This window comes from Topomyia yanbarensis, chromosome 2, assembly GCF_030247195.1.
Source record: "Topomyia yanbarensis strain Yona2022 chromosome 2, ASM3024719v1, whole genome shotgun sequence".
In the NCBI taxonomy this organism is placed as follows: Eukaryota; Metazoa; Arthropoda; class Insecta; order Diptera; family Culicidae; genus Topomyia; species Topomyia yanbarensis.
The window spans coordinates 404,366,496-404,489,805 of NC_080671.1; the positions used below are offsets into that span (position 1 = coordinate 404,366,496).

At 38.2% G+C, this 123,310-nt stretch overlaps 1 protein-coding gene across 2 annotated transcripts; it reads left to right on the top strand.

The window, feature by feature from the left end:
* Window positions 1-2,679: 2,679 nt before the first annotated feature.
* LOC131684988 (cuticlin-4) lies at window positions 2,680-114,992 on the top strand. 2 transcript variants are annotated; one of them, XM_058968300.1, is made up of 6 exons: window positions 2,680-2,916; window positions 55,168-55,455; window positions 111,174-111,677; window positions 111,769-113,017; window positions 113,125-113,146; window positions 113,213-114,992. In XM_058968300.1, exons 2-6 carry the CDS (start codon window positions 55,396-55,398, stop codon window positions 113,241-113,243), a joined length of 1,866 nt encoding a protein of 621 aa, XP_058824283.1. In that variant the 5' UTR covers window positions 2,680-2,916; window positions 55,168-55,395; the 3' UTR covers window positions 113,244-114,992. The 2 variants fall into 2 exon arrangements, with proteins under 2 accessions (XP_058824283.1, XP_058824285.1); XM_058968302.1 differs by having other exon boundaries at window positions 113,216-114,992.
* The last annotated feature ends 8,318 nt before the right edge of the window (window positions 114,993-123,310 follow it).

Sequence of the window (123,310 nt, forward strand, 5' to 3'; positions counted from 1 at the left end):
CAAAGAAGCATTTCCAAGTAGTGGGCGAACCAGCGAACAATATAAAGCCTTCCTACAATGCGGGTCCTTGAAATCCCGGCCGATTTTTGAAATGAAGCCGAGTTGTCGGGTTGCTTTTGAGATTAAAGCTGAGTGATGCTGATTGAAAGTTTGCTTCGTATCCAACAAAACGCCGAGGTCGCTGACGCAATCAACTCTAGTGAGCCTTTGCCCATCGATTTGGTAGTCGTAACGTATCGGACTGAACTGAATCGAACTGAAGACGGATGTAGTCGTCGATAGATCGGACTTCGAGGTATAATTTCAAATCATCGGCGTAAACCACGATCTTTCACAACCTACCTCTGATCGCTGAGGCCCTCCAGCTCGCTCTTCTGCTTTTTCGGGTCCTCTTGCTCCCCCGGCGTGTCCCTCACTCTTTTCACCGAGCGAGCAGCAGCTGTTACTGCCGATTTGATACTCGTCACTAGCGGCTTCACCTTGTTATGCACATTATGCTTGTCCTTCACGAACTCATAGAGCTCGTCAACCTTTTCCCTTCTCCGTCAAGTACGACTTCCCACGATGTGAGTCATTCCAGGTGATGTCGCTACCTGATCTCGAGGTGAACACTCGATTCGGTAACCCCATCTCACGTTGGTTTCCTCGTGGCTCACTCTGTACCAAGCCGCTACTGGTACTCACTGTGGCTACCAGTGGCGTAACCGGTAATCTCTGCAGCTTACCGCTCCTTGCAAACGCAATCGCGTCCTACTTATTTGTTTCATTAGATGTCTTCGTTTTGTTGGGTCCCAACTCCGGGCTGCTATATCCACTCGTTGTTCACAGTTGCCTCTCGTAATCACATGATTATCTATACAAGCAGCAGTGAGGTCAGGCTAGGGTTGACACTATCCTTCGTGGGAAGTAGCGTTCAGAGCCGGATCGGCGTAAAATCGGGAATCACCAACTAAATAGTGACGAGTTTTGAACGTACCCGGAGACCTGTCAAGGTTTTGTTGGGACAGAGGGAGTTGTGCTGTTAGCCCACTCGCCATTTCAAGTCGATGTCATCCTTCCTTACTCAGGGCGTAGAACAGTACGTCTGTCAGCCCAAAACCGCCATCCAATTCGTGATCCGTGTCCTGTTTGTTGACGTTCGCCATGACCAGTATACCATAATCAAGATGTTACTGGCGTCGATCTTGATATGCCAGTTGGACTGAAGTGCTTTTATTGCTAAGATCTTAGGTTATTGGAATCTTATGGAATTTTTCATTGAAAAACACCGGTGCAGTGGATTGCACTGGTGTTGCATTTTCTAGCAGAAGAGCAGGCCACTAGACGTGTTTCATTTCCACTTCTGCTAGAAATTGCAAAACCAGTGCTATCCACCGCTCTGGTGTTTATCAATGAAAAACGATCTTAGCAGATCAGCAGTAGGTGCTGTCGAGAACATACCACTCATCGCCATCAAGATCATCCTCTAAAGATGTTTTAACTTTGATTGGATTATCATGGCATCTTCCTTCTGCCACCGAACAAGGCACCCGTATGCTAGTATGGGTCCAACAATTGTTGTGTAGATCCACTGAATGTACTTGGGTTCGAGTCCCCATGATTTGCCGAAAGTCTGTCTACATTGGCCGAAGACCATGTAGACTTTCTTGATTCTGAGATCGATGTGAGTCAATTAAGTGTTGAGTCAAGAATTACCCCTACGTGCTTCATTTAATTAATCTGCGACAATAATTTCAGAGTTAAAGAACTGCAACGGACGTTGTTCTCTTCCATCATTTGATCCTTTTATAATTTTGATTGTGAAGATATATGCATACATCGAAAATAATCACCTTGCATAGCTGTCACCAGGATCCGCGGAAAATCGAGCCAACTGGTACGTCAAAACATTAGTCAGTCGCAAAATATCACCTGAATTGCAAAATAGGCTGCCAACGTAACACATCGTCACGCGAGGATTTCGCAAATGCCTCAATACCCGAGTAATCATCCACCCACTCAAAGACCGCCCCGTACGGCCAGGTCCGGGAAAACTTTCTCGCGCATTACATGATTAATCAGTGCACAAAGCACAAACATTGTCATCATCATCGACATCGGTGCCGAAACCGGATCGTAAACATCCGAGTGCACACTCACTACAATTCCCCTGCGAGTGCCACCGCGATCGCGATCGCGATCACCACAAACCGAAGACCCACTTCGTGCTGAGTGACGCAAACCCGAAGACGAAATGAAAGTGAAATTTCGCCCCACAACGCTTAACCCACTGATGTGAGCTGCAGTGACGGACCGCTCGGATGGAACGGGGCAAAGGAATTTCCGAGTGACCTTCAGCCAACAAGTGAGTGATTGAGTGAGTGAGTCATTCGCTCACTCACTGACCAGCGCGGGAGATCCGTGTTTACGCAACGGCCGGGCCCCGCGTAAAGGATCCACGAGAGCTCGCAGAGAGAGTCGGACCGGATATCGGATCGTGCTTCGATGTTGGCGATCGTGCTCTCCTCGGAGGTCTACACGGTAGCACAGCGCGTACCGCGATGAGTGAAAGAAAAGAAAGTGGTAGAGAGCGAATGAGTGGTGGATTCCCACCAGCCTACCACCTGGAGGCCGGGGGCACAGCCAGACCAGTTAGCGGAACAAATCAACGTACACTTCATTTAGTTTGAAATTATTTTTTAACACTGACGGTCGAGCTCTCGCAGAGCAGCCACTGCTGTAATAGTAAAGCGATCAACTGCAACGCAGCGAACAAGTGCTGTTCCGAAACGAAGCGGGTGCAAATCGGTATTTTTAAACTATTTCTTGTATTATTTCTGACAAAGTAAAAACGGTCGACAGTGTGAAAGGATATTTTTTATGGATACTGTGCCTGAAAAGTGTTCGCGAAGGTAGTGATTTAAACGAAAATTCAGTGTAAGTTTCGACCAAGTCAATAAAGTGTTTTTGATATTTTGTTGAAATTCCTTTGAGTATTGCGTTAAAATAATAATTAATTGTAGTTCTTGGTAGGTTGATAACAACTTGCTCGAGATTTTTTAAATGTAATTTGAAGTACCAATTTTCTTTTCCACAATTAAATCGAATGGGCATTATACGAAGACTCGTATAATTAGCATAGAAACCTCCAATTCCGGCTATCCGGAACGCGATTCATCAATTTCACGGCAGGAACTCGACTACCTCAACGGTAACTGTGGTGCACCTCGAATATTCGACCCGTAAACATTGGGCACCCCATCGATTGAGTAATTAGGCCTTTCAAAGTTTCGGTTACGATTATACTGTGCAGCAAGTGAAAATTTTGCTAAAAGGTGTAGATTTGGTTTTTTTCACCCGAAAGTAGAGTGCGGGCTCATCGGATGTTTCTCCCCCTTGCCCGAGCTGGTCGAATGAAGGAACGAATAAAAGTATTGAACCCAACGATCGATCGATCGATCGGGATGTGCAAAGTGCTTAATAGGGAAATAACAAATCAAGCAAAAAAATTATTTCGTTTTCGATCAAATGAAAACCTCTAGTGTTTGGGAGCGTCCAACGAAAATCGTTAAAAATAATGCGAAAATGAAGAAGCGATGTGCAAAAAAAACGGCAAATTCGGTTTTACGGTTTTCTCTGCGCGTCGCGTCCAAGTGAAGAACCTGAATTATTTATAAGAGATTATCGGCGTGCTCTTCTCCTTCCTAGTTATCGGGGCGTCGATGCGGCTCGGCGATGTACTGGCCATGGTGACCCATATCTGCCGGCCAGCAGCGCCGCCGTAGAGATACAGTAGTGGTGAAGACAGGTGCAAAGCCAGAAACGGGGATACACATAGTCTGCGTGCCAGGCGATGCGTGGCACGTCAATGTTTCGATGTTTGATCGGCGAAACTCGTGATTTAAATCGTGTATGTGTGCTCAAGCGCAAGCGAAAATGGTTGTACCACGTGGTAGAAAGTGCGGTAGGCCAGCCATCCCTGGAACAGGAACACGAATCTGAGCTCGCTGGGACTGGATCCAAGTCGAACCGGACGTCGTAGCTCCGATCTTTTTTTTGGTGTCATGGATTTCAAGGCGTAAAATGAAAGTGAATTGTTGATAGCACTAATTAGTGACATGGTGTTAGGAAAGAGGAACCTCGGTGTGTAAGACCAGTGGAAGACATCAACATTTTGAAACTAGTGGATGCTCCAGCGTGAAGAGTGAAAGTGAAAAGAACAAACACAACGCATTATGGACCTCTGATCTGAGAGGTGATAAACTCATGCTGGTGAACAATGACTTGGCGATTCGTGAAAGAAATGTGTCGTTGAAATGCAAATTAGACACGCGAGTAACGATAAGTACTTTAGAGGGGCATTATAATATGTTAATTAAGCTGCTTATTTGAACAGGTTTTCGAGTCGATCAAGAGGCAAACAATTTTATTCCAATTCATGATATTATCTGGTATGTAAATCCTCTTGATATAAGAGATTGGCGGGAAAAAAGGACAGCATAAACGATTAAATATCGTGATCATTAACTAACAACGCTTATTGCAAACAAAGTTTTGCGTTTCATTTGATCGTTCTTCCGGATTATTTTGTCGTGGCTTCAATATAAGGACAGGAGTGAAGATAAATTGAGATGAAAACTATTTTTCTCCATTAAGAAGAAAATTGTTTAAAGTCATCTTTTCGCGTGAAGAGCACAAAACCTATAACTAAATTAGTTATGCAATTTGCGTTTCGACTACGTTTCATCAGAATCCGACACTATCTTAGTGACGGCGCTAAGCTACATCACACAGGACTAGGGATTTACTCAGAAACATAAATCTATAGCTTTTATTCAAAACGACATATCTACAATCAGTTACACTCTTTGTTTATATTCTCTTTCGATTTTTACGGCATCACTATAACACTTTTACAGTACAGATCGAGAGACGGTGGTTTTGACTAGCATATTATGCAAAGAGTTGAGGGATAAATGTTAAAGCGACCGAATTATTAACAGAGAAAGTAGACAATGAGAATCACTCATTGTAGATATGTCTTTTTGAAAAAAAAAAAAAGAACGCTCATGAAATAGTGTTTTCGTTTTTTGGAGCTAACGTCAATCCGGCACTAACTTACTACTGTCACTAAGTTGGCGTCGGATTCTGATAAGACAAAGTCGAAACGCAAATTCCATAACCAATTTAGCATTGCAACGTTTTATCTTTCGTACTATTGCATGGAATTGATCAAATTATTTGCCATTTTGTCGATAAGATAAACATAAGAAAAGCAATGTTGTATAAAATTTTGGAGTATGTATGACATACATTAACAACGAAAAACTTTGTTTTGAAACCCCTTTCGAAAACTACTCAAAAATGTGAAAATTTCCAGCCTAGAGCCACCAGCCGGAGCCGTCAATATGGTGCACCAACCGAACACTGAAATTATAATATAGGTGCGCTAGAGATTTATTTCTATTATTGTTCGTATTGAAATGCTTGGAGCGAACGGAGATCTCCTCAAAGTGCCAGATAATACCGAGAAGGAAATATTTGTAAGCTGTGCACGGCTCATGGATTACGATTCAATTAGTTTGTGTCATTTCATACTACTAGCAGAAGCGATTATTTTCATTTTTGATAATTGGAAAGTAGCATACATGACGAAGAACCCAATTTTAAAACACCCGACCGACTCTCGTTCAAAAATGGTTCCCATTAATTTCATACATCCACGCGCGAATCTTGAGCAGAAAGAATTATGAAATTAGTCGAATGGTGCTATTTAAGTTTGTCTAGTGCCTTCTTTTCAGGAGACTGCACATGAAAACCGGGAAAAAATGATAATAGGATGCGGCCGTCTGGGTGAACTGGCTGCATTATTTAATTTATGCAGCTCCGAGCTAAAACAAATATCTCCCACGCGGAGAATGTTGGCAAACAAAATAGCCCTCAAACCAGTCGAAACAATTAAAATTCGGAAAAAAATCCTTCACCAACTATTATTTTTATTTACAATGTGTGGAAAGTAGCATACACACAGAAAAACCCGAATTTAAAACATCCCCAAGTAACCATAAGCATTAAGACATTCCACTATATTGGCTATACATTTGCACTAATGTTGCATTGAAACTCTATTACAGCATTAACAATGCAATAAAGTTCTATATTAGCATCAATAATGCATAACTGCACATCCGACATATAGCATTATCGCTTGCTCTATATGCGTATATGAAACTGATATAAGGCGTACATGCTTCAAGGATCTTTAAAGAATGTAAGCTTTGCAAGTGCATTTAGTGCTATTATAGACCAGATAAAAAGCCGATATAATGCTATTGTAATGCTGTGGGTTTACTTGTTATGCAACTCTTCTTGAAGATTATATTCGGCATATTTCATTTCAATCGAACATATGCAATATAGTCCAGGGAGCAAACGTAGCGCACTTACCGTGAAGGACGAGGCAAGGTACCTCAGTTCGAGACTTACTAAAGGTAATTTTCATAAAACATTTCATATCATGTGAGAACGAAAACCCATTAAGGATATTCATTACAATGCATTAGAAGAGAGTCAATTACGGTTTTAAACAGAACATTTTATTTTAAAATTTTTCCTTTTTGCTTATCATACCCAAAAGGAAACATAAGAAATGGTTTTAAAATCATGGTGGACAATGACAGCCAACTGAAGCTTTTTAATATCATTAGTAATGCCAATATTAGGCTTTCAAATTTGACATTTGCACGCTGGTGCTATATAATAGCATTAGTACTGCAGAAACGAGCTGTCGATCTTTGCACAGTAATAGCACCATATTTCGCCTTTTCTGGCATAATACCAGCATTATATAAGTATTTAGGGCTTCACGGCTCTTAAAGACAGCTTTATATGTGGTTCTAAAGCAGATATTAGGCTATGTTATAATGCTTATTGGTTACTTGGGTCCAACTGAGGTCGTTAGCAATTGGTTCCCACAAATTTCATGAACAACGTGGCATATGAAGCTGGACCTACCCTACCTACTTCTAATGTCAGCCACTCAATCTAGAAATATTTGTTTTTGTTGAACTTTGTCATCCTGGAATTATTAACGTATCATATTACTCGTGATTAAAATATCAAAAACCTTGACTAAGATCCTGAAATCACGAACATAAATAAATAACAATCTATACTCAAGACTAAGCTATCATAATAAGGTGAATAGAAATTACGAAAATAGCGACTGAGATAATTAAATCAAGAACATAAGTCCCGTTAGTCTGATAGAAAAATCAAATAATAAACTTATTAATAAAATGACACGGTAACGTGATAAAAAATCACAAAAGTCACGAATAAACTCTTGAAATCATGAATGTCATTTGACTGTCGGCTGTGTATTCCCAAATCATCATCAAAAGCTAAACATGTCCAGGGAACAACCAGGGCCGTCGAGAGCCGTGGCGGGCCCCAGGGCTAGTATTACTGACAGGTCTTTCTTAACTTACTTGTTTGAATCTTGATTAGAGGAATTGTATACATCCAACCAGAGTTAAAAATAATCGAAGCTCTTTTTTGACGGCTGAAAATGAACCTGATGCGACTCGCGGTTAATAGAAAAAATATTCATTCAAATATCCATGTTATTCATTCAGTTGAATATCGAACAATATATTCATTTCACTAATTATCTAGGAAAATGTTTTCAAATGCCAATAAAGCATATGAAACAACAATCATCATCGCTTACATTGTGCCAGGGCCTACTTTGATGCGTTTGATTCGTTGCTGCACGATCGCTTCGTGTAATAATCGGAGACGAATGAAAATCTGCATGGATGAATGGGCGGTTTGTTCGTTTGACGTTTTCAGCTGCGTCACTGAATATTGAAAATGAATGCGGCTGAATTTGATCAATTTTCATTCAATGAATTTGAATATTTTTAACTCTGCATCCAACTGTTCAAATCAAACTATGTTGCTGTTGCTAAAATTGCTTACGAGTTTTTCAATTCGCGGGTACGCGGGCATCCACTCGGCCAGTTATAAATGTACACATTCGTTAAAATGTTATTAAAGGTACACGGAGCTAATTCATGTATTCGTACCTCGATTGTGTCATCACCAAAGGTACTGATTTCTTGTTGCCACATTCAACGATATATTTCGTTTCGCGGAACGCTTATACTTGGTTAATGGTCTGAAAAATTGTCAGTACGGTATGTCTGACATGGTGAAATTGTAGGGTGTACATTGATCATCATTAGCTCCCTTTGTAAATTTGATATTTTTTCCAATTCTCCAACAAGTGATTTTTAGGGACATCTCGAAAAGTGAACAGAAATACAGTTTGACACACACTTTCTACTTTAATCGTCACTCATTTTTGTTCACGTTCAATACATTAGGTTGGAGCACGATATTTTGCTTATGCGGTTTAGACAAAGCGATACACGGGTAGATTTATCTGTTGGTAGCGATGCAGCAGTTTTTAGCTTTTGTTATATGCAAGATGAGAAGGTAGACAGATACAGCTCGTCATTTTCGTTTAAAAATATAAACTCAAAAAGATTCAATATTTATATAAGTTTGTCGAGAAATTTTTTTAATCACAGCTTTTATGCAGTTTTTTTGGGAAAACAATATGACGTGTTAGTGTGAGAGTCGGTTTTGATACGCTGTTGAAACATGCAGTAACTCACAAAAATAAAGACACAGAATGCAGTAATAAGGAATCAGACGCAAATAAAACAACTGCTTGTACATTGGGCAACCGACTACTGGTGCTGATGGCTGAATTGAACTGATTTGATTTCCTTATTTCGCATATAACCATTCGGTTCTTATAGATATCAAAAACATCTTTGGTGAGGCTCAAAATTACTGTTCTATCTTAACACAATACATTTGGCGAAAAAATATTTTAACGCGCTATAAAAATACAAATATGCAATGAATATTTATTTGAATTACCAGTTAATTAAGGTCTGTCTGCCTTCTCATCTCACTCAGAGTCGAAGCTAAAAACCGTTCCGCTATAGATAGGGGAGAGTGAGGACACTTGATCCTTGGGGATATTTGATTCCCTAGCCATATCTCAATCTATACGCATAAAGTTATCACAATATTAAAAGAAAATGAAATATTTGCTCGTTTATGATGTTTAAAAAAAAATTTGATGTATTACATTTGGTATGGAAAAGTTATATACTATTTTAGAAAATATGTGTTCAAATCCATCTTGAAGATCTTTTTACAAATTTTTTGAACGGTTGTATGTGATCGTCGAAATAATTATATTTGAATATTTTCAAGTACGATTACTTTCTAAGGGCTTTTGTCTAGAAAAACACGATTTTCGAATAAAAAGTTTCAAAACACATACAAAAAATTTCAATTTTGTTCACCTCATACAACATATATCTACTCTTGATCCCTACCATTAGTTCTCTCAAATACTTTTGAAATGTATAGAAAATGAAAAACATCTTTTCCATAATGTACCTGGCACCATTAGTTGATCTAAAATGTTTTTTCCGTGAACAAATATGGTATAAGTTATTGAAGATTGGAAAAGCAAGTTAAACAGCACTGATTTGCCTTAAATACTTGACTTGACTTTCTACTGTGGTTAAAGTTTGTCGTGCATCTAAAAAGTTAGTCTTATTAATTAATTTGTCAGGATAGGTGATTAGTTGAACTTTCGTGCCTAAAAGTCATAGTGTGCTTTATTTCTACAGGCCTAGTACGCGGGAGATCAAGTTACCACACGTTTTTACAAAACCCTCGTTTTGACATGATTTTCAAAACTGTTCATATTACTGACAGGATATAGTATTCGGATTTAAACATTATTCATAGCTCTTACAATACGAATTGACTACAAGCTGGCGAACTTTGCAATTAACATTTTTATTTCATTGAAAAGTTATGAGAAAAAAACAAAATTGGGATCAAGCATACCCACTCTCCCCTACACAGCGAAAACTAACCCCACCGTAACTCAATCTGGAAGGAGCTAATATATAATACTAATATACTAATATATAATATATAATATATCATATAAAATATCAACCAAGTACAGTCATTCGTTCCGCGAAACAACATGCTAACAAATGCGGCAACGATGACTACAGCACCCCCGGATAGATAGACAACGGCTCTAGACAGGTGCGCTTACATGATTTATCTTCACTGACTCCTGACAAGGTGATAAAATATGTCAAGATCCGGAGATTTAACTTTCAGGAACATTTTCCAGGGTGTTCCTAACTCATTTCCTGTGGTGAGAATGCTTGTGAACAAACAAATTTCTGATTATATAACTATTTTATGCAGATCAACCGAAAATGTAGCGTCTCATCAGACAACACTGGTGATGCACGCAGGGCAGATTCCTATACGCAAATTCTGCAAAAAGACACTGTACCTCGGAAATTATTGTACAGATGTAGCTTAGAAAAGTCCGCCTACTACGATCGTAAACCGTAGATCGTTATCTTATGGTAAACCACAAAAAGCTTCAAAACCAAGATTCACGGGTTTGACAGAAACAAATATTCACTCAACGAAAATTGCGCTCAGTGTCACCAAATCAACAAGCGGTACCATCAACAAAGAAGCGAACGCAGAAGATGACGGATACGGATGCGCTTGCAATCCTGTTTGCGCTGTATTGCGCGTATTCAGTCGATTCAAACAATAAAAACTCGGCCTTTATGATTTTGTACGCAAAGTAGATAACTTCCTTGAAAACGTTTGTTTTAACAAAATTCAAATATCAATAAAATTCTGGTATCCACAACAGGAGCTCGAATTCTCAAGTTGTTAAATTATAATGTCTTTAAATTTTTTTCCGCTTTCATCATATAACTATTTAAAAAAGTGAATAATTACAAAGAAATTACAATCACTATTTTTATTGCTTTTTTGTGATTATCGTACGTTTTCGCCCATCTTCCGGGTAAAACCGCGGGTCCCCAAATACAATCCGGGCCCCGGGGTAATTGCCCCGGCTGACCCCCCCTCTCATCGGGCCTGGGAACAACAACAGTAACCCAACCAAACATTCGAATGTAACGCCATGTAAATATACGGGGCGAACTTGTATTTTGAAAACACAACTAGTTACATGACTACGAGGTTTTTCATTCAGAACTTGGTCAAAGGTTTTCGTAAATCGTTCAGTTCACCAAGTCGTGATCTTTTGTTCATGCATTTATGAACGGTATTTTAATGTTTAATGTTCAGTTTAATGTCGGATTTTCCACGTGAGTTAATGTGACTCTGGTTTATGGTTTTAGAAGCATAGTCACGATTTCCACAATATCTATTCGCATTATCGTGCTATTACGAACTAACGGATTTTCTCACGGAGTATCGCAACAAAATAAAATTGTAATAATTTCACGTTAACTTAAAATATTGTGAATTGTGAACAGGAATTGAAAAACTGCAATGTAATGGGTGTTTTAACGTTTTTTTAGTGGGATTTTCTGACAACGGAGTTGACGTACGATACTAATTCTTTTTTTAATCACTTCAGTTGTCTTTGCAATGCATGAACAACGTTTCCAAATTTTGGAATTTTGAATCACAAAAAACCGTTCGTTCAAGCAAAATTTTCGTAGGTTGCGCCAAAGCATTATCTTTTCAGACGGGGCCCACGATCGATTAAACGGATATTAACAACGCTGAACAATCCCTCTGGATAAAGACGCGCCATTTCTATCGTTTTTTTTACCATTCATCTGTCAGTGTCATTTCAATCGAGCATGAGACCTGTCTATGGCCATCACTTGAGATGGATTCCAAGCGATTTTCTTCGGATTGAGTGCATTTGACAGGCCTCGTGCTCGATTGGAATGACACTGACAGATAAATGGTAAACAAACGATGGAGATGGCGAGTCTTTATCCAGAGAGATTCAGCATTAAAATGCAAGCCACATGCTCCCGCAATAAAGAAAATACAATTGTTATTTACGGTAGTTTGTGCGTTATATTTCATTTAAATTTAAAAAAGAATATCGAGCAGGTTTATAGGCTTTCTCTGTAAGGAAGACAAAACCTATCAAAATACATACTCTCCATTCATCTTTTTAATATTTTATCGTTTGAAAAGTCTGCTTAGAGTTATTGAAAACAAATACACTCAAGTTTTTTTTTACGCGGTTTTTTTTTGCGCGGTATTTTTTACGCGGTTTTTTTTACGCGGATTTTGAAATTTACGCGGTTTTCATTTACGCGGATTTTGAAATTTACGCGGTTTTCATTTACGCGGATTTTGAAATTTACGCGGTTTTCATTTACGCGGTTTTTGAAATTTACGCGGTTTTCATTTACGCGGATTTTGGAATTTACGCGGTATCCATCAATGAGGTTCCCTTTATCGCGGATTCTTAAATTTAAGTGGTCTTCATTTACGCGGATTTTGAAATTTACGCGGTTTTCATTTACGCGGATTTTGAAATTTACGCGGTTATCATTTACGCGGATTTTGAAATTTACGCGGTTTTCATTTACGCGGATTTTGAAATTTACGCGGTTTTCATTTACGCGGATTTTGAAATTTACGCGGTTTTCATTTACGCGGTTTTCATTTACGCGGCTCGTATCCCCCGCGTAAAAAAAACCTGAGTGTACAATGGAGTTTCTGTCTGTGATTGAAATTAAAGAGTGTCTGAAGTCATTTTGGACATATTCGAAATATTTGAACGAAATGCTTTTGTTACTTCTAGTCAATTACAAAAAAAATCAAGCACGATTTACAAAAAGGATGTCAGCTGATACATCGAAAATGACGTTTAAAACGTATGCGTGACATATTAATTGGCATATTCGTTGCACTTGCACCTGATACCAAACCGAAAGTAAAGATGTTTTGAATCCTTTTTTATTTTATTTTTGATTATGGAGGTTTTAGCCTTATGGTCATTCGAGCACGAGAAAATCTCTTTTGCGAAAGTCTCTAACCCTATGTGTGGGATTGGAATTCGAACCCAGGTCAGCTGCGTACAAGGCAATCGATTTACCAAATACGCTATACCCGTCCCCAGTTTTGAATCCTGTACAAATACGAAAAAAGAGTTTCCGAATACATTTCATGGTAGAAGCAGACAATCTTTACTGTAACTATTTTGGTAGAGGGAAGCCTTGGGGTGTCTTGATTTTTCTAGCTTTTTTCTAGTAATTTTATTTAGTTAACGAATGCTTTGCTCGTTTTAGCCCGTTTCAGTGTTGTTAACCTTGGAAAATGAACTATTTTCTATCGAAAACCGTGAATAGATCTGTAAATACAAGTTAATGTATTATTTCATTAATGCTTGGTTATTGAAAATATAAACTGGATTTGTCTACTCTATTCTCTATTACTTGTTCTGTGATATTGTAGCGTGATAGGGATTGTAAAATTGTGCTTGGGATCACGGGGACGAAACAATAGAGCAAGAGGGGGACGAAGATCAACGGGAACGAGAATTAACACATCTTGATTCAGAATATTATAATGATTTCGTCAATTGAATGTTTTAAATAACATTTAACCAGAATTATTTGATATTATATGATAGGGTGATGTGCCTATTATGGTAGTAGAGCCTATTGTGACCCTATTTCGTACCCTTTGGTTTCGAACCAAGCATATGAGATAATGACGATATCGATTTGGCTACAACAAGTGTGCAATAATAAGCTCAAGTAATATTCTTTATTTGTTGTGCACGCATGTATTTAGAACTTTCCTCTAAATCCAACTTTTAATTAAAATAAAAACACCTCATTGAAATATCTGCTAATCCACCTCACTCATGTAGTGAACCGAAACAGGACGCAACGGCGCTTAGCAAAATAAACACTTACGAGCCAGCATTTACCGCCTCAAATCTCGTTATTCTGGCACAAATATATTAAACATTGCTATGATACATACCTTTATTTTAGCTGGAGAACTTTTTTACGATTATTTAAATCACTCGTCAAACACTAGAATAGGCCTAGTGTATAGGATAGGAATTAAATACGAGGGAATAGGATAATATTAAATACGAGGGTTCACATTATTGCCATGTTTTGTCGACACACTACCACAATCAAAACAAACTTTTTGCATCCATCATACAGACAAGAATCACCAGTGCGGCCAAACCAAAACATGAACTTGAAAATATATTGTTATGCAATTTCAGGTATAAGTAATCAATTATTTCGAGTTATTCAACTAATTGTTGATTGCAGATATTTTATTTTCATTTGCACATACAATTCGGATCGGAAGGAAGCAATGTGTGATGTGAAACTTGAGATTCCAGTTGATAATCTTCGCATGGTTATTTCCTGCGCAATTCTTGGCGCTCATCTTTCATGTGCGTGATGTTTACATTTGTTTTGATCGGATGAAAAAAGCAGAATCATTCATTTTACAAATCACTCGTTAGCGTCCATGATCTGGATACCTAGTTAGAATCGACGCAAATGGAATATGAGGAATTGCGTTTCAACTAGATTGTTTTTCGATGAGCTCAACCCATGAGGCGATAATTGGATCGCTGAGGTGGGAATAGATGCACAGAATAGAACATTTATCTTCATTTGTGCTGAAAATTGAGACAATTCTGCTAAATAAGCATTATATAGATGTTTAAGAAACAGTACACTGATACTTTATTCTGAGAAAGGTTATAGGTAATATGGCTTCTTTTAAAGTTGTTCAATGGTGCGACCCTCTCCCTAATGGTGCCAAAACAGGCTCATCACCCTACTTGATATGAATGATAAATCAAATTAGTTATAACAGTTCAAGATTGTTAAAATATTACGTTTTTTGAAAACAAATGTTTTAGGGGGCGAACTATAGTACATCTAACCTATGTCCTTTCGTTTGATACTTTGATACGCCCTACAACAATACTCCTAACCTACGAAATCTACATTTAACGTTTCGATACTCGGTTCCGCTAATTTATTGAGTGACTTCAAGGTCCAGTAAGAATGTTAGATTTTTTTAAATTTTCAGTATCTTTGCTACCTTGTACAAACGAGTGTAATTCAATCTTTGAAACATAATACGACTCAACTATAGATTTTCCTGGAACAGTTTCGGCTTACATATAACAGTTTCCACGCTCATTCATAGCAACTCAATTTGAATTGCCAGCCCCTCAATTTCATAAAAAGTGCAACTAGTGTCGATTTCTTAACCCTCGCTTAGCGCTTAAGTCAGGGGTAAACGTCCTGGTAAACCTTTTTTAATAATTAAGCGAGGGTGAAGAAATCGGCCCTTAGTCAAAAGATGAATTTTCCTCGTTTATTCAGTTTTAAATAAATGTCAAATTTTGAGTACATTTACTCAAGTATTGGTATTGGTGCTTCAAATGCCATTTACCTCAACCTCCAGGCGGTTGTCCAAGCGTTTACGATGTCCGAAAATTTCATTCGAGGATCTTTCACTACATCTATTTTAAACCGATTCATAGAAATTGCAGGAACTACAAAAAGCACGAGAAAGTTAGATTTGAAAAGAAGCAGAACTCAATGAAGCTTACCTTTTAGTTTTATGAACAATCCGCGTCGACTCTTCTGCAAGGTCTTTGTTAAGTTTTAGTTGACGTCCGACTCGACGCACTTTTTTGAGAAAAACTATTTTTTCACTCAGAACTTTGAAAATGTATTGGTTGTTTACGGGATGAGTTAATTCTATTCAAATTAAAACAAATATTTTGACATATTGCTTCTATTTTTTTAAATTGAGTGCTTTAAACTCAACTTTTGAGTAGTTTTGAATGAAAGTGTCAACAAACCATTTACCTGATCTATGTAAATCTCGGATTACTTCTTCCGTATCTAGCACTTGGCACCAAACTGCATATAACTTTTGTGGCGATTTGTGACATATGACCGAAATCCAGAGTGTTCCAGAACTACTAAAAAGCAAATACAAAACAAAATTTCCTGAAAAGTATTTTGCATGGCAAGCGAGTTTTTTAAACGTCAAAATTTCTTATTTTTGAGGCTTGAAATTTCAGACATTCGATCTTCGCACAGGTACCATAAACGGTCAAATTTGTGGGCAGGAGTGTCTCAAAAACCGATTGTTGTCTTTTCTGAATAAGTATTCAACTAAAACGATTTTCTAACCTGATTTAGACAACTACCGCTACGCTAAGGGCTAAGGGGATCGCTTAGCATTGTTTATGCTTCTATGGATTGCAACCTACCTAACTACTCTAATCCATTCCCGATCGAAACGTTTTGGACGATTGTCAAGGGATTTCCCTTAAGAAACTACCCGATCAGAATGCAATAACACAATTATAACAGAATGCAATTTTCATAGTAAGCGGAGTTCTAAATTTGGTATCGTTAGTAGCTAAAATAACAGAAAAATATGTAAAGTAACAACGCCATTGCTTTGAAACCTTTCTGTTATGTGTTTCTGATCGGGTTAGTTGGGGGTAGAATTATCGACCCCCTGAATTTTATTTCAAGTGCTTCAGTATAAAAAATGAGAAGGGTACTGAGCAATCAAAAAGAAAAGTGTGCTCAACACTTGTACAAAGATTTTTGGTAAAGATGTTATTGATCTCGATCAGTCGGTTCGAGTGGTAAAATTTGGACCAAAAACTCTTGTATAGCAAGCAATTTGTTCCTGTGGTATAACTACATCAGATGAATCATAAATGTTGATGCTCTTAATGAAGTGTGATCATGATTTGAAAGATTTCATTTGATGATCATGATTTGAAAGATTTCAAAATCCTGCCATCTTTAGCTAAGCGGAATGTTTGTTTGAAGAGAGAATGTGGCTTTTGAGGAATTTAAAAATCGATTGTGCCCAGTTTCGTTTCTCGGCTCACTTTCGAAAAAGTAAATCTCTGGCATACCTACTTGGCTACCAAATATACGCTAGTTCCAAAAAGGAAAACGATATTAATGAAGTATACAGATACATGTTAATTTATTCGAACCTTGGTCTGGATATACTCGACCAGGGGAAATGGTCTCATAAGCCATTGGTCATATGTTCAACCCCTGACCATGAATGATACTTAATATCAGGAGGATCGTAGCACTACCTTAATCCTACACTAGATCATTATTCCAGAAATACACTTCAGTACAAAATTGTTGATGATTTGATGATGAAATCGAAAGTATAACTCATCCGAATGAACAACATTCACCTGACAATCTTCACACCGAAATTCGTTTGCCGGATGCAGACACACACGCGTAGTACAATGTAGGAATTTCCCAATGCATCCAACATCTGCTAAACACGCACCAAACCCGCATCACCGCAGCAATGCTCAATCCACACCAAAATAACTAAAATCGTATAAATACATAAAAAATTAAACATTAACTTTCGCCGATCTGGACCGGCAAGCGGCTAAACGAGAGACCCTGCCGTCAAACCGGGCCGCTACCGTGCCGTGCAGTCGCAAGCTGAGGGGCAAAGCTACGCACCGTACCCAGTCAGACGCAAAGATAAGAAAGTTTTAATTACGGAATCGTGATCCGCCCGGCATGGGGAGGGTGTGTCTGTGCGTGTTTATGTATGAATTTGGCGAAACTTTTTCTTTTATTTTTTTGCTCATTTAAATCTTTCACCTTGAACACGCCGATGGTGTTGAATCTCTCCGATTTGCGCTAAAGCTGTTGTGTTGTTGGATTTTGTTAAGTCTTCCAGTAGCTGCTCAGTTCAGAGACCTTTGCGGTCTCATTAAGATTACATTGCTTGCGTTTGGAAAATCTTTAGCAAGGTAGTGGCAACTTGAAATGTTATTTATGAGGTAGTAGCATACATTGTATCGTGAAATGTCTTCGTAAATTACGTCAGCATGTTGAGCGAACCAATATTACATTCTGCCCTTTAGCGCAAAATTAATTGAAAACCCTAGCAAAATATCAATAAAAAGTTTACAATCCCAGACTGCCTAGAAAATACAAAAACATTATCACCCAAAAGGCCAAACGATACCGCCGGTTAGAGCTGTCTACATCTAGTCCTACAACATATTTAGTCACGCAAGCAACACCTATTTTTGAGTCGTTGCTAACAAGGCGTCAGCAATGCTATATTTTTAGCACGGTTGGTTTACTAATGTTTCGATTCTACCAGAGGTACTAGGAAAAATCGATTTACAGATGCCTTGTTAACAACGAATTGAATACGGGTGTGGCTTACGCGACAATTAAATTTATACACTTTAGATAAGGTGCTCTTTTTGACCAAATGATAAACGCGATAGCACCTCTACTGCAGGACTGCACTTCCGGATATTTGGTGTTCCGATCTGGCTGGGTTATTAGCTGATACAGAGAGTTCAAATACTTGGTTCCTTACCGTGCCGATGCCAAAAAAAGTTTTAAGTAATGTAATGCGCCAGCAAGCATCGTACCGTACAGCTCTCGCACTCGGGGCCGGATCGATGCTTCTTGTTTTGAACTCCGTTTTCGCTACTTCTGTTTTTTATAGATTCGAGGATTCAAAGGTTTTTGAGCACGATGAACTTTTGACTTAGAAGTGCCAATTTGCTTGGTGCTAAAATCTCATTCGCTCGAACGCCTTTAGTATACGTTGATCCAAACGAGGGTTATCAGGACTTTTTTGATCCGTTTTCAGTTTATTTTCAAGTGCTATCCTTCCCAAGCTTCCTAATCGCTGTTCGGATGGCTTTCTCACTTACTCGTTCCATTTTTATCAACTTTCTTAGTGGCATTGAAAATTATTAAAGAGCGGCGCAAGTGCTAAGTGATAAAGTTAAACAACAGAACCTAACCATAAAAATTATCGAATTGTCCATACTTTCTGGGACAGTCTGTGCGAATAAAAAATGTTACCTTTTCAAAATTCTCTGAAGCTACGGTCTAAAGGTTAGCTTCAGCTAAGATTTCTTAGATAAACCGGAGATGATCAGTTGGAATTATAGAGACTCATTGGGATACATGGGTATTGTTTGATCATACAGAATAAATAGCTGAAAGAGTATAATATCTTACATTCTCCAAACCTTTCTGAAGTTAATACTACACCCAAACCTCCAAACGATTTAGAGGGCGTTATTGGTCCGGGACAAAAATATATAACGCAAATAAAACAAAGCTTAATGAATACCAGGTTTATTAATCATAATTTCAAGAACTTGATCTCGGTTTTGATAAATTGTTTAGTTCACGAAATCGTGATCTATTTTTCAAGAATTTATGAACAGTTTTTTGTCCATGTAGATACAAGATCCTTTTTTTTGGCAACAAAGATAGGCAATTTTTTAACATGGTGAGACCAAGGACAACCTTGGAGTGTCAAGACATAATGAATTGGGTCATAGGATGATCCTCATCTGATCTGCATGGATTCCTTCATAAGAGGTCAGACCTGCAGGTCGCTTTAGCTTTGTATTATCGTTATCGTTAACGTAGCGTACTTCCTGAAGCTTTCGGGTCTTCCATCGTCCAAGAAGGTACTATACGCGGAAAACTTTTCCATGGACGTGTCCAAGCACTTTTGGTGCCACTACGGGATGGCATAGTGTCCACGGGTGCTCGCTTCGAGAACCTTTTTTTTTCAATTTGTTTATTTGATAAGGCACGTATGCGTTAGCTTAAAGGTGCCATTTTTTCATTGTTTTACATGTTGAATTTCTTAAAACTAGGGGGTTACACATTTCAATATTATTTTGTTTTATATAATGAAACTAAAAAAAAAAACTTCTTCGAGAACCTGTTTGATCTTAGTTTGATTCACGACGTTGAGAATCAAGCCAGTCAGTAACCTTTTTCCTTTCTCCTGGTATCAAAAGGAAGTTAAATCAATTGAAACAATAGCACTTTTTAATCCCAGGAAGTACTCCTCCATGGCAGTTTTCTCGATCCAGACGATTAAGAGCGGCGTCTGGTATAAAGTGCTCAAAACGAAAGTAATTTTGTTTTCCGATTTTAAAGGCAAGGCAACAATGGATCTTTTGTGTAATGTCAAGATCTATTTCTACATTCATTGTGCTCGAAAAAAAATCAGTTCTGCAGAGCCACACATACGTGTGTTCCAAGAGTAGGCGTCCAACCATTTCCACGTCGAAGAGCGCTGCCTAAAGCTGTTGATAAAATTATCTGACACAGGAAATTCAATAAGATTTGTGATTCTTAGACTTGTTGTTGCTATCTGAACCAAAAAAAAAAATAGAAAAAAGTACGAGTTTCGGAAAATGGCTTCCTGAAAACCGAAAAATCTCCTATTTTACTGTAAAACTCGCTCCCTTTTCTTCAAAATAATAGGGAGAAAAATTTCCTTTTTCAGTTTTCTGTGATCCATCGACACAGGCTAGACATATTGTGCATTCTCATAAAAAATCAAGTCAGACCGTTGATTAGTTTTTGAGTTATCGTGTTCGCAAATTTGCAAAATGCGGTTCCGAGAGAAATGCTATGTCCACATCAAATTGCATCACGGAAAAAACACTGTAGAAAATGACCCATTGGGTATTTTCTCCTAAAAACTTGGGTAAAATTAGCTTAGAGTGTATTATTTACACTGTTGCCGATAGAATGAAATCTGCGCGTATTATAGCAAAAACGCACGAGGAATGCCAGGATGTTTAAAACAAAAGAAGTACAGCGTAGCCAACGAGATTACAGGAGACTATTTTGAAGCTCAATACTTACAATTATGCGGCTAAAAACAAGTCGATTTTTTGCCCACTAATGCATATGCATCACATCTCAAACTGTACTTACATTAGAAATTATTAGGCAATCTAGTAGAGGAAAGGTTTTCACTATTCCTGGACGCTCCTGGATAAACAAAAGTTGTAACCTATGTGAATCGTCAGAATCATACTCAACACGAACCAAGTCAGTATAGGGATTTTCATCAAGGACAGATTGCGAGGCACCCTTTAGCAATTATGCATAAGAGCACTTTGAGCTTCCTTATTGCAGCGAATAAGTATATCTCAACTCTGCTTAGTAGAACCACCACTCACTCTGTTTCCTGCAAGGATCTTCCTCATGCTCTCTCTCTCTCTCACATGTGCCGTATCGTTCTCTGTAGCAAACAATAGGTAACTGTGTGGATAATTGAGGCAGTGGTATAAACCAGCCCCATGAAAACAGTTTGTTGCCTGAAGCTACCACCAAATGCTAGTAGCGCTAGCTACGTTTCAAATATTTAAGGTCTGTCCACATGAATTGCACAACTCTGTTTGAAAGTGGGATTAAAAATAAGTAAATATTAACAATATATTAGAATGCACGCTTTTTCTTGCATTGCTTCTTCTCCATAAAATCCGTACGTTTTTATCACCTGAATACCGGTTAAGCACATCAAAATGAAGTTTGTTTGCATTCGACAACTTTCAGGTCGTGTTAACAACATTGGCTCGTAGCAATGTGAATGTTGCTTAAAGCGCGTTCGCTGTCATTTTTGACAACTATCCGAGCCAGGAAGCCAGCTTATGTTGGCTTCACTCATTTTTCAAAGAAACGTCAAAACATTCACCCTCTTGGTATAAACAGTCGAAGTAAACGAACTTTGTCCAGGATGACATCCCAGTCAAAAAGGGCAAGTTGCTGGCTAACGGGAGGCTATTTGCCAACTCGGATGCGCTAATTGCCCTTCAATTTGCCAGCAAATTGCTGGAAATTAGGGGGCTATTTCAAATGAAACATTTGGGCGATTTGCCGCCGTCATTTTTTGGCCGCTCTATTCGCCCTAAAATCGCCCTCAAATCGCCCATGGAATGTGCCATTCAATCGCCCTTAATTGCCTAATATGTAAAATTACAAATAATGTTTATTTTCGGATTCACTATCTACTCACATAAACTTAACAGTATACTAGGTAATCACCACCAAACTATAGGAAGAATCAATGGTGAAATTGGTATTGCACACCAAAACTTACCACAATCTGTCTTTTATTAAGACGTGTTTACGGCTTTCTCAGTCGGTAAAATTCAGGCAAACGATTGGTTTATAAATTGCCCGACGTTTCGGCCGTTTTTGATGGCCTTTTCAAGGGAAATTTTACCGACTAAGAAAGCCGTAAACACCTGTTAAAATTTCCGTATGCAGTCGTTACAACACCTAAACATTTCATTAAGACTTTAGGTCACAGATCTTATTCCACTATACTTACACCCGATTCCACAGTTTCCCACATTCGTTGGCTAAATGAAGTGCACTAGACAAGCAAAATACAAGCCAGAACACGCCAATTGTTTAAAAAAACAATTTTAAGCTTAAGCCAAACATGAACCGCCATGTTAGAAAAACGCAAAAAACAAACAAGTCCTTTTCAGCCGCCAGAAAATAAGACTAAGTATTGAAATTGCCTTTAAATCGCATTCGCAAATTGCATTTGTTCCTAGGGGAAATTAGCACAGGCGAGTTGAGTCAAACTGTTTAAATCGCCTGACCATGTTCGTTCGCAATTTTTTTTTGACTGTGATAGTTAGAAAGAGAAGGCCCGGCGAAACTCACCTGAAGTGAATTTGTTTAAAATTAAAATTATTTTCTGCAACTTTTGCTGAATGCAATTGCAATACAACCAATATCATTGTAAAAGTTTGAATTTCGCACGGACAATGTAGAAAAACGAGAAAAAATGTCAAAAATATCAAATTTTTCAGCCTTGTACGCAGCTCACCTGGGTTCGAGTCCCAACCCCGCACATTGAGTTGGAGATTTTTCTAATCCGAAGAGGCGAATGACCTTAAGGTTAAAACTTCTATAATCAAAATAAAAATAAAAAAAATCAGATAGTTCACATTCAAAATGGCGCAATTATGAGCAAGTTTTTTTGGCTGATCTAGTAGTATTTGAATTAAACTTAATAAGGGTACAAGAGTTTTCACTGGGACCGATTGGAAACATGATCTTTTTCAATTTTGAAAAGTGAGAAAATGGCGGATTTTTTTCTTTTTATTTAAGTTTAATAAGACTGATATTTTTTAGAGTACATGGATCCAACTACACTAAATATGACCCTGACCTTGGTTTATTAAAATCATGTGATAATTGAGTCGGAACAATTCGAATCACTAATGTTTGGAAGATTTTTTTTCACGCGCAACTTTAAATCAGCTAGCACCCTGTCAAAAAATGCGGACGAACATGGTCTGGCGATTTAAAAAGTTTGACGTTTGACTCAACTCGCCTGTGCTAATTACCCCTCGGAACAAATGCAATTTGCGAATGCGATTTAAAGGCAATTTCAATACTAAGACAAATTTTCTGGCGGCTGAAATGGACTTGGTTGTTTTTCGCATTTTTCAAACATGGCGGTTCATGTTTGGCTTAAGCTTAAAATTGTTTTTTGAACAATTGGTGTGTTCTCCCTTGTACTTTGTTTGTCTAGTGCACTTAATTTAGCCAAAGAATATGGGAAATTGTGGAATCGTGTGTAATTATAGTGTAACAATATCTCTGATCTAGAGTCTTAATGAACGTCAGATTGTGGTAAGTTTTGGAGTGCAATACCAATTTCACCATTGATTCTTCCTATAATTTGGTGGTGATTACTTAGTATACTGGTAAGTATATGTGAGTAGATAATGAATCCGAAAATAAGTATTATTTTTAATTTTCATATTAGGCAATTAAGGGCGATTAAATGGCGCATTCCGTGGGCGATTTGGGGGCGATTTAAGGGCGGGTTGGGCGGCAAAAAAATTACGGCGTCAAATCGCCCAAATGTTGCATTTGAAATAGCCCCCAAATTGCCAGCAATTTTCTGACAAATTGAAGGGCAATTAGCGCATCCGAGCTGGCAAATAGCCCCCCGTTAGCCAGCAACTTGCCCTTTTTGACTGGGCAGTATTGAAAAATCCTTACCTTTGACATCCCTACCTACATCAGCGTTGCCATACATTAGTAAATTGACCATTGCATGAAATTGTGGAAGAATTTTGGATGCTATTAAAATAAGCTTAGGGCTAATAATTAATTCCCAAGAAATTTTACCGCAAAACTACTTACCGATTCAGAAAACACTAGAAGTAATTGATAAACAAATAATTAGATCACTTATTAGATCATTCATATACATTTTCCCACAGTAGGGAATAGCACAATTGAATTGTAAGGCGCTTTAGAGAACATTTATACTTTCAAAAACATGATTCCCAATATATTTCAAATGCTTCCCAATGTATCATTTTGAGAATACGAATAATCTCTAAGTTCAAAATGTAATCTACAGGACCACCACCTGTCACATTTAATGCGTGACGTCACTGTGCAGTGACCAATACACGCAACGTGGTTGCCATCTAATGCAGAAATTACTGGAGAATATTATGACATAATATAATGCCCTTGATAACGGTTTTTTTTTTAAATCTGACTTTCGGCCAGATTTTTCGGTTAAATACTCCTCAATGCACCAGGTGTCCATCTTTCCCATACCACTGTTGAAATGACGATTTTGGACCTCTTTTTCATAACCATTTTAAACATATTTCGGTTTGAAATTTTGTTAATATGAGTTCTTATATTGATGCAACAGGATCTCAAATCACGGTTTACGTGCAGTTTGCGAGCAATGCATCCTTGGATGAGTCGAATTTAAGGTGTCCGTCTTAGGCACCGTTCTCCTAATGTGAACGTGTCTTAACCCTATCATGATGATATAATTATTATAATATGTTTCATTTTGACCCAACTTAAGAACCCCACGATCATCCCTAGCAGACTGAGTACGGAATCATGTTAATATCCAGCTGTTACTCTTTAAGCTCAATTATCGTGTAGATTATCATAAGCGATCGTCGATGTTCCACTAATGAATGATGAAGTAAAGCACCCGAAATGCAACTTCAATCAGATAATAAATTTCATTAGTACCAGCTTTCACCGATCAGTCGAGCATGCATTCCCGCTAAATGGTGGGAAAACAGTGATAGAGTAGTTTCACTTAGTCAACAAGCTTCAAAACAAACTCGAAAACCGACCGAAAAAAGCGTGAATTCAAAACATAACCCAACGACTTTAACGGATATTATGAGCGTGTAAATTCTTACATTTTTTGTTACCGTTTATGTGTCGTACCAACATTTGGTACTTAAGTACGACAAAGCTATGCACAACTACCTGAAAGACGACAAACTATGGAGCTTTATAGGGTGTGGAGACTATGTTCGCCCTATTTCTATTATCGCCCTACCCATTTGAAGCCGTTAGTTAGAGCAGCCATTTTTGTTCAACTCATTAGCTCAACTGGTAGTGCGAAAATAGGAGCATTCGATTCGAGTTTTCGGGGCGCTCAAACAGAATTATTTCCATTCCAATTTTAGAACAGTTTTATTATTATATTGGTTCTTGGGAATGAAGCAAGGATACTGATGCCAATATATGCGCATTTTAACATTGTAGGCTGCGTAATTAATAGAATAGTAAGGTACCCTCCCTAATGGGGCCAAAATTAGGTCTTTACCCTATGTAGTTAAAGTACTAGTTTTGCTGCCTCTCTTCTCCACCACCGTCACCAGCTCGACGCGGATCGTACGAAAACAATGCCCTCTGCGAAAAAAATAGTGCCGAAATTACGCCAGCTCAATTGCGTAATGACACGACCGAAAACCGAGCACGAACCAAGTACAGTTGCTTGGACTAACTCGATCGCAGTTAGCGCGTTATGCTCTTTACACTCCATACTTCGGGAGCAAGCGAATTCACCGAACCATATGAAAACTAGAGAAAGGCTACAATAATGTGCGGTTGTATGGATAATCACACCGTAGAGGTAAAAATGGGATGATAAGTCGTAATGGATTGTTGAAACTTTATTTCAGCTTTCCAATTGTTGGCCACACTGCTGCCCAATAATGGTGAACACGATCGATCACAGTCAGTTCAGCAGGTTCGTTTGTGAGCAACGGTCTGTGGGTCTAAAAGTGCTCTGCTGATTTTTTCGATAGACACGTTTTGGCACTCGATCTCTCTGTGTTGATGGGCTGATTATGGAAGAGAACATATCTTTCGCCCTCGCAGAAAAATATTAATTCTCTGTTATACTGCACATAAAAGCATAAGAGTCCCATATGGATTTTTGTTGAAAAAGAGTTATCTGTTTGATTGTAATCTGTATCACCACTTAATCACAATGCACAAATATGATTACCAGATTTGCTTAGAAAATATCAAAAAAATACCAAAATATCTTGAACAGCGCGCAGTGTTTTAAAACGTCGTTTTCGTGCTCAAAATTAATAGCGTCTAAACCGTTAACTTTAGAAGTATAGTTTGTTCGGAGAAGTTGTTGTTTTTATGATTGCGCATCTACAGGAGTATATAGTTCAGCGATTAATTCACCTATAAGTGATATACGAAATTTGTATTCCGATCTAATTAAGATAGAGACTTTATGTCTTCGGCAATGTTGTAGCAAATGTTACTACAAAAGAAATTGCTGAAGACACCATATATCTAGGTTTAATAGTTTACAAGTTATGGAACATATTATATGGAAGACCCCTTAAAATTAGTTTTTTCGTGATAACTTTTTTAGACATTTTCCTATCTTCTTGGAATCTTCCACAAAGTTGTTTGCAGTATCAAACCACATACTTTTGCAAAACATAGTTACTTCCTATCTGTTGAACTAAAAAAGATATTCCAAATTTTACGATATTTTTGGGATAACTTCCACCTTAAATAACTCATTAAGGAGCAAAAAGGAGCAAACAACATCATAACATACTGAAAGTACTAGCTTTTTACTTTCATATAGCGGCCCGATTGTTAGTTGACGCGATTCTCCCCGAGTGTTATGTTCCATACAATATCCCATCGCAGTGGTTAAAAATGAAATATTCAAGCGCACTGCTTCATCTTTTCATGGTAAATTACATAAAACATATTCATCGATGTCTAAAAAAGGAAAAGGGAACTTTGACCACAATCGAGATCAAAGTACGAAAAGCATATCGTGCGTTCGAGAAGGGTGTCAAGTGAGATTTAAACAATCAGTGGATACTTGTAAGCTTGAAAAAATGATGGAAATCCCACCAGAAGATATGTTAATGTCTTTGGTGACATTTGTAATGGAGCTTGATAAACGTCACCTATTCACAATGTGGATCCTGTCGTGACCAGGGATGCCAACGGTACCGGTAAACTACATTTTTTTTCGGTATATTTACATTTGCACAAGCCGTACAGCCCGCTACAGCGACGCATCACTACAGCTCTTGCCAGAACGGTAGCCAAACCGAGTACATTTTTCCCTACAGCCGGACTATACATTTTTGTTTTGCTGCTGTATTCCGACTGCTCGGTGAGAGTCTGGCGTAGTAAAGTTTGTTCTCTCGCTTTGTACATTTTTCTCTGCATAGTTAAAGGGAGAGGCCCGCACACGAAAGCGTTGATGCCGGTCATGGCGTAAACGAACCGCATTCATTGTCGTCGTTTGTGATTAAAAATATTTAATAGATTAAAAATATTAAGAAGTGTAAAATAAGGAAAGAGAAACTGTACCGCTCGCGTCTGGTGGCTGTACTGAGGGCAGTATTTTTTGTCATGTTACTGCTTTGCTTACAGACTGCCGTACAGCGCTCAGCGTCCTGCACTAGCGAACGACAGGAGCGTCGTATGAGAAATGATAATGTAGGCAGAAAAAATACAGCCGCAGAAAAGGTAGGCATTTTGCATCCTTGGTCGTGACTGAAGCTCGGGGATGGCTAAAAAAGTATGAAATGATTTTTAGAAGACGCCAAAGCTCTTCTAGCGGAAGAAGAAAGCTTTGAAGATGACGGAGAAAACTATAATTAAAAATAAATTTATTTATCAAATTTATAATGAAAATATCGACATTATTAAACACATCCAAATCTACACTTCGATTTTTGAAAGGCAAACCATATGCATTGCATGTTATAGGCGAACGTTTCCTATGCAATTGTCGCAGTGCGCTTGAAAATTTCATTTTATATCACTGCAATGGCATATTGTATTGAACATAGCACTCGGGGAGAATCGCGTCGACTAACAATCGGGCCACTATATGAAAGTAAAAAGCTAGTACTTTCAGTATGTTATGATGTTGTTTGCTCCTTTTTGCTCCTTAACGAGTTATTTAAGGTGGAAGTTACCCCAAAAAATATCGTAAAATTCTTTTTTAATTCAACAGATAGGAAGTAACTATGTTTTGCAAAAGTATGTGGTTCGATACTGCCAACAACTTTGTGGAAGATTTCAAGAAGATAGGAAAATGTCTAAAAAAGTTATCACGAAAAAACTAATTTTAAGGGGTCTTCCATATAATATGTTCCATAACTTGTAAACTATTAAACCTACCAGTCTTCAGCAATTTCTTTTGTAGTAACATTTGCTACAACTTTGCCGAAGACATAAAGTCTCTATCTTAATTAGATCGGAAAATAAATTTCGTATATCACTTATAGGTGAATTAATCGCTGAACTATATACTCCTGTAGATGCGCAATCATAAAAACAACAACTTCTCCGAACAAACTATACTTCTAAAGTTAACGGTTTAGACGCTATTAATTTTGAGCACGAAAACGACGTTTTAAAACACTGTGCAGCGTTTTTCTCGGCTTGCTGTTTTTCAATATGGGACCTTATGTTTTTATGGGCAGCATAGCTTCAGTAAAACTTCAGAATATACAACCTACTAACAACGTAGAAGAACTAGAATGCCACCTGAATTCTATTTGATTCAGATTATCATTTTTGTAGTGATTTAATTTTTTATTTCTGGATCTTGCACAAAAGGGGCCATCCATAAATGACATAGCATTATATGGGTGAGGGGGGAGTTTTGTATTTTGTGATGATGTGTGACGACAGGGGGGTAGGGGGTCTTGTCATGGTACGTAGCTTTTTTAACAGTTATGTGTCCAACAAAAAACACCTTTAACAGGCCAACGAGGGTACCCACAAATTGAAATGCTCATAACTATGGTTTGCTTTAACCGATTTGGACACTTTTAGATGTTTTGGATTCAGAAACTCCACTTTTTGATTCTGTAAAATAGAACAGGATGAGCGAATCTGGTTCTTGGTAATCCGGATTTTCCGCAGTAGTGTTCCAGTACTGGGGTATGATTTGTAAATTTTAATAATGTCCTGAGTATCAAAACTCTTCAAATTGTCTCGGAAGTCTGTTATTTATTGTTACGGGACCCTATGGCAATTTGAAAAGTAGAATTGGAATGGAATGGCCTCTCACGGCCCCACGGGAACCTGCTCCGAAATGTCCGTTCTGGGGTCAAATCACCAAATGGTTCCAAAACCGCGAGATACAGCCTACTGATGCAATTCCAAGAATTTTGATACCCATATTGCTAGTATTTCATTTAAATTCACAAACAGTATCCCAACACTTGACCAAGCTTCCGGAAATCTGGATTCCCGTGAACCGAATCAAGTAACCATATTCATTTTCACCAAGTCTAAAAGTGGACGAGTTCCTGAATTCAAAACACTTAAAAGTATCAAAATCGGTTAAAAATTACCTTAGTTATTGGCATTTCAGTTTTGTGGGTACCCGGGTACCCACGTCACCCTGTTACGTAGTAAAAAAAATCAGGAACCGCTCCTCACTTCCCCTCTTACTATATCAACAATATTATTAACAGAAAAGCTTAACTTAGTGAAGTTCTAAGATGTCACAAAGTTTCAATTTCCAGCTATGGATAAAACATGAGAATTTCATTAATTGAAACCTAAAAAGGTACCCGGGTACCGCGTCGGACACATAACGGTTAAAGCCGAATTTACACCTATCCGATCCGTTTCAGTGCCGGTTCAGTTCCGTGCACGGACGCCAAAATTCTTTCATTCACTTCAAATGCAAGCATTCACACTTATCCGGGACGGTGCCGTGCCGGACAAGTGTGAACGCTTGCATTTGATTTGTATGAAAGAATATTGGCGTCCCTGCACGGAACTGAACCGGTACTGAAACGGATCGGATAGGTGTAAATTTGGCTTAAAGGGGAATAACTATCATCGTTTTTTATTTTTTTTTTAATTTTGTGGTGACAAGGGGGGGATAGAGTTACAGTCAAGCTACGTAATTTCCAGGGGGTGGTATTTAGAAGTTTGTGACGAAATGCTACGATGGGGGATGGGGGTGTTAAATATCGCTCAAAAAATGTTACGTCATTTATGGATGGTCCCAAAGTAAATAATTTTATGAATCTGACTCGTTCGGAAATATATGATGAATAGGTAAATATTCCACACCAAGTGTTTGAGATGTACGGTCATGGATCTAATATGAGATTGTTCCTGCAGAATATATTGTACTTTACAAGGCCCTTCTTTTTCATTTTAACAGAAGCTAGGGTGGTTCTAATTTTAGCAAGATTTAAAATTGAGATTTCCAACGGTTGATAGAACGGAGATAGATCTTGACTGTCTTCGATGAAGTTGTAGAACAACACATTTAAGATAAATTTGCTGAAGACACGCAAGCTCTAGCTTTTATACTTTCCATTTCACGAGAAATCCAAATATAAGCTTTAGAGTGTTTCTTAAAAAACGGTTTTATTTTCAAAACTTTTGCAGTTTTTATTTTACACTTTGAACAACTTGAAGAATATTGTAGGTAGCAAAGTTTGCTTTAAAACACCAACTACTAAACTTCTTTCGTTTCAACGGTATGAGAACTTTTATGAAAAATATAACTTTAAAATGGCATTATCTTCGAATAGGGCACTTAACATTAAATACCGTAGCTGTCATATGAAATACCATGCTTTGTAGCAGATAATGCTAAAAAATGGCATATGCGATATTTTTTATATCTTTCAATACTTACTCAAAGTAAATAGTACATATAACTTTCTAACGAAAGAAGCTAAAGGATCGGTATATTGAGGCAAATTATTCTCCTTCAAAATATTTAAAAGTATTTCTAAAGTAATCTTAATGAAAAATCAAAACTACAGAAGTTATATAAAGAAAACCATTTTTGAAAAAACATTCCAATTTTTTTTGTAAATTTGACATGAAAAGTACAACACATAGATTCCATTGTCATCGAGAAAGTTTTTTTTAAATTTAATTTTCTTAAATTTCCGGGAAGACAGCAAAACTCTAATTCGAACCATTAAAAAGTTAATTTCCTGATTTTAATAAATTTGGAACCACCCTATGTACTATTCAAAATAATAGAAAAGTCTTGTAAAGTTTAAAATTTTGTCATAAAAACGAAGCTATGTATTTTATATTGTCCACCGTGAATGTAAATTAAATATACTACCAAGGGTCAACTCATTAAAAACAAAATTTTTAATATAACTTTTTGAGTTTTCATTTTTTTCTAATCTATCCTACAGATATTTTCATAGTTTTAGAAGACGAACATTTTCTTCTAACACATCAAAACTCTAGCTTCTATTCAAAAGATATAAATACTTAAAATATCAAAAATTGATTTTTTAAAATAAATTTTATGAAATTTAAAAAAATATCGTATTCGCCATTTTGTTCAATTATAACTCGAAACATGACCTCTAATGTAGTCAAAAAAGAATTATCTTTTGTTTGCCCCAATGATTCATACTGGTATTCCAAAGAACCCCTTTTTAGGCGAAAAAATAGCTCATAACTTTTCAAGGATAATAGTTAGATATGTGGTGCCATGAGACAAATTATTCGCCTCAAAACAATCTTGAAGTTGTCTGAAGATTACTTCGGTTTTAAATCAATACCGCAAAAGTCATTTGAATATAACTATTTTTCTAAGAAACACCCTAACCTGATTGATTGATTGATTGATTGTTTTGTTTATTTTGGAGTGATTTTAAACTTTGAGTTCATTCATCACTCCTGACTTTTTTACATTTCGTATTCGTGCATCGTTAATATTAGTTTAAATTTGGTTGTAAAGTTGTGCATCTTTGAGAAAGCATATTAGCTTTTCTTCCTTCACAGGATCGTTGCTCAACGCGTCTCGAATAGAGTCCCCGATCTGATACCGTTCCCGCAGTTCTTTGTATTCGGGGCATCTGGTGAGGAGGTGTTCCACAGTAAGTGCCACGTTGCAAGTTCGACAATCTGTACGGTTGCCTCCCTGAAATAAACCCTTATGAGTTAGCATCGTGTGACCGGTCCTGAGTCGGGAGAAAATTTGCTGTTCTTTTCTCGAGGCGCGATCATCCCATCTAGTGAGATTTCCTTTGATTTTTCGAAGGAATAAATTTCGTTCGATTCTCCATTTTGATTCTACTTCAGTTCGAATCCGCCTTTCAATGTCTTGCTTAATGTCCGTTCCCGGGACTTCGTTTGTAAGTAGTGTACTTCTTCTTCCGAGTGCTGCGAGCCTGTCTGCTTCGTGGTTGCCATTGATTCCGCAGTGCCCTGGGATCCAACAGAGTGTTGTTCTTTCATCGCAAATGTTTTCTATCGCCTGAATCCAGGGATGTTTCAGGGAGCCTTTCTCCAAAGCAGCTAACACGCTAGCAGAGTCGGTAAAAAGCACTATTGGCTTATTTGTGTTTGTAGTGTGTCGAGCCAGAGCCGTGTGCATGGCTGCCGCCTCGGCTGAAAAAATGGAACAAATGCCTGGTAATTTGTAGAAGATTCCCTGGTTGTTACCCGTGATACCGATTCCTACTGTCGTATCGCATTTGGACCCATCTGTGTAGATAACTTCGTAGTTATTATATTTTCGGTTTAGGATTTCGTTAAATACAGCAGTCGCTTTCTGCGGTGGATCCCCAGCTTTTAGGCTTTTTTTAATATCCCAATCGATTATGGGTCCTTTGTGGTTCCATCGACGATCCCAGACAGTGTGGAGTCTAGCGATAGGAGGGCAGGCGATTGAGGAAAAAGCTTCGTAGATTTGTTCGGTGACAGCGGATGTTGGATCGTAGTTGCCGTCCGTTTTTTCAAGAAAGCTAACTGTTTTACGAATCGTTGATGAAGCTACCATTGCATCGAAAGGTAGGACTCCTGCTTCGATACAACTGCTTAGTGCTGGAGTGCTCGGCAGTAGTCCAGAACAATTTCTGATCATTTTGTTGTATGTTGGTCCTAGAGCTGCCACCATGTCGTTGAATCCTCTTGCAGTGATTTCAGTTCCGTATAGCAATTTGCTGGTGATCACGCTGTTTCCGACTTGTAGAAGTGACTGTCTGTTCCCGTTATTATGTCTGCTGCTGATAGTTTTGATAAGGCGGCCCCTGGATTGCGCCTCCGCTTTTACTTTTGCAAAGTGGGGTTTGAAAGAGAGTTTTCGGTCGAATGTCACACCTATTATTTTCGCAGTCTTCCTGAATGGAACCGTCGTTCCGCCTACCGTAATTTTTTGCCGCCATGGATGATGCAGGTGTTTGCATATGTGTGTTGTCACGCTCTTTTCTGCGGCCATGCTGAATCCGACCTTATCAGCCCATTCCGTTACCTTTCTCATAGCTGTTTGGAGTTTCGTTTTCGTTCTACGAGCGTTCTGTCCCGAGGCCAACAGCACGATGTCGTCCGCGTAAATGAGTATGTAGATGCCCTTGGGAAGGTGTCGAAAAACGTCGTTGATGCCGATGAGGAATAAGGTGACCGCGAGTACTGATCCTTGTGGCACTCCGTTTTCTTCCCTCTGCATTGAGGAGAGGGAACCTCCGACTGCAACTTGAAACCATCTTTCGTTGATAAAACCTTGCACGAACTTGCACAATCTTCCAGTTAGCCCCCAGAGATTTAGCTGCTTTAAGATGTTGTGCCGCCAAACTCGGTTGTATGCCTTTGAGATATCCATCATTGCCAGGTCTGTATGGTCTCCTGCTTCAAGGGCGCGGTCGATGATATCCCCAAGAGCAATTAGATAAGACCCGGTCCCTCTGCCTTTTCTGAAAGCGAATTGCCGCTGGTCAAGTAGTTCTCTTTCTTCAAGAATTGTAGTTAGTCTTCGATTGACCATTTTTTCAACGACTTTGCCTACGCAGTTGGTTAAACTGATGGGTCTATATCCTGCTGGTAAGTCTCTGTTTTTCCCGGGTTTGGGAATTGGAACGACGATGCTGTATTTCCACTGGTCTGGATATATACCATCTGTCCACACCTTGTTGATAGCCTTTAATAATGTTGCTTTGCCGGATGTTGGTAGATTCCTGATCATTGGATATCCGATATTATCGGGCCCTGCTGATTTTCCATTGGATTTGGCAATGGCATATAACAGCTCTTCCATTGAAAAGTTCCTGTTGTAGTCAGATAACTGGTTATCAGGTTCGTCGTTGAATTTTATGGACCGAGTTTCCTCCGTTGCTTTGATCCGCTTAAACTTTTCAGTGTAACCGCTCGTAGCCGACAGTTGAGCGAAATATTCGCCGAGGATATTTGCAGCTTCAACAGGATCGTCTGTTCTTGATCCGTCATTGTGTTGCAGTGTGTATCCGTGGTGTCGCCTTTTGCCAGCAATTGCGTCAATTCTTCGCCACATGTCTGGTACGGATGTTTTGCTGTCAATGCCATCCAGAAACTTCTCCCAGCTGGTTCTTTTCGCCTCTCGAATAACTTGCCGACATTCATTTCGCGCATCTCGGAACTTTTGCGCTCGTTCCTCACTGAGGGGATGATTGGATGGGGTTTTTCTTAACTTTCTGAGGGCTTTTCTCCTTTTTTTAACGGCGTCGCTAACCGTAGGACTCCACCAGTGGACAGCTTTTTTGCCCGGTTTGCTTGAGGTTGTTGGTATGCTTGCCATTGCCGCTGAGATCATTGTGTCACATAGCTGCGCGAGTGATAAGGGTGTTTCTGGATCAATATTCTGTTCGATGTAATCAGCGTACTTCTTCCAATCGGCTTCGTCAAATTTCCATCTCTGCCTTCTGGTTGTCATAGGCGGTTCATCATTTGTTGTGATGGTGATAGGGAAATGGTCGCTCCCGTGCGAATCGCTTCCTATCCTCCATCGGAACTTGCCGGCGATTTCGACTGAGACTATTGTTAAGTCAATGGAGCTTCTGTGCTGTCCTCGTATAAAAGTAGTGGATCCGTCGTTTATGATTATGGCGTTTGAATCTACGACGGCTTCTAGGATTGCGTTTCCTCGGCAGTCGTTTTTGGCTGATCCCCAGGCGGTGTGGTTGGAATTGAAATCACCCATTATCAGGAATGGTCGTTCCAATTTGCTGATAAAATTTTTGAGAAGTCCTCCAAGCTCGGGTATTCTTCCTGATGGGATATATACGCAAGCTACTGTGATTGGTGATGGTCCTTCTAATCGAGCAGCTATATGTAGTAACCGGCTGTCAATGTTTACAGTCGTAAAGGATGTATCTTTTCGAATGGCTAGCGCTATGGTTCGGTATATATTTCCTCCTGATTTTTGCAGCTATGTGTAGTTAGTTCCGGCCCATTGGTTGATGTCATGGCTGTCTCCGATATGCGTTTCTTGTATCGCTATGCAGGTAGGAGGATTTGGTGTGATGAGTAGCTGCAGTTCGTTCCATTGGCCTCTTAGTCCATTCATATTCCATTGGAGCGCTATTCTGCGTCGGTGTTTTTGATCGTTGATAGATAAATTGGTAATGCTTGATGATCTTGAAGAGTGGTTGTCAAATGTCGGATATACTGTGGCGTGCTGCGATTGGCCTTCTGCCATAGCTGTGTTGTTGAGATATAGTGATTCTACGTTGATGGGTCCCAATTGAGGTGGGCCTTCTGCCATAGCCGCTTCGGTTATACGGTATGTGTTCAGTTCGGAAGTAGAGCAATCTTCGGCCACATGCGAAAAAGACCCGGGACTATGATTAGTCCGGGCGGAGCCCCCTGAGTCTCCTTTTTTATATTGTTGTTCTGTGGTGCGAAAGATTCTCGTTGTACGTCCTTTCGAGGAACAGGTGTTGCCACCCTTGTGCGTCTCGATATCGTTGCCCATGGAGGGGTGCAGGTTGTCCGTCAGTTCCGGTTGGGGTGTAACGTCCGCACTGACGGTGCTGCACCTCCTCCATGAGATTCTTGTTAACCTCGAAGCCTCTGAGATATGCTCATCAACAGTCGAGTGAACGGGAGCGGGTAGCGATTGGCATTCTGCCATAGCTGCTTCGGTAATACGGTATGTGTTCAGTTCGGAATTAGAGCAGTCTTCGGCCACGTTTGAAGATGACTTAAGACTATGATTAGCCCGGGCGGAGCCCCCTGAGTCTCCTTTTTTATGTTGTTGTTCTGTGGTCTTAAAGGTTCTCGTTGTATGTCCTTTCGAGGGACAGGTGTTGCCACCCTTGTGCGTCTCGATATCGTTGCCCAAGGAGGGATGCAGGTTGTCCGTCAGTTCCGGTTGGGGTGTAACGTCCGCACTGACGGTGCTGCACCTCCTCCATGAGATTTTTGTTAACCTCGAGGCCTCTGAGACATGGTCATCAAAAGTCGAGTGGACGGGAGCGGGTAGTGGTTGGCCTTCTGCCATAGCCGCATAGTTTTGGGATTTGTTGGCGGTATCACTAATGAAATTATCTTGAATCCGGTTGAAAGCAACGGTAGGTATTAAAGGTACTCCAACAGCATCAGGTTCTTCGGAAGCTTCTGCCACCGACGCCTGAGGGGATGGAGGGGAAGAGATATTGTCGAAAGGAATGGCTCTTGTGTGGTATTCATTACGGTTATTGCCCAGAGCTGTGTTGTGTTGATTCTTTTGTGTATTCGTGGGTTTGTTAAAATCCATTAGTTTGTAGTGGTTTCATTGTAATCGTCTACAGGTGTTCTACATGGGCTTGGATCTTGGCTGTTAGTGGATTGTTGGCTCGTTGTTCTATAACGCTGTGCAAGTCCGCGGGTTTGCCTGGTGGTGATTGTTGCGTTGGATTTTCCTTTGACGTTCGCGAGTTTTGGGGTCAAAAAGGTTCCTTCGATTTGTTTGGAATGTTCTCCAGTTCTAATGATAGCCGGATTGGTGTTGGATAAATGTGTTTCGTCTTCCTCCATGCTTTCCTCACTAGTTTGGATTGCGCTGTATTTGACTTTTTTCGGATGATTTCCGGATGACTTCGTGTTTGGATTTATTTGGGCTTCCGACGTTTTCTTGTGGTTGTCTAGTTCAACTTTTACTGCAGCATGTTCTTTCGCTAGTGCTCGGTATCCTTCTTTAATTCTTAGTAGTTCGTTTCGCATTCGTTGCAGTTCATCGTCTTTGGTTCTGGTTTCTTCAAGCTGTTTTTTTAAATCTGCCATTTCCTGTTTAATAACCTTCATTTCGTCCGCTTGTTTTGAAAGTTTTGTTACCTCTGCTCGCAGTGCTTTGATAAGGTTGTCTTTTTCGGTTTGGTTTGGAGTGACTTGGTTAGCATATGTGGTTGGACGTCTACTATGTCGGAATTCAGCTCTGGCCTCGCTGTACGTAAGCTGGCGGTCGATTTTTAAACGAACGATTTTTTCTTCCTCAATATACTGCGGGCATTTGCGGTCAGTTGGGCTGTGCTCTTCTTCACAGTTTTTGCAGTATTTGGGTTGTTTGCAGCGTTGCCCTTCAGCAATGTCGTGAGTACCGGAGCAGTTCAGGCAAATTTGCTGCTCTGCGCAGTTTTTTTGGGAGTGCCCGTACTTGGCGCAGCGGAAACATAATAGAGGTGACGGATAATATTGTCGAACTGGCAAGCGGATCAGTCCGTAGAAGATATATGCTGGAGGGGTTGGGCTGTTGAAGGTGATGATTGAGAGAGGAGTGTTATGGATGATGTCGTCCTGTCGTTTGGTGATTCTCCTGAATGCACTGACTCCCTGGTTTGACAGGTTAGCAAGCATGGTATCGTTGTCGATGTTCATTGTGTCGACGTCGTACACTACTCCTTGTGAAAGGTTTAGGGAGGGATGGGGAATTACCTCAACCGACGTGCCGTCGATCAGAGTTTTCATCGCAAAAAGTTTGTTGAGTATCTTTTTCGAAGAAACGCGTAAGACATATCGCGTTCCTCTAGCCTCTTTGGTAGCTATAACCGCGTTTCGAGCTGTACCGCCTATTGCCTGCTCCACAGATTTATTAATAAGGAAGGGATTCATGGGTAGTTTCACTTCGGGGGTGGTGGGCTGGGAATGCATACTTGAAGTAGAATTATTATTATCCGTACCTTTTTCTGTAGCTAGTGTTGGGTTCGTCGCTCTCAGCAGTAAGATTTGTGTGGTTATCGCATCACCAGTTTGGTCTCCCCAGTGTGGGAAGGTATTCTGGTACGATGGTCCTCCTCCGTCGGGAGGAGCGTCGGTCGCCCCCATGGGCGAAGGCGTTATATGTACACTTTCAATAAAATAATTTTCTTCTACTTACTTCTATTAAATTTTATTGGTTTGAGGTTCGTCACTACACACCCCTTCAGGTCACTTCATACAAGTCAAGATCGCGAGTGATCGATAATTTGATGGAGATGGAGGTTGTTCACTGGGTTTAAATTTTTCTTGGTGGAGACGCGATCGATTCGTCGATTTAAGATACGAAAGTCGATGGAGTCGCAATCGATTCGACGTTTTAAAATACGAAAGTCGATGGAGGCGCGAGTAGTTTTTCTACTTGAAAGTCTGCGCTCCTGGTATTTGCTACTATTTACACAGCACTATTTTTCACTAAGAAACCGTAGTAGGCGTGGAATTACGATCGGTTAAGGTGAGAAACGGCCGTTTGGCGGCTTCACCGTCCCTCGGGGTAACGGAGACCCGTCGGGAAGCGGAATATAACCACACTTTTTTTCACACTCTTTAACAGGTTACGGGACACGGCACTCGCGTATACTATTGACGGGGTAGCGAATCACCGCGGCGATTGATGCCGGAAAGATCCGGGTGGCTGAAACCGAGCGGGAAAAAAGATCAGGGTGGCTTAGGCCGAGCACTTGCTTCTTCAACCGGGCTAAAACACAACCGATCACTCCGAGTGATTGATACGATCTGACCCTAACCTTTGATTTTAAATTTGTTGTAAAATGAAAGTATGACAGATAGACCTTGCATGTCTTCAACAAACTTTTCTAAAATTTGTCGTTCTACAACTTCGCTCAAGATCGTTTGGCTCTAGCTAAAATGATTAAAAAATTATTTTTTTGATATTGGTAAAATTAGAACCACCTTAACTGTTGTTTTAACAAAAAGAAGGGACTCACAAACTACGAAAACTTTTCCAAAGACTTAAAAGGGTTAAGTTGGTTCGTTTTAGTACAGTCTCAAAATTCCTGCTAAATTTGCATTCTGGACCACTGCGCCAGATGTTATTTCCGGGCCAAATTGTGCTACAATGTGATTATGTCACTTGACTTGGCACTCCAATTTTGATCCGGTGATCGCTCGAGGAAAAGTTTTATTGTATTGTTTATTAGGGCTTTAACCTCGATGGGCCATTCGCCCTGAGAAAAAGGTATCTTCTGTTGACAAAGAGTTGACAAAGAGTCCAATGAGACCTTAATGTGTTTCAAATCTACAAACTGACCAACTTAGTTTGATTTGCGAAGAATTAGACCCAACCTGATGGATAAGCTGTATCACCTTCTTACATTAAGTAATAGGATGACCCTATTTATCAAGTTTCCTTCACTGCTACAAAGTCTGGATATACTGGATATACTTTACGATTCTACAATTGCTTGGCAGCATTTCGAAGTATGTTCAGCGAAGTCACCTTCATCAAACCGTCGATGAACCGGTGGCAATAGCTGCACTTTTTTGTGCAGCAAGTTTTTAACCTGTTTTTGGGGGTGGGCGTAGCGTAGTTGGTAAATCGATTGCCTTGTACGCAGCGCACTTGGGTTCGAGTCCCGACCCCGCACATAGGGTTAGAAATTTTTCATAAGAGATTTTTCTAACCCGAAGAGACGAATGACCTTAAGGTTAAAACCTCTATAATCGTTTTTCTTTTCAGAAGTGAAATTTTTGGCTTATCGGGCCGACCATTGCTGCACTTGTCCCATCAAGGCGTAAAGGTTCAACTGAGAAAGCTTCAAAAAGTGACAATTTTTGAAAATGAAAAATATGTTTTTTGCCACACTTTACACAATCTTCATGAAAATCAATGAATATATTGGCTGCATCATTAGAATATTACTGATTGACTGTCGCCACAAAGATTCATTCAGTTTGGACTTTTACCATGGCGACTAGAATCGAACCAGTGAGAAACGCGTATTCTTTGACCGTACCGTACTCAAGTACCGTAATTGCATAGCATAGTGGTCATAATTTATAGTTAGTCCGATTTCCGCAGCCTACCTTTTGAAAGACAAAAATGTCTCTGCCACTGCTCTGCAATCAATGCCAATGATTGAAAAACGGCACTTTTCACCGAAAAAAAACCTGCACACTAAAATCGACGAGTACTCGACGAAATATAACCACACAACCCAGAAATGACACTTTTTGTGCTCAGGAAACGGGCGAAACGTCGAGCAGGTTTAATCCATTCAGTTGTGGGATTGTGTAAGTTTGCATTATACCAGTTATAATGCATATTTTGCATTAGAATCATACTTATTTGCATGAAAACTCATATGGTTCGCATTTTGGGTGTACTTTGGAGAAAAATTATAATTTTAAATTCTCATGAAATGGTTTGAGTTGCTTGAGCAGTCGTAGATCGAATACCAATGTGAATGAAATAGGGAGACCGGGGCTAGTTGGCGGTGTTTTCAGTTTTCAATTTTTATCGCTTTGATGTAGGTAGATCTTGAAAATTAGAACACGCGGAATAAAAGAGCAGACTGTTGGCAACATCTCTTATTTTTTTAAAGTATTTGATGCATTGTCTCCATTTTTAGAAACAAATATATGTGACGCGGAAAACCCGCCAACTTACCCCGGACCCAGAGTAGGTTGGCGGTATGTGAGTATACGCCAAAAACTAAGCAATCAAATGTAGATTCAATAACTTCAAGGGTCCTTTTGGAAGGTGTTGAATATCTTTTTGAGAAATCTGTATATTAACCGACATTTGCTATTATATTTAAGTTTCAATACCCCAGCATTTTGACTTTGACGTGTACTCCCCATTCAAAAGCAAATTTTCGAAATTCTTCATGCAATTAGCCGGAATAAAATGGCGAGAAAACACAAGAAAAAGATTTTCTTACTTTGGAGTGAATTCCAGAAATAAAATTATTGATGACTTTTTTGCATTGTAAATAGTACCGCCAACTTGCCCCGCGTGCAGCACCGCCAACTTACACCAACCGCATATTTTATTAAAAATTATTTAAAAAATAAGTTTTGTTGGTGGATAGATGTAATATCTATACGGATACTGAAAGCTCTTTTCACGCGCTATCGAAAAAAAAACATTTTGGAAAATAAATTGAAAATCACCCGCAAAGTATTTAAAATTTAGAATATTTACTTGGTATGCTCGAAAACACAATATCACTTACAACTTCCACCAAACTAATCGTTTTGCAACAAAACCACATTGGATAACGGGTTTCACATAATTTGAGGTAGGGGAACATGGGGAGACTTGGCCAGGGTTTCAGCTAAAACTGCATAAATCTCTAAAAAAGCCTTCAATCCCCCAAAAATCATCCAGATATAATGCGCAAAGTTATTGCGCGTCTTCATGATTTTTTGCAGAATTTTTAATTTAATTTTTGAAAAGTTACAAAAGTTTTTCTGTGATCGTTTTTTCTCCCCATTGCGGGGAGACTTGACCAAGGCGTGGGGAGACTTGACCAAGAGAATTTCGAAAAATCATAACAAAAAATAATGGCATAAAACATACTGTAATTATTTTTCCCTATTGTCGAGATCCTTAGGTAGCAGTAAAAAATATAAAAGAGTTGCATTTGATAAATTTTGATTTTTTTAAATGCATTTCTTTTTAAGGATTAACTGTACTGCTTGCATTGCATGTTCACACGTTACGAAATCAGTCCTACTATTGCTAACTTTGCTTACAAATTTTAAAATATAAAGACTTATGTTTGGGGTGGGATTCTTTTTATGGCGCGATTAACATTAACAGTAGATACCAAAGCATAATAAATATTAGGAATTTTGTATCTTTCTTCAGCTGATCGCCACTTGGTCAAGTCTCCCCATAAAATCTTGGTCAAGTCTCCCCAACATTAGTTATTGCGTTCAATGTCATGCAAATTCTAGTAATAACTATTCCAATGTTCCAATTTATGTAAAATCATTTCACTGCTTCACAAGGATTAAGATGGTATATTAGTACATTAATAGTAATTAGTAGTCGAGTAGATATGTCCATACAAAGTTTGATAAAAAATTACATCATTTAATGCAAATTTATTAATCACGTAATATTTTCTGTAAGGAAAGGATTTTTCATTCCAAACTTTTAAAATTACCTTAACGGATCGAAACAAGAATAAAAATATTTTTGAAAAAAAATTAAGAATCGAATAGAAGACGCCATAGCCGAAAATAGAATGTTGCGCTTGGTCAAGTCTCCCCATGTTCCCCTACACAAGAAGAGGCAGCGCTATATGTCTAATAGAAACAGAGAAAAAGGGATTCCGCCAACTTACCCCAACCGCCAACTAGCCCCGGGCTCCCCTATTTGGTCGAAATTTTGTTTGTCCTTATCATTCAAAAACTTGAAATAAATATCAACACCTCGCGTTTTATATAAACACTACAATGTGTTTCTAATAGGTATTTTAAAAAGGAACACCATTGCACTATTATTTTTTGCTTAGCGTTTTTTTTTTGAAGAAAATTCTTTGTATGTGACCAAATCACCACTAATAGTAATTTATGAAATATATATTTTTCCATAATTAGAAAGAAAAATATGCACGGGACGTATAAAAAAAACTTTGACAAAGACACTGTTACGCTTTTCGAGATAATGGGAGTAGTTTGAATTACAAATACAAATACAATGTTTTCAATATTCAATCATTGGCAGAGTTAGATATTTTAACAGCCTTAACCTCTCTCTACAATCGTTTCATCAACAACAACAACGATCTTCAGACCCAAGGCTGGTGGTTAATATGGGTGTTGGTAGTACTAGCCACTCGTAAAATACATCTTCTTGTGAGGCTTCCTCCAGCCCTATCATCCTCCTTGTAAGAATCAACTCGTTAGTCACTCAGGTGCAATTTGTTCTGCCCACCCTGCTCATTTCCAAAGACTTCTGTCTCAAGTCATACACACGCCGATTTCAAAAACATAAGGTGTCCTAAACACTCTTCCCCCACCAACCACTCAAGCTTCAGACTAATTCTCCTCCAACCTACTATGGAGGACACTTATCCATAACAGCCGGACGTTTTACGTGCGCAACTTTTCTCCTTCGATCCAAGTGCGCTCCCATCCAACCGCATCTCGTGAGCCGTGGAATTCCCTCACTCTTGGATCTCCACCGCGGTCAACCATTTATCACAAATTACGCTTTCCGACGAAATTCTACCCGGCCAGGATGCTCGCATCAACCTGATTTCGGCATTTGTTTGGCGCATTTCAATTCCAACTATTAATGCGATGCGCAACAAGTGGCTGAAGGCCGCGATTCCGAAAAGACCGATGCGCGCCTCGCCTATGGAAGCGATGGCCGGTCGGCGAAATATGCGTGGAAGAAGAAGAAAAAGAAAAAGGCGTGTTGTTATTAGGGGCGATGATTCCGGTAAATTTTCACCCTGCATGAATTTCTACTTGCCGCGTGGATTTGTTATCGATTGAGAAAGAAATTTACTCAGCACCAAAATCGAGACCACGCTGATGCAAAGAGAATGAAAACAAGGTTAGCCGCTATGCCACAATCGCGAACTATTTCTGCGCCACCGTGGCCCCGTGTGCGATAATACAAATTTGCGCAATTAAAGCCAGTCGGAGATAAGAAGATTCTCGCGGATTTAAGCGATCGCAACAATTATCGATAAATTGTGTTTTGCTTCCCGCGATGCGAACCAGTCGGTCGGTTGGTATTGTGAAATAGAGTAAGAGCCGGAAGGTGAAGATCCATTTAAATCAATATCGGAGATGTGTTGATGTGGATCAAGCTAAGTAATGTGCAGATTTTATGTCGGCGGTGACGTATTCTATTGTTGGTCCATCCGAGCATGGATGAGACTATCGGAACCAGGACACAGTGTGCACTTTTTTCCGAATAGTAGCGATTAATGTTAGCAATTTATGGAAATGGTACTCTTCCAAGAGGCTACATTATACCAACACACACACATACACACACACACACACAATATTTTGAATAATTGTTGAAGCCTGGTTTAGCGGAAAAAGAAAAGAAAGATCATTTAACTGGAATGTACAGTCCAAAGAAATTCTACAATTTTGAGCATGTTTTGAAGGTATACTTGGCACGTTGATTTAGAAAATAACCATAGCCACTTCAGTCTGCTTTGCTACGTATCTTAATATTCAAGTTGACGTAAACAACTCGCATTATATTTTTTCATCAGACAATAGAATTTTATATGGTTTAACCTGTAAAATTTTAAGCGGTAGCTCGATGGATGTAGTAGTGCTCAGATTAAATGTATGTACGTAATTTTACGACTAAGGAGCTGTATTATGTAATAGGCCCAATTGGTAAAGTGGTGCACTCAGTGAACAAATGGTATCCCGGAATAGCTACTAGCCATTTTTTCTCTAATGACAGTCTGGTTAAGTAAGAAAATAGATGGGGATACTATGATAATAAAAAAAAATTACAGAAAATATTGGAGAGCTCCGTCAGAATTTTATATCATTGGAATATTAAGCCTTAAAATCTTCGAATCATTAGATTTTTGATGTTTTCATCTTCGAATCCTTGGAGCATTACAGCTTTATATCTTTGGATATTTAGATTATTGGATCTTTGAATCCTCCATTCTCTGCATTTTTGAATCTTTGGATCTTAAGATCATCGTTTTTTTATGTCAGTATCTTTGGATGAATGGATCCTCAAACCGTTGGATCTTTCAATGTTTTCACATTTGAATCTTTGGACCGTTGGATTCTTACATCTTCGAATGTTTGGATCTCAGGATAGAATCTATTAATCTTAGAATATTTAGATATTTTGATCCAGAATTTGTTGGATTTTTGGATTGTTCCACGTTTGGATATCCGGTTCCCAATTTTTTGATCATTCGATATGTTAGAATTTTCTATCTTTGCATCTTTTTTACTTTGCATTTTTGACAAATATTTGGATCTAACGATGTTTGAATCATCGGATATATGGATCATTAGACTTTTTTAACTTTAGTTAGTTTAACCCTTAGATCTCTGTATATTTGAGTCTTTGGATCTTTAGATATATTGATCTTTCAAGCTTTCGATTTTCGAATATTTGGGTGTTTTATTTTCCTTCTTGAAATCTTTGGAAATTTAGATCAATCAATTTTCGGTTTTTTGGATCTCTGCATCATTGAATTTTTGGCTACTGTTATTATTTGATGTTTTTAGCTGTGGATCTTTGGACCTTTGGATTTTCGAATCTTTGTATCATTTAATCTTTGAGTCTCTTTCGATCTTGGGGTTTTCAAATTGCTAGATCTTAGAATTTTTTGATCTTTGGATATTTATATCATTGAATCTTGAAATCTTTGAATTATTGATTTACCATATCGTATGCTTCGATTTCGAAGTTTGGAATTTGACATTTTTGGGTCTTTGAATTTCTGAAGCAGCTTTCATTGTTTGGATTATTATAGAAGAAACCGAGGCTAGTTGAAACAGAGGATAGTTGACTCAATAGCCATTACTAGCGAAACCCCCACCTACCTACACCCAAAACAATTTCCCAATGCAAAAAAGGCATTACATCCTTTCGTGCATATTCCGAATTAGAATCATGCCTTCTTTGCATTGTAGACCAAACATAACTACAGCATTATACCAACACAACTTGATTCGCGATGAAATAAATTGATTGAGAATACACGCTACCATATGATCTGTCCGCATGTAAAAGTATTAGTTGGTTTTGCTTGCTGAGTCTGCCAAAAAGGTGGTGTAATCTATACATGAATACCTCTGTGGTGTTTGTAAAAACTTCTGTCTTCATACACAGTACACAGTAACGCGTGAACAGTTTACGTTCACGGGAATGTGTGATATACGCGTTGTTATTTTCCCATTGCGAATGGTAAACCAGTAAAATCGTCGCTCTCTCATTCCATTTTTCAAAGAAGAATGGAAGAAAATTATTCGTGCTCAGATTGATTTGCGATGATCGTTGACCAGGGCGATGATGTGCGCTGGATACGCATGTTCGGGAAATAATACAAACTGAAATGACCCCATAGAAAATTTGACAGTTGATAAATTTCCCAGTGGGTTTCGTCGGTGAACAATTCTCGTCATCTTATTAATCGCCAGATTTAGTCTGTGCAAGTCTGGTTCCAGTTTTAAACTACCAACTAATCGATCGATTTAATTGGTTGAAGTAGACCGATTTTAGTAGATTTCGTCGGCCGTATTTAATTGGGTGTTGCATCGGTGGACGCCCATGTTAAACCTCCATAAGATTCGGTGCAACAATCGACCGATTAATTGGTGACATAGTCGGCTGATTGTGCAGTCGCAAACCGATGTAGTCGATGGAAAAATCAGGAGGATTTTCTATGGGGGAGTAACAGGCACTGCTGCTCAAAAGTGCAAAACCACGTCATCAGTGCCCTTATAGTTTATGATACTTTAAACTTAGATACTATTACTGCGAAATTCTGATATGATATCACCTGAAAGTACTGTTAATATGAGGAATGCCCGAAATGATTGGCGGACGGCTTCTATAGGACAAATGTTGAATAAACTTCTTAGCTCAATGTTCCCATATAGGTAACTTTTTCCTGCGTATAGTGCGCTTAAATAATCATTAATCAGTATTAACATTTATAGTTTAGCCACAAAATGCTAGAACTCGCGTATCGCTGGTAAATTTAGGGTTAAGAGAACGCCGAAAGTTCAACATAATATCATCACATAATCATCACCCACACCCCACCAATTTGATGATGCTATAAACAGTTCGACTTTCTATATGCAGCATGTAATCAGTAGAAAGGCGAAATGGAAACAGGTCCTTGAGCGTGTATTAGTATTTTCAGAGCACACATGTATCCGAGCGGAGATAACCTTTACATGTGTATTAGTGTGGAGTCATTTTAATACAAATACTCCGATATCGTTAAATTCACTAATACATTCCCAACTGTGGATTTGTGTAGGTTTCTGTGGTGTAATCGCCATTTAATGCATTTTTGTCCCGGACCAATATCGCTTTATATGCATTATACCAGTTACAATGCAAAATTCTCATTAGAATCATGCTTATTCGCATGTAAATCATACGGTTCGCGTTTTGGTGTACCGTATGAAATCTTGCTAAAATACGTTTGTTTTACATCTTTTGCATATGTATACACTCAAGGTGGTACACTAGGTCCATTACTATTTTCATTGTTCATGAATGATGCGGTCTTTGTTCTAATGGGTGGAGGAAAACTGTATTTCGACGATGACTTGAAGATATTGCTTGTGATAAGGAATGATACATTTTACAATTGGTGTCAAAGAAACATGTTGATCCTTTTGTTGCGAAATGTTTTGTCATCAGTTTTCATCGTACAAGAGACATGCTTAATTTTAACTATACCATTGCCGGAACTCAGCTGCAACGCGTTGACCACGTAAAAGATCTAGGTGTTATTCTCGATGAAAGGCTAACTTATACCAATCACCTGTCAGCGACCATCGACAAAGCAAATCGACTTCTAGGTTTTATGTTCAATATTTCTAGCGAATTCCGGGATCCTCTGTGTTTCAAGGCTTTATATTGCTCACTGATGCGCCCGCAGTTGGAATTTGCAAACATCGTCTGATTCCCTTATCATGCAACGTGGAGTGAAAGGATTGAAGCTGTCCATCGCAAATTTATACGATATGCTTTACGACAATTGCCTTGGAATGATCCGTTGAACCTGCCACCATATGAGAACCGTTGCAGACTATTAGCACTACATACTTTGCAAGAACGTAGACATACTTCGCAGGCCATTTTCATATCAAAGCTTCTGTTGGCTGAGTATGATGTTCCAGATCTCCTTGGACAAATCAACCTCTACGCCCCAACCCGTGTTCTTCGCCCTCGGACATTACTACACATCGAAATGCGAAACACCAACTACGCTGCTAATACTCCGATTTTAGCGATGGTTCGTCGCTTCAACGAGCTTGCCGAGCATTTTGACCTCAATTATAATTCATCACAATTTCGTCACCGTTTGCTGTTACATTAGGTTAATTATTTTTAGTTTAGTTCATTAAGACTTAGTGTCAGATGAACACAAATTTTAAATACAAATACAAATACAAATATACAAATAGTATTGTTGGCAGTACTCTAACGGTATGGTTTCTCTAGCAACTCTACTGTTTCAACTCTCCTCTGTTTAAGCTCAATTCGTTTTCCCCTACCATTGTATTTTTGGACATTTCTATCTGTTCTTTAGATCTTCGTAGTTTTTGGATTCGTGGAAATTTTTAAATTTGGAAATAGGAATTATAGGATCATTCCACTTTTGGATCTAGGGATACATGGAACTTTTGTTCTTAGGAACTTTGAATGTTTCGATCTTAGGATGTTTGCATCTTTGGATTTTGGAATCCCTGGATTTCTACATTTTTGGATTTTTACATATTTAGATTTTTAGGTTTTTAGATTTTTGGATCTTTGCATTTTTGTATCCTTAGATCTTTACATCTTTGGATTTTTGGGTTTTTCTATTTTTGGATCTTTGGATCTTTGGATCTGTGGATCTTTGGATCTGTGGATCTTTGGATCTGTGGATCTTTGGATCTGTGGATCTTTGGATCTGTGGATCTTTGGATCTGTGGATCTTTGGATCCGTGGATCTTTGGATCCGTGGATCTTTGGATCCGTGGATCTTTGGATCCGTGGATCTTTGGATCCGTGGATCTTTGGATCCGTGGATCTTTGGATCCGTGGATCTTTGGATCCGTGGATCTTTGGATCCGTGGATCTTTGGATCCGTGGATCTTTGGATCCGTGGATCTTTGGATCCGTGGATCTTTGGATCCGTGGATCTTTGGATCCGTGGATCTTTGGATCCGTGGATCTTTGGATCCGTGGATCTTTGGATCCGTGGATCTTTGGATCCGTGCATCTTTGGATCCGTGGATCTTTGGATCCGTGGATCTTTGGATCCGTGGATCTTTGGATCCGTGGATCTTTGGATCCGTGGATCTTTGGATCCGTGGATCTTTGGATCCGTGGATCTTTGGATCCGTGGATCTTTGGATCCGTGGACCTTTGGATCCGTGGATCTTTGGATCCGTGGATCTTTGGATCCGTGGATCTTTGGATCCGTGGATCTTTGGATCCGTGGATCTTTGAATCCGTGGATCTTTGGATCCGTGGATCTTTGGATCCGTGGATCTTTGGATCCGTGGATCTTTGGATCCGTGGATCTTTGGATCCGTGGATCTTTGGATCCGTGGATCTTTGGATCCGTGGATCTTTGGATCCGTGGATCTTTGGATCCGTGGATCTTTGTATCCGTGGATCTTTGGATCCGTGGATCTTTGGATCCGTGGATCTTTGGATCCGTGGATCTTTGGATCCGTGGATCTTTGGATCCGTGGATCTTTGGATCCGTGGATCTTTGGATCCGTGGATCTTTGGATCCGTGGATCTTTGGATCCGTGGATCTTTGGATCCGTGGATCTTTGGATCCGTGGATCTTTGGATCCGTGGATCTTTGGATCCGTGGATCTTTGGATCCGTGGATCTTTGGATCTGTGGATCTTTGGATCCGTGGATCTTTGGATCCGTGGATCTTTGGATCCGTGGATCTTTGGATCCGTGGATCTTTGGATCCGTGGATCATTGGATCCGTGGATCTTTGGATCCGTGGATCTTTGGATCCGTGGATCTTTGGATCTTTTTCGGTTATTTGTGCCATCGGAATTTTAGATCATTGGTTCATTCTATCTTGAGAGCAATGTCTGCTAATTTATAATTAAAACAGATATAACTTGTTTTCGTATAACTAGAAGAATCAAGCTTTTAATTTATAAGTTCTTTTAAAGGTTGAAAAGAAAAAAAAACTCGAAAAGTGACCAAAAAAGCAGTTTTTTCTAGACCGTCGGCACACAATAGGACCAATCCAAAAATGGAGTGACAAAGGCATCAGATGTCATTTTAGAGCCAGCATTTCTTCGTACGATATGTTCACAATATTATTCTGCAACCTTTTAAATAGAATATTCTTGGTTTGACTAAAGCAGGGTACCCGAGCAAAAAAAAATCAAACAATTTTTTACAGGGTTAATGTCTTGGACAAAGTTGCACAATATTATTTTTTGAATAATTTCTTCAAAGATACCATAGACATCAGACCTCATTTTTGAAGCTAAACTGTTGTTTTTTTTTTGTAAATGTGAATCTTTTCTTCGCCGGTGCAGCATTTTCAGCGTTACCTTATAAAGCATGAAAGTCATTCAAGCTGATTTCTTGGTCGTTGCTTTCGTCCATACTATCGTCACTGCTGGTGTCTTTGACATTGCTGATTGCTTTAGTTAGTTGTCGTTTTCGTCAGCGTTATCGTTAGTGCTGGTGTCAAAGATTGTGGTTTGACTTGTTTCTTCGGTTTACGGATAATGGTCGTGAAACCAACTTCCTTGTTTCATCTAATCCCATTGGTAATGCTAGCAGCTTCTTTTAATGCGCTGAAGAACGGTGTTGCTGATTTAGTTTTTCTGTATCGATTTGTTGACTATTTTCGGCAAATTTAAGACTAAGAAATACGAGGCGCTATCAAATTGAAAGACGGATAGGTATTCTAGAATTAATCAGTTATAAACTTAGAACAGAAAACTAGGACTAGGCAGGCTCATATGGATATGTTCGGAAAGAAATCTGAAGAATCTTTTACCTTCTGCAGGTAGGAGTAGGCGTTTCACCCAATTTTATCGCATAGTCGGTGAGAAAGCAGAAATTGTCATTATGTTTTGCCACCGACGCCGGCATATAGCGGTGATCATTATTTGATAATCATCGGCGAAACCCATGCTCATCAAGTTCAACAAGCCATCAGCAACAAGGTGTGATACTATTTATGACAATAAGTGATACGAGTTTATGAAAACAACTAATTTGGTATCCATATCGGTAGTATTTGGTTTAATTTGAATTGTGGTCACTTGGCTCCAAGTTTCAGAAGCTGATAGAAGTAAACAATTAGAACAAATGCATATTCCGTGGTTATAAATGGCCTAGAACTAATAAATTGAGAATGTTGATCACTGTTGTCAATTCAGGAAAGAAGAATCTTGATTATTATTATTAGTTCAGGAACGTTAATGTGATTATAACATTACCATTAGACTAGAAATTCATCATCGAGGAGAGTTGAAACAAGGTGTCGAGAAGTAAGGATTCATTCACAAATTACTATTTATACATTGCAAAGGTAGGAAAAAAAAACTCATACAATTCATAAATTTTAACTGTAAGACTACATAATAATGATATTTTCATAATCAAACATCACTTAATATCCTATTTATACCAATTTGAAGAATATAACGAAAACTTACATTTGTTCATTTTTTGTAGTGTGTTTACCGTAAATACTCAACCACTCATTTAACGTATTTGGCGGTTTTCTAAAAATAGTTTTGGTATGCATTTTTTTATGTTAACGTACCACAGAAATAGTTCAATTCGGTTTTTTGGTAATATTGCTTGTTGGAATTTTAGAAAGGCTATATGAAGATTGGTGTGATATATTCTTCGATTTATTGATGTAAGCAAAAAAATCGATTATTTCGAGCTTCTATAGCAGGTCACCCCCTTAACCCTTTCATGCCCAATTTTTTTCTAGCGCTTGTAGGGTTTCAAAATCATTTTTCTTGAAAACAGTGGGGTCAAGAAACACGAAAAGCCTATTTCCATAAAGATAGGTGCTTCCATGGCAGTGCTAGAAGCTGGTCAATTTTTACCTTCTGTTGCTCAATACAATTTTCCTAGAATAATTACAATAATCCAATTACGTGGAAAACGTAGCCAACGACAGTCTAAATTGATAAGTTTTATCAGTTTTCAATAATATTGCACCATAACGAAGATATATGCAAAAATCATTTTCCATCGTCAACGTAAACTGTCCCTGGCAGCACTGCTCCATCGGAATCCAATCAGACTAATTGCAATAACTTCAGTTCTAGAGCTGATCTTTGTAACTGTTAATACTCAAATTAAAGGCAATATTCACATTAATGAGCCTTACTTATTTTTGTGAGCAAATCTCGTCACAATCAAAAGTTATAGCTGTTTAAAAACGTTGTTGTCCACAAACAACATGGGCATGAATGGGTTAAGGGTTTATATACGTAGAAATTTTCATTATTTTCTCTAACCAAGAATGCAAAATTTTATTAAACAAACGTTTAATAATAAGAGTGTGAAAATTATGCAAAGGACTTATGAATGATACAAAATACTTTTAATGTTTAATCAACAATTTTTAGCCTTCGCTCCACAACATAGTTTTTTTGTCGCCCGCGGTGAACGCGTATCGCTCAACTGAGGAATATGAAGCTAAAACAAACGTTAGTGTTAAGCATTCATTAGTGATTTGACGTAGGATTTCGCAAAAAAATGGTTCAGTAATGGTAACCCAATAAAAACTAGGGGTGGGTAATGTCTCGGACATAACCGCGATTTTGACGTAGGACTATTCGCCGGCGTAACATATTATTAAAATTCTGCTTGTATCACTTTCCAACTGCTAAATTTACCCATTAAGCTTGATTCACCAGGGTTCAGTAAAATTTACCTGGGGATTTGAATAGTATTCAATTTTATTACCGAGTTATCCGCATTATAAACATATGTCAATAAGACTGTATAGTTTTCGGTAAATTTCTGCCAATAAAGCTAAATATTACGCTAATTACTTTAGTAATTCGAAAATTAAATTTGGCGAATGATTAGTAAAAGTAGAATGCTTTGATAGGGATTTTTAAACATTATGCAGAAAACTTGTATTCACAATAAGTGTCCTACCTGGTAATGCTCTGTACCCTTAGTTTTTTTGGAAAATAACAACAAATTTACCTTTTCAAATGGATGTGCATGAATCAAGGTGAACTATGACCAATTAATACAAAGGAATAATAAGAATAAACTTGTAATAATCTGGATCAACGACCCTTGCGGGAAAATGCTTCTCCCATTTCTGAATGTTTAACAGCTGAAGTTTCCGAGATGATTTTCAACGTCACTTATTACCCAGCGCGCTGGGCTGAACAGGATATATAGATATTTGCGCGATCTGTTAGGGAATATTCTCAACAATTGTGTAACAGGTTCCGGAACAATAACCATAATTTAGGATAAAAATCATTTTGTAAAAGCAGCCAATAGCTGTGATTTAATAGGTGGTCTACTTGCTAGCACCGTTCATTTCAAGGTGAATCACATCTATCAACTAATTGTCTATAGGAAAAATTTACTTGAAAATATGCGAGATAAACCCTTGTTGAAATATAAAAAGTTGTCTTTTTGGTAATTCAAGTCATTTTACGCAACCTACCGAACTAGTCAGAAACATATTTAAAAGTTATAGTGATGAATTGGCTTTAAACAACAAACACAAACAACCAGCAATAATGTTGAAGATATTAAAGATAAAGACTTTGTGTCTTCGGCAAAGTTGTTCGCAAAAACTTGCTCTACAACTACCGAAAACATAATTTTAATATATGCACTTGCAAGAAAGTTGGTAAATATATTTCACTTTTAGATAGATTGATCATTAGAATAGCAATACTGTATGAAAGGGCTTGTAATGTCTACAAATTCCTCCAATGATGTTAATAACCCAAAATTAACGATTGCCCTTACCACTACGGAAACTGAAGCGAGAGCGACTCGAGGTCCGATGACTTTTGAAGGATTCCCCGCGGGTCCGAAGAATACCATCCGCCAATCCGACCTACTAGACTGAGGCGCTAATTTGTTTCGCTGATCTCCCGTTTGACCGAAAGTTGCAAGTTTTGCTCTTCTCTCCCGGTCACCATCTACGCCTTCTCTCCCCTGTCCTTGATACAACTGCTTCTACACCGATTTTGGAAATGAGCCCCCTCTGAATATCTTGACCAAGCATAAGTCTCCGGTAAAAAAGTTTAAATTTGTATTCCGTATTCCTAGTTTTAAGATAGTTGTAATTTTACCTCTTTGTTAAAATAATTGTCCCCCATCTTGTAAATAGAATTGTATCCCTAGTTTTAAAACACCTGTGAAATTTTTCATAAATATTTGTTCCCCCTTTTGTATACCAAACTATATTGTTAGTTTTAAGATAACTGTAAATATTTCCTAAAAAACTATTACTATTGAATTCCTTGTTTTAAATTTTTTCATAAAAAAATCTTTTGCCCCCTCTCTTGTATATAGAATCTTATTTCTAGTCTTAAGATAGCTGTAAAGTTTTTCTCTTTTAAAAAAAATATTTCAACATTGTAACCTCCTAGTTTTAAAATATCCAAAATGTAAAAACAAAAGAATTTGGCGCCGCCAAGCTAACGCATTTGTGCCTATCAAATAAACGAAATGAATAAAAAAAATTAACGATTGAGGCGTAAGGGCCCATTCATAAATTACGTAACGCTTTTAGGGGGGGAGGGGGTACGACAAGTTGTGACATAGGGGGGAGGGGGTGTTAACTAGATCGTTACGTAACATGTTTTCATCGAAGAAAAAAAAAAATTTCTTGGAATTTGTTACGTAACAGGGGAGGGGGGGATGGAAAAATTTGTGACAATTTGTTACATAGGGGGAGGGGGGTCAATTTTGGGCAATTTTTGCGTTACGTAATTTATAAATGGTCCCTAATTAATAATTCGCACAATTTTGGCAAAAACCACCGTGCAAAGCTGTGAACAAATGTTTTAACAAATATAATTTTTAGTTCGATCGATTCGATAATCAAAAAATCTACTAAATAGAAATGTAATACAATACCTGCTATTAAATTCATATGGAATTTGAAGGCACATTAGAAAACAGCAGCTGCAGTCCAGATTACCGGAATTCACGAACTATGTTATATTATTAACACCTATTTCATTTTTAATTTAAAAATATTCTATATTTATTTCATATTATTAAAATTATTATATTACAAAAATTATGTTAATAAAATCGCCGTATAAACGCAATCCTTGATTAGTTGAAAAACAAAGTAATAATCGCTTTTCTCAACGTTTTCCCCTCCAATTGACTCATCAATTAAACACCAACCATTGCGTTATTTCTTTACAGACCAGCCCCGTAGATCGGCACAATCTTGTGATAGTTCGATTTCCCACTGAAGCCAGTCGACGGATTCACATTCCTTCTTGAAGAACCCCTCACGGAAAAGCTGCCAAAATTTCACCCTAACTGAAACTATCCCGACCCCACCATCCCCCCTCTTATCGCCAGCTCCAGTGCAGTACAAGGGAGAAACGCACCTACGCACTCCCTCAAACACACACACACACAACAACCATGGGCAGTATATCGCGATGTTTGGTCGCGACATTTTTGCTTTTCTTCACAGTATTAAAGGTGAGTGTTTAAAACTTTACTGTTATTTTTTTTTCGGTATATTGGGGGGGGGAGGGGTTAAGAAACGGAAGCAAGCATGTGTTGCATAAACATTTACTACCTTCGCGTGTAGAAAGTGGCCACACAGCCGCTAAGTTGGCCGAGAAGCTTACGAAACCGTGAAAAACTGCACAGCGATACAACGCGGTCATCTGCTGAGATCTCATCCCATCATGTGAGCTAACTTTTGAAATGAAACGAAATTAAATCTTCACTAACAACAGAAGGTGATTATCTTCCTTTCCACATATCGAAAGTCTGATGTGTTTGGCTCGAATGAAAAGAAAAATAGCAAAAATAACAACCAGCAACCAGGCGGACAATGCAGTGCTATTAGAAAGATGTTGCAATCGGGTTTTGCGCCGCTAGGGAACAACATCAATTCCAACCACTTTCACATCAGAGCTTGTTAGGATGTATGTAATCGAACGAAGCACAAACAAGTTCCCCATATTTACATCAACTTTCAGCAACCGCCGGTAATTATTTAGTTTCGGATGCTGTTTCGCAATTACCTCTTCAAACTTTTGTTCTTCGCGCACACACACACACACAATGCATTGATATTTATTGAACTGCCGCGAAATTGTGCCACCGTTAGAAAACAATAAAATTTGCACGCAGGTAAAAAACCTAAACTGTTTAAGCCACATGTGGCACAGATTTCTTGTTTCGGCCACTCACAAATGCCATTCGACAGTGCAGTGGTGGTGGTGACGGCGGTCATTAAGACTGGGACGGGATACTGAATGCCGTGGGTAAATAGATTTCATTACGAGCATGCATTTTTGACGAAGCGATTTTTTACGACCGCAATTTGTGCCGTCACGTACGCTTAATTGTGTAGGTTTTGTGTGTGTGTGCTCTGAAAGGCTGGGAAAACCAACGAGACTATTTATTAAGTTTTAGTTTTCCAGCACTTCATTATTCCAGCGGCCTTAGTGGTGGTGGTTAGATTTACATACTGGTGAATTGTGAATCTGAAAAACCAGTTTTGGCTTTATGGTAAACAATATGTGATACATGACCACGATAATCATACGATTTGAAGTTGCTACTCTATGGTTGACCAGAGCATGCGAAAGTAACAAGCGAATTGAGTCTAGGAATAGCTTCTAATGTATTAAACATTGTAACATAAATCTAGGAACGCTTTGGTAAGTGATACTATCTTTGCAACTCTCAAAAGTCTTACCATGTGTCAATTACTCTGGGCAGTCGGTTGTCGAAAATGTTGAATTGATTTATCGTTTTATTATTGATTCGAAAATTCTTGGATCATAATATATGCAATTTAATCTCCAGATTGTTGAATATTGGGAGAAATATTTAATTGAAGGAACATTTTTCAAATTACAAGTATCTAGTTGCTTCTCAGAAAGTCCTAGAACTATAAAATAGATCGTGAGGCATTTGTCTTTACTATCTTGAGACATAATTAACAGTTATTATATCTAACTGATTTTTCTATAATTAACAGTTGTATCACCACACACATAATGCAGTACTAATAACGTTCAATATCCCGGCCTTTGCGGAAAAATTTTCTATGGATAACAACATGCAACACGGCGTTGAGCATAACAAAGTTAGAATCAAGATAATCGTTTCTAAGGACGACAATTAGATTGAGGTGCGTCTGCACCATCTACCTCCGCGTTTTAACAATCAGCTCATTACGACCATCATTTCGGAGCGGTTGAATCCGTTAAGTTTGAAACCTGGAGAAAAACTCTACCAGGTATTTTCGACGGCATTCGTGTCGTGAGAATGCGAGTGACGAAGCCTATTCCTTCTCACCCGAACTTCCAATACACAATTGTCCGAATTCACAATTTAGTAAAATTAAAATGCTTGGATCTATACCTTACATTTGAGGGCTACGGGTCCTCAGAACAAGTAATCAGTATCAAGTAGGCTATCTTCAGATGTAGATGGTATTAGGGTGGCTATTATTTTCTGTATGTGGGGAGATAGAATATTGCAGTGTTCAGCAACATTGTAAAGGGACTTATACCAAGCAACTTTACCGAAAACGTCATAGTTGTATCTCTTGTAAAGTTCATTGGGTAGTCTCCAACAAATGAACCAATTAAACACTATTTTAATTCAACTACCTTTTCATGAAAATGCAAAAATGAACTTTCATATTACAGATGCGTATTTCGGCTACGACTTGCAGCCTTCATCAGTGTATTGTATTACTATACAATATACTGAAACAATACACTTATGAAGGCTGCAAGTCGTAGCCGAAATACGTATCTGTAATATGAAAGTGCATTTTTGCATGTTCAAAAAAAGTAGTGGAATTAAACGGAAGAAATCATGAAAAAGTGTTTAATATAACATTCCACTAAGTCGCTCAAAAACAGTGCTTTTCTAAAGTGTTAATATGAACAAAGCCAAATTCGAATAAATGAAAATGTCATTTTTTAAAGTTTTCATTGGAATGTAATTTTTATTAAATAGTAAGAAAGGCTATATCTAGGGACTAAAAAGAATATTTAAACACCCATAATGTTTCTCTTTGAGGAGAAATAAAGCATAATAGTCAATAAAATTGTTCAAATAATTAAATGAACAGAATTAAGAATTGGATCGTAAAGGGTCAGAATAAAATGAATACGACAGATAAAAGGAACAAAACTAATTCCATAAATATAACATGCAAAATTTAAGACTATTATAAAAGTGATGAAATTGAATTATTTAAACCAGCTAAAAAAGTGAAAAAGAACAACAAAATTTTTAAACACAATAAAATTGATAAAACTGTTTGAACGGCATTAATGAAATAAATGAAATTGTTCAAATAGATCAAATGAACACAAAGAGACAATTGAAGCTAATGAAGAAGAAGAATAAAGTGAAGCAAATTGGCCAAAAAAATTAAAAAATTAAATTTTTTTTTGTAAAATAGTAAAATTTAAAAAAAATTATAATATGGACCAAATAAATAAAACAACTAATATTATTATTATCAGTGGAAATTATTAATCGAAAACAAGAATTTAATGAATAAAATGAGCTATTCTATTCTATTCTATTCTATTCCATTCTAACCCTCACACAGCCAGTATTGAAAAGCATCCTGGAAACACTGCAGTTATTCTGTAGTTTTTTTCTTGTCAATATTAATATTTGAAGCATATTTTCATATGTCGCAAATATTAAAACGGCCAGGCCTACTGTGCAGAGTTGGGTTTGGAGATGCTTCAAAATTAGACGGCAATTAAATTATTCATTCAATAAATAATGTAATTAACGTATTGTTTCGAATCTTAAAGGAGGAAGAAACGAGGACAACCGTACCTACCGTTTCAGTTTAAAAGGTGATATAATAAATCGTTGGGAGTGACTTGGCTAAGAAGGTTAATGCTACTCCTTTGGTCCTTTGGAATGGAACAGAGGCATTTACACCTTGCCCTGGCTAATAAGCCTAGGTTAAAGCGCCTTTACTCGCTATAAATTTAATGAATAAAATGAGCTATATGAATAAAATCAATAAGATCAAATAAATTAACAAAATGCGTGATTTGACTAAATTAAACATTTCTAAAGAATTATAAATTAAACATTTCTAAAGAATTATTCAAATAAAAACTAATTAAAATTAAAAAATTAGTTCAATAAATAAAACAAATAAAATGAATAAATAAATACCATGGGGGCGGGCATAGCGTAGTTGGTAAATCGATTGCTTTGTATGCAGCTCACCTGGGTTCGAATCCCAACACCGCACATAGGGTTAGAGATTTTTACAAAAGAGATTTCTATAACCCGAAAAGAGGAAAATGACCCTACGGTTGAAACCTCCATAATCAAACAAAACCATTGTCCCATGACATGACAAAATTGGACAATCTAATAATAGTTATAACACGAGTAGAGTAAATGAAAGGAATATATTTAATTAGATAATTAAAATGGAGAGAATTCATAAAATATATAAAGTAAGTAAAATGAAAATAAAATAAAATAAAGAATTTATTATAAGAGATAATCCAAAAAATACTCGAATATTAGAAGGAATAAAACCAATATAATTACTAAAATGTATGCGAGAAAACGCGTAGAAAATAATAAACTGCATATTCTGATTTCATCCATTGAATATATGAAATGAACTGACTAAAATAATAAAATAAGAAACACGATTAAAAATTTCAAAATGAGTTTAATAATACATTTAAACAATCTAATTCATGAAAGGAATGATATGAAAAATACTTATGAAACCTTAAATTCGAAATAAGATGAATGGATTATTAATTAAATAATATAAATCCAATGGACAACATGAATAAAATTGAAAAAAAATATATGAATGGTAAAATTAAAAAACGGATAAGACAAACAATATGAACAAAATGCATAAAATTATCAAACTGAACGAAAGAAGTAAAATACATCAAAATGATTAAAAATATAAAATGAAACCAAAAAATAATCAAATCAAATACCAAATACCTAAAACACATACTTATTCAAATAAATAACGTGCACAAAATGAATAGGAAAACTTAAATATGTAAGATTCACAATATTGTTAGAATAAAAGTTTTTGAAATTAGCACATATACTAAAAATAATACAATAAATTTAAACAAACCATGAAATTTTAAAAAATAGACTTTGAATAGTGTAAATAAACAAGATTAATAAAAAGATTAAAATCAATCAGAAGAATTATGACGTTTAAAGTGAAGACAATAAAGTGAACGAAATGAAAGTAATGCAATAATTGTATAAAACGAGACTATAAAATGAAATAAATGAAATGAAAGAAATGGAGTACACGAAAACAATTAACGCAATTACTAAAATGAATAAAAGCAAATAAGCGAATAAACTTTTTTAATTTACAAAAATGGATTTAACAAAAATAAATACAAACACAAAATTATGAATTTTTTAAAATAAATATACAGATTAAAGCGAATGTATTATATAAATAAATTGAATGGATGCAATCAATGAAAAAGATCTACGAAAACATAATTAAAACTATTTAAAGCGCTCGGAATTATGTGATTAGAATACGTTAAATTAAATTAATCACAATGTCCAAAAATTAAAAAATGAGAGTATTTTAGAGTCAAATATAAATAAAATGAACAATACGAATTGAAGAAATGAAATATGTAAGATAAAATATATTAATAATTGAAAGAAAAACGATAATTTTTTATAAAAATTATGTTGAGAAAAGTAATTGTACTAATTGTAGCTTATTTGACATGGATGAAAACAGTTTTTTAATCACATATGAATCAGGAGTCGATGGAGAAACCAATCGGCGTATGTCAAGCTAGCGGAAGTTTTCTATAGCCCTTACTGTTAAGCAAATTTCAAATAACGTAAATAAAATGAACAAAATAAAATCGATCAATTATTTTTTGATGAACGGCATTATTAAAAGGAATAAAATGAAAAAAAAAACAGTAGAAATGATAAACTAATCAGTTTTCCAAAAAAATATTTAAACGAATTGAAAAATAGAACAAATGAAAGTAACAAAGTCTTCAATGCTCCTAAAATAAATAAAATGCCAACAATGAACAAAATGAATAAAATAAATGAATTCAGAAGATGTATAAAATTAATTAAAGGATTGGTATGAATAAAAAACAATGTATGGATAAAATTCACAAAACAAATAATTGACAAAATGGATAAAGTGAATAAATTGATCGAAATAAACAAAAACTAATCGATAAAACGAAAGATATAAATAAAATAGAACATCCAAAATTAAACTAACAAAATACATGAACGAATAAAATTAAATAAACAAAATGAATAAAATGAACAAAAATGAGTAAAAAAAAAGAAATTAATCGAATACAATATAGAAACATGTATGAAATAAATGAATGTAATAAGGCACACTAAATGAATGAAATGCATAAAATAAAATAAAATTCATTTTCTATGATCCGAAGTAATTAAAGTATACAAAATGAATGAAACTCAACTATTATGTACTATTATGTACACGGTATTAAACCAATTTTGTATACAAAACTCAGGCGCCTCGATTGGTCTGAAGACGGACAGAAGCTGCCCAGTTGTTACCAATTGTAGTCGAGAGCTATCGAAATCGTTGCTTCATCAGTATTCAATAAAGAATCAGTCTCAAAATTTAATGTCTCTGGTAGCACTGCACCAGCGGAATCCAATCAAACTACATGCAAGAACTTCGACTCTACGGCTAATAGTAAGAACTTTTACTGTTCAATAGAAAGGTACTAAACCTGTTAATAAAGCTTCGCTGTTTTTGTAAGCGAAACCGTCTATACCGTCTATACATGGGTACGAAGAGGTTATAACTGAGTTTATCACAAAAACACAATGACATATCACCTCCATATTCAAACATCGATTGTATCATTACACGAAGGCATAAAATATGGTGCGATTTGCGTGAAATGAATTATTTATTTCCTCGACGGTGCCTGTCTATTATAGGATCAATTAATCATCACTATGTAGCGCCGAAGCTTCCCTAGCCGTACTGTCACTGACCGTCCCCAAATGCAAATGTTTTCGAAGTTGTTTCCGTTGAAAGGGAATTTGATATTTAAAGCGAAAGTGTTTTTGCACCGGTCGGTTTCCCTCCTTCCATTGACAATGCGAACATCAGAACAAGAAATGGTGAAGCAGCAAACATAATAGGAGTGTAATAATCAACGATCGTGACCGTCGTCGATTGGCGGGTGAAAGGGTGAAGTTGTGAAAAATGCTAACTTGCTTCGGGGGTTTCCTGTTCGAGTGCTGTTGTTGTTTCTCTTTGCCTGGTCTGGCGCTCGAAGTCTATACGCGTTCGGTATGTACTTTAGGTTGGCTCCCGTATTCAGTAGGAGGCCTACGGTAGGTCTGGTGGCAACCAACCGCGTCGACTGCGGGCTGATATACAGTTACATCATGACCTAGTTTGCGCAGCACCAGACACGATTCCTGTACCCAGTGGGGATTGCTTTTTTGTCATATTCAGAATGAAAAAAAATGAAAGCGAAAATATTCTACTTGGAGAAGGGTTATCTTTATTTTATACTTTATAGATTGTGGTATATAGTGGAAGTGAACGGATGTTTAAAAAGGCCCGAAACTGTTTCTGAAAGTGAAATAGTCGGAATGGCTTTACTGTTTTTCAGCTCTTGGATAGCCTTCTGTACTTCGTCGTGAGTGGATCAACAACTCGTCCACTCTCCTCCAATCTTTTATTTCTTTTGTACCTTCTCTATGCTTTTGCCAGCTCAATGACAACTCAAAGTTCTGCTACCAGCTTGGCGCCACTCCTGTACGATCTGTCAACAGATTTCCGTCCAGGTCGTTAAACATAACCGGTACCGAGGTGCATTTTTTCCTCATACTGTCTTGTAAAATGTTCGGGCGTCGTTCACGAAAAAAAAATTAACATCCTACATCAGCAACCTTTCGTCGTTCCAGCTACGGTGCCCAGAATTTTGTAAATTTGTTGAGAATCCTTCGCATTACAGAGCCACGTGCTTCCCACGACCCCATGGAACTGTGTTTAGGGCAAATCGGTATATTTACATGTTTCCGTTTCTAATGCAGATTGATGTTTATATGGAAAAAACATCAAATTTTTTGGAGAAACCCCACGGTTTCAGATTTTCCCCAATAGGTGGCGTTGCACGCATCCACATTCTGTTAAATTAGTTAAATATTCTTATATGAAATTATATGTCCATTGACTTCATCAAAATTTGCAAAATAATCTGAGTTGATCTGAAAAAGCTAATAGATTTTTATACATGTGATGCCTAACTGATAGGAGCAAAGGACTTTACTATCTAATGCGAAATAATGGCATAATACGTAGACTACGTACACATATTTTCTTTCGTCATATAAATGAAAAGCGATAAAACTTTATGTGAATGTATCTATGTGCATATATTATAATAAAAATAGCCCGTTCACACATTTGATTGAAACTGTCTCTATTTTTTGACAGATGTGTTGACTTCAAGAAAGAGTAGGAAGTGATTGCTAGTTTTCAGTGACTTAACCTTCACTCGAAACACTACGAAGTTTCAGCCGATATTATTAGATTATAAATTAGGACAATCGCAACTTCAGAAACATTTAAGATCAGTTTAGATTTGATTGATTATAACCACTGCAACGGTAAAACATAAAGCAAAAAATTCAGACCAGTTATTGAAGAATCAAACTTAGGTAAGTCATCTTCATTCAATTCCATCATATACGCAACGTTGTACTGGCAACGTGTAAAATCGCATCTATGGCGAAGATCTGTACATAACAAGCAGCACGTCGTTGAGAATGACAATATTCCAATCACCATCTCTGTTGATAAGGATGGTGAAAAAATCGAAGCACGACTACTCGATCTATCCCAACGTACTGGCAATAAGTTCATTGCAACCATTATGCCGAAGTTCGGAGAGCTTAAAACCTGGATAAACTTTTTCCAAGGTATATCCGCCGGAGTGTTGTGAAAATGCGGTTTGTCAAACCTAATTCTTCTTACCCGACCATGTAATACACTGTGAAGAAACGAAAAATAGACCCGTTCGTTCAAGTCCTGTAATACGCCAATACACTTCGGAATACGCAGCACAATATTTACCACACTACTGCAACCAAATCCAATAGCTTTCGTCAGCGCCCTACTGTTGACCTGATTTTGTTAGCCTAAAGAATTCGACCAAAATTGATGTTCATGGAGTATTAAAAAGTCCAGAATTGTTGAAATTTATAGTGTGTCTCTTGGATTCCGACGGGTCGTTTGTAAATTTATATAATTCATCTGTAAACTACGACAGATTTAGAAGAAGGATAACTATTTAGGGTGTCCTTCCAAGCTTATAGCAAAAATAAAAGGAAAACAACTGATCTCTTGATAATATGCAACGAAATCTAGGCGACACACATGAAAATACGTCATATCATTTGCACTAATGTCCACATTTTATGAACCCAAAATTTACCATAGGGATGAAAAAATGGGTCAGCTTTACAACATCAACAAAAATCTCCACGCCAAGTAACAAATATTGAATGATCCGATGAGTAGGTATTAATTTTAAATTAATTTATTTATATTTACACATTACAAATAATAAAAATATCCACGGCTCATCCATTGAGTCGTGTCAAATAAACGATATCTATAAAAAAAGATGTTACACCAGTTTTATTTTAAAACAGTCTATTTTTCGTTTTGATTTTAGAAACTTTAACCTAAGGTTCGCTAGCCTTTTTTTAAGTTCGAAAAATCTCTTTTTGAAAAAATTCTAACCTAATGCTCAGTTTTGAGACCTTACTTACTTAAACCAAACGACTTAGAATTATTATGTTTTTTGGAAAAGTTTTCATAGATTGTGAAACCCATATTTTTTTGTTAAAACAACAGTTAGTGGTTCTATTTTTACCAAGACCAAAAAATTTCATTCTAGATAGAGTCATACGGCCCTCAGTGAAGTTGTAGAACAACAAATTTTAGAAAAGTTTGCTGAAAACATGTAAACTGTATCTGTCATACTTTTAATTTCACAACAAATTTAAAATTAAAAGGTTAGAGTGTTTCTTAGAGAAACTGTTTTTTTAAATAATTTTTGAGGTATTCATTTAAATCAGAAATTGTCTTCTGACAAATTTAAGATTGTTTTGAGGCGAACAATTTGTTTCATGGTACCATATATCTAACTATTATTATTGAAAAGCTATGACAGATCTTTTTCGCCAAAAATGTGGTTCTTCGTAATACCAGTATCACTCATTGGGGCGAACATTCATTTTCAGCTACATTTGAGGTCATGATTCGAGGTATAGTTGAGCAAAACACAGTCTTCCCAAATGAACATCGTACACAACGTTCGCTCTGGTTATATGCTCATATTAAACCCACATTTTGTGTACGAACTCGAACACGATATTTTGTAACCAAACACGTGCACATGTTCGCCTGCACAATCCGACTCCATGTACGTACACGGTGCGCGTACACCTCTCGTACACAAAGGTTCGTGGCACCAGTTTTCTCCTTCTCACTTTCATCATCACTAGCGTTGACTCTTTTTGCCTTGTGTGAACCGTTCTCGTGTACGCACTCGGTGTACGCACATGGATGCTTGAACTAGAGTTTGAACATCGTTCGTTTGGGTTCGACGTTCTAGGCAAACATGTACATCGAGACAAAATATGACTTGTTGTTGATTCGTACTGCTGTGTTTCGAAACTGTGGGCTCCGATAAATCTGTTTTTCCTGCCGTGAAATATCTTGCTTCGTGCAAAAACGGGACAACGCAGTAGTTTAATTGCCAACGGTAAAATTGCATAAATTCGCTTCTTCGAAAATTGTACGTGATCAAAGAAAATCGAATTTAACTTTCCACGCCGGCCGAGACCCGACAGCGATATTCCCCGTTGTTTCACCTTTTTGTTTGGGATATCGGAAAATAATACACCGTCGTCATGAACCAGTTGAAGGATAAACCATGCGGAAAGTGTGGAACGGCACATCTGACCCAGCAGAAGGAAAGACGAATTGTTGGCTTTCAACGGCTCAAAAGTAATTTGGATGTGTGACGAATGTCTTTTGGAGGTTGTAAGATTCCGCAATTCGGTTTGCTTCCTAAAAGCTGCTCATGAGCCGCGAGAGAAACAGCGTGACAGTGAAATTCATTCTTTGAAACAGAGTGTAGAGTCATTGAATGCTACCGTGGCTGATTTAGTTGAATAGACGAAACCGTATTTATTTTCGCAATCCAACAAAAGTGCTTTTTGCAACGCAATTCCTCACCATTCATCTCCAATAATGCAAACCCGCTCGGAAACAATGCCTTCCGCAACTACACCGGAAGATCGTTGTACGTCATTTTTGTCTAATATTAAAAGCGACGTAACTCAGTTAGAAGTTTTAAGTCTCGTTAACGATTGCTTAAATGTAAACGATAACTTGTACGTTGGGGAAATTCTTGACTCAAATCTTAATTGGACAGCTCATATCGATTTCAGGATCAAGGAAGCTTGCATGGCCTTCAGCCAACGTAGACGCGCTTTCGGCAAATCTTGGGGACTCAAACCCAAATATATTTAGTGGATCTACACAACAATTGTTAGACCAATTGTACTGGCATATGGGTGCCTTGTTTGGTGGCAGAAGGGAGAAGTCATGACAATCCAATCAAAGTTAAACCATCTTCAGATGGTCTTGATGGCGATGACTGATGCGTTCTCGACAACACCTACTGCTGCTCTAAAGGCACTCTTGAACATAAAACCGCTACATTTATGTCTGAAACAAGAACCACTTTCTTGTGCATACCGTCTTAAGGTTACTGGGCTCAGGAACAGTAACCTAATAGGTCGTGCTACTACTCATACAAGACTGTGACCCCATATGGTTACTTGAGATGAGTCCGAAAATATCAAAGAATTTGTTGCATTTTTCTAAGCACAACTGCATTATTCTAGTCAGGGCACTGACTGGACATTGCAAATCGATTCGTGTGATCTCTGTGAACCCGATTCCGGAATTTCATATCATTGGTTATGTAACTGCCCTGCAGTAATGCAATTGCGTACCCGGAATTTTGGTGCTCCATACATAGATGAACCTACGTACAGATAGCTGAAACTCGAGGACATGCTATTGTTCCTGACTCAATGTGATAAAGCGCTATTGTTTAAGCCGTATTTGAATGACAATATCTCCTCGGGGGTGTTGTCGTTCTGTTATCTCAATATCCCCTCGAGGTGTTGAAATATCCACTCATCGAGAAGTGTAAGAGTAAAGAACACTTCCGCATTGTCTATGTTTTCTGTGTCCGTATTTTCCTTATGCCTAAACTTACCACTTCCCTAAGCCTTTCGAGAAGCCTTCCAAAAGTAAGATACCTCAATACACATAGCTTTGTTGTATTCTTCGAAGTTTTTGTAATAATATTCTCAACAACTTTATTAAAGCAACCATGCTTCACAAGTCAAAACCCTTTATTTGGAAAAGTTTATTTTTCAAATCAGTTCTTGGTGGACCAATCACCAAACGAAAGGCATAAAAATGCGATTTTGATCTTCTGATAAATTAATTGAATGCTTTGGTTCAAGTTGTTTTTTGTCGTTATGTGCTTTCATGTGAATAAGAGCGAGTAAAGGCGCTTTAACTTAGGCTCTTTAGCCAGGGCAAGGTGTAAATACCTCTGCCCCATCCCAAAGAACCAAAGGAGTGACATTAACCTTCTTAGCCAAGTCACTCCCAACGTTTTATCCTAACCCCCTACAATCTGAAACAGTCGGTACGGTTGTCCTCGTGTCTTCCTCATTCAAGTTACAAAACGATTCGTTAGTTATTCATCAAATGAATAATTCAATTGCCGTATAATATTCAAACATCTTCAAACACATCTCTGCACAGTAGGCCTGGCTATTTCAATATTTGCGACATATTATAATATGCTTCAAATATTAATGTTGACAAGAAAGACACTAAAGAATAACTGCAGTGTTTCCAGGATGCTTTTCAATACTGCCTTTGTAAGGGTTAGAATAAAATAGAATAGTTACGTGATTTCATGTGAATAATCAGGTGTTTTTAGTAAAAGCATTCTATCTCTGGACTATATAATAAATGTGCGTGCAGTGTGTATATAATCTATTTTTTCAAAATCTTTTTATAAATATATTTATTCAGAAGTAAACATTTTATCACTGGAACTGGTGCTCTATTGAATAAGACTGATTTCAAGAATGTCTGTTCCTACCCGCACTCACTGCCAAAATAATAGAAAAACGTTTTAGTTTTAAATCAATACAAGCAACAACTTAAAATCATCTCACCGACATAGAAAAATTTAAACTCCTCCAGCTTCGAGCACCAACTTGTATCAATTGAGTTCTAATATTGTCATCTCAAAATCTTTTTACAACTAATTCATGATATAAATTGAAGAAGTTCATATTTACCTAGACTTTCAAATTCATCAGAAATAACCTTCTTTAAATATGTACCTCAGATCGCGTACGCCGATATGGAACTTGATAATTGAGCGTAATGTACCTTTTGGGAACATTATGTGCAATGATAAAAAAATGGTACAATGACCAACATTGCGAAAAATGGGGTTTCCGTTATTGACTGGCTTCCGGTCTTGTGCTGTATGTAATCGACAAAAGATGTGCTAGGGACAGGGGAAATATTATTATTTTGAAGTAAACTAATGATACTAAAACATTTTCCTCAGCAATTTCTGTTCACTTACGTTATTATTGATGTATGAATAATCCGGAATGTTCACCAACTTTTTTTAAAATAAACATTCTGTTGCAATTCTTCAAGCATTTCATCACCAAAATCGTTAAAAAAATAGTCTAATGATAGAAAGAATAACTTTCAAAGAAGGAACTATCGCCTCTAATCTACTCTTTTAAACGAATAAACGCGTGTGAATAGAAGATCCAAACTGCGAAGCAAGAAATACTTTCGATTATTTAAAAGTCTCTCCAGTGCAGAAGAAAAAAGAACTGTCTCCATTAGCATTTACAAAGTTGCACCTGACACCGCACACACCGGGCCGGTTCCCATCAGCCGCCGCGGCACGTTCCAACCGTTCCTGATGGCTCCATGTTTGGCCAATTTCCACATTAATCAATTGTATGCCGCGCGGGCCGGTAGGTAATTCGATTGGTCTCGCTCGGACCATCAGACAGTGCAAAAGAAAGAAGAGAAGAAAAAAAACGAGCCAGAGACAAGCAAAACAAGCAGCAGCACATTTTCGAATTATTAGGCCCCTTTGCGCAGCTTACGAGCGAAGAATGTGTGTAAGTGTGCAACAAGGTGAACGATAGAAACAAAACACCCAATTGGGAAAAGCTCCGTTCGTTGGGTTGGGAAAAGGAGGAACAAAAAGATGATAAAGTGAAAGAGTTTGCACGTGAGGGCACCTTTCCATGCCAGTGTAGAAAGTGGAAATCTTTCATTAATTTTCTCGATTTTTTTTTTTTTGCGAAAGGTTATGTGTGCTGTTCGATCTGACGATGAGGAACTATGAACAGCCTTGCTGCTCATTATCGAACTGTGGCGTTTATAGTTATTAGCACTGGGTAATGGTTTGATTGCAGCTCGGCTAATGGAGTTATAATGTTGGGAAAAGATGATAATTAGTGAAATGGATAGAGCAATTTGCATATTTAACGTAGCGGCCGGAACAATCATGATACATTAACGAGTTTGGCGAAAATATTGGGATAATATTTTTGCAACATCTTCCACAGAAAGTAGGCTATGTAGGGTTCAGTCTATTTTAAAATATCGGCTAGTTTCACACAAAACTTTTAGATACCGTTGCGTTTATTTAAAAAATAATTTCCAAACTCAACAAACCACGATAGGTCTACATCCGCGGGATTTATGGAAAGTAGTTTATTTTGATCCATTGAACCTAAACTACTACTACTAATATGTTATGCATTCAACTTCTGCTCAAACTGCTAGTCAACATGACCAGCTGCTTTTTCCCAGCGTCTTGTCATTGAAATAGCATGCTTAGCCATTTTTTAACTCATCACCAGCTTGCAGAGATCATCCTTTTCTCGACGACGTCTACGTCATTATCGCGAGGGACATAACAAACACGTTGTTTCAGACCTTTGTCGCTATATAACTGTCCGTTAATGTTGTTAGTGTTGTTGAAAGTCAAAATCATTCTGCCACAGTTGCAAATTCCTTGCCGGATCATCAGTTTATCGCAAAAACAAATTTATTTTTCTTGGGAACATATCTGTGACTACTGACAACATAAAACTTCTATCCCAGAAGCTGTTAATAGTCCAATTTAATACTGATTCTATCCCCAAAAATAATGACTCCGCTGAATTTGGTTATCATCTGGTCATGTAGCACCGAGTATGTGACGTTCTGGCACAGTTTTCGGTCCACTGTACCACTTTGACACCTTCATAAAACCTGATTCATCTGGAAGCAAGTATTACTTGGGATTGATTCGATACAAGAATGATGTAATTCAGATAAAATAAAAATATTTTATTGCATTTACATAAAAAATGAAAAATTACTCCGACGACGTACGGATGACCTCACCGAATTTGTTTGGATATCCTGAGCCGATTTTCCAGTTTTCTTTAACTTGCGCTTGAAAATTTCCCAATATTATTTGATTGATCGAAATTTGATTGGTTGGGTGGATCGGTATCCTTGCGAATGAAGTTCAGCTTATTGTCACGATGCCACTGTAGCATCTCCGGGCTATAGTGGCAGCTTGTCAAATCAGTTCAGAACTTTACCAGTGCTTTGTGAGACATTTCTCCGGGTACTCTGACTTATATAGCGAACCCATTGTTGGTGATGGAAAGTTTGGCTCAGAATTTACGGGCGCAAATTTTCGGTCAGATCATCAGTTTGCGGGTAAATTTATCTGCAAAAACAATCTTGTAATCGCTAGGACATCACTCCGTGCTGTGGCTAGAAAGAACTTTTGTCCGAGAACCTGCCTGATAACCATCGCACTAAACTCTTCTGCTCTTCTGTCCTATTGTTTGAAGGCACTGAATGAATGGTAACCTGTTCGCTGACGGATCTTACGAACGGTACAATGGCTGGCACCATATACTTAGAGACATTCTGATCCAAGAACAATGGATTACCCTTGATCGTCTTCTTCTCAATCCGAGAGTGGGGATTGTATCGCTTAAGGACATTATTCAAGCGAGTCACAACATAGCTTCTATGCTGCACACACCCCTCTCCGCTACCTAACCATGTATCTGACATGAGCAAATATAAAAATACGTTTTTCAATACACTAACCTTGCCGGTGTACCACGAAACTATTATTTGAGTAAGCTAGAACATTTTCCTATACAATCAACCCGAGTTTTCGACGGAATTCCATCTGTAGCTTTTATTTTGTGCAAAAATATCACCCCACTTCACTTACGATTTCTTTTCGAAACACTCTTATTTTTTTTCTTTTCATTTTCAGTGCACTTTTTCAAATGCTTTTTAATCACACACCACTGCAAAAACACCCGCGAAAATTTAATCGTTTTCTAACAAAACTTCAAAAATGTTCGAGAACTTTCATTTATTTATTTGTTTATTAACAGATTAAGGCCGAAGTGGCCTGTGACGTATACAAAAGATTCCTCCATTCCACTCGGTCCATGGCCGCGCGTCGCCCGCCACGCAGTCTGCGAAGGGTCCGCAAATCGTCTTCCACCTGGTCGATCCATCGTGCTCGCTGCGCGCCACGTCTTCTTGTACCGGTCGGATTGCAATTGAGAACCGTTTTCACCGGGCTATTGTCCGACATTCTGGCTACGTGCCCGGCCCACCGTAGTCGTCCGATTTTCGCGGTATGAAAGATGGGCGGCTCCCCCAACAGCTGATACAACTCATGGTTCATTCGCCGTCTCCATGTGCCGTCTTCCATCTGCACTCCACCGTAGATGGTACGCAGCACTTTCCGTTCGAAGACACCAAGTGCGCGTTGGTCCTCCACGAGCATGGTCCAGGTCTCGTGCCCGTAGAGAACTACCGGTCTAATCAGCGTCTTGTAGATGGTCAACTTCGTACGACGGCGAACTCTATTCGACCGAAGTGTCTTGCGGAGGCCAAAGTAAGCACGATTTCCTGCCACGATGCGTCTACGAATCTCTCTGCTGGTATCATTGTCGGCGGTCACCAGTGAGCCCAAGTACACGAACTCTTCAACCACCTCGATTTCGTCGCCACCGATGCAAACTCGAAGCGGGCGGTTCTCATTTTCTTCTCGTGAACCTCTTCCTATCATGTACTTTGTCTTCGACGTGTTGATGGCAAGTCCGACGCGCTTGGCTTCTCTTTTCAGTCTGATGTAGGCTTCCTCCATATTCTCAAAGTTTCGTGCAATAATATCAACGTCATCGGCGAAGCCAAGTAGCTGAACGGACTTTGTGAAAATCGTACCACACGTGTCGATCCCTGCTCTTCTTATTACACCTTCCAGCGCGATGTTGAATAACAGACACGAGAGACCATCACCTTGCCGTAACCCTCTGCGTGATTCGAAGGGACTCGAGAGAGTCCCTAAGACACGTACTACGCACATCACCCGATCCATCGTCGCCTTCACTAATCGCGTCAGTTTGTCCGGGAATCCGTACTCGTGCATAATCTGCCATAGCTGATCTCGATCGATAGTGTCGTATGCGGCTTTGAAGTCGATGAACAAATGATGTGTAGAACATTGTACTCGCGGCATTTCTGCAGTACTTGACGAAGAGCGAACATCTGGTCCGTGGTAGATCGTTCGCTCATGAAACCCGCCTGGTACTGCCCCACGAACTCTCTTGCAATTGGTGATAGTCAACGGCATAGTATTTGGGAGAGTACCTTGTAGGCGGCGTCAGCAGGGTGATGATCTCATCCTCCCAAATCTTGGTAATCACCCAGTGCAGCGCTTTAGCCAGTGGCTCGCCACCGTGTTTTAGTAGCTCGCTTGGTATTTGGTCAACCCCAGCGGCTTTATTATTTTTGAGCCGGCTAATCTCCTCCTGGATTTCTTAGAGATCCGGAGCCGGTAGTGTAATGTCTCCCGCTCGTGCTCCCAGGTGCGTTACCGTGCCATCCTCGTCGTCTGCTGCATCGCCGTTCAGGTGTTCTTCGTAGTGCTGCCGCCACCTCTGGATCACCTCACACTGGTCCGTGAGAAGATTCCCGTTTGTATCTCTGCACATGTCGGCCTGTGGTACGTGGCCCCTGCGCGAGCGGTTCACCTTCTCGTAGAATTTCCGTGTGTCTTTAGCGCGGTACAGCTGCTCAATCGCTTCGTGATCTCGGTCTTCCTGCTGGCGCTTTTTGGTCCGGAAAACCGAGTTCTGCCTGTTCCGTGCCTGTTTATATCGCGCCTCGTTCGCCCTCGTGCGGTGTTGCAGCATTCTCGCCCATGCTGCATTCTTCTCTTCGCCTAACTGCTCGCATCCGCCGTCGTACCAGTCGCTTCTTCGGTCCGGGCCCACCGTACCTAGTGCAGTGGCTGCGGTGCTACCTATGGCGGATCGGATATCTCTCCAGCCATCTTCAAGGGCAACTGCGCCTAGCTGCTCTTCCGTTGGTAGTGCTACTTCCAACTGCTGCGCGTATTCTTGAGCCACTCTGCCATCTTGTAGCCGCTCGATGTTTAGCCGCGGCGTTCGGCTTCGACGAGAGCTATGCACTGTCGAAAGTTTTGAGCGCAAGCATACTGCAACCAGGTGGTGGTCCGAATCTATATTCGCACTGTGATAAGTGCGGACGTTTGTGATGTCCGAGAAGAATCTACCGTCGATTAGAACGTGGTCGATTTGATTTTTTGTTACTTGGTCCGGTGATCTCCAGGTGACTTTGTGGATATCTTTGCGAGAGAAGAAGGTGCTTCGGACTACCATTCCACGGGAGGCTGCGAAGTTCACACATCGTTGGCCGTTGTCATTTGATACGGAATGCAGGCTGTTAGGCCCGATCACCGGTCTGTACATTGCCTCCCTTCCTACCTGTGCGTTCATGTCGCCGATGACAATTTTCACGTCTCGCAGAGGGCAACCGTCGTATGCCTGCTCCAGCTGCATGTAGAACGCTTCTTTCTCGTCGTCGGGTCTCCCTTCGTGTGGGCAGTGCACGTTGATGATGCTGTAATTGAAGAAACGGCCTTTGATCCTCAACTTGCACATCCTTGCGTTGATCGGCTGCCACCCGATCACACGTTGGCGCATCTTGCCCAGCACTATGAAGCCGGGTCCCTGCTCGTTGGTTGTACCACAGCTCTGGTAGAAGGTAGCCGCTCGATGCCCGCTTTTCCACACCTTCTGTCCCGTCCAGCAAAGTTCCTGCAGCGCCACGATATCGAAGTTGCGGGGTTGTAGCTCGTCGTGGATTATCCTGTCACATCCTGCGAAGCCGAGCGATCTGCAGTTCCATGTTCCGAGTTTCCAATCGTGATCCTTTATTCGTCACCTGGGTCGTTGCCGATTGTTCTGGGTCGTATTCTCTTCTGTATTGTTCGATATGTGGGTTTTTAAGGGGCGGCTTATAGGGCCTACGCCAACCACCTGTCTCGCCGGTGGGCCATCGTGCCAGGACTGCTTAAAGTCCCACCTGGGCACCAGGACAGGTTTACACCTTCCGAAGAAGGGTAACCCCCCATTCCCTGTCAGCATATGACCAAAGTTCCCACCGGGGTTGGTTACCCGATCTTCACTAAGGTTACTCGTATCCCAGTCGACGCCACGAGGAGGCCAGGGCTAGGAGTTACTGGGCAGGAAGCTAAGGACCGCAAGTGGGGTCTATTTTATGCCTTCAGGTACAAGAGGCTTACGCACTGCCTAGTCATTGTCGAAAACTTTCATTTGTGCGTTTGAATTTTCGCTTCGAATTTCATTTTTTATCAATGTAAACAAGCGCGTCGGTGCATAGCAACAAGTGTGAGTTCCTGGCATCCACATATCTTCACCTTAATATGACCTTCAGTGATATATCTTTGCGGTGTCATTGAACTGTCGTTCTAGATATTAGTGGTTCCAAAATTAGACCAGCCACACTAGAAGTGGAACGCTTGCTGGGCTGGCAAATTGCGTACGAAGCGTTGGAGAGGTACACGCATTTACAGAGTTTTACTACTGGTTTGTTGTAAATATTTAAAAGACATACGGCTCCGTCAAGCTCACACATCGAGCTTTGAAACGGCTCAATACGTGAACTTGACAGAGCCGAGTGCCTCTTAAATGTTTAAAACTAAACAAAACATTTTTTTTTAATTTATTATAAATAAAATTCCTTTGGAACGAATCACCGCAAAACAAGATCAGTTTCAATTTCTTTCGATTTTTCTCAGCAACAATAAATGATGCAAATTCAGTGATATTTACACGAACTGGCTGACATTCCACGATAACAAATACATCGGAATATTACTTTCACCCAGATATATTATATATTCAACACGACTCAATGCGCCAACTTAGCGGAGCCGTGGGTGTTTCATATATTTACATGATGTAAAAAATAAAAACAATAATTATTAATGGTTGTTCGTCAGATCTCGTTTTTCCATTGTGATTGCAAATTTTTTCACACAGAAGAGAAACATTTGTTTCCTTGTCAACTGCATTTTGAGGGTCATTCATTTCTTTTTCGTTATTACACCTTTTCGTACCACGATGATGGGTTTCTGGTTTTATGATCCCAAACAGATGTTCTCCTTTGCTTCTTGCCATTACGGGTCACGGGTGTGATGTTTCCATCATTGCTAGTAGTTTTCTTAATGATCGTAATGGCTGTTGATTTTGAGGTGCTTAAGGTAGGTTTTGTGGTTGTCATTATTGCGTGCACAGCAACCACTAATTTGACAACCGGTTGCGGTTCAGGTAATGGTTTTAAGACTGTACCTAGAAAATTATTCTCATATTTGAGCTTTGCTTTGCTCCTTCTCATTCAGCTTCCTTCTTTGCTACAGTACTACCAGTGACAAGAATTTATTTAGAGCTGTCAATTTATTAGGGTTTTTCGTGATTTTTTTTAAATTTGGGTGGCAATAAAAGGCGCCAATTTGGTCAATTGCACTGCATAAGTACTCATAATTACTTTAATTACTTTAATCTATTGCATGCATTACACATCTAGAAGTTCTAGGTGTAAGAAAAACTGAAATTGGTTGACAAACGGCTGAGATACGATTGTTTGAACTGAAAAGCTCATTTTGTCTGTACTGACTTTCAATTACTATTTTTAGAATTACTTCGGATATACATATTTGTTTTCCATTATTTTTTGATCACCGTTTTTGTGAATTATATTCCAATGCTGAAGAAAAAATTGAAATCCGTGAACAAACAGCTCCGATATGGCCAGTCAAAGTAGTGTTCCCATTTTTTTCTTCTCTGACATTGTTCAAAATAGCAAGAATAAGAAATGTTTTAAATAAACCTTGGGTCTTTTGACTTTTATGAATCTTGCACTAACTTGGTTCAGTCTGATAAAATTTCCTAATGATTAGGAAATCACCCACATTATTATGGCGGGTTGTTGGCGAGTTACGGCGGGTTGCCTAGAACAATGTAGCCTGCCGCTCGCCGGCATGTATTTTAACCCGCCTAGTCGCTTCTTCGTTTACTGGGCAAGACTAAACTTTTATCAAACGAGCTTTTCACAATTCTGAACCAGAGTGCGTGCTCCAAAAAGTGCTCGTCGATGTTTCTTTCGATAATCTATTAACGAACAGGCCGCTTCATTGTCGATTCTAACGTTGCGTACTTCTTGAATCTATCTTCCCTGACAGCTTTATGAATCGCACAAGGAAAAAGCGAAACTCCGGTTAAATTATTAGGCCGTATTAGACCAAATTTTCGCAATGGGTTTATGGAGGACCCAACCCACTTTTCTCGACTGCGGTAGGTAAAGCCTACTATGTCAATAGCCTGCTATGACAATTTATTTAGAATTGACATAGTAGGTAAAGCCTACTATGTCAATTCTAAATAAAGGCTTCAGGTTTGCTGAATATTATAGGGGTAAAATTATTATTTTAGCCATTCTTGGTACTTGACTAGAAAGGCTAAGAATGAGCTCAACATAGCCCTTTTTAAGCTCTACTGAATTCGCATTAAAGCAGCAATTTTCAGTGCAATAGGAAATGCTCTTGCGTATGAGAAAAGAAATTTACGGAAATATATTGACGACGAGTGCCTAGCTATGATAAACGAGAAAAAACGCAGCGGTGCTAGGAATGCTGCTGCAAGTCTGCTATCTGTAAAATATTTACAGAAAAAGATAGAGATATTTTGATGAACGATTGTAAACTGGCGGAAACAGCACGGTGATGAACACTTGAATGATGCGCAGGTTGAAGTTTGCATTCCACTCGAGCAGCTCAACAACAATAACACTACCGGAATTAATGGTGCTGAAATGTACAAGGTGCTTGCGGGATGCACTGCTTCAAAAAAATGGTAACTTTCCATTTCACAAAATGCACATTAAATTAGCGTACCCATTTACATGGTTTTCTAGTTAAATTTTCGCATTCAGTCGAAACATACATAATAAAAGAAATAACATTTATTTTATTAAATCTAATTTTCATATTTGGTAAAGAGCTTCCCGCACATTTTTTTTAAATGGTGTCCATCTGATATGCACTTCCCCTACGCATATCTCGATAGTACACAGTCTGCCAGTTACCGGCTACACCGTAGATGAGCAATGCCTGTTGTCTAAATGGACAGTTGCCACTTTCGAAGCGCCAGACATACTCGATGAAAATTCCTGCCTGGGTAGCACACATGTCAAGTTCATCGGTTCGCCCACTGCCACGGTTCGAAAAAAAACCGGTATAAAAGTGCGCGCACCAGTTGATGATCGAAGCTACTTTTAGCAAGAGCAACGAAGACCGACTGAGGAAATATCGTAGAATGCAAAGGCTCGTCACGTAAAGTGCAAGTGAAAGTTCGTCGTTTGCCGACACTGCTGCTGCTGTTGCAACCGCGTGTTGTCACGCGATCGAAGGTTTTTTTGTTTTGTTATTGTATTCATTTTATTTATTATATCGCTTTGCATTCGGGTTAGTTGACCTTAAGATGCGAGTTTCATTTCATGAAAATATTTTGTCTGAAGAGTAGTAATATTTCATAAATAATTTATGATACATTTATACTTCATGGCGTTCCTTTACAACCATTAAATACGCAAATTAGTTTTTTTTAATATTACGAAGATTGTTAAACAACTTTGTGCATTTAATGGTTAAAGTGGATTCCAATTCATCATCGACAAATATGAACCAAATCAATATTGACGAAATCGATTACGTCGAGGCAGACAAAGCAGAATATTTTCATGATATTTTCAAGCTGTCGAAGTTCGCAAAAAATATCTGGTTAGGAGGGATATCTGTACCTGTGGCTTGAAAAACGACATTTTTATTACAAGCGCAAACGTCTACCAGAAAATTTACTTGAACACGTGTCTGGAAACAATAACCGCTGCCTTTCCTGAAGCAACACAATTATTCTGTGCTATTTTTGCCGTATTTGGTATCCTACAATTCCGGAAAAAGCAATGAAGTATGCGCCAACAAGTATCGGGGAGTGACATTGAAAACAACCCTCCCAATATGTTGAGTAGCAGCAATATTACTGGATATATTGAGCTGTCATTGAACGGGAAAGGAAGGCCCAAAAGCTGTTGAAATCAAGAAGCAGTTTAAGATCAACTGGCCTTAAATTTTGCGCCATGCCTAATTAAGAAAACATTTGTGGTTCACAAAACATTTGTGGTTCACAACAATAAATTTGCATCATTTTTATATCAGTGAATTCCTTCGAAATGTTGTTCATTTGACGTAAAATAAACATTTGCGACTAATTCAGACCAACTTTCAAAAACAGTTTGAGCATAAACGTTTACAGAACGCAGTGAAAAAAATGTACGATTATTTAAATTAAATTTAGGTAATTAGATCATTTTATTGATTCGATTTTTTTTTGCATTTTATGTGTTTCATTATTTTACTAATTTTTTAATTTCATGATTTCTCCTTTAAATCCTTTCAAAAATGAATGACTAGAATCAAATGTACAAAATTAATAAAAATAATTCAATTAAACCATTGATGCCCATGTTGTTTGTGGACAACAACGGTTTTAAACAGCTATAACTTTTGATTGGGGTAAAATTTGCTCACAAAAACAAGTAAGATTAATAAATGTGACTATTGCCTTTCATTTAAGTATTAACAGTTACAAGAATCATCTCTAGAACTGAAGTTATTGTAATTAGTCTGATTGGATTCCGATGGAGCAGTGCTGCCAGGGGCAGTTTACGTTGATGACGGAAAACGAATATTTGATATATCTTCGTTATGTTGCAATATTATTGAAAACTGATAAAACCTATTAATTTAGACTGTTTTTGGCTACATTTTTCACACAAGTGGACTTTTTTACATATTCTAGAAAAATTGTATTGAGCATTGGAAACTAAAAATTGAGCAGCTTCTAGCACTGCGAGGGTAGCCCCTATTTTTATGAAAAAAAGGCTTTTCGTGTTTCTTGACCCCACCGTTTTAAAGGAAAAGTAGTTTTAAAAACCCTGTCTGCTTTAGAAAAAATTTGGGCATGAAAGGGTTAAGAAGATAAAAAAGTTAGCCAAAATGAATAAATAAAATGAACTTTAATCATTTTTTGAACTCCATTTATGTTATTTGTTTTATTCATTTTGTTCATTTAATTTTTTTTTGCGCTTTATTTTTTTTATACTATTTACAAATTCTTTTCATACTATTAATTTAAATAAATTCATTCAATTTAATTATTTTATTCAATTTTCTCGTTTCATCAATTTAAATTTGATTTCATTTCATTTATTTCCTTAATTTGATTATTTTTATTCAATTTACTCATATGATTAATTTTATTAATTTTATTAATTTTATTAATTTTATTAATTTCATTAATTTTATTGATTTTATTAATATTATTGATTTTAATAATTTTATTAATTTTATTCATGTTATGGATTTTATACATTTTATTCATTTTGCTCATTTTACTCATTTTACTCATTTTGCTCATTTTACTAATTTTATTTATTCTACTCATTTTACTCAGTTTACTCATTTTACTTATTTTACTCGTTTTACTAATTTTATTCATTTTATTTATTTTATTTATTTTATTCATTTTATTCATTTTATTCATTTTATTCATATTAATCATTTTTTCATTTTATTCATTTTATTTATTTTATTCATTTTATTCATTTTATTCATTTTATTCATTTTATTCATTTTATTCATTTTATTCATTTTATTCATTTTATTCATTCCATTTATTCCGTTCATTCCGTTCATTCCATTAATTCCGTTCATTCCGCTGATTCCGTTAATTCCGTTCATTCCTTCAGTTCCGTTCATTCCGTTTATTCCGTTCATTCTGTTCATTCCGTTCATTCCGTTCATTTCGTTCATTCCATTCCTTCCGTTCCTTCCGTTCCTTCCGTTCCTTCCGTTCCTTCCGTTCCTTCCGTTCCTTCCGTTCCTTCCGTTCCTTCCGTTCCTTCCGTTCCTTCCGTTCCTTCCGTTCCTTCCGTTCCTTCCGTTCCTTCCGTTCCTTCCGTTCCTTCCGTTCCTTCCGTTCCTTCCGTTCCTTCCGTTCCTTCCGTTCCTTCCGTTCCTTCCGTTCCTTCCGTTCCTTCCGTTCCTTCCGTTCCTTCCGTTCCTTCCGTTCCTTCCGTTCCTTCCGTTCCTTCCGTTCCTTCCGTTCCTTCCGTTCCTTCCGTTCCTTCCGTTCCTTCCGTTCCTTCCGTTCCTTCCGTTCCTTCCGTTCCTTCCGTTCCTTCCGTTCCTTCCGTTCCTTCCGTTCCTTCCGTTCCTTCCGTTCCTTCCGTTCCTTTCGTTCCTTCCGTTCCTTCCGTTCCTTCCGTTCCTTCCGTTCCTTCCGTTCCTTCCGTTCCTTCCGTTCCTTCCGTTCCTTCCGTTCCTTCCGTTCCTTCCGTTCCTTCCGTTCCTTCCGTTCCTTCCGTTCCTTCCGTTCCTTCCGTTCCTTCCGTTCCTTCCGTTCCTTCCGTTCCTTCCGTTCCTTCCGTTCCTTCCGTTCCTTCCGTTCCTTCCGTTCCTTCCGTTCCTTCCGTTCCTTCCGTTCCTTCCGTTCCTTCCGTTCCTTCCGTTCCTTCCGTTCCTTCCGTTCCTTCCGTTCCTTCCGTTCCTTCCGTTCCTTCCGTTCCTTCCGTTCCTTCCGTTCCTTCCGTTCCTTCCGTTCCTTCCGTTCCTTCCGTTCCTTCCGTTCCTTCCGTTCCTTCCGTTCCTTCCGTTCCTTCCGTTCCTTCCGTTCCTTCCGTTCCTTCCGTTCCTTCCGTTCCTTCCGTTCCTTCCGTTCCTTCCGTTCCTTCCGTTCCTTCCGTTCCTTCCGTTCCTTCCGTTCCTTCCGTTCCTTCCGTTCCTTCCGTTCCTTCCGTTCCTTCCGTTCCTTCCGTTCCTTCCGTTCATTCCGTTCATTCCGTTCATTCCGTTCATTCCGTTCATTCCGTTCATTCCGTTCATTCCGTTCATTCCGTTCATTCCGTTCATTCCGTTCATTCAGTTCATTCAGTTCATTCCGTTTATTCCGTTCATTTCGCTCATTTCGTTCATTAAATTTATTCAGTTCATTGATGATTCGTGTAATTCATTTAATTTATTTAATTCATTTAATTCATTTAATTCATTTAATTCACTCATTTTGTTATTTTTTTTAAATTTTATTCAAAGAATTCACTTTATTCTTGTGATTCTCTCTAATCATTTAGTTCCTTTTATATAGCTTTATTTTTATCACTTTGACTCATTTGTCTTTTTTGCAGTTTATTCACCTGATCAATTTTATTTACTTCGCGCATTCATTATTCATTTTATTCGTTTTATTCATCTTATCTATTTTTCATATTTTATTCATTTTATTCGAGGTTGTCTCATGCGAGACTAGAACTAGCATTTTACCTACTTCCTATTGGGTGCGGCCTTCACATAAATTATTCAAAATGTTGAATAAGCTATAATAAATAATTATATAATACCGATAAAAGAAATGCTCACGGTTAGATGGATAAAATCGGTTTTTTCACTTAATATGTATATAATTCTTTGTCTCAATAATAAAAAAAAAATACTCAAAAACGTTGTGTTACTGTCATCAGTCAGCTTCAAAAAATCGAACTAGTACCACTTACTCTAGCTTACTTGCCATCATAAGAGGCTCAACCCGCATGACATAGGGCAAAATGTATCTGATGCATAATTTGTCGAATTTTGGAAATGTTTTCTCTGACGAAGAATTTAACAAATCATGAACAGACATTATTCAAGATATTCCTCAAAGAAGCCACTAAGGACTACCCGTATTAGTTTTATTCATCAATGACACTGATTCAATTAGTTACAATGTACTAGATAAACACCATAGCACTTTATTATGAATTACGAAAAAAATATTCACGAAAGGGTGTATACATACGCTTTTTTAGCGGATCACTTTCTGGTTGGATACGGGAGGAACACGTGCCTCCCCCTCGAAACATCAGCGCTTGCAATACTTTCGGGTGTCTCTCAAAGAGCTAATTTAGGACCACTATTATTTACTTTATATATCAAGAATCTCTGTAATCCCATAAAGTTTGGAAATAGGTCTTTGCTATTGATCTGAAAATATTTTATTGCGTCAACATACGACCCTAATTTTTTACTTGACGCCTTTTGGCTGCATAAACGGAATGACACATGTCCCACCACCTATAACGATAACGTACTGTTCATTCGCAATACCTTACTCCTCTCTATACCCACTGTAATTTCAAATACGTATACGCAAAGTAAAATTTAATAAACAAAAATGAAAGTGATTTGTCCAGCTAAGAAGACAACCACAGAAAAAAAAACCCTGCGGCTCTGATCGCCCGACGCCGCCGCTATCCAAATTCACGTCCAATGAATGAAGACGATCAAGATTGAACTTTGCTCACGGCACGATCAAGCTAAGGCAGGTGAGGTAACCGAACCGCAGTCGCAGTCGGTTCGAAATGCGATTACAAGCACGACAGATTGCGCCCGGTCGGTTGGTAACATCCGCTTAGCCACTGCTGCTTTCTTTCTATTGTTACGAAAGCGAAGAATGGTTGATCTCGCAACGTGAGTATTGTGGGAAAATTCGAAACCGAAAGTGTCATTAATGTGGCTTTGTTTGTAGGGTTCGTTACATTGTATCGTCTGGATGCTTCGAAATGTTGTTCACCGAATGACGGCAAATATATGGAATCGATTCCGTAAATTTAAGGGAGGATCTTGGAATTATTGTTCAAGAGAAACATAACCTACAAAACGTGTGCAGTTACTTTGGTACAGTATCATGAGCTCACGCTCTAAAACCAGAAAGCAATAATTTCCGAAAAAGTAAAAAAAAGCCGAATAATAACAAAGGAAGAGAAATGATTTTTTAATCAAAAGGATACCTCGATAGCCCGCGGGCACAATTACGAAGTTCAGACATATACCCAACGTGAGACAGGCCCGTAGCCAGGATTTTGTTTCGGGAGGGGCTTAAAAATTATTGCATAAATGTATTAATTCTGATGACTTGAAACAATCACTGGAAACTGAACGTAATTATGAAAAGTTCTTAGTGAAAACAATTCCAAAAATAAGACAATAGACACTAAAAACTCTAATAATATGTTGCCTGTTACAAGAAAGGCTATAGTGCATCGACGAATTAAATTTGATTATTTTTTATTTACAAGTTAGAAATTTCTCTAGTTACAAAAATGAATAGTCAAGAGCTCAAAGTATTAAGGGCTGCTTGAAAATGCTACGCTGCTTGAAAATGCTACACATTCGATACACCTTTACAATTTGTAGAAGACGCTAAATTGGAATGAGTAGAAAAATATCCAAAAACCCGTCTCATGAAACTTTACACGCATTTGCTAATCAGAAGAACGAAACCAACGTCAAGGTTGTCCCCATGAATAGGAATATATCAGTGTGAAATCAAAGTTTACCGTTGCAAAGAATGTCCGAACAAAGTGAATGTCGAAATTTGCTTCAAATCTTCTGATAAGGCAGGCGATTTGTAGATGCAGAAAATAGGTTCAACTCCTATTTTCATGATCAGGTTTCTTTCTACTATTACTAGCTCTTTGACTTCATCCGAAGTTTGCGTTAACTCGACTTTATGAAATTTTCAATTTAAATGATACTGATCATGTCGTAATCAAAACAATCCTGAAAAAAAACACATGTTTTTTTCATTTGACTCTCATAGGTAATGGGTTAAAGACTATCTTCGACAACATTATCAGGCAACTCAGAATAACTATCTTTTTATCTATTTAAGTTGATTCTTTTTAGGTACTTTTTATATCATTGTACTTATGAATTAAAAATATCGTAGACTGATTTTCCTAGATCCCTAAAACTATAGTAAAAGTCAAAATGTAAAGTGAGTGCAAAAACTACTGATTTCACTACAAAGCAAGAATGCCTTAGCTCTATTGACTTTTGACAATCTTGCAAAACCGTTGTAACTTGAGAACATTACCTAGATTAAGTAAATATTATATTTGAACATTTTGGTTTTATTTATTTATTTGAAGGTTTTATTTCGGAATTCGTGGGGTTTTGGACAATGTCAAATATATATTTCAATGATTTAATCTACTAATGGAAACTACCCAGAATTTAATCTACTGAGCGAAACTGCTCAGAATCTATTCACAAATCGAAAGAAAATTACTTAGAACTGATTACTCAATGCTTCTAATTTACATAAAATTTGGTAAATATAACATTGATGACACCACCAAAATAACTAGAGACTATAAACATAGATAATAATTTCAGCATCACTTGCTTCCGACACATGGAAGAGAACACATCGCACTTGCACCTAATTTGCCGAGGCTTTCTTTTAGAGTTGACTGTTTTAAATTACAGCAAATCATCCGTTTCCTGTAAAACTTTTGCAAAACTCTTTGCCAATTCATTAAACAAATATGAACACTAATCTGTTTAGTAATAGGTTTGTTTGCGAATAAAAATAATTAGCTCTTGATTTTTTTCAATCATCATCAAGATTGGAAGAGATGTATGATTTCTTGAAGAAAGTTGTAATGTTTGTCTGATTACATGTTTGTTTTATCACTATTTGGGAAAAAGTTTCAATTAAAGTTGTTGCACCTAACGCAACGAAGACGAAATGAGAAGATCAGAGCGCAATTCGGAAAGACCTCGTGTTGAGTGTATAGTAAAGATAGAAGAGTGATCTTGAGTCGATTTAGATTGGTTGATTTTTTCCTCTCTTTGCTCTCTTATTTAAGATTATCTCTCTCATTTTATTCCATGACGAGCAAAAACGGAACGAAAGACTGTCACATACTTAAGACATGAAATCGAAACTGTTATCCCAACTTATTGACTTATAGATTCAATCAGTCCCAACATTTTAGTCCCTCTTCGTGATTGCCTATTATTTTACCACTTTTTGCCCGGTCCACTTTTAAAAGAATTTTTTTTGCACGTTTGTCGAAGATATCACGGATTTACGGATTAACAGTGTATTAGTACGGAACGAATTACTCGTAACAATGAAATGAAGCGTTAATAAAAATGGTATTGCGTTAAAATGACGCGAAATGAAAATTCTATTCTCGGCTCAATCGTTCTCAGATAAATTGAAATACTTTTTGTGTAGCGCAGAGTAGTGTACAGAGAACAGAGTGTACAGTGTGCACTGACCTAATACAGAAATTCAAAATTGTGTGCAATTCAAAAACTTATCATTTAAAAATAACAAACTGGGTCGTGGGTCTTTTATATATTTCCTTATGTAAACAATAAAAATAATATAACGAGTTTATGTGGTTGTCCTACAGATCTCGCGCAAGCGCTTAGCCATTGCACGTGGAAACCTGTTTACGAGGCGAGGAAATATTTTTTTCCTCACCAACTATGTCTTGGGGGGGAGTAGTTCATTTCTATCTCGCTATTGTACATTTCCGTGTCATCATCGTAGTTGCTGCCTTTATGTTCGCGAATATCTTCCTTGCTTTTCGCCCTCAATAATTGCCCTTCCAAATAGATTCCATTTCTCCCAAATGTGACATTAATCTGCGAGTAAGCGGTATCCGATCTTGTAGCGGAACATTCATTTTCTCATAGTCCATATACAGAAGGATCTTAATTATAGCATTGTCACACACAACCTTGTGCTTTAAGTTGTGCGAAATGAATGGTTTCGTCTGCACTAATTTGTTGAGCGCTAAATGCCTGCCATGGTAGAACTGGATAGAGCCGGTTTCCGAAAGTCTAATCTCTATTTACACCTTCAGGATGCGAATGATCAATAATTTTATAATCACCGCATTTGGCTGGAGCACCAATTCTTGCTTCTGCTAATCACTAATCTCGACAGATTATTACAGCTACAATTAAAGTAACAGTCTCTTGTATTCTTCAGACAAGGCACACAATATAAAAGTTACTTTTTTGTTGTTCGCTTCGCACTGGCTCGAGCAAAAGCATAAAGCACACTGAATTTCGTGACCATTGCCTTCGGTGGTTAGAAATAGCCTTCTTTAACTTTTTCTCAATAATTTGTTCAAACCAAATAAGCAACAAGTTTTGTTAAAAGTCACCGGTTTTTTAAATTTATTTTTGAAAAATTTCGGGGGGGGCTTTAGCCCCCTAGCCCCCCCTCTGGCTACGTGCCTGACGTGAGACCACCGCGCTCAGATCGAAGAACACTGCAAAAATCGAACCCCGAAAGCGTATGTTTGTGACAAGACAATAAAGTCTCTGCTGTCAGCACCAATTACCGGTTCATTCCACCGGATAGACATTTTCCAAGTTGACAACTGGCAGTGCTTTTCAATCTTCAGGTCACGCCGATCGTTATGCTGTCTCATATCCCCTGAAAACGACTGCGACATGTCAAACTAGCCGCGCTGTTTGTTTGATTTTGTCGCGGTTATCCGACATGCTGTGATAATCCGCTTGACTTTTTGCTACACATTATGGTGCTCCCGCGGATAGGGGTTTCAATTTCAAAAAACTGCTCTCGAGATGAATGAATCCGAAACTGAGGCGAAAAAAATGCCCAGGGGCAGTTCTGCGCGGAAGAGTCGCTCATTCACTTTCCTTTCGGTGGTTGTTTCTTATCCATGTCACGTTCAATTCGGTCGATACAGATGAAAGTTGAACTTTTGAGAGGAACATTTCATTGCGGAAAAAATGTGAATGTCAATCGGTGATATTGTAATTTTTTGTGACAATGTGTAGTACTTTATTGAACCAAGTCAAACCAAATTCGGAATCGAAAAAGCTCTAGAATTTTTTTTTCAAACAAGCAACACATTGTTTCTATATTCAGACGCAGAACTTAAACTTCCATTTAAAGGACGTTCACAGCAGCTGCATGCAGGACGATTGCAACGATCATATTGATATTTGTGGTTAGGGTGTGAAGATCAGAAAAGTTGCTCTTAAGCTCCTTAATTCAGCATCACCAATCCATTATGTGAATAAGATCTAATATTTCATGTATTTATTCTCTCTTAGATTAATGCTTCAGTTCCGATAATAAAATTTTACTTGAAAGAATGGTTTATTCCACAGGTTACTGACATTTAGGCTAATACTACATATACTTAAAAACCTGTGTGATCTCCAATTGATAAACGTTGGAAATCAGTATTCCACTGATGTCAGGGATTCTCAACATTGGGTCCGCGGACTCCTGGAGGGCCGTTAAAACGTTTCAGGGGGTTCGCGAAGATGAATATCTTTTTCGGATGGATATTGAAGTTTCACGCTTTTTTTCGCAACAGACTGAAAATAATATATTGATAGCAAACAAAATCGATGTCCACAAACATTATTATATCGTCGGCTTCGGTTGTGCAGTGAAATGAACACGCTACATAAAATAAAAGGTTCTGTACTACGGTAAACACAACTTCGATTGACTTTAAACAGGCCCGTCTTGTACCTAAATATAAAGACGAGAAAGTCACATATATACAGCTACATTACATGAGAAATTGTATATTGATAACGTTTGAAAGTTTGGCCAAAAAACCATTGCGAAGAACAACAAGCAATATGGCGTCAAATATTACAATGTTAAAACCAAGATTCCTGTGTATAGGGATGACGGTAAAATTGGGTACGCATAGAAAGTCTAACATCGCGCACTAGTCGTGTTTTGTATAAGATTCATACAGGGGAAATGGAATCCGTTTTAAACGTACTTCAATGATTTTTTTCACTGACATTCCCAACGGTGTTCGGGTAGTGAAAATGCTGTTGATCAAATCTATCCTTTCCTAACTGACTTTGGAAGCCAAAATGGGGGGAGACATTAACTATAATCAAATAGCGCTGTGCACCTGACTCAGATTCCTACATGCCAGTTCTGTAACCAAGTGGTACAATATGAAAAGCCGTGCTTCGAAGTCGCGAAGCAAAATCAACCTACTAAAATTATTATTCTCGAAACAAACTGGCTTTACCAACAACGAAATAACAACGGTTGCGCCTAGTTTCTCCAAATCAACAACCAGCACAAAAATACTGATGAAAACGAATTTACAACAGCAACCCGTAATGACTAGAAACAAATAAGAACCTCCGACCGCGAACCTCATAAAGACATAGACGTCAACGATAGCGCCGGAAAACGCAAATGAAATAACTTACTAGTTGCGGTGGACAACGCAGCTAATGCATCAATGCCAAGAAAAAGAATCCCAAAATGCAGCAGCAATATGCATCAACAAGTTCCGACGGACAAGCAGTATCTTTGAGATATCTTTTATTTTTACACAGCGCAAAAACATGAAAGTTCCATGCCTCATTGATGCCAACGCATTAAGCCGTGTCAACTAAATTAAAAATAAAAATCGATGATAAATCGTGGGGATCCGCAACAAACCAGAATGATTTTGAAGGGATCCGTGGCTAGAAAATGATACTGATAACGTTTAATATTTTAACCGAGGCAGTAAGCTTCGTTGGGACGAACAAAATGCAACACGATGTCGAATCGGAAAAAAAAAAATTAAAATCAGTGCTTTTTCCAGCATTGTCAATTGAAATTTCAAAAATCTGTACCGTCTATTGAAAATCTTCTCTTAAAGATCTGTATAATATAGAATAATCTAGTGTCTAAACGGCAGCTCTGATATGGACGACGATAAAATTGTAATACATTTATAAGATTTAGCACTGTGCACTAATTCAGAGTTCATTAATAGCCGTAAGCACAAAGACGTACCAACAGTTTTTAAACTGGACTAACTTTTAAACCGGCCCAAAATATGTGGTAAGCTTTAACCAAACGATGCTGTCATTTATATGGCTGTGTCCTGGTCTGCGTTACTAAACTAGGTTAACTAGGTGTCGTATAAGGATGACCAACAAAAATCGTATAAGCATACAATTTTTATCGGAATCGTATAATGGTACACCGTTTGTAAACGCATTATACAAAATTAATCTTAACTAGTGCGTTGTGATGACTCCCTTACGATTCTCGTATATGAGTGCAAACTAAGTCATATAATGTATATAAAGGATCTTTATTAATGCAGTAATGTGTGCCGGTAATAGCAAAATTAATGCAAGTATCGTACAGCAAAGGGTATTGGGGTGATTTCAATTTAAATTCTGGCTTGGTACCGACTTCAATTCAATCCCCAAAATAAAATATCAGTTCTGTTAAATTTTGGAAAAAATAAATGAATCGATTCTTTGTAAAAAAGGGGATCTCAGTTATATGTTGATATTGGCTTCTATTCATTCCTACACCAGCATGGTTGCATCGTGCCATAAATAGGAACTTGGAACTATGGAAATAAGGACAATACTTTTAGGTAATAGTTAAAATTATGAGTTTTTCTATATGTTGTTTATAAACACCTTAATTTAATTTCAAGACTGAAACAAGTACTTATGTCAACAGAACAAAAATATATAAAAAGCGTGAATAGTATTTACAGAACTCGGAACATGTTAAAATTATAGTTTATTCTAAAGTAAATTTTGAAAAAGTTAATATGATTGTTACAGACATTCTTTTGGGTATTTCTATGATTTGATATATGTTGCAAGCAATTCTATTGGGTATCTATTGATGAAAAATGCTTATCAAAAAATAAAAAAATAGATACCAAAAGGTATTTTACTCCAACTTGTATAAATGTTTCGTAGGAGCGAAGCAAAAGTTAATAATTTATTTATCTAATTACAATTTATGTAAAATATAATGTGGCGTTATCCCCAATGTTTTTGGCGAAAATGTATAGCTTCTTTACAGTAATAGAGCAAATGATCGAAAGACCTCGCAGAAATTATACAATTTTGACATTAATTGGATTATTATATGTACATTAGACTGGTTCAATTTTTGACTTTTAGCTCCACCAGGCTTTTCTGATTCCTTTTATGGTCCTTAGTAATTGTGCAAATTTTGGTACCGATTGTTGTGTCTACGGACCCTCCAAAAATTTCAAAGTTTATATGGAAGTTTGTATGGAAAATCGGTTAACATTGAAAATAAATTCTTAAAAAATCACCTCATCATTCAATTAATCAGAACACTATATATTTCTAAAGGTATTCTTCTACTGAACACATTCGGGGAACATTGCAAGTTTATGAAAATTCGTTGAGAAAAGTCATTAACAAAAGAAGCAGTATGACTTCAAAACAAGTGGATTTTATTAGTAAGCTTAGCAACCCTGTTTGAATAGCTACATTGTTATACCAGTGTAAACTAGACTTGCCACCCACCGCTCGCGTATGTCAGATACAGCTATTCAAACAGAGTTGCTATGATTAATAATAAAATCCACTTGTTTTGAAGTCATGCTGCTTCTTTAGTTAATAACTTTTCTCAGCGAATTTTCATAAACTTCTAATGTTCCACGAATGTGTTCAGTAGAAGACTACCTTTAGAAATATATAGTGTTCTGATTAATTGAATGATGAGGTGATTTTTTAAGAATTTATTTTCAATGTTAACCGATTTTCCATACAAACTTCCATATAAACTTTGAAATTTTTGGAGGGTCCGTAGACAGAACCAATCGGTACCAAAATTTGCACAATAACTAAGGACCATAAAAGGAATCAGAAAAGCTTGATGGAGCTAAAAGTCAAAAATTGAACCAGTCTAATGTATATATGAGCATATATATATGTACATTTGCATCAGTACAAGGATGATGTGCCATATGAGTTGATTACAACATATTTCGAATATCATTAAAAGGATGTTATGATGGGCGAGTTAGTTTTCTCAGGTTTGCATAGAAAATGTCATATATCAGAGTGGTATAATAATAAGCGTTTTCCCAAGAGTCAATGCGTTCGCCCGAACTAACCACACCTATCGAATGGTGTATGGGATATGTTGCAAGCACGTAAGCGATGCTTCAGGATTCTAGACCGAGTGCACCCATTTGTAGGAAAAAAATGCAAGACACGTTTCAGGATTCGAAAATTTCAAAGTAATTCTCGTTCAGGCAGTCGAAAGATGTGCTTCTTTCTTAACTTTCATTTTATATTAATATTTTCAAAAAGCCTAATATAATCGTATATAGTACTATTTTGAGTTGTAAGAGTGTATAAAAGATGTCTGTTTCTTGCCACATGAAATCAGACTAAGTACCGGCCACAGTCACAATTGTGTACAGATTATATTGTATATTGAAACTCAATTTTATCTCAATGTACTTTTTGTACGTATATAGCAAATTTGAGCATTGTATACGACTTAGTTGTATTGGATATTTATATGTATTACTCGGTTGAAACTTCGATATAACTACAAAATTGTTTGCTGGGTTGTTGTATACTAGGCTCGTATTAAACTTTGATCTCCAGAAAAACTTTACAGCTCGTTGATACACTGACTACAGCAAAAAACTTCTCGGTTTTGTATCGCTACAAGATCTGCAATGGAGGAATCTTTCTGGCCACCCTTTCGTATTCTAATCAGTCTCGGCAAATTCGACTAGACTAATTGGAACGTCGCAAATTCACAGTAAAAATTAATCACAAAATCAACTTCCCAAAGTGTAGAAGAGACTTGAACAATAGTGATTGTTTTCAGTGACGGTGTGATTCGACCAATTATTCACCATTGACTTTAGTTTCTGTTTCTGACTGAGTCAAAGCAGCAAACAAGCAAAGTAACCATAACTAGCACCATTCGATTGTATTGTTTGAAGAACAAAAGAATTGTATTTATTGCTGCCGTTATGGGTGAAGTTAACGAAAAAACGCTACTCCGACCTAACACCTCAGCCGTTTACCCCAAATTCTATTCTATGCAACCAAGTCTTCGAGAGGTACAAATATTCTCTGAAGGTGAAAATGGAGCTCAGGCTACCCGATAAAAAGATGAACGACCACTTTGTTTTCAGTAATGAGAGATGGCGTTTGGTCACGGATTTCTTACAATAATATTTTATTGCGTCTATTACCAACGTTTCGAAGGTCTATGCCTTCATCTTCTAGGCAAAACTACAATGTGAACAATAATTTGAACAATAATTACATACAACATTCAATTTGCAAACACACAGATTACTTACAACACGAACAATATTATCTTAGTCAAGTTGGTTTGAACATTTAGACGGAAAAAACAACGCACTGATCTACACTGTAATGTCAAAATTAAGTTTGAATTTGATTTGAATTGCAAATTCGTTTTAATTGTGGCAACTTACACAGACGGTCCCCACACACATCACTAGCAGACTGAGCAATGAAACGTTTCAAAAAGCAAGTGTGTGTTGTAAACAGTATCGAGGTATGGAACAGATGGAAGTGGAAACAGCAATAATTTGACGTATAGGAAACGGGAAGAAGAGAGTGAGCGAAGTTTATGCTGAATGAGAGAGAGAGTGTAGCACCCCAGAGTAGGCTGCATTCAAATTATTAGGGTCGGTTCTGAAATTAATTGTTGAACCATCACTAAAAATGTGGCACATTTCCAAAATCTGTAAAGCTTGTAATCGGTTGTCATGGTCTAAAATTGTTGTTTTTGATAGATCAAAGCTGTGCTCATTATCAATGGCATGAACCATTAGCGCTGTCTTTTTAAACTCGTCTACATTGCTTGTCTCTCGCTCGCTGCTTGACGATTTGAATTCATTGTACCGTTTTATGAGCGATCGGTGGCCAGACAGGCGCTGTTTGAGTTGTTGTGTAGTTAAACCTATGTAGGAACTGTCACATTATGTACAGGGTATACGGTAGATTATATTGCGTTTTGCTCAGGCTAACGGAATTCGCCTATATTCATTATCATCACCTTCATAATTCAATACTGATATTTAGAAATGTCAAATTTTGGAAACTTATTTCATGACACGATCCATACGTGTCGAAGGTCACGAATAATTTTTGACATAAAAAATGTCTTACTGCACTTTCTGGACTTGAGTGTCATTCTAAAATCGGTGTCACGTTTTAGCGTCACTATTTTAAACGCTAATATCTCTGTTATTTATGGATGGATTCAGGTTTTTTACCACCAAACAGTTCGGAATTAACTGAAATTAAATTTAATTGCTATATTGTATTTGTATTTCAATAGTACATTACTGAAAACACAAAAAAGTTAATTAATCTCGGAAAACATGAAAACTCCCATACACGAGTCAATTTATGCCGGGCAGAGCCGTCAATAGCCGTGCCGCGTATCCGTTAAAATCATTCGTTGGTCGCATGCAAAATGTGCAACATCATGGCAATAACGTACGGACGCACAGTGGCGTAACTATATCAAATCCATGGCCAACATTATTTCCCATGTTTTTAAGCTTTTTTATACAATAACAAGTGATGAAAATTGGCTTTTATGACCAAAATATGAAAATATTAAACCTCCTTGCAGTGTGATGCAAAGCCGAAAGTAAACGAATTCCACGAGCATTATCATTTTTCAATGTAAACGTGTTTTTAGAGTAATCTATCAGTTTGAGGAAACTTCACATTGAGATTTAGTCTGTTTCAACTGTTTTCATAAATTAAAACATTTTGTTTTAAGATCATATGTTTATTTTGCTTTTCTGGTTTTCTTATAATAGAAAAAAATATTCTTATGGTAGAAAAAAATATTTTTGTAAATTCGGTAATAGAAATCTATCCAAGTGATTATCGTATTCAATCTGGATTATTCACGCTAACACTTTCAATCCGGAGACAAGGAACTGGAATGAGAAGATTGCATAATGTGTTTAATGCTTCGCCTACGTTTCCAAGGCAACTTGTGTACGTTACGTTTCATATAGCAAGGATAGTGGAAGTTATATTTCACATTCCTTTATATGGCTATCTGGTCATAATAGCTCAATTTGGTTAATGGACACAATCTAACAAAAAATAATATGGGGGACTCAATCAAATCATTCTTGTCGTATAAGCTTGAGCTTGTGCGACCATCCCTGGTCGCTACTCCGTTATCGATCTGGACTAGCTAAAGCAAAAGGGAATAAGTAGATAATTATGCTTGGGAGTAGCGAAACATCTTTAAATGTGCAACTCCTGGTAATCCTAAATTGTTTATTGATCAATATCGGCGCCGACCAGGCCCTAACGTAAATCGCGGGAGGAAAGTGAAGGAATGGTTAATCCGATACTTGCTTTTGCTAGAGGCCGCACTACTGCGCCCTCCACAAGTATCACGGGGAGGAGGATATTTGTTAGTAAGTATAGAAGTTGGATACTACTTCTTCTTTACCGACGCCAGAGAGGTGACTTCACTTCTGGACTAGATATCGATCCATCAAACTCATGGACCGGGGACCAACCGCTTTGCTTCCCTTCCAAAGGAAAACGTCACCACAGATTTTTTCACCTCAGAAAAATCTCAATGACCTTGGCTGGAATTGAACCCAGGTCAACTGGTATGAGTGGCGGTCACGCTTACCACTCAACCACGTGCGCCGTCTCAAATTATGCTTTTCATATAAGATCTTTTAAATAGCCCAATATTGATTTTCTCTTAAATTTGAGCAAAAAACACGACATTTTCAAACAGCTGTAAAAAACCGAATGGGATTAATTGGGAATGTTTTCTTCGTGGAACAGTGAGAGAACACTCCAAATAATCTTCTCCTTTTAACAGATTTGCCCGACATTGCCCGACAAGGTACTTTTTTTACTAACGAATATGTGAAAAATTGATAAAAGTGAGCACTTTTATAAAACCTATCCTAAAATGATAAAGAAAAGCTAAAATTGACCCCAATTGATTGTAATTGCTGGGGTTTGCTATGAAAAGCACGATATTGATTTATATATTGACTTTGGGTAATTAGTTTTTGAGCAATCTGAAAAATTTAGGGATAATGGCTTTCAAGCTAATAAAATGTGTTAAATAATTACTGATTTCAAATAATTGCATACAAAAATTATCAAACGAAAATGCTTTTCTTTTTAAGAAAAACGTTAGAGTATTTTCGAAGAACAATTTAAGCTGAAAATATGGACAAATAAACAAAAACAATATTTTTTTCTATTTTGGCTAGGATTTGAAGTTAGTTACGCCTCTGTGGGACAGTGCAATAAGAGGTAGACGCTGCGAATTTTCGGCAGAGGCGGCATTAACCCGTACACAGTTAAACCGTGTACAATTTTTTCGGCGCCAGTACAACTTGCACCCATGTTCTTGTTATAGGCAAAGTTTATCGTGCGTTCTTCACCCTGCTGTGCCTATTGCAACTTTGTATACACAAATGAGTATAGAAATACGATAGGCTCGAGTCGTGTGCACACTGAGATTTGCAATGTGAGTCGGTAGCGTTGGTTTGGATTGAGCTCAACCTTGCAGAGTGCGACGTGTGTGTGTTGCTTGTGAGTTTTCGTTGGTATCAATAGATTTATTTTTATGCTTGTGGATGGGTTGGGTTGACGAATCGGTGGTTTGTTCGTAACTAAGGTAATATACAAGCTGTAGTCTTAGTTCCGGTGCATTAGGAGTGGGAGGAGGGGAGGGGGTTCATGTCCTTGGATACGAAATTAACCCAGTTGGTTTCGTACCAATCTAGGACAACATGTGAATAGTGGCAGAGTGACCACAAGATCGTAGGGCCCTCGTGTTGCTTCAACGGAGGAAGAAAAGGCTTCTGCAGACACTCCTTGAGGTAGATCTTCCCGTTTACAGTCCTGGTGATCACGAACGGCATACTATGTTGGCCGCATGAACAGATCGCTTGCCAAATCATGTATTTATTAGCCAACTTTGAAAGTTTCTGCTGCCTTACTTCCTGCGGAACATCAAACTTGTGCTGAGGGGTGAAGCACAGTAGCCCCGAAAGCTGCCAGAAGTCCGCCTTGACGTCTCGTCCATGATGAGACGATGAGGCTTCGTCAGCATCTGGGTGTACAGTTTCCGGGCCCGTGACTTTCCCACCGTATTTTTCCGTTCGTTGCGATTTTGAGCCTTCCGCACTTTTTACGTATGCAGTTCCTCCCATTCCTTGGCTCTCTGAACGAAAGACTTGGACAGATTCAACTTTTTGACCACATCCCTGGCCGAAGTATTGAGATTTCACTTAAAGGCTTTCACTACACCCTTTTGATCCTGATCACTAATAAAACATCCATTCTGGCCGCAATTTCACCCTCCGTTCGATGTTCATAGTTTGGTAGTAACGTTTAATCACACGACTCACTGTAGACTGTACGATTCCGAGTTGTTTTCCGATCTCCCGATAAAAGAGTTGAGAATTTTCCAGGTGCTTGCTCAAAATCAATTCGCGATTTTAGTTTTCGAGTGACGCCATTTTTTTCCAATTTTCAATAAACTGACAGCTAGAAAGATGCAATGTAAATAATGCACTCTAAACAACTTCTACCCCAACTTTCAAGAGAAAATGCCCAATGGGTTATTTTCTATAGTGTTTTTTTTCATAATGACTGCTGAAATCGAATCTCGATTTTAGCCAGCAAACCAATGTCAATCGGAAGTTGGGGGTCGTTTAGTGTGTTCACAAGCAGTTAGCTACTAAATCCCTTGTAGTGTGAAGTGTTTAGAATCCCTTGTAGTGTGAACAGCTAGACACTAATAGCTGGTGCCAATTTGGTACTAGTTTGGATTTAGCGTATAACTTGCCCCAAGGTGATGTCAGTTACTGACTAGGTGAATTTGAAATAATGAAATCAACCTTTTCTAAGTTATGTATTATGTCCTTATGCCCAATTTTTTATCCTTTTTTATCCTTAAGAATCTGCCTGATACCACACGTTCACTAGGCTGGTTTTATCCAGAAATATATATTTCAACCTCCTAGTGGCCCAAAGCCACAAAAGTGTAATTACAAATCGTGTATTCCATTCGCCCAGCAATCAAGCAATTGCATATTTCTCTTTTTTCACTCGTCTGTAGTCGCCTTGGGAATTCACCAATTCACTCATTATGGGTATGCAATCAATCATTCCATTTAAGATTAATCTAAATCACAGCAACGACATCGTTTAATGCTATAGACTATACAATTATGTTTTCTCGGCAAAAAGCTCTACCCCCTGTCAAAGCCCATCGCGCTAGATAGCAAATCAATTGTGAAGAAGATGCTATATATTTTCCCGCTCTTCACCGGCTGTCTATATACGATTATAAACAATGTCAACAAATCTTCGATCGAGAGTGCTTACAAGATAGTGCCAGCAATAGATGCACTCATGCAACACACTTGTATACGAACACTGCACTGATGACGGCAGGAGGGAAAAGCACGTTACGCTTTTCCTTCTCTTTAGGGGGCATCGTGAAGCATATCACAATCGTATCGGACGCAAAAACCAAACACATTCAGAACTGGTAACCATTGCTTAGCGATGAAGTTTCGAGGCGGAAAAGTGTAACAAACAACTTTCTAGGGCAACAACTCTACGGATCGCAGATGCACCAGACCTTGGGATGCTATACAATCTCAGTTTTTTCCAAATAAAAGTGATAGTAAAAAAGACTTCCTCTCTAACCGGGTCCGTGGATGTGGATGGAAGCTGAGAGGCATGTTACTGTGATTGTACCTACTACTAGCAGCTGCAGCAGAACCTGTACGGAATACACCCGGTCAATGCATTAAACAAATAGTTATACGACGTCTCGGTACTCCGATAGAAAGTTTCTCGTTCGACGGTGGCACCGACTTCGACGCACCGCCAGTGACGAACTTTTCGGAAGGGGAAACAGAGACAAACCGTAATGTAAAGCATGTTATGTTTGCGCATACGCAAGACCAGGGGAGGTCATGCATAGAGTACTACGACGGTACGACGTGGAAATGTGACGCCTAGCTATGGGAATAATTGTATAATAATTCTTAATTGTGGATTCAAGGTCGTAGTGTTGTTCATCTATTTTGAAAATCCTTTACTCGTCTATACGGAGCTAGGTCTAGGTGTAAATCTTACACTTCGATCTGCATGATAAAATTTTATGCAATTACTACATTATTCAATCTGGAATGGTTTTAATTTTTCAGCTACCAGTCGTTTTGGACCCTTCCCCATTAAAAAATCCAGCAACTTTATTTTCGTGTTTCAACAATACACTATTGAAAAATCCGTAATATGGTTTGTGACCGTACTCATCCATTTCCCCGTCGAATCAATCGAAAGCAATGTCCGATCTACAGAAACCTGCGTAGATATATTGATTGGAAGGTTTTCTACTGATCTAAGAAACCGTAGATGAAATCTTCGAGAATTCGAATTTTTGCTGCAGTAATCTACGAATTTATCTCGCGGGTATTTTCGATGGAGGTTGTCAACAATAGCCCTTTATAAAACCCTTTCAATTCTATAAGAGTAGAAAAGTCTACTCAAAACCCAAACTCATTTTTACTGTGAAGTTTTTGGGATGCTTGCGTTGAGTATTGTTTTATATGGCTCACGTGGGGGTCATTGTGCCTCGATTTATCGGTCGGCTTCGTCATCGTGCACAGGCTAATTATAGAAATGTAAAAGCAGAATTAGTATTAGTAATAGTAATAATAATTGTAGTTTTTAGTACTAATAAACAATTGATATGTGCTAGTCGTATGTTCATCTTTGTATGTGTTCTTCTGAGTGTTTGTGGCGTATATGATAAAATAGTGGGTAATCCTTCCTAGGATTCGTTGGTCACTTTTTCCGGTGTTATATTCGTGCATGCGATTCGATTCACTCGGGCATATCGGATTGGATAAATTAAGGTACGACTCATTTACCGACGCACATGAACCATCCATTTTTCCAGTTTAGCTCGATAAAATTCTAACAGAATGAAACTGTCGTAAATGGTAAATGTATATCATTTCCTGACATTTAAACGAGTTCAAGTAGTTTGATTGCATGTTACATTTTCTTCTACTTCATTAGTCTGTTTTGTTGTATTTCTATTCGTTTTTTTTCAGAATATTTGTCAATTTATACATATCTATCTCTTTACATCTTGTTTTCTTTATTCGGCATGTTATGTTTCCTTCTATTTACTGTATCCTAAAATAAATGCATACTAACACTCACTAACACAATTAATTGCATATTCTCTCATATACACACAATCTCTCCCATTCCAACGCAACGAATAAACGCTCGTGTTCTTCTCGATAACACAAACCTGGTCACAAAACTGAACATGCAATTGCAATAAGCCACACATACTTCGTCCGCGATCTTGCCAACATTTAACCACCCCAGTAATTAAGTAAACGGTTTAGCGCCTATAAATTTACAAACGCGGTCTCAAGCATTAACACACCGCTCACGCGATCTGTGTCATGTCGGTCGCGTCCGGAAGTCTCTAATCTTGGTCCTAGCAGCTTAGACTCATGCCTTCAGTTGGACCAGTCGAAAAATGACAACATGACCGGGAACTCACACGATTATACAATCGCATTTATGCACGCAAAGTTACAAACACGTTACCGCTAGTGACAAACACGTTAACACACAAACGCTCGAGTCTTTCGCTATCACACTATGGCGTAATTAGTGAATACCCACGCCAAACCAGACAGATATGCACTCCTGGACTCAAACGCTAAAACTCACGCCTGCCACGCACGCACCACCACAGGGCTCACAATTAGACTTATACATACAAAATCACACGCAATAATTACAGACATTCGTCTGGCAACCGGGGGAAGTACTTCTCAAACGCAGAACTTATCATTTCAATGATGGCCTTGGATCTACGTTGCCTGTGTTCAAGGCACCATAGCTTCGTCCGTCAGGTCAAGGATGTATGAAACCCGCTAGCCATCACCCTCGGCCTTAGCTGCTCATGAAGAGGCAAAAAAAACATAAATGAGCGACACAGTGACGAACTCATTTTAATACTGATTTTTAAAATCATAGCTGTTATTTCCTAAGTATCACAGATAGCAGACATTTAATCTCATAGTAAAAACCTGAAACTACAATTGCGAATAAAGCGAGCAACTTAAACACCTTTACCCGCTTGATCGAGCCTGACAGAAATCTCCCCAGGATGTCACTAGTGAAAAATATGTCTAACAGACTTTTGACCGTTTGTCCAGTTTAATACCAGTTAATCTGAATCCATTCTATTGCGGATTGAAAACTTTCATCGATGATATTTGACATCTAAAACGTAAACATGGTCAAATCTGTGTGGCGAATCTGCCCCATAGACTATTCTACGGCTCATGTACGAACACGATACATAATAGTGTGTATCAAGAACTCAATGGCTGACAGGAGTATCACTGAATTCTAGCAGAACCATTTCGATTATTTAGTCAACTGGTTGGTCATGGTTCGGCATGAGCAATTCCCGGAGTACTACTGTTAAACTACGTGTAGCAAACAGTTGTAATGTATTTATGACCAGAGTTAAAAATAATCGAATCTCTTTTTTGACTGCTGAAAATGAACCTGATGCGACGCGCGGTGAATAGAAAAAATGTTCATTTAAATATCCATGTTATTCATTCAGTTGAATATCGTACAATATATTCATTTCATTAATTATCTAGGAAAATGTTTTCAAAAGCCGGTAAAGCATATGAAACAATAATCATCGTCGCTTACATTGTGCCAGGGCCTACTTTGATGCGTTTGATTTGTTGCTGCACGGTCGCTTCGTGTAATAATCGAAGATGAATGAAAATCTGCATGGATGAATGGGCGGCTTGTTCGTTTGACGTTTTCAACTGCGTCACTGAATATTGAAAATGAATGCGGCTGAATATGATCAATTTTCATTCAATGAATTTGAATATTTTTAACTCTGTTTATGACGCTTAGAGCAGTTTTGTTTTCTTTCCGGACATTACGCCGAACCTTATCAAATGAATAACGATGTTTTATTAGTTTTCTTATATCTGCTGCTCGAACCAACGACTTGCCGCTAGCAGCTGGGCAAAACTATATTGAGACTTGGCATTCTATGGCAGATCGCAGATGGCGCTAAAGCTGAATACTTTGGTAGAACACTATTAAGCACTTTAATGTGTTAGCTAGATACATATTGTAATGTTGTTGTGTTGTTTGAGTGTGAAATAAATTATAAATTAAACAGTTGAGTAAATTGCAGCAGTGAATCACTGATTTTCAACGTATATCGTTTTAAAAGTTGCTAAACGTTTTTTAAATTAAATCTTTTCAAAAGTTGTTAAATGTTTTTAAATAAACTTAGTAATGTCTGTTATGTGTGGTCCTACTTTTTATTGATACGTTGTTCAATACTAACCAATATTTCAGTATGAAGGCATCGAATCCCACCCAGCAAGAATTCTATTTCAACCACAAAGATTTTCGCATCTTATCTCCTCTCGCTGCCACACACAACTACCTCATTATTGCTTTACCTACTGTCACACCGAGGCAGGGTTTGCATTAACTACACATCGCGTAAAAAGTGCCAAATTAACCGTTCACAAACGACTGATGATACTGCTAAAAAGGTGTGAAAGTGCAAAAATGTGCCCTCTCTTATGTAGAGTCATAAAACTGTAAATGGAGCTATGTTTAAATACCGTTTTTTGTTTGTCGTCTGTAGGTCAGAAAGACGCAAATCAAAAAATGATAACACTAAATGTTAATGCACGTGTTCATAAATAAATATATTCTTATCAATTTTACCGAAGGCACGGTACTTTTCGAAGATTTCATACTCCGTAACATAAGAGGGGGCTAGTGTCCACTAGGAGATTACCATCACTATTATCTTGCTTCGGAAAAACCCAGTCTAGAAGTTGTGTGTTATCCGGCTCTATAAAAACCAAGAATTGATCCACTGGGTTCCTATTCCTATTTCGTAAGAAGCGACACAAACAGAAGGTTCTTCTTCCATTTCCTGTATCTTTTACACTTTATATGTTTTGTATTAAAATAGTGATTCTTAGCATTCTTATTATCTATTCGTAAGAAAACTACTTGCTTCCCTTTTTAATGCTTATTTTGGGCAGCTCAAAATTATTCCATATTCTCGCCAGGAACACAATCGATAGATTTTCAGTTGTAACGTACTAACAGTCATCCTCCTCCCGTGATACTTGTGCAGAGCGCAATAGTATACAGGGCCACTAGCAATTACAATGCAATGGTCCAGGATGCGAATTTAGCAGGAATTTTATCTTTTTGCTAAAATTAAATTACTTAGCCTTACAATATGTTTGGCAAAGTTGTTGTACTTTGCAAGGCCCTTTTTTTGTTTAAACCGATGCTAGGGTGGTTCTAAATTTAGCAATATTTAAAATAGAACTTTTTAACGGTTTGAGATAGAGCTCTACTGTCTTCGATGAAGTTGTAGAGCAACACATTTTAGACAAATTTGCTGAAAACATGCAAGCTCTAGCATTTATACTTTCCATTCCACGAGAAATTCAAATGTAAGCTTTAGGATGTTCCTTAAAAAACGGTTTTACTTCTATAACTTTTGAAGTTTTTATTTTACGCTAAAGTACCCTTTGGACAACTTGAAGATTATTTTAGGGCGCATAATTTGCTTTCACCAACTACTTAACTTTTTTAGTTTTAAAGTTATAAGAACTTTTATATAAAAAATATAACTTTTTCAAATAGAATTATCTTCGATTCGGGCACTGCACATTAAATACCGTTGCATACATATGATATAGCATACTTTGTAGTATAGATCACCAAAAGATGGCAAATACGATATTTTTTCATATCTTGCAATATTCACTAAAAATAGTTCATTTTTAGTAAAAAATATATATAACTTTGTAACGAGTGAAGCTAGAGGTTCAATATATTAAGACAAATTGTTCTCCTTCAAAATATCTGAAAGTATTTCTAAAGTGATCTTAATGAAAAATCAAAACTGCAAAAGTTATACTAAGAAAACTATTTTTTGAGAAACACCCCATTTTTTTTTTGGTAAATTTCTTGTAAAATGAAAAGTACACGACATAGAGATTCAATGTCTTCGACAAAGTTTTTTAAAATTTTATTTCCCTCAATTTTCTGGAAGACAGCGAACCTCTATCTCCAATCATTAAAAAGTTAATTTTCTAATTTTAAAAAATTTAGAACCACCCTACCCACTATTTAAAATAAAAGAAAACTATTGTAAAGTGCAATATTTTATCATGAAAACGAAACTACATTTTTTATATTATTCACCGTGAAAGTAATTTAAACATATTACAAAGAGACAATTCCGGAAAACCAAATTTTTAATATAACTTTTTCAATTTTCATTTTTTCCAATCCTTCAGATATTTTTCAGAGTTTTTGAAGACGAACATTTTCTTCTAACACATCAAAACTATAGCTTTTATTGTTCAGAAGATATAAGCACTTAATATTTCAAAAATAGATTTTTTTAAATCAATTTTATGAAATTTTAAAAAATATCGTTTTTGCTATTTTTTGCTCAATTATAACTCTAATCATGACCTTATTTATAGTTCCAAAAGAATTATCTTTTATTTGCCCCAAATGAGTGATATTGTTATTCTAAACAACTCAATTTTTGGCAAAAAAGTGCTCATAACTTTTCAACGGAAATAGTTAGATATATGGTGCCATGAAACAAATTATTCGCCTTGAAACAATCTTAAAGTTGTCTGAGGACACCCTAATCTCCGAATTTAAACTAGTTGTAAAATAGAAGAATTACAGATAGAGCTTACATGTCTTCAGCAAACTTTTCCAAAATTTGTCGTTCTAAAACTTCGCTGAAGGTCGTTTGGCTCTAGCTAGAATGATTAAAAAGTTATTTTTTTGGTCTTGGTGAAATTAGAACCACCCTAACTGTTGTTTTAACAAAAAGAGGGGGCTCAAAAACTACGAAAACTTCTCAAAAGACTTAATAAGACTAAGTTGTTTAGTTTTAGTAAAATCTCAAAATTCCTGCTAAATTTGAATTCTGGACCACTGTGCAATGGAGCGACCGGCAATAAAAATCGCAAGGATAAAGTATGTTTCGTAAAGCCCGCTTTACATATATTAGAATGTAAAAATATCAACCGTAAAAATCGAACAGAGATCCTTCAGCGAAAGAATCACTTGAAAAGCTCTCACCCGAAAAGGACGGCATAAACAAGGCTGAAAGCGGTTAAAAAATAAATCATTTGTTCGCAGGAAAATCCGCGTAACGTTACATTCACTGACAATGAAAAGTACTTTGTAAGGACCGGTTATTTTTTCGACGGTTTTTATACTAAAGGATTTTTTAATGACTCTTACATCGAAGAGTTCCTGTCCGATTGTTCTGCTTAAAGTTTATATCCCATTTTTACATTCCATTCTAATGTATTTATATATGTTTACATTGCTCGTTTGAAACCGTTGTTTTGTGTCCGATTGGAACTTTTGGCTTCAGTCTTCGCGCATCTCTATACAAGCATCATCTTTGCTTTCTTCGAATTTAAAGTTGGTACACTGTAAATAAACTACACCTATTTTCAAAGAGATTTAACACATAAGTTTCAAGTTTCAAGCCACACTGAGAGTTCAAGAACTTTCCCTTTGCCCTTTAATAGAATTACACTTATAATTTAAGTGTGCCGCGCAACGATATGTTCGACTGTCATCACATTTAAATTTAAAGTGTCATAAATGTTTTGCCCATGAAATCCATGGCTTTGACAAATACGGCAATATTAAGTGTTATCATAACTAAATTTTAAAAGTCAACGTCTTGAATCATAAATGTTTTGCTCACTACGGGAAATAAAAGAGAGATTACAACTACTAGAGGTCATATGCCTCTGTATTGCCCCGGGTACACACATGGCTAAGTAATAGGGTACAATATGCTAGAGCGAAACCACGTGTTTCAGTCAATGACTGCATGGAGACAGATGCGAAGCTACCACACGGAGTGTACTGGAGTGCCGGGCTCCACCATGACAAGGCCGTCTTAAGACCACCCGGCGCCCCTGGGCACTATTGAGCGAAGCGGCATCTGCCATACGGGAGCGGTGAGTGGTAAGCCTAGTTTACACTTGTATAAGGATGCAGCTATTCAAACAGGGTTGCTATGATTAATAATAAAATACACTTGTTTTGAAGTCATGCTGCTTCTTTAGTTAATAACTTTTCTCAGCAAATTTTCACAAACTTACAATGTTCAGTAGTAGAATACCTTTAGAAATATATAGTGTTCTCATGAATTGATTGATGAGGTGATTTTTTAAGAATTTGAGTTCAATTTTAACCGATTTTCCATACTAATTTCCATATAAACTTTGAAATTTTTGGAGGGTCCGTAGACACAACCGATCGGTACCAAAATTTGCACAACTACTAAGGGCTATAAAAGGAATCAGTAGAGCCTGTTGGAGCTAAAAGTCAAAAATTGAACCAGTCTAATAACCATGTTTGTAAGTAGCGGTAAGTGGCGGTTTGTCGACTACTCGGGTTCTGATTGCCCGGCGGACCCTTCTTTTCAGGGCGGCCTAGGTGGCTCTACCGGAATTTTGGATTTTCGTGACAACAAAAAGTAAACAAACAAATAAACTAAATTTACCAACTTTATTTGCTTCGTCCACTCTCCCTGCACTGCTCTACACGCTGATAATTAATCGGCTGCTGCTGGCGACGTGTGGTATCTTCCGACCGGCCGGGTCAACAACGGCCGCATTCTCCTTCGGTCGTAGCTTCGTTGGCTGCTCCGGCAGCGGTCCTTGTCTTTTAGCTAAGGAGGTGAGCATGGCTCCTTTGTTGGAACCTCACTAGCGACGGTGGTGATAAATCACCGGATAGTCTACTCGCCGTAAACGAACCCGGAAGTCACCGCAGTGCACTTCCCAGACGGAACCTTTGTCCACCCTGCTTCGTTCTCCTTGGCTTTTAGCTATAGAGGAGAGCTAGGCTCGTTTGAATTATCATCTATAGCGAGAACGGTCGGTGTTTGGTTCCTTGGGGTTTAGCCGGGGACGCGAGAATGCTCCTTAACTGTTAGCTGTCCCACTTCGGCGAACCAACACCACTTACACGAGTACCCGAACCACGGGTCGGCACTTTCCGGTGGGGATTTACACCGTCGCACACGCGCACTATACCGTACTGGTTATGGTGGTGAGAAACTGTCCCGAAAACAAACAAAACTGATCGGGCGTCTGATCGATGCCGTGGTCCGTCACTATTTGATTTTTGACGATGGCCGCCTTTTCTACTCCACCAAAACAAACACCGTAAAACGTGCCACCGCATAGCTGTAATCGCTATAGCACAGCATAGTCAGACCACTGTTGCAGCGAAAGGAGAGCGGTAACCTAACTGAACCCTATGCTATTTATTTACAAATACACAACAAAAATTACTACACCTATCTAGACTAATGACAACGTTCATGGACTATTATTTAAACGAATTTTACATCAAAACATGAACGAGCATAATGAACAGCGGTGAGTTATGTTGCAATAACAATACACTCCACGGAGAGAGTACGCACAAATAGGTATATTTCCACCCAGTGCTAAATTGTTACCCTGATGGGTTACACGTTTGATACATCAATTGCCTATAGAATACGGAGAAACATACATAATTGTCTGATTTGATTTTTGTTGCTTCATACTATCATCAGATTTTCTCTTAATCCACAAAAATATTGCGCCACAAGTTCTTCTCCAAACGACGCAGAATAACCAAATCTTGTAGGAATACAGCTTAACGTGTAATGAACATTCTGCAAATTTGGTGAATTTTCTTTGTATTGTTTGGTAAATTTGGTGAAATTAACCAGAAAATTCAGCAAAGCAAACGTAAAAAAATAGCTTACAGATCGCAAGAATTCGAAATTATCCCAACGCAAACATAGAAACGACTCGAGACAGTGAACGCCACGGTTTTGAGAAGGCTTGACGTTTACCGCTAGAAGTAGGTTGAAATCGCCAAAACAAACAAACAATACAGTTCCGACTCGTTTTTATAAACTCCCGATTTTATGCACCCCCGTTTTTATGCACCCCCGATTTAATGAACTTTTTGTACCCGATTTTATCAACCTCCCATTAATTTATTCTTTTATGCCAGCAATTCAGGCCTACAATCTTACAATTGTATTCAATCAAGGTAATGGCTCTTGCAGTGTTAGATAACAGTCAAATTGTAGGGTAGTTTACCTAATTTTGGTCCCATTTAGTGTAATTGATGAGCTAAATTCACATTTCGCTTGAATTCTAAAAAAATCAAAGCTGTGTGTTTTCATGATAACTATCACACTTTCACATATTATCTGTGGAAAACATAAAAATTGGAAGAGTATGTAGGTAAAATTGTGTATTTATATTATATTTTTATTATGTTGTAGTTCATTTTAAACTACAAACAAAATTTAAACCAAAGACAATTTTTGGCGGATTGTCCGTAAACACCAGTCCAGAGGATACAATTTAGCGCATATTTGTCACAGACACTGTGATATCTGCTCTACTCTACTCCTATAAAACGATCTCCTGCCAGCGCACTTAAGTTATCATTAAACAAACTTCGAATTGAATCAGCTATTGTCTTGTTCCTATTCTCTTTTGTTATCTCCTATGTCATCCAAGTGGATTGACTTGTAAGTAGGAACAAACCAACCAGTCCGAATCAACTAGAATGGGTCATGCCAGTCGTAAGCCACTGATATAGGCTCAAACCGCGCATCTCCATAAAAATACGTGTGCCGATTCCAAATTCGATACGATACGGAATATTATTTGATGACAAAAAAACCCTAAACAAATATCAAGCCTGTTTTCCCATTCTTGCAATTCTACTCATAACTGTTCTACTTATAAAACAATCAAAAAAGTAAATAAAGTTTGTGGAAAGAGTAAGTTCCATTAACTAAGAGATGGGTACGATATTAATAACTACAATAGTGAGATCGATCCTGTGAAACTATTCGTCACTGTCGTCGCTTCCAAAAACTTAAAACACGGCGAACTCATCTATTTTCGATTTCAGTAAAACTTGAAGTAGCCCGCTTAACAAGAAAGTTCTCAGCACACACTTTCGTAAATAAAATGTTTAGATAACTCATGTGTGGTGGCTGGATGAATATGCTAAGAATTTTCCGATTTCTATCAGATTTTCCCACTGAGCATTTTTTGTAACATCTTCCACAAAGTGATTTTTTCTAAAGAGAAACTGAATTCATTACGTTGAATATTAACGTAATTTTAGACTGTAAAACTTTATTTGATCCACCGTTTCTCTCCAGATCACAAATTTAATTTTCATCTTCGATCACGTTTTTCTTAGTTGTCAGTTTTGGAACATGGACGTAGAAGAGCAGTGAACTACCAACGCTCTGTATCTAATTAATCAAAGAATAGTTTTTGCATTTCGCTTTTCAGAACTGTTAACTGTTAAACTTTGTTGACAGAATACATTGTCATTCATAATGAGTCTATCTGCAAAATTTCAGATAGATCCTATGCTTGGAAGTTGGATTAGACAACTGTCGGACGATTCGGTTAAATACGTTTTTTGCACTGTTAGGGCAATAGGTTTAATTTTTCTGCAAGCTAAAAACTTGAGATAATTCTTAGGTTGCTTTTAATAATGTATGATTGAAAAAGGAAGTAAAAAAAATTCCCGGTTTTTTCAACTTCCCCGTTTTATCAACCAAAATTTTTCGGTTGGTTGATAAAAACGGGTCATTACTGTAATTCGAAACTTGTCAGTTATTTTCGGTCTGACAAGCAGTCTGCAGTTGTGGCAAGCTAAGTCAGGTTTATGTCACAACAGGGATTATAAACCAGGGTATGAAATTTATCACAAAGAGTGCCTTCAAAACCGTCGACTACTTCTTTTAGACTAGATTGTGGTTCTTCGGTGTTTTTTGGTCTGATTTGACATCATGCCGTTTTGCAAAATCTGTTTTATATAGTTTTATAGAGCCATCAAGATAATTTTTGTGCCCAAAGACTGCAATACGCCAAACTTCCCGGAACTTTGGTAAATCGAAAGATACTTGGCAATTAAGAAGCAGCAGCTAAAAAAAATCAGATGTTGCTAAAAACGAAATGAAAATGTTATTAAAGTAGAAGAAAGCTTGGAGTGTAGTAATAGATACTACCGTGTTTATGAGTGCTATTCAAACCTGTTTTTAAAAACTACTTATCACGAACTGAATCATTTTCTTAATTTGTGCAGTGCAAGACTTTTTCGTTTTAAAGCTAAAGATTATCTAATATACTAGAAGTACACATTATATAAACTACATCAATATCGCTCAGATTGATGCGTTTTACTACGGACTGAGCTAATTGAAATCAGTAGTGCATGTTCTGAGAGTTCGTTTGTCTATTACATTTGACCGTGCATTATAGTATGACTGACCTAACACTATGACAATCTACGGGTAACAATATGCCAATAAAATACAGCTTTTGAAAGTGCATCTTGGTTACGATTTCAATGCGAAGATATCTTTAAACGAATGTATTTTATAAAAATTGATTGAAGGTAAGCAGTACCACGTTTCTGATGTGATGCAACTGGATCAATCAATATTTTTTTGGCAAATCCCCTTGAGATGATTTAGAATCAGGATAATTCATTTTCGAGCCTCGCGTTTATTGCTGCGGGATAAGAAATAACTATTCATTAGTTTGTCGAGTGTTTGTTATCGTGACCCATGATTCATCTTTGCAGTTGACGTTAATCCGGTTTGACCAAAACTGAAATCATCAACTCAAGAATGTTCTACTTTTGATCGGTGTAATAATCCAATTTCCATGGCGCCAGCAGTGCAGACAGCTAGTATGGTTTTACGCCTATCTTCATCGCGGGTCCCTTAAAATCCCAGGGCCCCTGGCCCAGTGTGCCCATGCGTAAAGACGGTAATACCGACTAAACTCCATTGGGCTCCACCTTTGTTCTCCCCAGGGACTACCTCTCGGTATTACTTCTGTACTATTTGGTATTAACCGTTCTTTGATCTTGAGAATTTTTTGCGTTCGTCACGATTCTATAACAATTTAACCGCAAATCCTTAAATACATTTGCAAAAGATATACTTCCGACACTCTGATAAACAACGCAGTATCTAACGGATCTAATTTCAAATATCTGTCTCAATTTACCGCTTTGACACATAAAGAGTAAGGCAAGTTAAAGGTTAAATTAGTACGTTTTTACTGTGACCTACATTTACATACGCAACGGCGATCAAAAGATCTAGACCGGCGAAAAGTAACGACAATGTAATAATGGAGTCACGCAATAACCTCCCACAAGTTACTTGTGCAATGCTGGACATCTATTACCAAAATATGATGGCTCAGTTACGTCTGCGAACCACCGTTTCGCAAGTCGTGCGTTAGCTGACATGTGGATTTTTAAGAGAGATAAAAACCTACTATCTGCAACGCACTCGAAATTTGTTCCTTCTCCGCCCCAAAAGAGACCAAGTTACACCGCCAAGTTCCGTTGAAATGCAATTAAAAACAACACCAGCTACCGTAATGGCATATGTTCGCTGGCACCAGCGCACACAACAGTCCGATCAAGTTGCTATTCCACTTGATGAAGAGTACCTGAAGCGAGAGCCATAAAGATATCAAAAACTTGTTCCCCTTCTTGTCAGCAAATGATTAAAGACGATATATGTTAAATGTGCATAAAAAGTGACACTTACCTAATTTCTATTTTTTTAATTTTCTTTCCTTATTACAGAATGTCGACTGTGATGCCCCCCTCGTAGATTCGGCCGCCCTGCCCCTGGAGCACAGAGCCGTCTATGGACCGCCAGCACCATCACCAGTATACGGAACGCCTGGTTTGTTGAGTGGCGGCGGCGGCGGTGGCGGTAGCAGCAGCAGCGGCAGCGGTGCCAGCGACGATCCATGGCCTCTGTCAGCAACGAACGATAGTCCCCAGATTAAGCACCTGCAGGTGCAGTGCGAGAAGACGCACATGCGCGTCAACATTGAATTCGATCGACCCTTCTACGGAATGATCTTCTCGAAGGGATTCTACAGCGATCCCCACTGTGTGCATCTGAAACCGGGCACCGGTCATCTGAGTGCGACGTTCGAAATCTTCCTGAACAGCTGCGGTATGAGTAGTTCGGCTAATCACAACGCCGCTAGCTTTGGATCGCCGACGCCGTCCGGTAGCTATGTGGAGAACACGATCATTATTCAGTACGATCCTTACGTGCAGGAGGTCTGGGATCAGGTAAGTAATATCAGCAGCACAATGAAAAGGGGGAAGGGTATGGCTAGAGTATAAGAGTGGAGTACATTTGATGTCAACTTTTCTTTTTTAGGCTCGCAAGCTGCGTTGTACGTGGTATGATTTCTACGAGAAGGCCGTCACGTTCCGTCCGTTCCAGGTAGACATGCTCCATGCTGTGACTGCCAACTTCCTGGGAGATAATCTCCAATGCTGGATGCAGATTCAAGTCGGAAAGGGTCCATGGGCCTCCGAGGTGTCCGGTATTGTGAAGATCGGCCAAACCATGACCATGGTTCTGGCAATTAAGGACGATGAGAACAAGTTTGATATGTTGGTACGCAACTGCGTTGCCCATGATGGAAAACGCGCTCCAATCCAACTGGTTGATCAACATGGTTGCGTTGTGCGTCCGAAGATCATGAGCAAATTCCAGAAGATCAAAAACTTTGGACCATCGGCTTCGGTCGTGTCGTTTGCTTACTTCCAAGCTTTCAAATTCCCAGATTCCATGAACGTTCACTTCCAATGTGTTATCCAAGTTTGCCGATACAATTGCCCAGAACCGAAGTGCGGTGGTGGAGATTACGGCCTACCAGCGCTAACTGGTAATGGAATTTCTGGAGAATATGGAGCTCCTGGAGCGCTAAGCGGAGAATATGGTCCACCTTCCCTGCCAGAGTACGGTGTTCCACCGGCATATCCAGATCCACGACACCCAGCGGATGCCTCGGGAGCATTTTCAGAGAATCAAGATAACGTGGTACCACCACCACAAGCACAAACTTCTGGAAACTCTGCCGAAAATAAGGATAGCCAAAGCCAATCAGATGCAGCACAGGCGAATCAAAGTCAAAACCAGCTCCAAAATGAAATTCATGACAACATCAACCTACCGCCACCACCTCCACCAGGCCAGTCGTACGTGACGGTGACCAAAAGGAAGGATGATATGGTTAACGAGGGTAACCTCGTCAGCTTAGGTGGCCGCCCACGATCGGTCGAAGGACTAGATGACCTGCGCGGCGCTCGCCGACGACGTGACACCATGACGGTAGTTGTGAAACCACGAATCTACAAACGCAACGCTCAGGAGATGACCGATGTCAACACGGAACGGGTCATCCAGGTGGTCGCACCAGGTGATGTCAACTTCGCCCTGAACAGTGCTGCCAACAACGAAACCGTTGTGATTCAATCGCAACGCACAGTTGATCCGGAAACGATCTGTATGTCTGTGCCAAGTTTCGTTGGTGGACTGGTGATGCTGCTGCTGGTATTAGCGGTGGCTTCCCTGGTAGCCGCTTTCCTCTTCGTCCGGGTGAGACACTTCGATCGCAAAGGTACGGCTCCCACCTTCGTGTCGCAGTTTCTCAAGGTGAACTAATGTGCAACCAAATCGCCACTCTGGTCCCGTTTTTTTGGTTTCTTTTTCTCTTCTTTTTTGTAGCTAACCACATGCCACTGTCCAGGTAAAAGTAGGGTCCCGGTACTGACACACACAACACTCATCCTACCATCCATCTCTTTCCCTCCAGCAGCTCACACGTGTTCCTGGTGGCACAGTAACACGCTTCCGCCCGTCTCCCAGAACACAACGACGTTATTGCATGTGGAACTACGCTATTGGTTAAATTTTGTTCTGTTGGTTGCTTTTGTTTTTTTTTGTTTGGCCAGGTACGCTTATCCCCGCCGCGTGAGAATGGACCATGCCTCGGTGGACAAGACAGTATGCTAACTTGGTGGAGTTCAGCGGAGCATGTTAACATTTTGAGGAAAATTTTACCGCAAGCTTTCGAGAAAGCAAATCAACGAAAAGTAACGAAAAAAGTCCAACAAGGCTTACTCTTAAAATCCCAGCGACATCTGTGCTTGAACGGTGAAATTATTCTCAATCTAAAAATTATATGCTAATACTTCATTCTTTTGTTCCCAAAAAAAAAATTAACCTCCAAGCTACAAAAAAGTAGAGCTTTCTATTCATTCTTTAATCTAATATGTTTTCCGAAAAGAAAAGGAAAATATCTGTTTCATGGCGCTAACATCCTCCGTTCCCTTCTAACTTATTTATATATTCGTTTAATTCATTCAAAATTCCTCATCTTCCAGTCATTCCCTGTCAAAAAACGTTGCATCTGGAAACACTGTTCCCAGAACATTGGCTTACTCAGTCATGCTGTTCTAGTGGCTTACCAAACGTCTGCCTGAGCAGCTAACTGACCCCAAAATTCAGGGAGTAATATATCCCGATGCATAGTTCTTACCAACCAGCGGTGTTATCGACGAACCCTACTTCGAATATACCTCTGGAATGTAAGCGTTCATCCAAATCCCAAACTGTAGAGACACAACGAAAAGAGATAAAGTAAAACGTGTAGAGTTAGAAACAAATTGTCAACGATTTTCAAACCCATCACTATACTGTAGTGTTTGTGTAGCCTGTTTAGCTAGATCCGGGCGGGACAATGGCCTACGTCTATCCCTTCGGATCTGATATGAGTATCTTTGAATCTAAAGAACACCTATTTATTTTCTTTAATTATAGTTCCCCCTTCCTGGTTGGTACATGTGTCCACCCAAACTATAGCTATCACCTATCGCTAAACAAATCGATAACCCCGCACTAACTTTTCTAAAAAAAAGCCTCAGCCAATAACACATGTAGCTCGGTAACGACTGCGAAAAACCTACCAATTAATATAGTTAAACCTGCCTTCAACGAGCACCCTTTTAGCTTTCCTCACGGTACGGTTAGTAACGATGGCGCCAACTAGTCTAGTCGCCAGAATTTTCCTTTTAGTAAAAGAAAACTAAACTGCCAATCGAAATTGGTTGCAGTATCTTTCGTCAGATCCAGCATAGTAGAAGCCCATGAGTATTAGGATTTCCCATAATAGATTCAGCACACACAGACACGCCTTTCTCTCGGCAGTAGAAGCAGTATTTGAGGTTAAAAAAGAAACAAAATGGTAGCGATTGTAGTGCAGGCATTTCGAATATAAAACCAAATGCACCAGATAGAGAGAGAGAGAAGAACGGAAAACAATAGGCAAATCACCTAAATCTGTAACGGCAAAACTGGCGCACAGAAAGCGAAAATTGGCTTTTTCTAGATAGCAGCTGTAATCGATAAGCGAAAAGTGAATCGAGAAGAAATTAACAATAATCACGGTTACGTTAGGGAAATAAAAGTAAAGTAGATTTAGTGGAAAAAAATAAGAAAAGACGAATAAAAATAATAATGACGAACATGTGAAAGTAAAGTTAAAACATTCAAGTGTGTTAATTGCGCGACAAGTTAACGAGACAACGAGAAAAATGGAAGAAATATCTTTGTAAATATTTATTTAAAGAGATAGTTAACAAATAAAGAAAATTGAAGTGAAATGTTTTCTTTCGTCCCCCCTGTGTGGTATGATGACATTGTCCTATCTGATTAAAACAAAAAAATATAAGTAGGGTTACTGCTCCCTAATTCATCTTAGCTCCTCTATTCATCCCACCCATTTGAACACATTAGTTAGAGCAGTATCTGCTATCTCTATTTAACGCATTAGCTCAAATGGTAGGATGAAAAAGGCTATGTTGTACTCGACTTTTCGCTTCGCTCAAACGCGACCATTTTACATTTTCCAGGCAAAAATTTTAACTGCACTGCTTCTTATGAACGAAGCAAAGATGATGATACCTATTTAAGTGCATTCCAGTAACCCTAAGTCGAGTTATCAACAAAATAGTGTGACATCATGACATCATCATGAGATGAATAAGGGCTCGTCTACCCTATATCTGGTAGAGGCGACACTATTCATTTATTCAAATTTTTGAATAAAAATATTGAAAAAATTCTTCATTTACTCCTACATTGAAAAAAATCGATTTTAAAAATTTAAGGTCGATTTACAAAAAAAAAACATTTTTGATTTGGATGAAATTTGGTTCCAAGATATATAATTATGTTCCCTACCTACCGTCAAAGATTCATGTTGGGCACTTTTGAGGAAAAAAGTTTTCTGAAAAAAGCTTTTCCTTGTCCAAACTGAATTTTTTTCTTCAGTGTGTTTTTATCGAAAACTAAACCAATGAAAGTCATAATCATCTCAGAAGCCATTTTCCCAGCTACTAGATGCCTGATACATGCAAAAAGTATCAGTTATGAATTTGGTATATATTCATAACAAACTTGAATGAAGACTGGGAGATTGGAAGATCGGAAGACAAGAAGATTGGAAGACTAAAAGACTGGAAGACTGTAAGACTGGAAGACTTGAAGACTGCAGTTCATTTATTCCTCTCAAAACTGATAAATTTTATGAAATAATTGACAAACTTTTCTAAAATTTATTTTATGTCTAATGGAGTAGCAGCACAATACAAAAATAAGAAAAACTTTGCAAACTTGTGTAGTTTCCAGTCAAAGTATGAGTTAAGGTTGGAGAGAGAATGGGCCAAAATCGAAAATGAAAAAAGCAGTTTTCCACACCGAGTGTTAGATCTTTATAAAAATCAATCAGCTTATGTAAAATGTTGTTACAGTACTGCTGATTGATTTTTATGAAGATCTAACACTCGGTGTGGAAAAAACTGTTTTTTTCGTTTTCGATTTTTGCCGATTCTCTCTCCAACCTTAAGCGCAGAATGGCATTTTATTGCAGCATCCCATGGAAAAGGACCCTGTGATGCTATTGGTGGCACTCTCAAGCGAATGGCAAAAAAGCTAATCTTGCTCGCGACTTTGGAAATGAGTTATATAACTGGACAGTTGAACAAACTGATAAAAATATCACAAAATTAATTTTCTGCTACATATTCACTGAACAGCACAACAAAATGTCAGAACTCTAAGAGCTGTATACTAACGCCAAAACAATATCTGGAACTCAAAAATTCCACAGTTTTGTGCCTATTCCTGGGGGAAAGTAGAGACAAAAAGGTATTCTAATCAGAAAATGAACCAAAAATATTTTCCTTGTATAGAAATAATACAAAATAGCATGCATGAAGATAGTATTAAGACAAATGTAATATATAAAAATAAATAAATAATTATGTAAAATTCAATACATAATGTTGTGGTGGTTATTTCCTTCTCTGATTCTTCCTCAGCACTAAACAAAAAATAAAAAAGTAATGATGGAATATTTGTTTAACGACATAAACTCTTTTAAGTGGGATTCTTGATTAAGGGGTTGCATACCTTTAGGTGATAAAAATGTCAAGAAAATTCGAATTTAAAGGGATGATTTCATTACATCAAACTTATAATATTTTGGTAGTACATTATTCAGTAAAATAAACAAGCATAAGTTTATAAAAATAAATTGATAATTGGTGGAGTTATGGCTTTTACCAACTGACGAATTTCGCACTAAATCGTATTCAGAGTTGGAAGCACCTTCTCAGATTTTAATGAAACTTTCTGTACATAAAGACTTTGTCACAAAAAGCTACTTTGCATACTTTGTTTTTCCAAAAATGTTCTAGACTGTCTTTGGAAAACGGTTAAACTTTTTTTTACCATTTTTTAAAAAATGGCTATGGTCTAAAAATGACAAATCCTAAAAAAAATGTTGTAGGGGTGATTTGCACAAAATTAGTCAAATTTTTGAATAAAAATATTATTATTTGAAAAAATTTCTCCCTGTCCAAACTGAAGTGTTTATTTCATTGTATTTTTATCGAAAACTAAACCTATGAAAGTCATAATCATCTCAGTAAAAATAAAACTCAGTTTGTGAGAAGCTATTGTTTAATTTAGCAACTAAGTATATTTTTTAATCGAGAATCCCATTGAAAAGAGTTTATGTCATTAAACAAATATTCCATTATTACTGAGGAAGGATCACGTGACAAACCCGTTAACGTACAAATGCTTAAGTTCTACGCGACCATCCACGGCACCTACACACGCGATCTCTCAAACATGATAACATCCCGGTGACCAGGTGAACGCCTCAGCACTTATAAATTTTCAAACGCGATTTCAAGCGTGAACCTAACAACTCCCGCGCTCACACGATCATGAATCAGTCACTTCCGAAAGTTTCTATCTTTGGTATCAGCAGACTAGCTCCATGCCTTCAATTAAACCAATTAAAAGAAGAAAGCTCTCATATCCACTGTACAACACATGACAGGGACCTTCAGTAATATGGAAGATCTTACTTTTTTCTAGCATCTAAACCGTGCACCGAAAATTATGTATCAGAACCACGGTTCGAGTGCGATCATCCAAGAACACACGCGAATATCGATAACAGATCTGACAGATAATTGTTTTAAGATGGTTATTGCATTACGCCTCGATAGTAATGCATCGAGGAGACCGAGAGAGATTATGGGCCTTTTTTATGTGTATAGTTTTTTCATACTCCGCACCTGCTCAAACAAACGACCACTGGTCTGTGCGCGCTGGCGTGGCCGACTCGCGGGTCGATGTGAATTGATTTTTGCTGTGGGCCGTGTTTGCAAACATTATTTCACAAGCTTAATGGCGAGGGGGGCAACCGTCTGTGGTCAGGTAATGGTATTGGAGACTGTATGCTTGTAATTATTGTAGTAGTTGAGCTTTCCTTATCGGTTTTTGAGCAGGGTTTACCGTAATGTGTTCACCGAACTGGCGCACATTACTTTGTCTTTGATATGTGCAAAAAATTCTCTGTGTTAATGCGAACTGATAGCTGATCAGGTGTGCAAGACGGAAACGAGTGAAAAAACAGTTGAATTCGAGAATTCAATTGCTAACTCTAGCTCATCGGAAACTAGCACAAGCAGTAGCTCAATGAATTTAGCCCTGACACATTATGAGCCAGTGCACAGCAATAGGACACGGAGCAGCACCGTTCTTGTGCATACCTGATATGCACCACCAAGAAGAAGCAAGGAGAGTTCAGGAATGGGTTTATGTCGTAAGGAAGGAGTAAAATAAAGTAAATGAAGACTTTTTTCATGAGGTCCAATCTGAAAATCTTTTTTCGCTTTCTCTGTCGATTATTACTGCAAGACCATAAAACTTTTTAAACATTTATCAGTATGTTTCGAAAAACCAAGGTATTTACTAGCGTATTACGCAAACAGTTTAAGTGAAATCAGAAAGGTGACAGAGAAGTTCGCGGAAGAGAAAGTAAACAAAGAGAGGCTCTCTTTTGTAGATTGGACCTATTGAAAAAGTCTTCAAATTTCAGTTTTGAGCTGCTCCAAATAGCTGCTGCAAAATGAATAAGTATGCTCGATCAGCCATTTTGCAAGTAAGTGATGCCAGATCATGTAGTCAAACCTCAATTTGCCCATCGTCAATATACATGAGGATCTTGATTTTGGCATTGTCACACACGATAACGTGTTTTAAGTTATAATGCAAAAAGGATAATTTCGCCAAGGCCAATTTGTTGAACGTTATCTGCACTGAATGTTTAATGTGATGGAACTGAATAACGGCTTTCGACTTTCGAAAGCCTATGCTCCATTTTCGCCTTCAACAAAACTTTCATATCACGAATACTTGTTCTTATACGAAATAATTGTGGATCAATAGCCTCAGGGTTTGCAGTATTTGGTCGGAGCACTACTTCTTGGTTTTGTGACTCACTTCTTTGCCCGACACGCTTAATCCCTTTATGCCAATGTTGTTTGTGGAAAAAAAAGTTTTTAAACAGCTATAACTTTTAATTGAGGCAAGATTTCTTCACAAAAACAAGTAAGACTTATAAATGTGACCTTTGCCTTTCAATTGACTATTTGAGTACTAACAGTTACAAGGATCAGCTCTAGAACTGAAGTTATTGCAATTAGTCTAATTAGATTCCGATGGACCAGTGCTGCCAGCGACAGTCTAAGTTGACGACGTAACATGAATTTTTCATATATCTTCGTTATGTTGCAATATTATTGAAAACTGAAAAAAAATATCAATTTACACTGTTTTTGACGACACTTTCCACGCAATTGGACTATAGTAAATATTCTAGGAGAATTGTATTGAGCATTAGAAGAAATAAATTGAGCAGCTTCTAGCACTGCGAGGGAAGCACCTATCTTCATGAAAAAAAGACTTTTCGTGTTTCTTGATCCCACTGTTTTCAAGAGAAAATAGCTCGACAAACATATGATTACGGCCTAAAAGCCAACTGTCAAAATTCACTTTGAATGGAAATTCCGGACAAACCGTTACACGCCAATCACAGATGTTGGTAGTAAATGAAAGAGAAAAGTTTTCTCTTTCATAAACTGTTGTGAACTGTGTTCGACTAGTAACGGTTTGTCTGGAATTTTCCTTCAAAGTGGATTTTGACAGTTGGCTTTTAGGCCGTAATCATATGTTTGTCGAGATAGGTTCGAAACCCTACAGGCACTAGAAAAAAAGTTTGGCATGAAAGGGTTAATCTCAAGGAGAGAGGTCGTCTAGTACTGTCGCCCGGAGTTCGGTGAAAAATCGAGTCTAAGCCTTCACGCAGAATAGTAAGTTTATAGTAAATACCGCCAAGGAAAGTGAATTTTATCCTGAGCTAAGAGACTAAGATAATTTTAATGCTAATGTTGCGGAAATAAGCTTTATTTTACTTTTGCTCAGAACAGTAACAGTCAGTTTTTGTGTTATAAGCTAAAGAAATTGGCAACTGTGAAGGGAGAATATTATTTCAGGTACTAAAACCAGTTGCTGTGGATGAAAAAATATCCACTTCAACTAGTGACAATTCACTCAAAGTAAAAGTATGTAGCTTTTTTTGTTGTTCGCTTCGCGTTGGCTCGGGCATAAGCAGAAAGTACATTGAGTATGGTGACCGTTGTCTTTAGTGGTTGGAAATAGGAAAACAATACCCTTTAAAACAAGTTATTCTAGTATTACTGTTTATCATAACTCTTAAAATTTTGTTGTTCTACGAAAAAGAACGTGTTATTTCTTGATGTGCTGAAGGTTTCATATCTTCAAAATAGTTTCGAATGATATTCGAATTCGCTGAAGTCACCAGGTCTATATCACTACATTTGTTTTTATTTGTTTACTTGTTCAGCTCCTAATGTTTGTTGGGTGTTCAGGTCGTTTCGCCTCCAATTTTGATTTATGCCAGCACGAAGGTGAAAGTGAAGACAATCACGTAGTAGCGCTCTGATGCGAACCGGCGTCACAAAGTAGTACAGGAGACTTCTGAGTGTCGTAACCGGACGTTTTGCTGTGCTCAGACAGATCCTTGGCCGCCGTTACACTGCTGTGCGTTGCCATTGTAAAGAACTCCGCTGGCTGTTATTTGCCGCGGACTTTCGACAGAGGGCTCCCGAAGAACAGAGGGCTCGCTTACTCATCTACTTGTCACTTGGAGGGGGTTCTGTTGATGGCTGCTGCTGGTCGTCCTTCCTTTTTGGCGTCCGAGTTCCGAAATGACTCGCTTGTCCGTTACGCACGCTTTATATAGCGGCCGTGCTAGCTCTCATCCGAGCTTTGGGAGGGGATTCTGCTGATGGCTGCTGGTTGCTGCTGGTCGTCCGTCCTTCTCGGAGTCCGAATTGCGAATGACTTGCTTGTTTGTCGCGCACGCCTTAGATATATAGCGGTAGTACTCGTTCTTGTTTCGGTTTTGGGAGGGGATTCTGCTGATGGCTAGCGGCAGTGCTCGCTCTCGCCTTGAGTTTGGAAGGGGGTGAATAATTCGAAGACAAGTACTAAGAACAATTTAAAGTTTCAATCAAATTGAATCGTGCTGATTTAATTCAATGTTATTCATTTATTTATTTATTTTTATTCTGCCAACATACTTTTTACTCCACACTGAGAATGAGAAAAAAGAAAGACAGTGGCTAAATTCTTTTATTAATTGATTTTAGGAAGAGAGATGAGACACATATAGGGGAGATCGCGACTTGCCATAACGTCTCGAACCGGGACGTTAAGTGGTCTTTCTCGGGTCCGGAGGGTATCCAATAGCCAAGAGCTAGCGGAACTGTACTTGGTGCACGCCCAGCCAACGTGCTCGATATTGTGATAGCCGTCACCACAAGCGCAGATACTTCTATTCACGAGCCCAATAAGCTGGAGATGAGCATCCAAGGGGTAATGGTTTGCCATGGATTGGGGCATTACACGAATGAAGTCACATCCATGTCCTTGAACCAAGGTTTCGTTGATACCGTAGGGTTTATCGAATGTAGCCACCTTCATAGTTTCTCATTGCTCCATGATACCTTAATACCTTGTTAGCTACAGCGTCATCTCGCCAATGCCGGGCGTATCGTAGGGATCGACAAAGATGGAGATCTTTGTCGATCTTGGGTGGCTTCATGCGTCTGAGCCACACTCCATTTTCGCATATCTCGCCGAGTATTGGCCGCAGCACTTTACGTTCGAAGACTCTGAATGCGCTATCTAACCCAATTTGGAGGAGTACAGGCGTACAGGTCGTGCCGTCGACGATCTGCCGTAAACTACAAGCTTGATTCATCTCTTCTCTGGCATCGATGTCCACCCTCTCTTTCCCGTATATTGCTGTTAGAACGATGCTGAAATCAAATCCCCCTCTTAAGTAAATAGGTCGTTATTAGAAAAAATAAATTTGATTCCATTTCCCATTATTAATTTTCATTACATTCTCATCTGGATCCAGGCGAATAATGTTAAAATCGTGGAATCAATGAATCAATTTTGGGGATAATACTTCTGCAATTCCACTGTAAAACAAGAACAGATCTGTGATTCCGTTTAGCAAGTTGGCCATCGAAGGATACGATTGCCCAATTGTACAGTCAGCTGTTTTAAAAATGTTCTAACTGTTGGCAGAAACCAACCAGCAAACTTTTCAGAAAATCATAAATGTTGAGAGTTTCCAAGCGTAGCTGAAGAAGGGTCGCAAGAGACGTCATTTGGCAAGAGAGCGTATGGGTTTTCGGAAAAAGTGGAGCAGCTCTTTTAAGCATTTCTGCATAAGAGCGTCTGGAGCGATGCGGACTCTCACCACAGTAAACACACTTCTCAGCGGGGCACCTGCGAGCATCATCCGCATGGCGTTCTCCACATTTGACGCACCGCTGCTTGTTGCTACAGTAGCTGGCCGTATGACCAAGCTCCTTGCAATTGGAACGATTCACGACCTGCGATACAAACAGACACACGGGTAGACGAGCTTCACCCACTTCAACGTAGTTGGGAAGTGCTGATCTGGCGAAAGTCACGGGAATCTTCGATGAACATAGAGTGCAATTGCTTACACTCCAAAATCTCAACTGATTGACGGTTAGGGTCCTTAAAGCGACCAACTCCATCAATCATCAGAACATCGCCAGTTAAACCCGCATCACATATAACGCCGTCAATCTCCACATTTCGAGAGGGGATGTAGACGCAATACTCTATCGTGAAGAGACTGTGGCTAGTAATATCGTTGGCCTGTTTCAAATCATTCACGACAACGCGCAGTTTATCTGTCTGTACTTTTTTAATCTCAGTTACGGCCGAGTAACGTTTTGTCAGATCTCGCGCAACAGTTGTACTGTTTAGCGGTTTATTTTTTCGCCGAAAGTATACCACCCAATGACCAGCGGATCCATCTTGGTAAACCAGTACCGCCAACGAAAAGCAAATGACAAAAACACGGATACACAATCGTGACCCGTAGGCCCAACAAACAATCCAAACCAGCCAATCGTTA

Excerpts from the sequence above, each read along its gene's own strand:
- LOC131684988 (XM_058968300.1), top strand. The coding sequence starts at position 55,396 with ATGGGCAGTATATCGCGATGTTTGGTCGCGACATTTTTGCTTTTCTTC. Across the intron at positions 55,456-111,173 it reads TTTTCTTCACAGTATTAAAG|AATGTCGACTGTGATGCCCC; the intron begins GTGAGTGTTTAA and ends TCCTTATTACAG. Across the intron at positions 113,018-113,124 it reads GAGACACTTCGATCGCAAAG|CTAACCACATGCCACTGTCC; the intron begins GTACGGCTCCCA and ends TCTTTTTTGTAG.